The sequence below is a fragment of the Pteronotus mesoamericanus genome, unplaced genomic scaffold (assembly GCF_021234165.1).
Source record: "Pteronotus mesoamericanus isolate MK-2021 breed Mesoamerican mustached bat unplaced genomic scaffold, CSHL_Meso_final contig_2, whole genome shotgun sequence".
Lineage (NCBI taxonomy): Eukaryota > Metazoa > Chordata > Mammalia > Chiroptera > Mormoopidae > Pteronotus > Pteronotus mesoamericanus.
Genome location: NW_026555084.1, coordinates 18,273,821 through 18,417,999, shown reverse-complemented (window position 1 = coordinate 18,417,999; position 144,179 = coordinate 18,273,821). Strand labels below are relative to the sequence as shown.

The window sequence follows — 144,179 nt, the reverse complement described above, 5'->3', positions numbered from 1 at the left end:
ACAGTGCAGCATTTAAATATAAATTAACTCCTGCCTTACCCCTGCTACTTTTTTCCTTGAGACCAAATACTTTTAATTCCACTTCCAGTAGGGACTAACTCGAGCCCCCTAAAAGGCAGTGCAATGTAATGCAAAGGGCACAAGTTCAGAATCAGCTCCTTCTGGCTGTGTGACCTTGGGTAAATTGCTTAACCTTTCTGAACCTCAGAGAAGTGGGTCAAATCCCTGAGAAAATAAAACATAGCATGGCTAATTTTCTCTAAGGATTTGTAAGTACAAAAGCTTCTTAAAGATTTTAGATCCAAGTGTCCTTTTTGTGGCTGAAAATTGGCAGTGAAGTCCAGAGTCTCTACTGGAGAAACGTAGATCATTCTTTTCCTTCCCCGAGGTCCCCCTGTGGTTAATCGGTTTCCTCTGAAACTCAGCATCCTCTCCCTCCTCCATGGCCCGCTCCCCACCCTGTGCCAGAGCTACCAACGAAGTCACCACAAGACTCAGGGCTGTGGAAAGAGGATCTGCCTCAGAGTCAAAAACTGAGAGCTCTGATTCCGACTCGAGCCATCAAACTGGTGTGTGACTGGACAAGTCATTAGCCCTTGCTGGGTCTCGGTTCCCTCATCTCTAAAATCATCAGCTGACTAAATAAACTCCAAAGTCTCTCTTGGAAATGAACATGCCACAGTCCTATCTCTAGGAGTGAAGGGAAGGGAGACGATGATGGATAAGTGAACATGAAAAATCTGGCCTCCTACCTCCATTTATTTGTTGGAGGCCACAGTTGACTGTCTTTCGCTGGAGTAGATGTGCAACTCTTGCTCATGCAGTGAAAGCCTTTTTTTTTTTTTTTTTTTTTTTTTTTGCCTGAGGAAACAAAATATTCTGGGAAATTTCACAAACATTCCCATTGAATTGTCAAAGAGCCACAAATTCACATCAAGCAGGGCATTTCATGAAGGCCGAGGTCTCAAACGATGTCTGTAAGTACCTCTCCCCTATGAAAATTTTACAAAACTTTGGAGACGTGTCCTGGGCTGCCTGGTTTAAACACTAGCTCTGTCAGTAGCGGCTGAGGAGCACACGTGACTGACTCTAAATCCAGGGAACCCATTGAGTGGGAACGTGGGTCTCCACCCAGAGGGTCACTGGGTGCTGAAAACTGCCCTCAGGGAGGATGATCTCACTCCCCTCTTCCTGCACAAAGCCCCTCCACCCCACCCCTCCCCAGGTCAGGCTACAGGAGACACACATGTTCACACACACACGCACCACCTCCCCCACTCCTGAGAGTCATCACCTCCGAAGAAACAACCTTCTCTGAGCCTTAACTGCAGCATCCACGATTTTCCCAGACCCTTGCCTGAGGATCTCTTCCCCGGCTGCATGGGGTCCTCGCAGGAGGCAGAAGGCCCATCGCCCTGGCCATAGCGATTGGTTCAGTGTTGGGCAGATAACTGAAACAGACTAAATCAAATGCTTCCCTGATGTTTCTGTTACCTATTCCAGAAGATCAAGCTGCCCTGAAACTTCATGGCTCTCAGGGACAACCATGTCATTCTCCCTCGTGGTTCTGTAGCTGGGGATTCAGTCACCTGGAGGCTGGACCGGCCTGGAACAGTCGGGAGGCTCACCCACAAGCTGTGGACTGCAGTGTCTCATTTCTTCTCTTCTGTGGTCTCCTCACATGGTTTGGGCTTCACAGCGCCTGCCAGCTGGGTTCCAAGAGGGAGCACCCCAAGCAGGAAAGTTCCAGTCTTCAAGCCAAGTATCAAGCCTCTGATTACATCACACTTGCTAAAGTCCCATCAATCAAAACAAGTCACACAGCCCAGCCCAGAGTCTCTGAGGGATGGCTCTGCAGTACAGCCTGGATACCAAATAGCACAGCTCTTTGGGGGCTACCAATTCATCAGTACATTTCCTTTTGCACTTAAGCTGGTTAGAGTTGCTGTCGCTTGCTGCCAAACTACTCATGACAAACATAGAGTCAAAAGAGTTACCTGGCCTATCTGAGATTCAGTCTCTTCATCCTTAAATGAGAGATTGTCCCCAGTTCAGGATACCCTTTTGAAAAGTAAATAGAACGAAAAGCCCAGGAACATTTTATAAATCCCAAGCTGCTATACAAATAAAAACATCATTGTGATGGTAAAGAAGGAAAAACTGAAAGTTTAAATCAATTCAGCTTGTTAGTCATTCATTTCACGGTTATTAGGAAACTACTATGTGTACAATACTATTATAACTGGATGGTGTGCAGGGGAGGAGGTGACCAAGACCTCAAAGAATTCAGAGTCCACTTGGGAAAATAGGTATACATATAGGATATAACATTAACCCACAGTCCCTCCCCCAAAAATGCTGCCTCAAGAGAGGAATAAATAAAGCACTATGGAAAGAGAGGGAGGACTAAATCATTCCGAGCTGCAAGGATATCAAATACAGGGTACTTAACCCGGGCCATTGAGCATGTGTTGGCTTTTATATACACAGGGGTGGCAAAAGGCATTCAGGAGAGTGGTCATTAAATAAACAAAGGTTGGGAAGCATATAGTAGGTGTTTAATTAACTGTATGTATATGGTATACATACGGGTGATAAATGAACAGATGGTACTCCAAGAATAGCATGTGGTCCAGTGTTTCTGCAATAAAGGGATATGGGAGGCCATGGTGAGACACAAAGCTGGAGGAGTATATTGGGGCTATATTTTGATGAATCTTGAATACCAGCTCAAAAATGTTGGTGCCTATTTAAATGGGGAGTCACTGAGGATCCTGGAGAATAATAGTGACAAGATCAGAACCATGTTTTGCAAAAATCAGTCTAGAGGTAATGTGGGATGAACCTGACATTGATACTTATACTTCCTTTTATTGAAGTGTCCTCCCTCCCTCTCAGCCTGTGGAGTATCCATTGGCCTGATAGCCCTACTCTCTCACTCTGCTCCAGTGGTGGACAGATGATTCCACTTGGCCAGTGGGAGCATTTCAGCGCCCTGGATGACAGTGATTGGTTCAGGCAGAGGCACCCAATTCAAGCTAGGCCAATGAGATTGTCTCTTAGGACTTTGGGGGGAAGTATCGGGAGACTTGCCCACTTTCTCCCCCACTGGTATTACCAATGTAGTATTATGTAAGCTGGAGGTTTATGGTGACCAGGAAAGCCTGTCTGAAAATGAAGCTAACAGAAAACAACATAGAGACAATCGCCAAAGGGAGTCAATGACGAATGGCTTCATCCCAATTCCCGAACAGAGCCCCTGAGAGCAATGCACCTCTTGAACTTCCGACCACACTGGAAGTGATCCAATCACATTCCTGTCTGGTATGGTTTTCAGTTGTTTTTTAATGAAATGATTCCCAACTTAGTATCGTTGGGCACTATGTTAATCCCTTAGTTATTCATTCATTTAATAAATATGTTTACATGCTTACTATGTGCCAGGTACTACTCTAGGTACTGGAAACAGTGAAAAAACAGACAAGTATCCCTGCTCTCATCAAACTTACACTCTAGAGTAGACAAGGGGGTAGATTGGATGACATTAGAGTGATAATGGGGGGAGGGGTGGGATCCTGGAGGGCTTAATAAGCCATATTAAGGCTTTAGCTTTTGTTCTGGGAAACAGGAAGCCATTGGATGTTTTGAACAAGGGTGGGGCGTATGCCAGCACGGATTTAAAAGGATGGCTCTGGTGGCCAAATTGAGGATGAACACGGGGGAAAGAAGAGCCGTGAGGACCGTGGGAATCAGGAAAGAGAGGACGGTCGCTTGCTCCATAGCGGCAGCCGAGGAGGCAGTGAGACCTGGTCAGCTTCTGAATCTACTTTGAAGGTGAAGACCAATGGGCGTTGCTGATGAATCAGGCGTGGAGTCATGTAAGTGAAAGAAAAGAGGTGGGGAAACTCCAGCATTTACACTTGAGCACCACAAAGTATCAAGTTGTTATCGACAGAGGAGGGTAAGACCAAGAGAGGAACAAGTTTGGGGATGAAGATCAGGAGTTTGTTTTTATCATGGTAAATGTGAGTTGCCTGTTGGAATTTAAAGTAGAGACACAGAGTAGGTGGTTAAATACCAGAGTCTCAAGTCCAAAGACAACATCTGAACCGAAGCTATAAACCTGCACTGAGCTCAGAGAAAGATGTCTGGATGCTGCAGCCGCATCAATTACCAGGGTAAGGATGCTCTTGCTGCTTTATTTGTCCCCTGTCCCATCCTCCTCCCATTTGTACCTGTAACTGCTTTGCATGCAAGGCAGTGAGCTCAGATGTGCTGTGTCCTGCAGTCTCTGGGGGGGGAATTTATATTCTAACAATTCTATCCAAGGAAACTTTCTATAAAAAGATTTTCAACTCTAAAGTTCTGCTCCAGCAATCCAAGAGGATAGGAATGACCACGGCCAGAAACCAAAAACAAACTTGCCAGGAACCAAGTGCCCTGCCTGAGAAGTCTCGAGCAAGCCTGGGAATGCCTGGGACGGTCGCGAGGAACCCTGCGAGAAACCTGGGCGACGCGTGGCGGAGGAGGCGTCAGTCCGGAATCCCGGGGGGCCTCCGCAGCTGAGGAACACTGACACCTTATGACGATTTTTTTCGCTTAAAATAGGAACAGTGAATATGCAGGGGTGTTTTAAATGTTAATGGAAGCGGTATTAAGGAAGAGAAATCGAACCTATTGCTTTGCACACAGCTGGATCTTCTGCAGGAAATTCAGTATGTATTTTTGAGGGTTCCTTTCAAAAGATGCTTACTTACAATAAGCAAAAACCCCAGGGAGTTGTACCAGAGGGAAAAGACCTGGGGATTGGGAAGGAGAAAGTCTAGCTTCCAGCTCCAGCTCTACGGCAAATTGCTGATTTCTAAATGTCACATTCTGAAATGCAGATTCTGGGATCACTCACAGTTGTTACAAAGTGGGAGAAAGACAACGCATGAGGTCAAGGCAGAACGAGAAGCACTGGGAGCCACCACGCATGGGCGTGGGGCTAAGGCCCTGGTAAGGTTGAGGGCTTTGGAAGAAGAGTACTTGGATTCAAATCCCAACCCTGGGTGACCCTGACAATTTACTCGCCCTCTCTGCACTCGGTTTCCTCACCTGCAAAATGGGGGTTACAATGCTTCTTGCCTCATTAAGAAGGTTATCAAGAAGGTTGAATAAGGTTTTACACATGCAGCACTTAGCATGGTGCTCAGTATATAATAAGTGTTCGATAGTTATTAGCATTTATTGCTATCATGTGTAATTCTCATAACAAGGCTGTGAAGTGTGTAGTCATTATTACTGCTGTGTTATAGCTGTCAAATTAGAGTGATTGAATAACTTGTCCAAGGTCACACTGCTGGTACATGATAAGCATCACTAGTAAGTAGCAAAGAACGTGGAAATGTTAAGTACCCGTATTTTCATACTTGGAAGGGATTGGGGGATCTTTCCGTTTACTCCCTGTCGCCGAGCCCACGGCAGGTGCCGGCTGCCCCGTGCTGTTCCTCAGCGGAGATGCTATCAGCGGCCACCTCCGTGCCACCACTCCATCCACCGAGCCACTGTTCACTCCCATTTCACTTTTTCAGAGGAGTCTTCCCAGACCATCTCCCTAAAACGGCCCCCACCACCCCCATCAGAGTAGCTGCCTGTGACGTGACCCTGTTTCATTTTCTTTGCCAATTTGCTAATTTGTAATTGATGAACGTGCTCATTTGGTTGCTGTCTCTCTCTCCCCACCAGAACGTAAGCGCCTTGAGGAAGAGGACTGTGGCTTCTTCACCATTCAATGCCCACTGCGTGGAGTAGTGCCTAGCACATAGTAGATGCTCAATAAATAAAAGATGAAGGCCTGACTAATAAATTATCTGGCTGAGCCTTCTGACCGTGACCTCAATTTACTTCTATAAATCTTGTTCAACAGCCCCCTCTCTTAGATCTGCCCACAAATGACAAGGGCGCTGGGATGAGTACTCTCGCTCCCTTCACTGGCCCCATCAGTTTCCCTCTCCTGCGCGTACACCAGGCGAACGGACGGTGTGATCAGACGGGACCGTCTCCTCTCCCGAGGCTGGTGCTGATCGGTGAGGATCAACGAGGTTCCCGTTGCTCCCACTCGTTCGAAGTGCCACACTGTGGCTGAACCAACGCTGGGACTCCTCTTGTACATCAAACTCCATTTCCCTGCCATGCTGTTGTACCTGCGAGCAGAGACTCTGTCAAGTTTGTTTTAATAACGGCTTTCCAGAGGGAAAATGCCAACCGAGTTCATTACTAAAATAAATCGAAACCACCCAAGAGGTATCCCACTTTATCTTCTCAAACTCAGGGGCTGATCGTAAATTAACCACCACTGAAAAGCACGCCGTCTCTCACCAGAAGATTCCCTTGGCCAGCATTCCCAGACCACAGCTCGGCCTTTGTGACTCTAAATCACTCCCTCCACTACCCTTGTTGCCCAGAGGTTTTCTTTTTACTTATTTCCAATAATTTCCCCACTGTCCATAAAAGTAATTTAAGAATCAATTATGACACTACTCTATGGACTCTGCACTTGCCACCTTTGCCACATCCGAGATACAGGGGTAACAAGTAACTATACCTCCTACCTGAAATCTAATGAGGCAGACAACACAAAACATGTATAAATCAATTCATTAGAAATTGTGATAAGTGCCCCTAAGAAAACTCACACAAGGCTGAAGTGGAGAGACCTACTTTGGAGAAAGCAGTTAAGATCTAAGCTAAGTTTGAAAGAGCACCATCAGCTGTGGGAAGTGCGCGTGCACAGCCGGGTGCGTGCATACTCGTGCAGGCACGTGTCCATCTTCATTCCGGGGATGAGGAAACCAAGGCCCCGCGAGGTTAAACCTCCTGCCCACGGTTACTCACTTACTGCGAGGCAGGGCTGGGAACCCATTCAGTCTAACCGCGAGTGGCACACTTTCCATGGCACTGCTATTTCTTGCTTAAATCAGAGAAGATGAAGGACGGATACTTAATTGGGGGAAGATGATAAAATGTCCCGTCCTATCTTCCTTCAGCAAATAATTACGGAGTCCCTACTGCGTGCCAGACGCTGATCTACGTGCTGGGGATACAGTGATGAATAGTAAACCTCCGCCCTCGTGGAGCTGACTTCCCAAGGGCAGGGGAGGGGAGGACAATAAACAAATAGCTAATAAGCAAACAAATCATTTCATTTGATAGTGTGAAGTGTTTTGAAGGGCACAAAATAGAAGTGAAGGAGAGTAACCGGCAGGGAAGCTACTTTAGGTTGAGTAGGTGGGCAGCCGAGGTGCTAGAGAGGAGCCTGAAATGCCAGGTGAGCCGGCCCCACAAAGACCTTGGGGAGAAGGCTTGGGGGCAGAGGCCCAGGCCAAGGGCTAAAGTGGGGACAGTGTGGCCCAGTTGGGAAACTGTAGGAAGGTCAGAACGACCAGAGTGAAGTCATTGAACAGAGGTGGAGTGAACAGGTCAGACAGGAGACAAGGTTTAAGACACAGCAGGACCATCTCACGAGGGCCTGGCGGGGAGTTGGGGTTTTATTCATAGAGCAGTGGGAAGCCTTTGAAAGATTTTAAGAAAGATACTGATTGCTCTGATTTACATGTTCAAAAGGTAGCTGTGATCTAATGGATTGTTGAACTCTAGCTTCTGAGCATTTATCTTTTTTGAATAAAACTTTCCCTTTGGCATAATTTTAGATTCATAGGAAAGTTACAGAAATAGTATAGAGATCTCCTATACCATTCACCCACTTTCTCTACTGTTAACATCTTACATAACTATGGCACAGTCTGCACAATAGACATTACCATTGGTTTAATGTCTATTGACCGTTAACTGAGCTGCAAACTTCATTTGGATTTTCCCAGTGTTTCCACTAATGTACTTTTTCTGCTCCAGGATCCAATTCAAGAATACACTGCACTTAGACCCAACTTCTTGAGAAAATACCCACATCGGCGAAATTCACCTTCTCTGGTTTGTAACTAAAAGTCCTGATAGAAAATAAAATAAAGTAAAAGTCCTGATAGATAAGGGGGGAGTGGGGAATAGACTCAGTAGGCTACTTCTAGAGGCTTCTTCAGACATCTAAGCAAGAGGTGAGGAAGTCTACTCAAAAGAATGTGTGGGTTGGGTATCAATTTAATCAATATAGTCCCAAATTAGGAAGAACACATTCTCAGAATAATCTTCTAACAATAAATTTAGCTTTATGAAAAACTTAACACATTGCCCTCAATTTTTTCATTTTCATGTGACAAGAGTGAAACTTTATATGGATTATTTCTGGTCCAGCCCACAGAATCTCATGTGGAGACAACACCTCACAAAAAAAATTGCAAAATTACAATTACATACTCAACCCACAGAAATTTACTGGGCACCTCCTTTGTACCAGTTACTATGCTCTCCTCTCCAGATGGATGTGTTTCCTGCCCTAGCAGAGTCTGTGTGGATATCAGAGGCATTTTGGTTTTAGAAGCATCCTATGGACCCAGGAAAATCAAAGAACTAAACTGCAGAAAAGACACACTCAGAGATTTATTACTCACCTAACTGAGCTGGTGATTATAGACAACCTGACCCTGAAGTGTTGGCTGGACATTGAGCAGAAACGGTGGGAGGGCCACACTGGAGGAGACAGGGTGGGTGACCGCTGCTTGGGGAAAAACCAGCCTTCCGTGGGGGGCGAGGCTTCCAGCATAACTTATCAGAGGAAGCCGAGTTTAGGGGTGACCTTGGCTGTGTCTCCACCTAAACAAGCAGCAGCCTCTGTGACTGTCTTTAACGCCGTATCTCGTCGCTGCTCTTTCCTAATCATTTCACTGGGTGGGTCTCTCTGGGGATACAAAAGTTAGGGGATCCCTTCGCAGGAGATCTTAGACCAAAACATAAAAATCTTGATCCTAGTTAAGAGAATTAAAAAATAATAACAAATATTATTGGGCTCCTATCATAAGCTCAGCAGAGCAAGAGGCGCAGCTCCTGGGCTGCACCGCACCCCTGCCCCCAGCAACAGGGGTAGAGCCCAGAGCAATTGCAACCAGGTGACGCTGGGGTCACGGGACTAGTTACGTTCTGCACGCCTGTCAGGGGCTGCCTGAGGAAGGCAGCCCTGACCAGCTGGTGCTCTTTGCTTCCTTGTCCCAATGCCACAGTCGGAGAAGCAGTGGTTACTTCTACATAGTGCCTTGGAGACTTCTTGCTTTAGGATCTCCGGAGGTGCTTAGTAAAAATTAAAAAACCCGAGTCCCTCTTCCAGGCCTCCTGAATCGGAATTTGCAGAATTTGTGTTTTAGGTAAGTTCCCAAAGTGATCCTGACCTCCCTGACACCTCGAGCCCTGCTGTCCTAAGGGGGCCCCCCCCTGTCTACGACGGTCCATGGTGAGAGCCAAGTGTGGGACCGGGAGGAGGTCTTGCAGAAAGTGGCGGGCGAGGCAAAGGGCCATTTCCCTCGGCCACTCCTGTGCTCTCCTATGGTCAGAGAAGAGTCAGTCCGGGTCACCTAAGCCGGTCTGTGGAAGTCCTGTAACCCGTCTAGTGATTGTTACCACTTGGCTTGAACTTTCCTGAGGTGATTGTCCCCCTTGATTCTCTAAGGCCCTTTGGGCTGAGAACTTCAAAAGCCAGAGATTACTCTCAACTTCCTCCAATTTTCACATAAAAGTCTCCAGAACAACCTCAAGCCAGTGAGTCCTGATGGTTAAGAAGACAGGCTCTAGGACCTAGACACTAGAAAGGCTGTCTGTCTTTGGACATCTCCTTGTGCCTCTGTTTTCCCATCCGCACAATGGGTTGACCACCAGGACCTGTCTTACCTGGGTATGGTGAGGAGCTAATGAGAAAATCTGTCCCAAACTCTCAGCATGTGCCCAGAACAGGGTTCGTGCATGACAAATGTTAGCTCAGACGGACAACCAGTCAGAAATACGGGGCCCCTCACGCAGAAGTGCCTGCAGCAACGCCCGGCCAACACAAGAGGCACCACGGAAAGGTGGGGGAGAAACAGAAAGGTGGGCTTATTCGTGGAGAAGCAGGCGATGTTCTGCAGAGAACTCAAAGAGCGGAGCATGGCTGCGTGGGAGGAGAGGGGGTGGAGGAAAGGGGGTGCTGCTCAGAGCCCCTGCTCCCACTGGGGTGGGAATCATGCATGACAGGGCAGGAAAAGAAAAGAAGGGAAGTAACCAACTCACAGAGCACCTGCCTGTCATCCCGGATGAGCAACAGAGGTGGTAAGAATCCTCAAGACCAGGCTGCGTCATTAGATGAAGAATTAAAAAGCTTGTTATGAGGAGAAATTGATGCTCTGTGAAACCAGAGCTGTTAGAACAAAGAGAATCAGACTGACATCTTGTGAGGCTGGGAAAGCATGTTTCTTTCATGATCAGTTACAGGACTTAGAGTCTTTTGTTTTCTTTTGTTTATTGTCTTCTTGTTGCATTTCCATGGCAAGGCCCCAGGTTGAACCCTGGGCAGAGCCTATGAAAAAGTCTTCGTGGGGAGGTATTGTGGAGGGGGAGGATTTCTGGTCACAGACATACACAGGATCTGTGTTTTGAAGGAGGCAGGTCTGTATAATCTCATCCTAAACTCCGTCTTCTTCTTTTCGAAGGAGGGGTTTGGGGTGGAGAAGGGCACAGGTGTAGGTCTCAGGACTGGATTCAAACACGGTTCACATTGCAGTGGCTGGCTGTGTGGCCTTGGGAGAATCGCTTAGACCCTCTGAACCTCAGTTTCTTCGCCTGCAAAATGGGGTCGAGCTTATAACCAACCTGAGAGAATTTTGAAAAATAAGACAAAGCACACATAAGGGGGGGGCCTTAGAGCAAGGCTGCAAAGAAAGGGCACTGTCCCCATCGATTTCATTGTTGTCACTATTCCTAAGAGGTTATGGGAGAAACAATGGAAACCAACATAGAACCAAGAAGGTCCCCAGCTTAGTATCACAGTAGCATTCAGCAAACACACAGATCACCCGTCTCAATCCTAGCAATAACCGAAGACATCGCCAGATTCATTTTGTAAGTTTCCTGTCCTTTTTGGAAAAGCAATTATTTCCAGGACTGGAAGGACCAAGGGTCCACATCGCCTTTAAGACCCAGTGGCATTGTGGTGTCAAGACTGACAAATTCTCCACCAAATTTGCCCGTCACCCCCACCCCACCCCACCAAGAGCAACTGATCCCCAAGTCTCCTTTCTTCCCCAAACTGGATCCCCATAGCGCAAATGGCTCAGCGAGGAAAGCAATTCTTGTTCTTTCTCAGGTTTTCCTGTTTTCTAGACCCACAATTTGGGTTTCCGTGTTCCAGCCTCCCCAGAGCTGTGGATTCCTTTAAGGACATTTTAGAAAAGAGATGTAAGAACGAGAAAGAGTAAGTGTGCTGTATATAAATAAGGACCATTATCCCTACCGCCTCTCCCCCACCAACAAAAAAACCCCCACACGTCCTCCACTCACTCTGAATCCTTCCGTAACCCTGACAGAATCCCCACTGTGTGGCAGCCCCTGGGCTGGGGCGGGACAACAAAGAGAAGAGAACACGGTCCTGGAGCTAGAAGTTCACGGCCTGGGTGGGAGGCAGGGGCAAACAACCACAGCAGCGGGGAGAGGAGGGGGCACCTGTCGCACCCTCAGCCTTGGCCCAGTGACTCCTTCTAATCGGATTATTGGGCTCCTGTCCGTGGACCAGCCTCAGGAGTAGGCGGTGGGCTCCCAGACTGTCCCCAAATACCTCCTCACCCTTCCCTGTCTCCATTTCGGACTAAGGGACCATATCTTGGTTGAATGCCAGTAGGCGACATCATCATCAGCCACGCCAAAACGACTTCCCTTAATTCCTTTGACAGAACTTCATAGTGCGTACATTTTTCTGTTTGTTATCTGGTGGTAGGGCAGGCAGTTCCGAATTAAATAACCTGTGGCCTCAAAGCTCAAAGATAACAGACCTGGAACTTGAACCCAGGTCTTTCGAGTCCAAGCCTAGTTTTCAGTGAAACCAGCCAGCATCATCACTATTTTGCAGCACCGAAGACTGACTTTCTTTTCAAAAGTAGATATTTTGTGGTTCTGTTGGAGAAAACAGACTTTGGTATAGAGTTAACATCCCACTCTGCCTTCTTCAAAGAGTCCCATGGAAGGAAGGGCTGAGAGGGCTCACGTCCTTCCATATTGGAAGCAGAGAACGTCCAATCCCAAGGGCACGGGGAAAGTTCAGGCTGCCAGGAGACAGCTGGTAATAACAGCCAGTTCCTGCGGGCTCACCATGCACGTGCCCAGCACCTGGCGGCAGGCTTCAGCTCCCAGGCCTCCCCAGCTCCCGCCTGTATAACTGCAGTCCCTCCCACGCTCCCCACACGGAGGGGCAGCCTCCGGAACAAGCCCTCTCGTGTTCTGCATTAGGATGTGCTCCCCACCCACAAGTCCCCGCGCAAATCACCTGGTCCGCTCCATGGATGCTGCGGCCTGTATGAAAACACTGCTTCCCTGGCCAGGATGCTGCCTCCCGGGACCCCAAGTCCCTGGGTGCCATGTGTAAGCCCTTCCCCAACTCTGCATTTACTTGGTCACCTTGGCTTCTGAGCCACTGAGCGTCCCTCGTCACCCAGGGAGAACAGGTCCTTCAGCTTATGGCTCTAACCCCTGCCTCACCGGGGTTGAGGGTCAGTCCTTGGGATCAAGCAAGGTCAGACTCCTCACATACCTTCCACTGTCCCTGTGTCCCCAGTTCATTCCCCAGGCCCCATGCAAAAGGCTCATCCCTCCTTTTTCAGCCTTAAAAACAAATTGAGGGAAGCGGGGAATGTAGGCCTACAAACCAACTGAAAACTGCTGGATAGTTCTAGAAAAGTGACGGCTCAGGGAGGCCATGCAGGTGTAAGTCCCAACCCTAAAGTCTGAAAAAGTCCCCCACAGTAACAATGGGTAATTTATTGTTTTATTCAGTCTTCACATGCTTATCTAATTAGGCCTCACAAGAACCCTTTGGAATAAGTACTATTACTGCCCTCAATTTAGATAAGATGGGAGTTTAGAAGGTCACTTTCTGAGGTCACACTCTCCAAGCCGGGAAGAGAGGGGGTGGGCCCTATCTCTCTGACCCCAGAACCTAAACTCTTCATCCTAACGCAACACTGAGTCCCACCCCTGGCTCTGTGTGAAGGGCTACGTTTCTTGTGACTCAGTTGCTCGGAGAAACAATGACAAAGGAGAGTTTAAGTACTGGGTGGGTGGATGGGTGGTGGATCGGTGGGAGGGAGGAGGAGAAGCTCTTAATTTTTCATCTGCAATTCAGACTGCTCATTAAGTGACAGAGGTGTCACTGTACCCCTTATCTTTGTCATCCACCTTCTCAAAGGAAAGAGTCAGAGCCTATGATTTCCTCAGTGGTAAGAGCCATCCTTTACATACTTAAAACCCCTGGGGATGATGGGACTTTTTACAAGTCACCTAACAAGACTCCTGTCATTTTCTCCAATTTCTCCAAAACATGCCCTCAACACCTAGTAGTGGGCATTGTGTAACAGAAGAATGTTCCAGAAACTTGTTTTTTAATCCAGGAATTAAAGGGGGCCAGGCTGATACAGCTGTATAGGGACCTGGTCAGTCTGGGCCCCCCATTCTTGCGTCTGGGTCACGCAGATGCCCTAAGCGGCAATGACTTGTGGATTCTAAGCCCTGAGAACATTGAATTCCTCCTCGCTGCTTCTATTAGTTCTACATAAATTGAAAACTAAGCCATTATTTGCTATAGACAAAATAAGAACCCTAAAGTTAGAATGATAGGCAGGTGGTGGAAATGGTAATATTCTCCCTGCCCTGAAGGGCAAAGGTACCGGTAGCTCACACCCATCCAGGGCTCACTGCACGCCGGGCCCTGGGCGCGGGGCAGCAGCATCGTCAGGAACTGGTCAGCAACGCAGTTCGCGGGCCCCACCCCCGGCTTACCCTGAGGACGGAGCCCAGCGATCTGTTCGAACAAGCTGCCTGGGCGATACTGATGCGTCCTCACGTTTGAGAACCCTGCCTTACTTCCCTGAACCCTCACAATGCCTGTGGGAGGTACAGGGCCTATTGGGCAATACTGCTCCCATTTTACAGAGAAGGAACCTAAGTCTCAAAGATACTGAGTCGCCTGTCCAGAGTGAGCACTAATGCCAGGACTGGAAAGCAGGTCATTCTGCTACCCAAGTTCATTCACATTTCCCTAAACAGGGGTTTCCTTACTGGCAAAAATGGAGCATGAGAGCCAGGGGACAAACGTTATTCCGCTGGAAACCAATTAAAGGTAGCTTCAGTCCAGGGTCAAGAAAGAAATCGACATCTATTGAACATCAGTTCTGTGCAAGTCACTCTACATAAATATCTCATTGAATTCTCACCAAAGCCCATGCCAAGTAGGCACCTAAAATCAGGTCAGGTAGGGTGAGCAGCTTTTCCAGGCTCTCACAGCTAAGGATGTGGCAGAGGAAAACCTGAACTGTGCTTAGCCTATCTGTAAATTCCCCGCAGCATATACACGTGTCCTCGTGACAAAAAGACCGGCATGCCAGGGATGGGTGCACTTGCAGCAGCAAGTGAGATCACCCTGCTCCAGGGGCGAAAAACCACCTAGACAGCAACCGCGCGGCTTTCACAACGACACCAGTCACCCCAGTCTGCTCCTCCCTCCCCGCCCTTCTTCCCCTCTCAAAAACCACCAGCTTTCCCTGATCCCCTTGCGAGGTGGTAAGTCAAGTTCTTACCAAATTGAACATGTCTAGTCCCTTCCTATTAATTGAGTATTAACCAGCTTTTCCAGGAAGCAAGGCTTTTAGTGGGCAATGATGCCAGGAATGGGACGAACGGCCAGTTGGAACCTCAGCAATATTCACTGAGGATTATCATAATGTTATGGATTCCTTTCACCAACTCCCCACACAGAACACATACACGCCCTCGAAACTGACTTGGCCTTTACCAGCAGCCTTCCAAGTCGATGGCTTACTTACCTTGCCAGCTGTATACATGCCATGCAAGGTCTCTAAAATCAAGCGGCTCAGTCAGGTATAAAACATAAGTGTGTCTTAATTTTAACCAGTTTCTCAGCCATCATTTTGTGGAGTTTTTTTTTTTTTAATAAGTTGCTCTTTATCTTCATTTAAAAATACAGTATTTTTCCCTTTGTTCATAGATTCAATGAAATATAAGATGAAAACTCTGGGTGTAAATACTTGTTTACAGAAATATAAAACAGCCCTCAAACTCCCTAGCTTAAAACATGCCGTTGACTCTCGGGTGCTCTGAGGATGGAACCCTGGTGTCCCTGGCTGCTCCGCCAAGCATGTGTGATCGGGCGGCTGCCCACACTCCAGCCCCAGAGCCTGACATTCCCTGCTACACACACTCGGTGCTCAGGCTATGCGGCGTACAGACAGTTCCCAGAAAGCCCCAGGGCGTCTCCTGTCCGCAGACATTTCCTTACCCCTGTGCGTCTCTCTGTCTGGAATGCCCCCTCCATTTCTTTACCAAGCTAACCCCGCCCTGCTCATCCCTCAAAACTCAGCCCAGGTGCCGCCTTGCCAGGGAAGACTTCCAAGGTGGGGTCTCCCAAGGCACCGTGTGCCGGCCCTCATCACACGACCTTTCACACTGTTTTGTGACAGCTTGTTTACTTGGGGTCACCTCCAAGGCCAAGAGCTCAGTGGAAGCATCGCAGCGTCATCGGGGTCCAACTTAGGACCAGGCACATAGCAACCACTCAAGACACCCTTATGGCACGAAGGAGCGAGTAAACGAATGCTGATCACTTGCTCATTTTCCCACAAGTTCTCCCATGGAAATGAGACTCATGATTGCTATTGCCCGACACTTTTAAAATGCTGCTTCCATCCCCAGGGACTTACATGGTCCAACAGGCTGCAGAAACCCTAGTTCCAGACATTACCTACATGAAGCCAGCAGTGGCCACCAAACTCAAGATTCTTGAGATCGGGAACAAAACCAGAGCTAGGCCAAAATCCTGAAACTGGAGCCAGTCTAAAAGGTCTGGGAACTCACTTAGGTTCAGACCTTCCTAGCATAAGGCCAGCGTAAGTATGTTTTGCGTATTTTCTTTTTATTATAAAAGTAGCAGACAGTAAAGAAAATCCCACCACTTGAAAGCTCAGCTAAGAGGAGGTGTGTTGGGGGTGGGGTGGAAGGTGGTCCAGCATTTTTTCTAGAGTTACCTGAACCCAAAAGACAGGGGTGGGCCCCAGCACCCTGCACACTCTGACCATCTACGCGGAACCACGGAACCCCAAAGCCGCGGAACCTACGCTGCCTGGTGTCCCAGCTGGACCTGGAGCAGTGGGCCTGGCAGGACCAGGACGCAGGCTCTTCTGCGCCCTTGCATGTGGTGCCTGGGCAGCGGGACATCAGCGTTTCCCAGGCCCATGTCAGGCAGCGGTGCCCACTCTCCTGAGAGGAAAATCCAACATGCCAACGGTCCTCTCTGAAGTGGAAGGAAATGTTGCATGTGGCTTGAGACTGGAGCAAGGACCCCCAGGGCCGACATGACATCTATGAGTTTGTGACCTCAGGATTTGGGGATTTTCCTACTCTGAACCCCTCTTCTGCCATCTGTTTCAGATGCAGTTCCTCAGATTCCCAGGAAAAACATCTGGAGGAGCTACTAAGTGTCATGGTCTTGACCCCATTCCCAGATGGGGGTCCCCTGAGCCTGGCTCTGGCCCCTGAGCACTCCCTCAGCTATTGCTGAGCCCCAGCTTAGACATCCCCACTATCTGTCCAAACTAGGAACCCGCTGAAAACCCACTGAGGTGGCTGTTGGTGCCCGGGGAAGGTTAAGTGCCAACTATGGGTGGGAGACACTGGGCTGGGGCTGTGGGTCCCCTTATACGGTCTCCCCTTCTCCCCCGTCACATGTTGCTGCAGCTGCATGGAGCGGGAGGTCAGGAGACAGCCTTCTGCAGGAGCCACCAAGTCTTCCAGCACAGTGTCGGCCTGAAGCGTCTGCAGCTAGTGGGGTCAGAATCAGGGGTCAGGACAATACCCAGGGACGCGGCAGTGACAGGCTAGTAAGGCAGGGGCTGAGCTTCCTGGAGTGGAAGGTCAGGGGCAGGTGTCAGGCCAGCTCTGTGGAGGGAGGGGCAGTGGTTCCGAGCCCAGAGGTTGGGACCCTGCTCCAGTACTGGTGGCGGATGAGGACCTCTTCCCCGACAGTGCTCCTGGGCCAGACCACTCACCAGTCCCCCAAAGGCAGGAAAGGAGGTGGATTCCACCTGGGGCCCTCGGGACAAATCTAATCATCCTCGTGGAAGAAAGTGATCATTGCCATGCTACACCCTCTGGAGGAGTTTTGGCCCCAGGACGCCAGCAGTGAATCAAGTGGCTCTTGAAATCTAGGTTCCCATGAGCCTCAGGGCCCTGCTAGGCATGGCCCGGTTCGGGGGCACCTCCTCACCAGAGAACCATGTAGACCTGTACAGTTCCAACGGACACCCACTGTCCCTTGCCTGGGACCAGTGAAGGGTCTCCCTCCATGATCTGGTCCAGGATGTGGGTTTCTGGGTTACTGGGGAGACCCTTACCCTCACTCTTCATGGGAGTAGGCCCCTCGCCTCTCACCTCACCTCCACCAATAAACTGGTTCTTGCCATGGGGAGAAAAAAAAAATAAAGAACTTCAAGCTAAACCAATATACATACAGTGTAGTCACTGGAAGACCGTTAGATTCTCCAGAGACAGCCATTGCTAAGAGTATTGGTATGCAAGGAGCCTGCAAGACAAATCCAGTTCACAGATGACCACGTAAAATATATTTTAAAAATATTTCTATTCGTTATCACAAAATAAAAATCAAGAGGTTTATAGAACAGATCTTTTCATGGAGCTTCGAAGGTGGCAGAGAAGTGAAGAGACTATCACAAAGCAGTGTGAAAAGTATCACGATTTACGATTTTCTTGGAAAATCCAAGGATTTACTGCCCAGTAGCAATGATTAGCTGAAACTGAGTGACTGATGCTAGTTGCTCTCACACAGGGTGTTCTCCCGAGGTTGTCATAGGCCCTACCTGACCCACTTATAAAACCAGTCTGCTCCCCATAAGCATGAGTTTGCAATCATTGATGTCTATCCACACAAAGCCCTTCTACAATATTAGGACAATTATCATCGCTGCCTACAATACTCTTTTTCATTACTTCCATGTCAATACATGCAACTCCACTTATGTATTCCTCTGTATGACTACATAATGGTATATATAAAATCAATCCCTTCCTGATGGATATTTAGGTTAGCTTCATTTATTTTCTATTACTAACAAAATAACAGAAAATGCCCGTGTCTATATTTTATGTGCATTTCTCCTGCGTAAACTAAATGTAAAAGTACTGAGTAAAAGGGAACATATTAATACATTTAAAATTTCAATAGACAATACTGAGGTTGGTGTAGAATCCAAGTCATTTTTAGTCCTAACGAAGGGCAGGAGTGGTGGAGGTTGGAGTGGCACCGAGAGATGAATTGTCCCTTATTTGAGCCTTCTCTTCCCGCTCCTCCAACAACTATACCCTCTCCTCATAGTCCACCCACAGCTGATTGCCCCAAAGGTAATCTTGCAAATGGAAGAGCCAGACCTAGCAGGACAAATATGTTTCAAAATTCTAGCTGAAAAATTAACTCACAGTCATATATTGGGCATGAAGACAAAATCAAATAACAACTCTGGTTATATTTATGGGACTCTCCATTTGTTATTATAAACCAAGATAATTTTCATCCAAATATGTCGACTAGTCTTTATTTAGATTTTTTGGCATTTCTCATTATTTTAGACTTTTTCTTTCAGGCTTATTTCTCTTTCTGGTTCTTGTAGATTAACCAGCTATTACTGTGTGAAAGCTGTTTATGTTTCTGAGGTTTGGGTTCTACTGAATGGAACTAAAGATGATCAAATTGCAATAGGGTATTGATTAAAATAGCCTCTTTTGTATGATAAATGCAGTAAATGGGGTGACTTGAAGGTTAAGACTGTAGACTGCCTGGGCCTAAGTCCTGACTTCGCTGGGCACCAGCTAGAGCAAAACATTACCTCTCTAGGCCTCTGTTTTCTCATCTGTTAAGATGGGGGTGATGATAAGGTTATAGTTCTTTGCACAGAATCTGGCACAACATAAAGTGAATTGTTGATACTTATTCTAACATACTACCCAGCCCCACCCCCTCTAAGGCTTCTACAGGGCGCTGCCATGCCCAAGGCCATGTGAGCGCTGGGCAGCCAGTTGACAGTTTTATGTGGCCAAATTGGAATGAATAATTCTTTCAGGAAAAGCAGCCAGGAGTTGGGCTCAATTTTAAACTACTTTAGACGCAATACGATAGATAATAAGAGGCCTGTTAAGAGGCTATTGGCTAACCTTTACTGAGCCCTTACTCTGTCTCACTCTTTGAAGAATTTTATAAGCTGCTTCTCAGTGCAGGCTCATGATAGTCCTGTGGAGTAAGTGCTATTGTTATCATTCCCAGTTTACAGATGAGAAAACCAGGTACAGAATGTCTAATCAACTTGCTCTAGGTCACACTCTTATTTAATAAAATGACACAGGACTTCTGACTCCAGAGTTGATGCTCTGAACTGCTCTAGTAAGAAACAATGGCAGAGAGAGGTCACTTAGAGCTAGGACAAAAGGGAATTCAGAGATTGCCAACCCATATCTTTCAAGCAACTTCTACGTATCGGACCCTGTTCTAAGTGCTACCAACACATTAGGAAACATGGTCTTTATGGCAATCCAAGAAGTACATCTTACTGATAGCATTTTTATGGATGGGGCGTAGAGCTGTTGAACACCCAGTCACAGAGCTGTGAGTGGTAGAGGCGAGTTTCCAAAGGATGTCTGCAGATTCCAGCTCCCAAGATTTCTCCCCAGGAATGCAGTAGGAATTCCAACACAGATGAGTCATCCGCATCCCTCAGCAAATATTTATTAAGCACTTACTTGAGTCAGGCACAAAGAAACAACACAGGCATTGTTCCTGTGTCATGGAACGTGTGAAAAGGGAGACAAAGTGTAAGGACAGGTGAGTAAATCACACATAATATATAATTCCTATATAATTAGCACCATAACAGGGCCCGAAAGATGCTCAATTGATCTGACAAATGTCATTTACAGTTAGTTTTAGAAAAGTAATTCTAACTCCTAAAAAAAAAAAAAAAAAGAGGAAGACATTTGTTTCTCAGGGCATTTAAGGAATTACTGAGTTTTGCAACTTTCCCACCTGTGATCAAAAGTACAAGATTGTGGTTACCCAATAGCCTAGGCAAATTTTCAGCTTTTGCACAGACTTGCCCTGACTTTAAGAAGAATTAAGGTTGTATCCTGCTCCTGGTTTTGAATCAAAACATTTACTGATTTCATCAGAAGGGAAACAGTAAAGAAAGAGGAAGAAGGCTGGTTAGGAGTAAAGTGGCTGATCACAGCCCTTTTCTTTTGGAAGGCACAGTATCTGCCATGGATTAACATCTGCTTAGAGCAGTTTCGGAGCTTTGCAATTTTCTTTTTAATGGCTGTATTATCAATTGCAATGCATAGGCTATCAGTGTTATAGGATTTAACTCCCCCTGTTGTAAATGTTTTATTAAATTTATAATAATTTAAGCTATTTTTATCTTTGAAAATTTCTTACCCCAGTAACATGTCATTGTACGTCCAAATACACATGAGCAAAATGAAAAAATTAAAATCAACTAATAAGCCCAGAAATAACTGTTGCTGAAGTTTTGGCATACATGTTTCTAGTCTCAATATTATATATCTATGTATCATCCCTAAATAACCTGGGCTCATAGGGCTTGTTAGATTCTACGAGTATATTCAGTTAATTGTGAATTTCCCTCATGTCATTAAATATATATCTCCATTTTAAATTTTAAGAATGAATATACATACACACACACACAGTAGGAGAAAAAGCAAGTTAACTATTATGAGTAGGCAAAACAGTTTATTCTCGTATTATGTATTAGTTATTATATTATTTTCCATACAAACAACTGTACACCTACTATTGCCCCACCATTTATTATATATACATATATATATATATATAATCACCATTTATTTACCCACTCCCCTATTGTTGGATATTAAGGATGTATTTAACTTTTCACTATTGTAAGTAGTTATATGAGGAACATACTTGGCTATATATGTTAATTAGTACAAATTTCTAGAAGTGCTATTTAAGGGTAGGTATATATTTTTAAAGTTTTGGCTATATATATGTTTTTTACTGGTTTCTTTTTTTTTACTTATTATTTCAAAATAATTAGACTCACAAGAAGTTGCAAAAATGACCCTTGTGCCTTTCACCAATCTTTCCCCAATAACAACATCTTATTAACTATAATGCCTCATAAAAACTAGGAAATTGACACTGGTACAGTATAATAACCAGACTACAAAGTTACTTGGGTGTGACCAGCTAAATTATGTTTTAATATTAATGGAATGGTAAGATCAGTTCTTACTTTTCTACTTTCTCCTCTCACACAGCTGCCTAAACTCCCTTTTAATTTTCCATACTGGAAAAAATACAACTACATTTCTTAGACTACTGTTTTTTATTGAATATCAAAAGGAAGAAATGCAAGGAAGAATCTCTCACCAGATGTAGAGGTCGTGCACCACTGTTTGCAAAGCAGAAAATGAGTAGGTTCTTCCCTCCTTTTGGTTCTTTGCAGTCACCCCAGTTCCTTTATGACACACCAGGACAGGTTCCCAGAGCCTGGGTTACCCCAACACAGAACGAAGAATACAGAATCACCCAAGGAGAAAGTTACTCATTTCTCCTTCCCTCCTCTGACTATATCAAGCCTCAGCTTAGGACTAGTCTTCAATTGCCCCTTGAACATCTGCTAATCTTCCCTTTTTAACAAATTGCTCAGGCCTCAAGTTCAGATATAGGCAGGCTATAGCATTTAACTGGGTTTCGATGATATTTTATTGTTTTTATTAAATATGCATTTACTTTTTCCTTCAAATTGCAGCAAATGAAGCTAGTTTTCTATTTACAGGCATACATCTGCTTAGACACAATTTTTTTAAGAACATAATTGACTCACTTATAAAATGATTCGAAATAATTTATTAAGCATCAACCACTCACCAGTCACGGTGTTAGATAGGAGAACAGAGCAATGGTAAGACACATAAATACCTTGCTTTCTTGGAGCTTACAGTCTATTTGGGGGAATGAGGCATAAAAGAAATTATTCTAACCTAATTACTGAGTTACAATTGTGATAACTTGTTATGAAGAAGGGTAGGATGATCAACTTTCTAGTCATGAGAATCGGGGAAGGTTTCCCTGAGGAAATGGCACATGAGCAAAAACTTGGCGGGGGAGGGGGTGACGAAAACAAAGGCATGATGCGGGGAGTGACTAGCAAGAGAGGAGGAGGAAGAGTGTAGCCAGAAAGTATATTGCACACGGAAAGAAGAGCATGAACAGTTACCCTATGGCAGAAAAACTTAAACTGTCCTGAGTAAAGAGACCAAGCCAGTGGGACGGGGGGGGGGGGGGGGGGGGCATGCGCAGTAAATCAAGACAGGAGAGGTGGGCAGGAGCCCGATTGTGTTAGGCCTGTTAGGCGAGAACAGGATTTTATCCTGTAAGCCAATGGGAACCTACTGTGGGGTTTTGAACAGGGAAACAATATGATCAGATTTTCTTCTTTTTTTTTTTAAGATTTTATTTATTTATTTATTTATTTTTAGGGAAAGGGGAAGGGAGGAATTAAGAGATGGAGAGAAACATCAATGTGTGTTTGCCCCTCACGTGACCCCTACTGGGGACCTGGCCTGCAACCCAGGCATGTGCCCTGAATGGGAATAGAACCAGCATCTCTTTGGTTCGCAGGCTGATGCTCAATCCACTGAGCCACACCAGCCAGGGCATCTTTTCTTTTCTTTTCTTTCTTTCTTTCTTTTTTTTTTTTTTTTTTTTACATAAATCAAGATATACTTGCAAATACAAGTAGCAGAAGCTCATAAATGTCACACAGGTATTTCTTTAAAGTACAGTGTATAATCACTACATAACAGTGCAAATATAAACAGCAGTGCTGATGGGGTGGGAGCAGTGGGGTGGGGGGCTGAGCCTGGAGTCTGGGAAGGCATATGCGTAAGTCACCTTTCTGTTTGTTTTTGAGGACTAGATGTTCATCTGATTTGACGCCAAGGTAGCATTTTGGTAAGCCAGGATGAAATCCCCATTTAAAACTTTGCCCCTTCTTCAGAAGCTTCAAAAGAAAATTTCTCCTCAAGTTTCCACCGAGACTAACCTCATATGTGGGTGGGAATAGGGACCACCTACAAGGTGTGATTTGAGAAGAGCTGAAAGACCACTCCCGTTCAAGTGTAAACTGTCCTGCCCTCCACTGTTGCCTAAGGTTCTACCACCGCAATGCTGTTCCACTGAATCTTCCTGCAATAGCCAAGAATGCAAGCAGAGGGCAGACCACTGGATCTACCCTGCCTTGCTGGGGCAGAACTGGATTTTTTTTTTTTTAATTTTTTTTTTTTTTTTTTTTGGTATTTCCTTAGGATTGGGAGGGTTTGAAGCTTTTTGAGGCGACTAACCACATAGGTTGTGCAGAGGCGACGAGACTGGACCGCTTACAGAAAGTGAGAATCAAAGGAGCCCAAGTTCCTTCGACTTCTTCACTTTGTTTCGGGCTGGCCCTGCGATCAGCTGGCATATACGATGTGGATATAGGTATAAACGTGTGTGGGTTTATACAGCAAAGGTATATGGGTAGACTTATGACATATACATGGCTTTATAACATGGGAAGCAATCACGGGAAGAACCACAGGTCCTGCGATTGGACCAACCTGGGTTCAGATCACAAGCTTTTAACCCTAGGAAACATACAGCCCCTACCTTTGGGGGTGGTTAGGAGGATTTAGGGATAATCTGTTTAAAGCCTTGCCACAGGTCCATAGCATATAGCAAGTGCTTCATAAATATTACTGCTAAGATTGCATGTGTGTGTTTGCCCTTATGCAAGCATGTGTGTGCGTGTATGTGCCCATAGGTGCAGATTTGGCCACCTAAGGGAGGGTGTTTAAGAACAAGAGAGGAAAGGAGGGAAATCTTTGCCCACCTGAGGGAGAGACAGCCAAGGGCCTCAAACTGCAAGGGCTTCCTGAGAAGCATGGAATCTAAAATCAGGGAAGGAGACAGGCAACAGAATGGGATGCAATATTGCTGAAGCTTTAAAAACAAAAAAACAAAAAAAAAACAACCCTCCACAAAAGGGAGGTTAAAAAAAGGAGTTGAAAATGGTCTCTAAAGTTGAAATGTATCCAACTGAGACCTGATTTGCTCCATCCTAAAGCTCTCCCCTGTCTTGAGCCTCAGGCGTGTTTCCTTTCTCAAAGCTGATACAGAAGAACTTTGAAAAATGTGAACCACCACAAACTTTACCCAGGCCTCTTGTTCCCCTCTTAAGATTTGCCCAAGGAGGTGTATCTGAGTGCTTTCTGCGTAATAAATATATGCCATCCTTATGTTGAGAGAGAAGACACAGTTTAAAAAAACAAATACCACCACCACCACCACCACCCAGTTTCTAGTTCCAGTTCTGCCCTTAACTCACTGGGCAACTTCAAGGAATCTCTTAATCTCTCTGGGCACAAGTGCCACATCTGTGAAAGTTGATTGGTCAATTTGGGTCATATCTTTTGACTTCCTGCCATATCCGAGGAGGTTTAGCTCCCTTCAAACATCTCTCCTCCCCTTAAAGCTATATCACCATAGGACACGAGCCCAGACCGCCTGCCTCCTGCTCGCTGTGACTCCTGGGATGAGTTATTTAATCTCTGTGCATCTCAGTTTCCTCCCTTGTAAAATGAGGGTAAAGAAGAGAGCAGTGTATCATCCAGCTGCTAAAAGGATGAAATGAGTTAATACAGGTGAAATGTTTAGAACAGTGCTTGGCACAGATGAGGGCTACTCTGGTTTTAAGTAATATTGTTATTTACTTTATTAAATAATCTTTGTAACTTTACATGAAATATAGTATCAATAAATCAAGATATAGAAGTACAAGCATTATATGTGGCTGCGAAAAGTCTACAGGCAGAGAGCAGGCAGAGAACTGGGGCCATTGCTTTTTGGTTTTGTTTATTTTTTAAAGCTCTTTTGTGATTTTTCAAGGATGGGTATGTACTACCACGACACTATTTTTTTTTTTTTTAGTTTAAAAAGATGGAATAAAAAGATTACTAAAGTCCCTCTCAAATCTCTAAGTTCAAGGATTGCCTATGATTTTTAAGGAGCAGTGGTTTACAGGTGGCCAGCTTATCTTTGTTATCACAGCTACCATTAATGTGGTTGACCTTTTCAAGGAATCCTTATAAAGTTTTAAAATAAACACAGTCACCTTCACATGTTTATAGCTCAACATGTTTCAACCTGTTGGATAGGAGAGAAATTGAGAAAGGCGAACATATAAACTGTAAATACTTGGCCTTCGGGGCTGACTTATATTTTACCCTTTATAATCTTTTCCCAGAAATCAACACAGTTACGTAAAGGAAAGATCAGCAGCAGAGAGTGAACTCAAAGAACACCGCTGCTGGCCACCCAGCGGTGAAAGGGTTAACAGGGCTGGGTAAGGCGATCCCTTGAAATGAGTAAGACTCCTCGGAGTTGTTAAAGTTTTCAAAGCAGCCGGCGGCCGCCGTGCTGCTCTCGGAGTACGGGGAGCAAGTCGGAGGGAGCCTGGCCAAGCAGAGGGTCGCGCTGAGCTGGGGTTACAAGCTCAAGGTTAGTGGCCCACCCCACCCCTCGCACACCCCACCCCTCCGCACATCTTCCCAGCTCTGACACCTTGGCAGAGTTGCATCAGGAAAGCGAGGCGCCATCTCTCACCCCAGCTCGCCAGGTCTGCTTCGCTTCCCAGTGGGGCCGCCCACCCTCCTGCCGAACCTCCCCGGCTGCCGCCTTCACCCGGCCTCGGCGCTTGTGGGGGACAGCTGAGCTATTCCCGGGAGACTTTTCTAAACCGAACACTTCTTTTCACACATCCGAAAAGAAACTTTCTGGAACATGGACACATACACACACACACACACACACACACACACACACACACACACACACACACGAACAGGGACGGACACACACGAACAGGGACGGACACACACGAACAGGGACAGATGGACACACACACACACACACACACACACACACTGCCTACTCCCTCCGCCTTGGTAAATGCACAATCTAGAATTCCTATCTGCTTCAGTTGAAAATGAAAACAATGGCAAAGTAACTAAACAGGCAGCTTGACTTCATCTGGTGGGAGGAAGATCGTCTCTGAGGCTATTGTCTCTGTCTTTGAAAATGGGTTTCTCTAGAAGCTTTTCTTGCACCTTGCTGGAACAAAATGGAGGGGGGAGCTGCATCGTGAAGGAATTATTTCTACAGCTGCATGAGATTCAGATAAACTTATCCTTGTCAGCCTATCTGCATGTGCTGCAAATGATAAACTTCGACCTGGTGAGGGAGGGCTAGATAGTAGCAGGGCTTCTCAGAAATCACATTCTGAGGGCGCTTTGATTTAAGAATTGAAACTGACCGTCTTGAGGGGTAGAGGACCCCCTTGGAGCCCTGGCTGGGAGGCGGAGGGGTTATGCCACCCCAACAGGCCCGATTTGCCTCCCTGCTCTGGCCTTGCTCACGGAGAGGCAATGAATAAGTCCCCGCTGCTGCCTGCTCCGTGGGATCCTCCAGCAAGCAGGATCAGGACTTCTACCTGCTAGCACTGAATCAGAATGAGTCATCTGAAACTTGGGTGCTGGCACAAAGTCCTTGCGAACTGCTTTATGAGACACTGCCTCCCTGTAGGTGGATATCTTTCTCAGAGCAGTCACATTTTTTTTTTTTTTTCGCCCTCTCTTCCTTTCACCTTCAAACAGGCAGGAATTTTGACACTCTCAAGAGACTGGCTCTGCCCCCGCGGCTCAGCTGACCCTACAATGCGGGCTCTGCCCCTCCGGGCCAGGACCGGAGTTTTAAAATAAGATGGATGATGTGACGTTACTTGATCTTCTGGAGTGCCCCGTGTGCTTTGAAAAGCTCGACGTCACAGCCAAGGTCCTCCCTTGCCAGCACACCTTCTGCAAACCATGTCTCCAGAGGATTTTCAAGGCCCGCAAGGAGCTGAGGTGCCCCGAGTGCAGGACCCCGGTGTTTTGCAGCATCGAGGCGCTGCCGGCCAACCTGCTGCTTGTGCGTCTCCTGGACGGCGTGCGCTCGGGGCAGAGCTCCGGGAGAGGGGGCTCCTTCCGCCGGCCCGGCCTGCTGACCTTGCAGGACGGCAGGAAAAGCAGGACTAACCCCCGGAGTCTGCAGTCCAGCCCTTTCCGGCTCGTCCCTAATATCAGAATCCACATGGATGGGGTAAGAAGGATCTCACTTGTTCAGCTCTTGTCCACTTGGAGGTGGGATTTGTGTGTGCCAGCAGTTAGGGTTTATCTCTTTCAGTTACGATTCAAAAGAGGTGCTGCCAGGACCCCCAGAGGCAAGCTTCTGGGGGCAGTGGCCATTTGACTGCAGTCTGGTGGACTCCTGAGCCTATCTCATCCTTCCTGGGATTATTAGAATTGTTAAAGCTTCCCTGTTTCTTGTGCAGAAGGTAGGATATGGAAAGCCTGCCTGATTGTATTTTTGGTCTTTTGTGTCTGTTGTTCTGAGGCCAACCCCAGTGCACAGGAAAGGCATGAAGGATGGGAAAGAGAGGGACAACAAATTCAACTGCTTGTTGCTTTGGGGATCTCGGAGAAACTCCCAAATGTCAGGTTTTATTTGAATTTTACCCAATTCCATCTTCTCACCCCTACCCCGACCCTGGTTATAAAGTGCTGTTATGAGAATGTTCATTCACAGTCCATTCATAGCTATCAAGACGCTTGACCCCCGAAGGGCATGCAGGAGGGAAGGGTACCTGTGGGTGAGCTGAGAGATCGGAAAGGCTGGGCTGCAAAGTACAGCAGATGCGTCTTACTTTCCCAAATGAATAAAACACATAAAATGCACCTCAGCAGCTACAATAAAAACAAAACAAAACAAAAGGACCTCGTAGGGCCATATATGATATTAGCCAGCAATGCTTTTGGCGTTTGGACAGTGCGGGTCGCTCTGCCCCTCCGTGCAAGCGCACCCTGAGGACTCTCTGTCTGACCTGGCCGTGAGCTGTGTTGGGAGAAGCTGTGCAAGCCCACATCTCTCGGGAAGGATGTGGTCCTTGGGAGTCCCGCGGGATTATCTGCACTGTCACCCCAGGAGTCAGTGTGCCAAGGCGGACATGGCAAGCCAGAGCCCGAGCTGTTGGCATACTTAAAAAGTCAAAGCTGCGTTCTGTGAAGCCGTACCTAACGCGGGCTCTAATGCTGGCGGCAGCGCCCCAGGACTCCCTGCCACGAGGAGTAACAGTTGATGGGAGGGTCTATCGGATTCCTGCCCAACGGAAAGTAAGCTTATGATGTGCGTTCATTCAGAACAATTTTCTAAAATAATTCTTGCAACAGCTCACCCCTCCTTTGGTTTACTGCACCTTCAAGCTGCCCGTGCAGTAGGAAACATTCAAAAGCGAGAGCGGGAAGAAGCGGGCATTGGTGTGACTTCCTCACTGCAGACTTTTTATTGCCATTGTGCTTGTGTGTGTGAAACGCATTCCAGGAAAGGGCTTGGCGCCCCTCTTGAAGGTGCCCCATTACATCCAGCATCAGTCAGAATCCACGGGCTTCGAAGAGGCAGGGAGCGGGGAGGGGAGCAAACCTCTCTCGGATATGCCTTGTTTATAAAGAATCCAAGAGGGAATGGGCTCTCTCTCACGCCAGCAAACCTCCCTTTGAATTCCTAAGACCCAGCAACCTCTCCCCTCCCCCACTCGGCAGAGTCTGACTTGCCTCTTGGTAGAGTATCATTCCTCACTAAGAAAGTCTTGCCAGACTGGGAGGAGGCAAGTCCTTTATCGCCTTTGAATGTTTTCGTTCACGTTTTCATGTTTTGCTATATGGCTTAGAAAAGGTAGCTACGAATGGATCTCTAGCTCCCAAGTTTTTGAGCCCCGGAGGGTTCCAGGCCCCTCCTGGCAGAGGAGGATGTGGGGATACGTAAGAGACAGCCCTAAAGATACTGCATGTCCCTGGAACTCTTTCACAGGGACTTGTAACATCACACGAAGGTGCCAGGGATGGCCCATCCCCCAAGTCTCACTGGCCCATGTCCTGTCCGTGAGGCTGAAACACAGAACCGAGCCGCTGAGGGCTCCTGCTTTGGTGCAGATGTAAGAAAGCAGAGCCGGCGGCCACCCCCATCTTCCCCCACATTTCCTTCATTTTCTGAGCCTCCCTTTCTTGAAATGCCTCGTCTTACCCTTTAGCCTCTCTCAGTGGGGACATGAACAAACTCATTCCTGGATGTAAATGTTGCTGACATTCTGCAACCTGCTCTACTCCCGAAATACAGCTGTCTTTGCTGTGAGTGTGATAGCAAGCATGCGCCCCTCGGCACAGGGGACTGAGGGTTGTCCCAGCTGTCGCGCTCCGTTCTGAGAGTCAGCAGAGAGGACTTGCATCCTGAGTCAAATCCTCACCGAGGCGACCTGCCCCCGTGGCCTCAGTTTACCCAGTCTAGTCAACAGTGAATAATACGCACTACCCACCTTCCTCCACGAGACTCTGAAAATTATCTCTGCAATGTACTCATATCGCCTTAGAAAACATTCGCCATGTAATGCATGTGCACTATATAATATGCAAAGCATCATCATTATCATTAATTTAAACTTGCTGTATGACTTCGAGCAAGCCACGTAAGCTTGCTGGGTCTCAATTTAAATTTCTGTAAAATGGGAAAATGTAAAAACAGAGAGCCCCCACGAGGCTTAACTAATTAGTGTTTGCAAAGCACTCTGCGATCCTTAGATGAAAGGCTTGTGGAAGATCATTATCATTGTAAACATTATTATTGACAATTTATTGTGCCCTGCTGTCCATGAGACACTCTACAAAACGCAGAAGGAGCCAGAGCTCTTGCTGGAGGATATAATAGGTATTTTTATTGAACTTGAGTCTATGATGAGTCCCGGCCAGGAAAATACTAAGTGCAAAGTACTCCTCGAAGGGGGCATTAAACAGCCTGTTGTCGCAGGGTGCCATTTTGTAAAACACCTCTTTCAGAGGACTTGATGTTAACCTGGTGTTCTGAAAGAGTTCGTTTGACTTCCCGTCCATGAGCTTGTTAAGTCGGAAGCCTGCCTTGCTCGCATAGGCTCCTCTAATGAACAAGCTCATCGAGATCTTTCTGTTGGCTCGCAGAGGCCTGGCGCTCATCGTGCCGGCCACTATGCCAGGGTGGGGCCCGCTGTCACACATCACGAAGCCAGCCCAAGAGAGAGAAAATAGCCCATTGTGCCTACCTGTCTAAAACTCTCCCAAGCCTAATGTGTAAAAAGGAAACTTGAGAAATGGCTGTAGATGTCTACAGCATGCAATTATTTCAAGCCAGCAGGTAAGATCAACAACTCCTAGGGCAGGGGGGCCTGACTGTAAGTCCCACTGGGTCTTATTCCTTCCCAGACTACAGTCAAGCCAAAGGAACTTTGCAAGCCTTTGAGAAAGTTATGGGCTCCTGAATAGCTGGTCTCTTTTCCTCCTCACTCTGTTGCCCTTTAATAGGATTTCTGAATTAATATGGGTGGGAAAATAATGCAGCCAAGTATTCGCAAACTTTGGTTCGAAAAACATCAGTATTCAGTCTTGCTGCAGTGGTTATATAATTTGAGTTGCTGAAACCTCAGGGCCTCCAATTCTCCATCTGTAAATTGGAGGTAATAGTAATACCTGCTTCAGAAGGTTGTTGTGAGAAATAAATGAGATGATTCAAGTCAATTAGCTCTGAGCACAGTGACCGGCTCGGATTAAGTACTCAATAAATGTTACCTGTTATTGTTATTGAAGTGACTCAACACTTTCCACTCTAAATTACATGCCCTCTTTCACCCCCTTAATTGTTAATTAGGTGTTTCCCAGAGATGGTCCTTGGTACCCTAATTTCTGGCTTGTTTTGTCTCCAAATGACCCATGGCCATGATTCAGACGTGGGATTCTTTCTGGCAGTTGATTTTGGAAGGCAACTTGCTAGCCAACTTCACTTCCCCAAGTAGCAAGCTCAAAGGAACACCATGTGCAGGCCAAGAACCCGGTCCACTTCCCAGCATCCCCCATTCTTCATTAACTACTATTGTTCCTTTCCCCCGGTATCGCACCATCCCCAACACAATCGTTGCCGCCCTGGGTCCTGCAGGGCCGGACTTTCTCCCTTCTCTGCCAGCCACACACATTCCTGTCTCACTCGCCCTATCTCAGCGAGAACACACCTGCCACCTCCAGCACACAGACCAGGTGGCTGTGTCCCAGAAACTTTTTCAGCTGGTGTTGCAAGCAACTGAGGGGGAGAAAATGAGGTCAGAAAGCACATGGGGGAATTGAGGCCGGGTAGAAACCAGAAGGCATCCAGCCTCATTTCTTAGTCTCAGCTGCTGTGTCCGGTGACAGAGCTGTGACACAAACAGTGCTTTTTGCTAAATTTGCAAGGGGTTTTGAAACCATCCCAAGCACCTGAAAACAGCAGGCAGGTGCCACCTGGGTCCAGCGAGGACCACAGGGGGCAGGAGGAGGAAGGCCTAAGGGCAGGCCCAGGGGTTGAGAAGTCAGGAGACACAGATGGTTCTCCAGCTTCACACATGTTTGCAAACCTTTTTGAAAACCACGTGGCCCCAGACGGGCTCGTGACGTACCTCCTTCCCAGTGACAGTTCCCTCCCTTTTATCCCTTACTATGGTGTTTAAAGATTGCAGTCAAATGGAGTTGGGTTTGTGCTGGGATTCAACTATTCGTTAGCTGTGAGACCATAGGCAAGTCACTTAAGCTCTCTGACCTTCAGTTTCCAGAGTTGTATAATGGAGATCACAATGGCTACATATATTGTAAGGCTATTACACAATTAAATGAGACAATGTCTGTAAAAAACATAGTACAGGTGCCTGGTACATAATAGATGCTAGTAAATGTCAACAACAGCAAATAACAAAACAATAACAATAGAGGAGAAAGTCTGCTGGCATTGGGTGTGGAGTTCTTTGCACCCACATAGAAATATGCAGAGGCCTCCATTAAAAAATTAAGGAAAGGGAATAGCAAAAGTAAAGGGAGTTCTCAAGAAGACAAAAGTACGGTGATGGAAAATAGTGGTTTTCCGTGGTTGCCGGGGGTTGTGGGTTGGGAGAGGATGTGATATAAAGGGATAGCATACGGGAGATTGTAGGGTGATGGAACGATTCCGTATCTTAACTGTGGCGGCAGTGAAACGAAGCTATATATATGTGTTAAAATTCATAGAAGTATATACCGGGGGAAAAAGTCAGTTTTAATGTGTAATAGCATATGTCTAAACTGTTTTGTAAAGGGAAGCTCTTGTCCATTTTGCATAGTCTCTGCCCGAGTTTCATCTAGCCTGCTGAAGCCCTTTCCTCTCTGTGGGCACTGGGTCAGTGCTCTTTCTGAGAAGGACTTGGCCATCATTGGAATGATTAGGGTCATTCTTGCACGCCGGCCCCTCTCTGTTTTACCCAGCCATTCTGTGGCCCGCCTCAGCGTTCTCCTAGTTAAAGGTGTCTGGCCAAAGAGTGGACAAACACAACAGCTCATCCCTCGTGGGGTGGCCCGTCAGATGGGTAAGGCTGGCGGTTCTCCTTACTCAACCTCAACTATCCTTCACGTGCACTGGGGCTATGTCACCTAAGGAATTAGGCAATGTGTATTTTTGTGTTGTTCTCACTCCATATTATAAAAGGTTGCCTGCCACATGTCCCTTCATATTCTAAAGAGATTACAGAATAAAAGGAAGTGTTTGTTTACCTTGACTGGAGAAGAGCATCCCCATCCTTCACCTTCCAGATGCCATTACCTCGCTTGGGGCTCCCCTGGGACCAGCTCAGATACAGCTCATTCAGTGTCTATATCTTCTCCTTTTCTTTCTCACTTTTAACTCATGCTTATATATTAGACCAGACTTTCACAAAGTGTATACTGTAAGCCATTAATGAATGTTTCATAGAGGTTCAGGGTTGAGCAGACCTGAGATTAAAACAAAGATACTTTTTTTTTTTTTCTGAAGGAGTTTTCAGAACTTTTAGCATGAATTATGAATGGATGATATATTATAATAAGAAAAGTTTCCCAAATTTCCACGACAGTGGCACCCCTCTCCCTTTTCATTAGCGTGTTGAGTGATATTAATTGTCCACAGAACAGATTTTGGGAAATGCTGTCTTGTACTAATGCAGAGATAGCTCAGTCCCCAAAGAGAACCCCTATTGTAGTTACAAACTATTGACTTATTCCAAGAAGGGTTTCAGGTAAGTTCTTGCCATTAGAAGACATTTTTGGAAAACTGTTTGAAATTCCTTATCGCCCCCCTCTGCAGTATTTATTTAGCTGGCATTAGTAGTGTCCAGCTATAGGCTCTGCGGGAGTCTACACAGCCAGGTCAAGATTCTCAGTGTGCCAGTGCTTACTGGTGAAAACAGCCAGTCCGTATACATCTCTGTATGTATACATAGGTGCATGTATACACACATGCATAAAATATACATATCCCTGATTTAAAGATACAGTCCCATGTAAGATGTGTTATTTGGATAAAGCTCTTAAGGGGGAAAAAAACCCTGCCATGTTAGATATTCACTGTAAGATATATCAAATTTTAGAAGCATTAACATGAAAAAAGGAGTGTCTTACTAAAGAGTACATATTGTCTGATTTCATTTATATAGAATTCTAGAAATGGCAAAACTCTATCGTGATGTGGGGGATGATGCAAATGTTTTTATGTGATGGTACGGAGGTTTGTTTAAATTCATCAAACTGTACACTTAATAAGAGTGCATTTTTGTACATAAATTACAACTAAATAAAGTTCATTAATACAAGGAAGTCTTAGACTAAAGAAATGATGGTTTATGAACACGTCAGGCGGTGCAGTTTGAGGGCATGAAGCTTGGCCAATAAAAAGAAGCTTCCTAAAAAAGTAGAGGCTTTAATGGCCAGGAAGGACGTGGTCAAAGGATGAAAAGGCAAGGTCTCCTGGACACGTGGGCGCTGGAGAGGCAAGGCAGAGCACCTCGAATAGAATGGCAGTTGGAAGAGCGGGGGAAGGAAACAGATGGAGAAGGGACGGGGTGATGGGTACTTGCTTCAAAACCGCCACTAGGAAGGCCCCTGCCAGTCACTCTGTAATAAAGCCTCTCCACAGCCAGACTGGTTCCACGACATCACATGGCCCCTGGGCTGTATCTCCCTGATGGATTCAGTGCAGCCAAGCAAGATATCTCTGCTCCAAGCGGGTGGCCGAACTCACAGGGTAACAGAGGAGCGGGCTCCCCTTCCCTGGCAGGTAGTCATCATTTTCCATGGAAATGGCTGGTTTCCTGATAACCCTGGCATGCAGGAACACTAGCCAGAGTAAGTGGTAAACCACGGGCAAGGAAAGACAAGCATGTCCTACACAGGCAGCTTCCTGCAGCCGGGGTCTGGGCCAGCCCCCAGGCTCACAGCACAGCCGATCCCCAGCCCCAAAGCCAGGGAAGGCCACAGCTGCCCCTACGTAGTCAGGCTGTGCTAGGCTCCGTCTTGAAAGCTCACACCATTGAAAGCTCACACCAGGGAGGCTCACGGGCACAGAGCCCAGGACTCACACGGCACCTGAGCTCATTCCCCTCGGAGCTCTGTCACCCCTCCAATCTTCTTCTCAAGCAGAAGGAGAGCAAGGCAGCTTGCCTTATCTCTCAATTCCAAGCTCAGAGCGCCCAGCCTACAGCGTGGCTCATATTTGGAACCTTGAATACATTTGGGATGGGTGGGTACCTAAATGGTACGCTTGGAATCATACAATGACTGCTTGTGGTATAGAAATGATCTCTTCCTGGGTCAGGCCATTACAGAGCTAAGTGAGGAAGGAGCCGCACATTATATGAGGCTTGATGTCATGCTGCGATGGAAACATTCTAGATGTGGATTACCCTATTAAATACCTGTTTTCGTGACAAATGGTACTCTCCTGGAAACAGTGGGTCAGGAGCAAAGCCACTTAGCTCATGAGTTTCTAGCCCACAGAAGATGAGAAATGCCACCCCATATGTGGCTAAACTCCTGCGTCACACACCAGACTTCCCATGCTCCTTTGATCTGGGGAAACACTTTATCTTGCGTTAATTGACACTTAATCACAGAGATACCAGTGACAGAAAGGAAGAGTCTCTAAATGCTGTGCTTCAAAACAAAGGCTCTCCATGCATGTGCCCTGGCTGTGTTTTTCCGGGAAGTCACATAGAAACTGTGGACATCACTGGTATAAAATGGAAATAGGAATCTCACCGCATAGGGTCATTGGGAGGGTTTAATGAGGTGATACCTGCAAAGGGCCCCGCACAGGGACCGGACAACGCAAGCTCCTAGTAAAGGTTCACCCTCGGCTTGCACACAGCCAGGTGGGTTCACCTTGCATGCAATCGCACACCGACGGCTGCTGGACCGCTGTCGTCCTGCGCTGGGACCATGGCGCTAACAGCGATCATGGCGTCGTGAGCAGGAGAAATCAGGATAATTCTCGTGAAGTTCCCAGCACAGGGCGTGACACTATAAACTCAGCGACAGTATATGTGGGCATTGTTGTTTTCATTTTCAGTATCTCATTCATTCATTAGACATGTACAGGATACCTTTTATGTGTAAGGCCCTTTGCTGGGTTCCCATGGAGAACAAAAGCAAGTAATATATGGTCTTTGCCCTCAAAGCGCTCACGGTCTTTGGGGAGACAGTCACAGAAACTAGCAATTATAATGCACTTAACAAATCTTAAACAAAGGACTTAGTATGTGTCGAGAGCTGGGTGAAGCACTTTTACCTATAGAATCTCCCTTAAGTCCTTCCACAGCCCACTGAGATGGATGCTACTGTTTATTTTACACATAAGAGGTTTGTGCTCAATAATGTGAATACAAGAAAAGAAAATGGTTACAGATCAAAATGTAACATTCCTGTATTCACGTTCGGAATAGTCATTGAGGTTGCACATATTAAAAACGCAGGTGGCCTGAGTCCTAATCATCTAGGCAGTCACAGAAACCCAGAGTGCGGAGTTCCGCAGACCTCAGGGCTCTCTGGGCGGCACGGGGCCTGGGTGGTGAGTGAGGCCTGGGGTCCCGGTCCCTGCGCTGCTAGTTCTGGAAAATGTCAGCTGCCATTCCCACATGCAAGGCGGAAAGCCGAGAGAAGAGGCGAGAGAACTTGGATCATTCACCGGCACCTTTCCCTGAAAGGCTAGTGGGAAAACTTGAGCCTGGAGACAGGAGAAACAAGGCAAATGCCCCCAGGGGTACCTGCAGCAAACAGCCCCAGCGGAGGGTGTGAGGCACGCTGCCCGAGTTAGAGAACAGAGAATGCCAGAACGAAACCATCCACCTAATTGGGAAACCAGCCCACGTGGCGGACATCAGCCCGTCCTCGGGTCTCAGTGTAACCTTCGCTCCTCTGGGAAGTCAGCCCCCTGTCCCAAATCCCAATGCGGACACCATAGTTCCTTCTCTGTGTCCCAGAATCCGTCTGTGCTGTGTGGCCTCCACAGCACAAGGAAGCACCATGAGGTTAAGGAGGTGTCTTTTCTCCTTTGTACCTGGCACTGAACCTGAAATGCAAACAGCATTCAATAAGCATTCAGTTCCTGAATGCATCATGTTCACTGCATTGTAAGAAACTGTAGTTAGATTCAGCAGCTTCATGGCTGAGGAGCTCCTGGTGTCTTTCCTGAGGCTAGAGGAAAGGAGACATACCAGCCATTTTGTCCCCAGGATCCCTTCCAGCGCCTGTCCTGTTGACAAAGGTGTTTCTTGACTTAAGGCCAGGTGTGTCAGGAATGGCACGCAGGTGCTCGCAGGGGATTCAGAGGTAATTGGGAGATGAGAAAAAGAAGTCAAACCAGAATGCAGAACACAGGCTGACGAGCACGCCACAGCCCTCTGAGCAGGTTGCCCTGGTTTTGCAGAATTAAGGATGATATCTCCACACGTACAGAAGTATTTTAATTGGTTGCCAAGGCGATGCAGCAGAGTCAGCGGGCATGGAGCAGGAGTCGAACCCTGCAGAGCTAGGATCAGGAAGGGTGTGTGGCGGTGATATTAACGAGCTGCCTGGATATGAAGAAGACAAGGCTGCAATAAATCTTGTTTGGGACTTTTGCTTAATGAACAGGATTGGCAGAGCAATGGAGGGGCAGAAGAGAACACTTTCCCTCCTAGCTCCCTGGAGAAGCAGGAGAGATGATCTCCTGGACCTCAGATTTCTCCTTAGCGTGGCGAATCCCCATGGATGAGGGAAGTCTGAGTAGATCAGCTTGATCCGTGTAGATCTGAGTAGATCTGTGCTTGAAAGAAGGAGGGATAGGATGACTGAAGAAAAGAAGGACAAGGCAGCATTCTCTGCCTCTTGAGAGATTATAAAAAGGATCCTGAATGCAGGAGCCTGCATTTTAACAAAAAGAACATCGCCCATCTCCTCCTTTTACTTCCTTTTGCATGAGAAAAGAATCCGTGACTAAACTTTTTTTAAAAATATTTTATTTATTTATTTATACACAGAGGGGAAGAGAGGGAGAAAGAGAGGGAGAGAAACATCAATATGTGGTTGCCTCTCGAGGGCTCCCTCTTGGGGACCTGGCCCGCAACCCAGGCCTGTGCCCTGACTGGGAATTGAACCAGCAACCTTTTGATTCACAAGCTGGCGCCCAGTCTACTGAGCCACACCAGCCAGGGCAATTAAACTTCTTTTATTGTTTTGTTTTTGTTTCCTAAAGTTTTGAAACACTAGGATTTTTTTTTTTTCATAATCCTTTGTGGTTAAGATGTGTCCTGGATTCCCTAACTTCTCTATTCCGCTTGCTATCCCAAGAATCAAACAAACTTCATCACATGGTGTGCTTGTCCGGATTGCTTGGGCAAGGAGGGAGGGAGCAGGAAAGAGAAGAGCCGGAGAGGAGGTGGACACAGTGATTAATCAACACCTTAATAACTACTACCATCGCATAGCGCACACCATGTGCCAGACACTGAGTGAAGTAAGCTAGGTTTCCTTGACTCCTCCCAACAGCCCTTGGAGGTATTATTTCACTTTACAGATGAAGAAACTGCTAGGAAGTGGCGGAGCTAGGATTTGAACCAGGCCTACCTACATCCAAAGTCTGGGCTCTTAACCAGCTCAGTCAGGGCTAAGACAAACACATTGTTCCCTTGGAGCCCCATGGAGCCCTGCACTATCTGCCACTGCCGGCCAGTTCCTGCTGGCACCAACGCCACTATTCTAATGCTGTTGATTAACTTCCAGAGGGTGATGTAATCTGTAGCCAGTCCAACTCCGTGCAATAATAATGCTGTCTTAGCTGGCTGCCACTTGGTCAGATATTTAAGGATTTAAGTAGTACAGGTGAGTCTAGGTGGCTAGAGAGGGAGACAAGAGAAGGGGAAATGGAGTCAGAATAAAGAGGAGGGTAGGGCACGAGAAAGGCAGAAAAGGCTCATGTAAGACCTAGACAGGGGCAACAAAAACCAAGAAGGAAGGAGGAGGAAAGGGAGGTAAGCTGATGGAGGAAGCACGTGTGCGAGAGAGGAATACTTGGGAAGATACGACCGGCTCTGAACCAGGACTTGTCTGCTTTCCCTGAAATGTAAACAGAGTCAGAATGAAATATCTGTGCCCCATTTCTTTCAGAAACCTGTCATCTGCATAGGCAAAAGCGTCCATTAAAGGTAGGGGAAAATGGAGCCTGAAATTCAGGAAAGGCAGCTTCTAATCCTGTCTGAGCTGAGAAGCACCCGTGTGACATGAAAGACACCTGAGTGGTTAATAAATGTTAGCAATTACTGTGGTTACAGAAAAAGTCCCAGAGTCGCTGAGTATCAGGATTCCATCATCACAACTTTAAAATGTGTCCTTTTCACATTTTACAGAAATGCAAATGATACAGCAGTGCTTGCATATGTTTTTTAAGAAAAAATATATGTAAATTTAAAGGTTTTCAGGAAAATAGCTGCCATAGCTATAGTCGTCAAGGGCCTGTGCTACATATTTTCCCTGCAAACCTTATTTAATCCACAGGGCAGATCAGACTCTTCTTTTATCTTTTACAGATAAGGAAACTGAGGCCCAGGAGTACTGAGCAGCTTGCCCAAAGGTCCCCGTGTAGGCTCACTCCAAGCCCCCTTTGTTGACCATCACGTTGTGCGGGTTCATCTTGAAACACAGTGGCTCTGCCTCCTTTATGCAAAGAGGTCACAGAGCACAGAACCCTTTTAAGTCTATTCACATGGCATTATTGAAATCAGCTTCTCTCAAGTCACGTTCCCTGGGCAAATCTTGTCACTCCAGAATCACGTAGTACCAACTACCTGTGCAGGCTGAGTGCCTCTTCCAAGTCCTTTGTATTCTAGAATCTCACACATCAAAAAGCAGTTTCCAAAGGCTCGGGAAAGGACAAGGGACAAGCTACACAGAGAGCCATAGAATAAAACCAAGGTAGCGATGAAAGGAAAAATCTTTCCAATGTAAAGCAAAAGGCATGGAAAATTTGAGCATGGAATTGGAAGAAAGTGGCTCCAACGTCATGGCTGGTGTTTTCTAGAAGCACTTTCTTATGCAACCCTTTGCTCAATCCCACCCACCATTTTAGTTTCGCTTTTTAACATTTTAAATTATTCCCAAAGAATAGAAAAGTGAAAGTGATTACTGTGTCAAGGCGATGAATCTTTTTGAGATTCCTGATATATAATATTAATTTGCTTTCATCTGTGTTTGTCAGATGCTTCGCTGCAAGTGACAGAAACCCACCTCAGACTAGCTGAGACCAAAGTGGGAGTGCGCTGGTTCATAGAGCGGGAAGTCCAGAGTTCAAGCTGGTCCCGGGGCCTCGAAGAACTCAGACTGCCCTGTCAGATCCCTCTCCTCTGTCCTAACTCCACTTTCTATATATGAGTGTCATATTCTCCAACTGCAAATGACATTTTCCATGGATTTGATTGAAGAAGGTGCATCCCCCACATTTCTTACTCACAAACAACAGAATCTACCGCATAAAAAGATTTAAGAAGAAGCAGGATTAATAAAAAAGGATATCAGGTAGTTCACAGAATTTCTGAGAGGGACACAAAGCCTGACCTGAGGCCGCCTGGTCAGGAACAGTGCCCCAAACGACCAAGTGCTGGCTCCCAGGGCTGACCTGCTGGCACTGAACGCTGAGGTGTCCCTCGGCCCCCTCCTCCCGTGGCGGCAGTGGGAGGTGAACCCCGGGGTCGGGCTCCACCACTTCCCGCAGAGGTCCAAACAAGCCTTCCCTGCCCCCTCTTTGTCAATCACTGCCAATTTGAAGTTCAAGTCAGATCCCTGTCATTGACAATTCCTAGATCCCTGGCTGAAAAGCAATATTGATAAAGCTGGCATTGGCGGCTCCTTGATACTGAGGCAGTTTCTGCCTCGCACCAAAACTCATAAAGTAGGTGAGTTCCCAAACATAGAAAGGGGGTTCAGGTGCAGGGCACCCGAATCACGAATGTGTCCTACAAGAAGCATGGCAACAGACAGCTAGCTCAACTTTACATCTTTGCAGCTCTACCACCCCAGAGGAAAAAAGGGAAGCCTCTTTCAGCACCACTTTGTTCAGTGCCTCGTCCTCAGTAAACACCTGTTGGACTGAATCCAGGAGCTTTAACAAATAAGGCCTGATTTTATATACTGACTCCTGCATAGTACAGACAGAATATTTACAATATTTTTAATTTTTAATAAACACTTGAGCTTTGTTATGTTAAAAAGATGAAATTAAAGTCCTATGTCTCTCTAGTTTCCTTATGTTTAAAATATTTGTTCCCTCACCGTGGCTGGTGTGGCTCAGTGGATTGAGCATCGGCCTGCAAACCAAGGGGTCACTGGTTCGATTCCTAGTCAGGGCACAGGCCTGGGTTGTAGGCCAGGTCCCCAGTAGGGAGCGCTTGAGAGACAACCACACATTGACATTTCTCTCCCTCTCTTTCTCCCTCCCTTCCCCTCTCTAAAAATAAATAAATAAAATCTTAAAATATATATATATTTGTTCCCTGAACTCTTTTTTAAGATGGGCAGGCTGACTTACCTCACTTCTGTTTTACATTTGTGGCTAATTTCTTTTTTTAAATTTTTTTGGATGGGGGGACATAATATTTCTGATAAATGGAAAGCTGGCATTTTTACCAATGGAAGTCTACTGAAATATGAAATGAGATTCTTATGTAGGAAGAATAATAACAGGATATAAAATTGCTATTGGCATTTAAAGGTATACATTAGCAAGGTCAAAAGAAGGATCAAGAAGAACCCAATAGGCAAGTCAGGTGGCAAATACAATCCTTAATTTCATCAAAAAACAGGGCAAGAAGTTAAAATGCAATCTGTCAGAGAGCTTTCACAGGTAGTACGATATCTGACAGCAGCAAGCAACTGATGGAAATTTTTATTCAGAAGCTGAAATTAGCTTTGCTAACATACTCCTACCGTGAGCACCACCCAGCCTTAACTCTTGCAAAGTTGCCCACAGAGATAAAATGAAGAGAGCAAACTGATACTATTCTTGAAGATAGTAGGATTTTTCAGGAGCCTCTGCATTCCTGTACCATTGTTTTTGCTGCCTGTCAGTTCAAAAGAGTTTGTAGTGGAGGAAAATGCTGAGGGGCATGTCATCTTTTGTTGTCATTTGTGATAGTCTCCCTAAGTTGACGGTAGAAATAAAGACAGGTTGACTCATTAGAATTTTCTTATTTCTCAGGAAAGCACATTTTTTGACTCTTCCAGAGTACCACTGCCTCTCTCTGGCCTTGGGGGAGGGTGGTGGGGAAGAGAGAAAGCCAAGGAGAGAGAATATTTCAGATGTGCATGAAGTAACACTCACAGAATTCTAGGTGCAGATAAGAAACTATTTCAGGATTCCAAAGAATGAAAGGACTCAAATTCCTAAAATATAAGAGAAAAATCCTGGTGAATAGTGGTTAAAGGCATTTTGGAGCTTTGCTCTGAAAAAATAGGAGTCTGGACATGCATTCACTATGTACAATAACCACAGTGGTTTTGTCATTTTAACTGAAGTTGCTGATTGAGGCTGTCAGTTCAGCATGAAAGAAAAGTTGGTTAAGCCAGATGTTACCCTGAAGCATCAATCTGTGTTAATACTTAAGACCAACCGATCCAAGAAAATTCCCCTTGTGTTAACAGTTTATCAGCTCTCTATATGAGGACTTTTTAGTGGTACTTTGTGAAATTCCTCATCAAACTGACCTAAGCCAAAATAAATAAATAAAAAAATAAAAACTGGGCGGGGGAGAGAAGGTGACTAGAGAATTGGTCATTTCGTGGGGATTTGAAAAGCAGATCTCAGGCATGGCAAAATCTATGGGGTCACAGTCACCTGGATTCTGTATCTCTGTCTCTCAGCTCAGCCTGCTGTTGTGTGCTTCATTCTCAGGCAGGTTCTTTCTAGGAGAAAAATACTGGCGGCCAACCCTACATCATTCTTAAAGCTCTTCATCTTAGAGAAACTGAGGGTGTCTTCTGCGACTGCTCTGCCAAGGAGACTCCAACTAGCTCATCTTCCGTCCTGTGCACTCTGAGCTCGGGCTGTGGGTGGGATACAAGGGCTACTCTGATTGGTCAGGACCAGGTCACATGACCACCCCTGAGGGCCGAAGGCCCGGCCGGGCAGAGGTGAAGGCAACGCCCATCTGCATCACCAAGACTGAGCAGAACTAGCAGGGAATAAAGGACAGGTGTTCAAAAAAGAAGAGATTCTGTGCAGATTAATGTCTCATCGAGAATGCATTTAAATCATGGGTATATTTGGGGGATTTTTAATTTTTTTGTGCGTGGCAGTTAAAAGCAAATAGGAACAAAAATTCAAAGAACTGTCACCAGTGCCGACTTATTCCCTGAATGCTCTCACTTTCTATTCAACCTATTTACCACCTCACAAATCGCTCTATCAAAAATTTTTCCACACTTTTTAAGATCCTGTTCAAATGCTGCCTCTTTAAAAAATCTTTTAGTCTCCCTTTGAGATTCTGCCTCCCTCTTTGTTCCTGTAGCAAAACCCACCTGGCCCTTAACTTGTTCTGCCTTAGCCTTAGTCTTATACATGCACGGTTTTGCCTAATGACCCTCTACCACCACCACCAGATTAAAATCAGAAAATACCATAGAAGAAAATAATAATGAGGCAAGAAAAGAAAGGAAAGAGGCTAAATCAGGAAGCCCTGGATCCATTCTTCCCCCATCATAACTCTTATCTCCCTCTATTGACATATATGTCTTATCTGTTTCTACTTCTGGACTGAGTTCCAGGAGAACGATGACTCTAGGTTGTTCAACCTTTCCTTTTTTTATAGTTCACACAAAATAAATACCGGATGCATCAGTGGATGGGTAAGTGAATGACTTTATGGAGTTGGTTGTATGTGACATAGACCTTCCCCGTAATCCCAGTACAAAAGAGTTCCAAAGAATGAAGGGTCAGAGATCAGCTAAGGGAGCAACCAAAAACTTTATACTGGAAGGTATCATAACCGCATTGAAAACAAATGCAACACAATACATTTAAACAATGGCACAAGAGAATTTGTTTAATATAATGAAAAACTACTTCGTGACAGGATGATTACACACCCAAACCCCTCCTATCCTCACTTGTAACTGCATAAATCCCCTGAGGACAAGGGACTGGGTTAAATGGCATCTGGTGACTTTCTGCAACCCCATCCCCTCACCCTCAGCTCTGATTCCTCAGAGTTCCCCTTAATTGTTTTGGGTTTTTTAGTGTTGCATCTCCCTATCACCAATAAGCCAAAAAACTACAGTTCCAGTGAAACCCTATTTTTCAGCCAAAACAAGAGGTGAGCATGTCCTTGTCAGTTAGGACTGTGGATTCTTCTCAGCCATCCCCCTCGGGGCTCCAGTTGATTCTCACAAAAAATGCTCCAAGAGACATTTTCTTTTATGTTCTATGGATAATTAAATGAGGTGGCAAACTCATTTTTGAGGCTTTTGTTATTTCTGACAAGGCTGTTCAAAATACAAAAGATAGAAAAAACTTATGTTATTCGATGGCAATTTTTCTGTTTTCCTTCCAGAAATGGCACTGCCCTATTTTTGTCAGCAGTGTTCACCCTCAGGTTATGTCTGATTCTGGAAGTTGCCATCAAAGGAAGAGTGGCATGAGTTCCCATGTTTGTCTGGGGATGTATCAGCCCCGTAGTCAATTGACACATTGTGCTATTAGTTATCCGAAAACTATTCTGAGTCATCGTTATTTTGCTATCTAGAGCTATCATCGTTTTGGACTAGGGTGATGGCAGTCTTCTGTTAAACTAAAAGAAGAAAAAGAAAGTGGAAGCTCAATTGTATTCATTTCTACAAACAATGCCTTTTGCACAAAGAGCATTAGAGTGGGCTTGTGGGGTTTTCAAAGTTGAAAAGAATTAAGATCATCAGAGTTTACATTAACTACTCTAAGCATCATTCACCCATTCATCAGAGAGACGTTAAGTAGTGAAACACACACAGAAATGTATTGTTTTAAAGGGTGATTGGAAATTAGAAGAAAAAAGCCTTACAGCTCTGGCCTATTCAAATGAGAGATCAAAAAATGTACTTCTTGAGGAGGTGAAGTATAAGATGTAATGAGCCAACCTAAGGGTCTGGCAAGAGTGTTTGAGGCAAAGAGAATAGCTTGTGCAAAAGTCCTGGGGTGGGGAGAAGGAACTATCAGAGGACGGACCTCAGGCCTTGTAAAGAATGGGGGTGGAGTCACAGGGGAGAAGAAGGGAGGCGGGGCCCAGTCAGCTTTTAAGGACAATGGGAAACCATCACAAAGTTTTAAATGGGAAAGGTATGATCCAGTTTACATTTTCTAAAGCTCATTGTGGCTGCCTTGGTAAGAAGGGTTGGGTGGGGCAAAGTGGACACAGGGAGACCTAATAGGAGAGGACAGCAGAGGGAGATGGTGGCGGCAGGGGAGACAGAGAGAAGGGACGTATTTGAGATCTATTTTGGAGTCTCAATTCCCTCAACAGTAAAGTGGAATCAGTAACGCTTATATCATGGGGTTGTGAACATAAAGGAAGGCAATGTGTGTAATGAGTTTGTAACAATGCTTGACACGTCGTGAATGCTCAATAAATGTTAGCTATTGTTTTCATTATTTTCAGACCAATGGGAGTGATTTGAATAAAAACTCTTCTCTATTGAAAATCCTCTAGACAGAGGTTCTAGTTCAGAAGAATTAAAATTCGTATTCTGTATTCAGCGCCGAGCCAAATGCTGGGGCTGGAGGGACACAAAAGAAACATGAGATACAGTGAAGCCACTCAGAACAATCCAAATGTTATGGGTGGAAATGAAGAGATGATGAGTGGATACTCATGAAACAAATAGAAGTAATTGCTTTATAAATAGGGACCCAAAGACCCTTCAAAGGAAGGAGGATGCTTCAGCTTTTATACTTGAGGTGCAAATCTGCCATTTGGAACAATGACACCGAAACAGAAGTCTTAGTTTGTGCTGAATTCTGTTTAGGATTCCTGTACAGGCCACTGGCTCACAACAAAATGAAAAAGCAAGTTGCAGCACATAACTCCATGTACTATATACACATTTTTGTTAAAAATTGTTTATATGTGTGTTTGTGTGTATATGTGGATTTGTTTATGCATAGAAAAAAGTAGAACGTTTTTCTAATAGAGATATAGATCGAGTCACATATATAACTTAGAACTTTAGTAGCCACATTAAATAAAGAGAAAGCTGAAATTAATTTTTGAAAATATTGATACTTAATCCAATATATCAATGTATTATTTCAACATGTAATCCATGTAAAAATATTAATGAGATATTTTACATTCTTTTTTCATACTAAGTCTTTGAAATCCAATGTGTATTTTTTATTTAAAGCACACTGTAATTTGACCTGCCATACTTTAAATGTTCAATAGCCATGTGTAGCGAGTGGCTCCAGTATTGGATAGTACAAGTCCAGAATCACATACATCAAACTACAGATGGAAATTGTCTTGACCAGGAAGTAGGAGAGAAGAGAGAGCAAATATGTTCTTTTTACACTCTATAATGCCTACGTTTTTTAATAAAGAAGATACATTTCTCTTTCACTTTTTAATTACAAATATTTTAAAGAACTGTTAGGATCAACACACAGGTGCCTGAATTTGTTTCTTGGGACCAGCCAGATAACCCCCCCTAGGCCGGAACATCCTTCATATCAAGGGTTCCCGACCAAAGGTGTGTAAATAGATAAATCAAACTATCAAGGGTTTACTAAAAATATACAGTGTGAAAAAAATCACAGTGAGAACAAGACCCCATGGAAGTTGCAAAGAAGCAGGAAGCGCAATCCCTGCCCTTGGATTTAGAATTTTATTGGAAGAAAAGACTTAGTTATGGAAAAAGTAGAGAAAAAACTCAAGGCTTTGAATGCCCAGCATCATGGGCAGTGCAGGGCTGACAGCGCAGTGGGAATTCCATGAAAGGAGAGCTGGGGGGGACGTCGAGGGTAAGAAAAGAAAGGGGAGGGGAGGGAAACAAAAGAGGCGCACTATGGGCATATTGGAGCAGGTGGACTCCAGGTTCTCCTTTGTCACTGGTTGGCGATGAAAAGGGATAGAGGGTAGATGCCAACACCTCCTGACTCTCTACCTGGTTTATGTAGCTACAGAGGTGCGAAGGCAAAGCAGGTTGGAGGAAAAGGGGATCCAAGCCATGAGTCGGCAAAGAATACCAGGTACATTGGGATGGAGTGGTCAGTATACACTCTACCGTGGGTGTTTGTCCCCAGGGTTCTGGACGGCCAGAGTCAGACGGGAGCATTGCAGATCATGAGCACATTCTTCCACAATGCTGCTCTCTTCCCTCCCCCTTTTCCTTAATCTGAAAATTCTCTACTTTACAAAAAAGAAATTCAGGTACAAAAGAAATCTACTCATATTGCCTAATAGTATTAATGGCTAATCATGGCCAAGCCTTTGCTCACATTGGCTTTATATGCACCAACTTATTTAATCCACACAAAAACCTTTGGCAGATTTACCATCATCATCCCCTTCTAAATACTGGAAGCCAAGACTCAGGAACTCAAGAGGCTTGCTTGCCCAGATTCCCACTGCCAGTAAGGGCCGGAGCTGGAATTTGATATAATCTGAACCCAAGCCAGCACTCTTGACCACTACACTGTAACTGATTTCCTTCTTATTGGATTTTGACTGGGTCCCGTATTATCCTAGTACACTGAAAGACAGTCAGTATAAGAAAAATATTCTTTCAGTTTTCCCAACCCCCTAGAAACGACATGAGTTCAGAGCTAGGAGAATTCTTTTAAAGGGGGAATTGAACAATGTAGACTTCGTGTGTATCCGGAGACATTCTGATAATTAATGAACATGTGATTTGATCTCCCCATTATTCTCAGTTTAATCTCCACATTATTCTCAGAGCATTTGAAAAGAAGGGAGAAAAAAAGCAATCTCTTTATAAAGCTTTGAGTCATTTTTGAGTCATAAGGAATATTAATGGGAACTTGGTTCTAAGGACTTTCAAACTTAGTCTCTAGCCTCGAAGTTTTCTTTGCATTGGACCGGTTCTCCCTGATCAGGGCTCTGCTTTCCCTTGTAAGAATTTGGAAGTCCCGCCCCACAGAGCCTGTGACCATTACCTGCATGGCTGTGTCTGAACCTGAGAGCTCTGCAAGAAGCCCTGTTCCCTCCACCTGCACACTGAGCCCTTGGGCTTGGAAATTTTCCTACCCATGCAAAGCTGATAAGCAGGCCTTATTGGCTTGTAAATAAATAAAACAATGAGCCAATAAATCATCTGTCTCCCTCCTTCTCTCCAAATCCAGTCACTGGAAAGTGACTGTTCTAGTTACAGGAGCTAATTGAGGAAAGAGAAGAAGGGACCGCCATATACAGGGCTCCTCACATATGCTATTTCACCCTCGCAGGGACTGTACAAGAGCTTAGAACAGGTAGGTTATTTTTCCAAAGTCTCCAAGCTGGCAAATGGCTCCAGGGCCCGTGTTCATTCCTCAGTGCTACACTATTTTCTAGGATGGGGAGACCAAGCAGAAATAGAACGCATCCAGGCCAAGGTAAGGATGAATGAAGCTAGAACATTCTGACACTCTACAAGGAGTGACTCGGATGTCTGCTGTGGCCACGCATGTGCTAGGTGTTAGGGGGAGGAAGAAGAAAATTGCATAGTCCTAGCTGACTCCAGCAGAGTGTTGATAAACAGGGCTATCGTTTCTGGAATGGCCAGGCTTAGATCAATCCTCAAGGTTAAGACAAAAGACAAAGCATGAGGTTTAGAATAATCAAGAAGTAATAATAATAATAATAATAATAATGGCTAACAATTTTGACCATTTACCAAGTTCTGAGTGCTGTAGATGGGCTATCTCATTTAGTCCCACAACAACGGTATGAGTTTGGCATCATTATTACCCCCATTTTAAAGAGGAGATGGAGCCAAGTTGACTCAGCTGGCATGTGAAAAGCTTTCTTTCTTCAAAGAATGTACTTCTCGGGATTTAGAACCATCCGTACCGTACTACTCATTATCTGATGACCTTGCACATGTTATCTATCTTATCTTGTATCAGTTCATCTGGAAAATAAACAAACAAACCTAGTAATACCAACAGAGAGAGAGAGATAGAGAGAGAGGAGGAGGAGGAAAGCAAAAAGAAATGGCATGCTTTCAATTACAGTGGGTGGAGAGAACAGGGAATATTCCAGCATCCCATCAGAATAGCAAATTCTCTATTTCTGCTCTTCAGGAAAAACTGGTTTGCTGTCTCCTAGGGAGAGAGTGCAGAAACAAAGGCATTAGGAGGCTGTGGCCCCCACCACCACAACCACTGCTACTTGACCGCAATATTGACCTGCTCCCTGTAGATCAGGCTCCAAGGTGCCATTCAAATGGCAATCAGTGGTGATTGGCTGGGGCTATGGCAGGGAGTGGGTACGCACAATGGATGGATTGTGAAGTCCTTCCCCAACCCGGGCACTGCCTCATGGGGTGAATGTCACACAGACCCCAAGTATCGTCTGAGCCTCATCACCCCAGAGATAGGCCTCTGTTCTGCAATTGCTCCTACATCCTTTACACAGTTGCAGAAGATACAGGGGCCATATGGCATCAGGGCAAGTCCCTTGGCTTACTTGGTAGAGGGATTTTAGGGGTAACTGGGGCCAAAGTGGAGCTGGGGCTGGCGATGTACACAGTACCCTGACCTCAGTGTGAGCTCCATGGGGGCGAGACTTTGCCTTGTTAGCTGCTTCACTCGCAATAGAAGGCGTACAGCTAGGCATGCAAGATACAATAGGCAACAGCATATGAACCCTGCCCTTAAGGAACTCATGGTCTGGTGGAATGAGACAGGGAATTAAAGTGCAGTGTAACCAGAGCTGTGATTGGAGAAGTAAAGTGTCTCCTGGAGAGCACACCTGACATGTTTTGGAGTCAAGAAAGGCATTCTGGAGTGAATGACATTTCAGCTGGGGGCTTGGAAGATGCGTTGTTAGCCAGTTAAAGAATATGACATGGAAAGTTCAGACCAGGGGAACAGCATGTGCAAAGGTTCTGAAAAAAGAGAGAACTTGGAACATCAGAGGAAAAAGAGGAACAACGAAGCTGAAGAGGTTGACAGTGGCCTTGAAGCCATGTTAGGAGTCAGGAGTTTATCTTGTGGGCAGTGGGGAGACTGCTGAAGAGCTCTGAGCAAAAAAGTGATATCGTCATTTAGGAACTGGGCACTTTCAGCATTATCTTCCACACCATCCAAGAAAGACAATGGATCTGAAAGAAATTGAGCTTCTCCTTAAAATAAGTCTTTTGAGTCTCTTTCACTCCTTCAAACTATTTGTTATATATGTAGTACTTTTTGAGATGTCCAAAAATAGATTCATCTTTTTAAGAAGGATGAGAACTTGCTGAAATCTCTATAGACCCATGTAGGAGGAAAGACATGTGCTGCTTTTATTGTGCCATAAAAATAACTGCAATCTTCTAGGTCTTTCTCCAAGGATACTTGAGCCCATTCAACCCAACTCATCTTGTTCTTTGGTTTTTGTTTGTTTGTTTGTTTGTTTGTTTTAAGATTTTATGTATTTATTTTTAGAGAGAGGGGAAAGGAAGGAGAAAGAGAGGGAAAGAAACATTGATTGGTTGCCTCTCACATACCCCCATCCAAGGACCTGGCCCGCAACCCAGGCATGTTCCTTGACTGGGAATTGAACCAGCGACCTTTTGGTTTGCGGGATGATGACCAACCCACTGAGCCACACAAGTCAGGGCTTTTTTGTTTGGTTTTTTACCTTAACACAAAATTGTCTTCTTCTAAATATTTCAGCAAAGGAAATTTGGATAGGTTCTACTGCATTTTTTGCTTAAGACATATACAAAGCAATTATGAATGTCATGAACAGTGAAAAGTAGAAGAAACAATCGGAAAGAAAGGTATATTCGTTTTCTATGCTGTGAAGCAAATTCCCACAAATTTAGAATCATAAAACAACACATAATTATGTCACAGTTCAGTGGGCCAGCAGTCCGTGCACAAGCGTGCAAAACCAGCTGGACGCCCCATACTCTAGGGCTCAGCCAGGGCTGGGTTCCCATGTGGAAGTTTGACTGAGGAAGAAACCACTTCCAGGCTCCCTGAGGTTGTTGTCAGAATTCATTTCCTTGTGGCTCTAAGACTGAGGGCCCAGGTGTCTTGCTGGCTGTTAGCTAAAGGCCTCCCTTCAGCTCCTAGAGATGGCCCTTGGCTCCTTGTCACATGAGTCTCCTAACATGGCCACTAACCACTGCAAAGCCAGCAAGGGAGAGAATCTCTAGCAAGACAGAGTCTTGCATAACGTAAAGTAGTCACCATAATGGCATCTCATCACCTTTGCCATGTTCTGCTGGTTAGAAACAAGTCAAGGTCCTGCCTACACTCAAGGGGAGGGGGTGAGTACCTTTGTTCAGTGGGGGATTGTGGGACTCACCTTAGAATCCGGCTGCCACAGATGGATAGGGAAGGGAAGAAAAAGAAAAGGGAAAGAAGAAAAGAAAAATAAGGAGAGAAGGAAAATGTGTGTGTGTATATATAATATTAATTAACCCATGTATTGTGTGCAAGGTACTATGCCAATTATCTTTATATGTGTTTTATCATTTAATCTTTTCCAAACCCTGAGTGGTAGTTGTTACTATTATTCCCATTTTAGGAAAGAGAAAACTAAGATTCAGAGAACTTAAGTTTCTCAAGTTCACGTAGTGTAAAAAGTAAAACCAGAATTCATACTCATTTATATCAGATTCCATAGCCTGGTTTTATAACTACTATACTGTATTTTAAGACAGCCAAGAAGGGGAGAGAAAAGGAGAGTAAAAGAAAGAACGCACAACACTGTGGCAGTTGCGGGTGGGGGAAGGCGGGCAGGGAGGTGGAAGGGGGTGTGGGGGGATAAACGGTAATGGAAAAAATACAATTAAAAAAAAGAAAAAAGAAAAGAAATGACGGAGCCCCTGGCCAGGTGGCTCAGTTGGTTGGAGCATCATCCTGTACACCAAAAGGTTGCTGGTTCGATCCCCAGTTGGAGTGCTTAGAGGAGGCAACTGATTGGTATTTCTCACATCAATGTTTCTCTCTCTCCCTTCCTCTCTCTCTCTCTACAAATCAATAAATATAACCTCAGGTGAGGATAAAAAAAGAAAAAGAAGGGAGGGAGGGAGGAAAGGAGGAAGGGAAGGAAAGAGAAATGAGAGAGAACAGTTTCCAAAAGAATGCAAATGTGTTCCTAAAATTGTTGGCAATCCATAAGAAAACTTGTAGGTCTGTAATATGTTGGATTGATTTCAGCAGGAAGCAGCCAATTAGAAAAACATGATCTTGAACTGAAGCCAAGGGAACCGTAGATGAGTCTCATCTTCCTAACCCTTTTCTGGCCCACCTGAGCTTTTCAGAACCCAGAGCTAAACACTGCAGCCAAGCTGCGCCCAGGACCCTGGAGACGCCCAGCTCAGCCAGGCAGCGTCCTACACCCATGTTCTGCCAAATGGCTGCAGGAGCGCATCTGGGCCCAGGCGGCTGGGCCAGGGCCTGGGCTTGTTTTTCACGGCTCATTTGCAATGTCCCGTTCTATTCCTGGACACTCGTTCCTTCCCAACTGACACTGGAGCTCAGTTTCCCAATAGCCACTTTAACAAGATGGCTCTGAAAGTGCTGCTCGGCACCAGGCCTCAGAAACTAGCATTTTCCAACACTGGTTCTAAAGGGATGGCTGAACATGGCACACTCCTGACTCCCTTCTTAGTGTCTTAAAGGGGCAGCGCAGACAGCACAGGAGGCCTCCTCAGGCAGACACACACACGGTGACTCACTGCAGTGTGGAGGAAAGGGAGGGTTTAGAAGTCAGGTCCTTCTCACACCGTTCAGGCCAGTCCCAGGGCCCACCCCAGCTGCCCGCACTATCTGATTTGACAACGCCCTAAGCTGGTTCTCATCTGCCCAGAAGGAGAAATGAGTAAAACCATTGATCCTATAGTTAAGGGTCAGCCCTGCTGGAGTCCAACCATGCAATAAATTTGGACTGAGTTCAGACTTCCTGCAGAGGACTGGACCCTCAATGGAGAGTCAAAGAAAACAGAAGACATTGTGTTCTCATGACCTGGTCCTGCCATTTGCAAGGCATGGGGCTATAGAAAAATCTCTGCTCTGTACCTCACATCCCTATCTGAAGGTTGGGATGGTAAGGGCCCTTCCTCCTGGGCAGGTGTGAGCCTTAGATGAGATACTGCATGAGGACATAGTAGTAACTGACCAATAAATGTAACTTAGAGTAAGCACTCAATAAGGAATGACTGGTGTTGACTTCTGAAAAGCTCAGAGTCTGCAGAGAACAGTATATACAGATACATAACGGTGTAGCTCAAGTGAGACAGTGACAGCTCACATAGACGTCAATAAAGAACATTCCTTTGCATGTGGTGGGTTTTTAGCAAATATTTGTAAAACGTTAATTGACTTGGACTATTAAGCGACTACAACAGAGAAGCTAATCATATAATGCTTCATAGAGAAGCACCATTAATAAATGCAGGGTGCTGCAGGGAAAAGAGCTAGACTTTATCCTCAGACTCTTCCACTTATCTGCTGTCTGATCTTAGGCAGGTTACTTGTCTTCTCTGCACTTCAAATTTCTTTGCCTATAAAATCAGAGCAATCCCTGCTTCGTAGGCTGGTTGTACGGACTGAATGAGATGTTGCGTCTAAATGCACTTTTGTACAGTTCCTGGACCACAGCACACCCTCAATAGGTGGTGACCTGTATTATTTTATGATCTAATGGAGTTAAGAAGGGAAAGCAAAAAGAGGTTTTCTGAAATGCACTTAACCACAGGCTAAAATCACCAACTGCTTAGAAACCATCTTGCAATAGTTTCACTCCCCAAACAGAAAGAAAGAACGCCTCATTCATGAGTCTGATTGGGAATTTAAACAGTCTAGTTCTAACTGGAAAAGTCAGTGAGAAATGGAAGATATTAGTCACTGACTGATAGAATATCCGAGCTGGATAGAATCTTAGGCCAAATTAGCCAGAAGTGATTGAGACACTGTCACCCACTTAGTCCACACAAGCCTAAACCATGAGACAGACTCACATGCCGAAGCCATCTGGTTGACAGCTAGGCTCTCTAGGCAGTTTTCCCCATGGTACTCTAAGTTCAAGGTCATTTGAAACCCTCTAGATCTGACCTACTCACTGTGTGATGCTGGGCAAGTCCTGTCATCTCCATTATTGCTTTATAATAAAGCATGTTCAAACAGAAAGTCTCCCTAGGACTCCTTCACCCACTCACTACCTTCCTGAGACTGTCTCATACCCGTATGTGTCTACAGACACAATAGGCAAAGGAAGGCCTTGTTACCGTGAAATACATTTATGTCATAATACCAGCACCTGACCTAGGCCAACCCACACTCTCATTCATCAGCAGATGAGAAAACCGAGGCCTGGTGAAGGTCGCCTGGGCAGTTAGCGGCAAGCAATGGCTGACCCAAGTCTTCTGATTGTTAGCCCAGGGCTCTTTTTCTTGGGCTTATCTATCTCCTGAACATTCTGTAACAAAAGAAAAAGCAATGGAGCTAATAGATGCTCATCACCTACACTTTATTGTGACATGTATGTTTACTATTATTCCCCCTATAGGAGAATGGGAACTAACACTTATTGAATGTCAGCTGTGTACTGTCGATGCCTTGCTTGCGTTAAATTCTTATCACACACCTGCAATAATAAAAGCTAGCGTTTACTGAGTACTTACTCTACTCCACGTACTGTTGTAGGGGCTTTACATGCATTTGCACAAGGTGTCCAGCCACGGAGGTGTGCTGCAGGCTGAATCTGCCCCTGCTTGCCTAGCCCTGAAACAGGATCACATCAGCTCCGCTGTGGGAGGGCCTCTGTGTGCAGTTCATCTTCCCCAGGAAATGCCCTTTCATCGCATACGCGAAGCAAGCGTGGATGTGTGGCGGAGGCCTTGACAGCCCTTCCACAGGGTGGGTCCTATCACCATTCACTTGCTGAGATGTCACAGCTAAATGGTGGTAGAGGTGGGGTAGGCTAGTTGCTCTGACCCTTATCCTGTATATGGCCTTCCTGAGAAGCAGCTTAAGCTAGGCTCTATTATGACATACGCCTCGAGGACAGAAATCCTGACTGCCTGGTTTACTGACATATCCCCAGCATCTGGAACAGTGTCCGCACCAACAGGCATTCAGCAAATTTCATTGACTGATTGACCTCCATTTTACAGATCACAGTGTCAAAGAGGGAGCTACAGTTGGGATTTGAAAGCAGGTTGTTCTGACTCTAAGGCCCTTGTTCTTTTCATAATAGCATTCTGTCATGCTCAAGCATTTATTGAGTTTATTGAACTCCAATTATGTGTTCAGGAATGTGGGGCTACAAAGATTACTAAGACTTATTTCCTATTATTAAGAAACTAGGATTCCCATTGTCTAGAAGAATTCATATTCCCAGAATTATATGTCCTAATTTCCTCAATCAAAGCAAGTCCAAATGGAATAAACCCATAGGAACTTTTAAGCCAAGAATGCCTGTACTGTCTACCAAACTCAGAATTATAAAAGTGGGCCACCAAGATCCACTGGCTTGGTCTGTTTCTTTCTGTACAGTATTGACTAGGTGTAGTCATAGAACACTGTTGCAGAGAGAATAAATTAAATCTGATCAAAGTTATGTCCACAGGTGAGGTTTATATGTCCCTCCATGCCCTCTTGTTTTCTCCCCTAAAAGTTTACAAAAAATGAAAAGTTAAAAAAACTGGGCTGGGAAAGTTGTACATCTAAAGTAACAATCACGTTCTGTTCAAGAACATTCATTCAAGGTTTATCTCATTTTTTCTTCACAGTTTTGTTATCTATAATATTTAGGATGCCAGAGGTGGTCAGAAGAAAGAGGTGGTTTAAAAAAAAAAATCTCTTAACTCCATTAATGAATTCCACAGAACTGTGTGAGCAATCTCTCAATAATCCTACATCAATACAAGAGAAGTTGTAACTAGTTCGCTTAGTATAATTACAGGGCAGCTTCCTGCCAGGTTTTAAAGATAGATTGAAATGTTTTGTGTTTTTCTCATTTGCCTCCTGCTATGTGTGGGGAGTGGCCTGGGCTCCTGGGATACCGCCCGAGCTAGGTGAGGGCCAACTGGAGAAAGGCACTATGACTTGGCTCTCGTTTTCCTGTGCTCAATCTGCGGGGAGCACGCATAGCTTAGCCCAAATGGTCTCCTGTAGAAAGCTCAGGGCCTAGAATCACTATCTAAATCCTCCCAGCTTTCGTTGAGAGAATTGGTAAAGCCATGGCCTTAGTAAGACCGGGGAGATGTACAGCACAAAACTTCAGCTTTTGCCCTAGAAGAGTTCCCAAAGTACGGTCCCCAGACCAGCAGTACCAGCATCACTGCGAACTGGTTAGAACTGCAAACCACTGAACCCTACCCAAAAACCAAATAACAGAGTCTAGAAGCCGAAGACTTGTGTTTCACCAGCCACCTGTCTCCCCTGGAAAATCTGATGCACCCTAAAATTTGACAGCCACTTCTCTAGTGACATGATGTTGAAAAGCACCCTACTAGCTTTGTCCAGGAAGTGAGAATTCTAACTTTTAAAGAGAGATTCATATATTTATATATATATATATATATATATATATATATATATATATATATACCTCACACCGTAACTCGGACTTATTTTAGTGGAGTTGTAAGCTCCTCCCCTCCCCACATCAATTTAATATGTTTTTTCCCAGCTTTATCTGTGCTGGTACACCAAACTATGTATGTATACCAATAGGTACTTTTTAGCAGGTCACACTACACATACCTTTTGAAATTTGCTTTTTTAAATCTAAGAATATAGCATGGACATCCTTCTGATGGCCGCCCACACTGACCTATCTCATTCTCCCTAAACCTGCTTATCATTCCACAGAAGTCGCCTGCCATCATTTATCCAACCAATCCCCGACCGAAGGACAGGTAGGCTATTTCCGGTTCTTCACTATTATAAACAACCCTGCCCTTCAGAATCCTTTACATGGATTCTTGTGTATGTCTGTAGGAGAAATTCCTAAAACCAGGATTCCTGGGTCAAAAGGAAAACATAGTTTAAATCCAAATTGCCTTCCCAATATAACTTGTTAAGCTCTTAACATTTTAGAAAAAAAGTGCCTGTTTGCCCATCGCTCATCAACATTGGCATCCCTATTGTGTAAATTTCTAAATGCAAAAATAGGTAGTATACTAATAAGGAACCACTATGTACTGATCACTTGGATTCCGCAAATATCAACACAAGGCCCATCTCACTCCTTCTGTAGCCTGCTCACTTTCTCCGCCTGCTTGGTCAGCTTGAGTAAGGGCTATGTCAACCTCTCTCCTCTGTAAATTCAACAGTTACCTTTAAAAGATAAGGACGATATTTTTTTAACATTGCCTCAATACCATTATCACATCTAAAACCTCCTTGATATCATCAAATATCCAGTCAATGTTTAAATTTCCCCAGTTGTTTCATATTTTTTTAATAATTATTTTTTTGAATCAAGATCCTCCAAGTTCCACACATTGCATTTGGTTGCTCTGCCTCTTAATTTTCTTTTAATCTCTAGATTTCAAACAAGCGCGCGCGCACACACACACACATACCCCTCTTTTTTTTTTTCCTTGCTATTGTACTTGTGTTGTACTTTCCCATGTTCTGAATTCTTTTTATTTTATTACATCCCCATGCTGTCATTTATTGTGTTCTTCAGTCCTTTATAATTCCTGTGACTGATCATTAGATCTAGAGCCGTGCTCTCCAATACAGTATCTACCAGGCACATGTGGCTATTTAACTTCAAATTTAAATTTATTAAAGTAAATGAAAGTTAAAATCTGGTTCTTCAGTTGCCTTAACCACATGATAAAGGCTCAGTAACTGCGCGGCTAGTGGCAGCTTTATTAGATACCACAGAATAGCACATTTCATCATCACATGAAGTTCTATTGAACTGAAAGCTTCTGGAGGCAAAACCAGATCCTCTGATGACTGGTAGATTAAATTTTTCTCACATATGCTTCAGAGCAAAGATGAGCACCCTGAGGTTTGTATCACTAGGCAGGCTCACGCAAAATACAGGAAGTAACTAGCATGTGCCAGACTCTACCTCTGCCTGCTTTAAGTGGCAGCCGCCTGTGCTTACAGAAGATGATTAGATGTTTGTAATAAATGCCTCAGGTATGTATGAGATTCTGTGGTGCTGAAAGTTCAGCAGATCCCCGGCACGTAAGCAGCCCTGATCCTTTTCTGCCTCCTCAGAGGGAAATTGGGGCAATCAAGGCTAATCCATAAGGCTTAGTCTTGCAATTATCATAGGACATGTTAGCTCCAGAATATTCCTAAATGTTCTCCTTTCCCGAAGATTCAGGTGCTTCTGGATGGAGCCTTCTTCCTGTGTCTTTGTCTTGGCATGTGTATAATGAGCACATTTCATAGCACACCAAACAGGTTCCTCCGCTTGCTTCTGACACTACGAAGCCCAGAGGGGCCATGGTGAGAGGGGAGGCGAGCAGCGGCAGCTGACAGGGAGCAGTCTGCCTGCCTGGGCCTCGTAGCAGGAGCCAGCCCAGGTTCCTGAGAAAACTGCAGCCAGTCTGGGAGGAAATGGATTCTATTGGGCCCTGGTAGGAGATAGAATTTTTAAAAAAAGGATTTGGTGAATGTGAGGTTAGAGGCCATCATCCGCCCGGGATTCATTCATTCTAAAAACACTTAGACACTGTGTTTGGCACTAGGCTCAGCGGTGAGCTGGATACAAGTGTCTGCCCTCGCCAAGTGTACCGTCTGGTAGAGGAGGCCGGCCAATGAACAAGCCACCTCAATGCCATTTCACAAGTAACTATGATGGGAATGCTAGAGCATCCTAAGAGTGCACGGGAGGGACCCCTGACACTCCATGCACACTGGGGGACATAATGTTAAGCTGAGACCTAAAAGGCGTATAGCAGTTGGGCGGGGATGGGGGGCGTCGACTTCAGAAAGAGGATCTCGGGAAGAACTGAAGGAGTGAGGGTGCTTGGGGCACCCAGCAGTACAGAGCAATGACCCGCTTGGCTGCAGTGCGCAGGGTGCAAGGAGAGTGGCCAGAGTCAGGAGGCGGAGGTGAGAACCCAGGAAACCCCAGCTATGTGAGCCAAGGCAAGTCGTAGCTTCCTGTGCCTCAGTTTCTTCCTCTACCAAATAGGCATCATAATTCTTACCATGCAGTGTTGTGGGCAGAGCCCAATGACATAACAGAGGCAAAAGGATTTTACCAACCCTACCCTAAAATCCCAATTGGAGAGAGACAAGGGTGCTAGTCTAGAGCACCCTTTCACCTCTGCGGCAAGTGTGAGTCAGGCAGCAGGCTATATCCTGGAGTCAGAACAGGCCCCTACTGGCTTATGAAAGGCAATATCGCACGTGTCTTAGGCCTTTCCAACTCCATATTCAGTGACATCGGGTTGGTAGTCAAAGTAGGAGTAGTTACAACCATGGAAATTGGCACGGATCAGAGTGGCCACCCCCTGCTGGTTTACCAGCACACCACTGAATGAGAAAAGCAGGAGGAACCCCAGGGCAGAACTTGCCAAGGAAGCTCCATCCACAGCAAAAAAGATTTTTTGAAAGAGTGGCCCTGACACTTTTTCTGGCCATCTGAAACGGGCCCACCTGAGGCCAGCCCTGAGCGAAGAGACCAGGAGGGCCGCTCCTTCATGCAGACATTCCCAGACGTGCCTGAGGAGCGCGACGCCCAGGTCACGGATGGACGTGAGGCTGGAGCCTCTCAGATCAACAGCTGCTGAGAGCTGCTTCTTTGGCTCGTGTGGCCAGCAATAAATTGGATTTCAATGTTCTGAATAGGCAGAAAAAGATATCTCCTTGCTCCCTTTCCTGGAGCTACCAGCTGGCATTTTTTGTCACTCACCATGGCTGTCGGCAGTAGAGTTTATACACTTGATGAAGAAGGCATGTGAGAAAGAAGAGGCCCAACAGCAGGAATCTCCGAGGCAGGTACCCTTTGGAAACACTGGGATAAGGACCTTGTAGCTCAAAGCCCATTTTGAATACTGGCACTTTGTTTTGAAAGGATGACCTAGAAAAATACTATTTGTGCCTGTGGGTAGCATCCCTGGATACTCCCCAATCCTGGAAAAAATAACTAGCCGGGCATGTTGGACTCTCATGTCAGAAGAAGAGATGGCAAAATATCAAAGGTGAAGTTGGGTTTAAGTGGCCTGGTGAGGTTTAATATTCATTCATTCATTCATTCATTCATTCAACACATTTTTATTGAGTGCTTACTAGGTGCCGCTAGAATGTAAGTCCCATAAAGGTAGGCATTGTGTTTTCCTTACCTGCTATAGGCATTTGCTACATTTTTGTTGAATGAACGAGGGGATGGCATCGCTTTGCCAGGTGTTAGGAGTATAAAGATGAACAATCATAGACTGTGCAGGGTTCGGATCTGCTCGGCAGGCAGTCAACTAAACCAGCGATTACAATACAAGGTGATGAGTTCTGTGATATAGGAAGTATGGGGCTCAATGGCTCACAAAAAGGAGACCCAGCTCAGCCTTGGGGGACAGTAAAGGCTTTCTGAAGACAAAGATGAAGACATAGAGGCAATGCCAGGGATATTGGCTTTTATCTGGGTATGACCTTATGAAAAAAAAAGAACTGTCGAAATATTCTGCAATATCTCATATTCCTGGGAGAACTATCGACTCTACCTCAGAGTGAAAAATGCTTGCAAATAACTGCTGCAGCACTTCTCTGGCTTAATCATAGGAGACATTTTCCATTTCTCAGGGACTTTCAGAGGATTTCCCTAGATTCAGGCTTTCTACTTGAAAGAAATGACCCTGTGTCTAGTGGGACAGATGACATGTGGGACTTCAGCACCTTTCCAACACACACTCACTCCTAACAGGGGTCCAGCTCTATCGGCGGGCAAGGTGCTTTTTCTCCAAGTCATATCTGTTCTACTTCCTGTAATTAAGAAGAATGCTCGGCATTTTGATTTGAAAGGGCAGACAAATTGCAGATTTGCAAAAGGTCCTGGGGTGAACATCTTGGCTTCAAGGACAGCTGAACTGAGAGGAAAGAGTTCTAACTTCCCAGGCTTGCTGCTTCCAACAAGGGTCACACAGGCTTTTTCCTATGGTATCACCAAATTCAAGTGCAAATGGTGTAAATATGCATACACACACAAGCATGTCTTGAAGGATTAAGGCAAATTAAGAAGCAGTCCATTTGAAATCAGGATGTCGCTTTTTTGACAATAGAGGGTATGCCCAGCCACTTCAGCTCTGCTCTTCCAAGTCATTTTCCCCAAGGGCCTGGGAGCGTTCACAGTCACCTTCATCCCTCCCCACTGCAGCCTGGCCTGCTGGTGGCCCCTGCACCTCACCTGCGGTTCTGAGGAGGACCACATGCACAGAAGTAGAGGGAATAGTCTGATAGATTGCCTTCTACCCATGAGTCAAGTCTCCGTAGTTATCTGCATTTTGCCAGTTTGGTTCCATTTCAAATTCATCACCTTTGTTTCTGTGGTATTGTAAAGATACTCCTGGAGCATCGATCATTCATTCATCCACATTAACATCCTGTTATCTTTACAGTTGGAAGGAATAGTAAAAATAAATAAATAAATAAATAAATATACTTTAATTATATATATATATATATATAAAATAAATAAATATAGCTAGCATCTTCTCTTTGCAGTTGAGGAAACTGAGGCCCAGAGAGGATCAGTGCCTCACTCAAGGACACAAGTTTCTAGCTGAGTATCACATCTAGGGGCCGACTCCAGCCCCCAGACCAGATGGCCCCATTATCAGAAACGTTCTGCTGCTTGCCTGGCACATGTTGTCACTAGTGATTCCTCCTTAAGCTCCAGAAATCTTCTCGTGGAGGAAGCCAGTGACCATGGAACCAGAGCTTTATTTGCCTTACTTAGCCAGAGGAGGAGGTTGGCGGGAGGGTGGGGGTCATCTGACTCATCTTCCCCCCTCCCCCTGCCTCCGCACGGTGGATTTAGCTCAGTTTCTCAGACCATATGGAAGAGACTCGCGCACCAGGAGCTGCACCTTTAGGAAAAGCTCCCTCTGGAAATGCCGATCATGGAAGGGAGCAGAATCGCCTCTGGGATGAGTGAGGTAGCTCCTCCCCTTGACCCTCAGGCCACCACCCTTCCTCACCTCTGGCCCTTCCTCACGTACCCTCCTGGAGTGAGAGGTGGCAATGGAAATGCTTTGGTTCCCTGGCTAATTCAGTGCTTATCCCATCGAACATGTCTGGGGCCTGGCACCCAGCCCATTTCAAAAGCAACCCCAAGCTATGTATGAAGAACCAGCTTAGGTTAGGAGGGATATATCTACAGACACGTCGCCGATTACCCACTGTGTTGGGGGAGTGGATCACCCCAAAGCAATCTCAGAGAAATGCTCGGAGGGGGGGAAGGAAAGCATGCTACAGGGACTGATGATTGTGAATTGTTTTTTCTCTGCCCGCCAGTGTAAACTCCTGGCTCCTTTGTTTTTTTCCTGCTACAGAGCCTTTGATGGGAAGCGGGAGGAACCAAGGGAAAGAAGTCTGGCATATCCTGGGACTAAGGGAAAGGAGTGCTTCATTGATATTTCATTAAGAGAGGAAGGAAAGAAAGTCACGCCTACTGACACTAAGTGGCCGGAGAGAAATAAAGAAGGACGTGGAGATCCCCGGGGGGGAGGCCCACTCTCCACCCAGGACCGGAAGAAGGGAGGTGTGAGACAAAAGACAGCGGGAGGGGGAGAAATAAGGACAGAAATACATGACAAAAATCACAGATTAGAGTTTTAGATACAGATATGGGGTCAATAATAAGAATCTTCCTTATATTAGTTCCCTTCCCAACTTTCAGTATCTCTCACCTCTCTATTCTTTTCCTCCATAAAACTTCCACCAACTGGTAATTACATATTTATCTATTGATTTATAAGTTTGATCTTTTTTTCTCCAAGTACACAATGGTTGGCCTCGTTGGCACTCAACAGGTTATTGAAAGAAAGAATGAATAACAAGCAGGGTTGGAAAAGTCAGGCCAGAAGGTGTAACAGCAAGCTCATTCCTCGCCTGTGCTCCTTTGGGCAAAATCTCTAAGAATCCTTCTTTGCTGAATACTTATTATTTGTTTATTTGCTAAATACTTATTATTTATAAGACCCCCCCCCCCTCGGATTCAATGGTTCACTAGAAGGGCTCACAGAACGCAGCAAAGCTGTTATACTCAAGGTTACCATTTATTACTTAGTGAAAGGACAGAGATTACAGTCGGAAATGGGGAACCAGCACAGGGCAGAGTCCAGGAGAGGCCAGGCTGCCGGTTGTCCTCCGCTAGAGAAGTTGCGCAGAGAGCACTGGTCCTCCCGGCAACAGCGCATGACAACACCCACAAAATACTGCCAGCCAAGGAAGCTCATAGAAGCTGGACACCCCGGGACTTTTACTGGGTTTGGGTCAGGTAGGCACAACTGACTGGCTTCCCATGTACTTGACCTTAGCCTCCAGCCCCACCGGAAGTCAAGTTTCTGCTGCGCGACCCAAGCCCACCATCGTAAATCACATTGTTAGCTTAGACTCTGTGGCGTGTCCCAAGGCCCCGGGTAGTAAAAGTCTCTCTAATCAGGCAGGATATTTACAAAGCTTAGCAGTTATCTCCCAGGTCAAGGGCCAAAACTTTCATTGGACTATGAACAGTTTGTATAACCCTGACTTGCTGAGTTTACTACACAAGGAAGTATTAGTATTGGCCCCAATTTGTGGATGATCCAAAGTAAGAATCAGGAAGTGATTTGGCCAAAGTTAAGAAAGCCAGAAGGCAAACTGACCTCCTCCTTGACTCTATTACCCGTGTTCTGTCGCGCCCTAGGACCTCCCCTGAACAAGTAAAATTCTCTATGAAAAAAAGAAACTCGCATCGAGTGTCTCATAAGCCTGGCCTCAAACTTGAATGCCCACATTCAGGGATTTACACTTGGGAAGATCACAGTAATGTGTGCCTTCTGCTGATCTCAAGCCCCCGAGCAGCAGATGGTCACGGTTTTGCCAAGGGCAGCCCCATCTGATCTGCTTAAGGGACTGCTGGCGAGTTCTCCCTCCTCAGCAGAGAAGGGGGACTGTGCACAAGGGCCAGCCAGCATCGCTAATGTACACTCCACTACCCCCTACGCAAGGATTGTCAGGGGTGTGGGGAGCAGGGCGGTTCAGCTGGCTAAGCAGGGCCTAGGAAGTTAGGATCCAGGACAGTTAATTGCCCCTTTGTCTCACCAGTCAAGTGAAATTCGGGGAAAGTCACATTTACCTTAGCCAGCATTCCCAACGCCAGTTCTGCTAATTCTGCAAAGTGGTCCAGATGCAAAGGCAAAATCCCATCAGCAGAGTAAACCTTCTGAGAAGCCAGTCAGCAAAGAGACCTGCGTGACTTTAACACAGTGTTTCCTGAGTTTATTTGGGTATTGAACATTTTGGAGTCTGGGTAGCACCAAATGACTAAAATTCAGGGCAATCTGGAAAATATGTCAAACTCTCCTTTTTTGTTTTCCAGCTCATGCCAATAGATCAGATTTCAAATAATTATTATCAGTCTTATATACTAACCTTGCATGCATTCCTGGATGTGTCCTGATTAATTCACAAACTCATTCACCTATCAAGCACTTATTAAACACTTGCTTATGTTCAGGGTTCAAAGGTAGAGATACAGTGGCACTTCAGACACAAGTCCTGAATTCTCCGGCAGAAAATTTATAGCCTGGTGAATGATAACGTGAGCCAAAGGCCAAGATATTTTTTTCTTGGCTCCATTCTGTAGTGATGGGTGATCTCATGACCAGCCCAGGGAAGTAAGCAGTAGCTCAGCATGTTGATTTTGGCCCCACCTGATGCCAGGACTAGAGAGAACCAGGCCAACTCCTCTCTGAATGAGTGGGAAGTGTCACTGGTGCATGGTGAAGAGCCAGCCACATAGTAGCAGGTGGAGCTCTCACCTCCAGCTCACTTTTCCCCTTGTGTGCATCCCCGTGGGGGTTCTGCTCCACTTGGTCTCCTTTTCGCATACCTTGTTATCAATCCACATGCCTCCTCTATTGTTTTCAAATTGAAAATAAACTCAGGACTTACGAGCAGCTAGACCTCCTGCTCTTTCTGAAGTCTGCTACTTGAGCATTCCGTTATTATGCAGTTTTGTTGTTTCTGGATTTTTAATATGTATTAGTCAAGACTTGTTCAGTTTTGAGTGTAAAAAAAAAAAAACCTTCAAGTAGTTTAAGTAATAAATACTACATTGAGGATAAGATTTCATTTAATGAGTATCCTTCAGGCACAGCTGGAACTAGGTGTCAAAGTGTATTGCCAAGCCTCCATCTATTCAGTTACCGATTTATCTCACTATATCTCTGGTTCTGCTGCCTTCTACAGCTTTATTCAGGGAGGTGTGTTTATTGGTTGGGAAATGCCACCACTGATGGTCCACCCCTAACCACTCAAGGCTAATGACCCAAAAGTAAGACTCTGTTCTTGGCCTCTATATAACAAACTTCAAAGAAGATTCTAATTGGCCCTGTTTGGGGCACACGCCTGACCTGTACCAAGCATGGTGCCGGGGGCATTTGAACACTCTTAGTGGCCAGCCTGGACCATGTAACCCTGTGTGTCTGGTATGACCAGAGTGAATGACATGCCTACCAGAAGAGCAAACAGGTTCCTCAGAGAAGGGATGCTTGCCATAATTTTACTACTTACATTCATACTTACTCCGATGTATTTTTACTACTCGTATTTCCATATGCCCCTGCTTCCTTGTTTCTGGGTCTTATGCGGGATCCCTCCCTCAGAAGCACAGTGCTCGTGACTGTCAGGCCCTACTGAAAATTACAGGAATGTAGATATCTTAAGCCTTTTGAATCTCAGAAAAAGAAAGTTTTTCAGGTATACATCAGCTTCCTTTGGATTATCTGACTCTCTGGAAAAACAAGGAAAGAGAGTGTGGTAATGACCTGGCTGGGAGACCTCCACACCTACTTCCCCCCGCCCCCTCCTGCCTGCCCCTGGGAAAACAATTATGGGTGATGAATGCTGTTACCAACTAGATTGCTGATGTGGCACCTCGTGTCATTTTCCCTTGAGAGAACAGTTGAGGACCGGATAGAATCAACCAGCTAAGCCTCTTCAGGTGCTTAACTCTTATGTGAGGGCTCTGGAGTTCAATAATTCATGCTAATGCAGCCAGCCAGCCGCGAGCACATTACATTCACACTCTCCCACCTTGATTACAAAACAGGGCCCCAAAAGAGTTTTACGATGGAGAAACATACTTAGGTGACTTCAGGTGGATGAAAGAATGAGGCCGCTTTGAGGTCAAGTGAGCCTAAGTCAGTCTCGGGGCGGCCATGCACTAGCTGTATGACCTTGCATGGTAACATCAACATCACAGGACTTCTGTTTCTTCATGGATAAAATGGGGTGATACCACCTCCTTCACTGTGTTTTGAAATCCTATGAATGAGAGATTACATGGAAAGTGCAGTATAACGTACAAAAATTTCCCATGGCTTCCCAGAACCACAGTAAATGTGAATTCTCTTCCCCTTGTCATATTTTCTCTTCCCCCTCCCTCCCACCTACCCTTCCTCTTCATGGTGTGGACGCCGATGTTTCCTTTAAGTATCAGTGTAGAACTGAGAATACCACGGGAGGGATCATCCAGAATGAAGAAAAAGAAGGTGAAAAGAGTCTTTGTGTTAAAAATAGAATAATCCGTTAACTTTCAAATAACTTACCTATACTGAGAGGAGGCAGAGAAAAGATGATGAGTTTTAAGGGGCAGAGTAAATACATTTAATGATACCCATTTTATATAGCTCAATGAACTAATCTATAAATACAAAAGAGTTTTTCTTTTGTGTATCACCACGGTCCATATAAATACCCGGCAGTTGGAATCATCTGCAGGAAGTATTCCAAGTCACACGGTGAGGCGTACAGGCCTGAGTACATGTATTTCATTAAACAGTGGCACTGGCATACTCAAGTGGTCCAGTGGCTTTGGAATATATGACTGACTACGACTGAGCATGTGAAGTAAAAATAATACACAAGTTTAAACCCATGGAAAAGGAATGAACCATCAACAAAAAGAAACAGTTATGAATTAACACCTAGGTGAATTCAGAGAGTGCCACAAGTGACACTTGGTACCAGACTACTAGAGATGAAGCATGTTTAACACATGTTGTGATGTTCTGTCTTCTCTCCAACTCCCACTGGGCAGTCCACCAAGTGCCCTAGGGTCATTTATGGTCAACAAAACCATTAGTACTCTCTCCGTGTTTCAAAGTGAATGCATCTTCAAAGAGATTTAAGCATTTACTGCAATTTTAGTTTTATATACATACTCAGTAGTCATTAAAATACGTAAGCCACTTGCACTGGCTGTCTTCCAGAAAAGAAGGGAAAAAAACAGCTTGCCCATTTACAAAACCACATCAAAACTTCATTGCTCCCATTTTAGTTAGACTAAGATATCGCTCAGACCACAGGGATATCAAACAGGGATGCCGGGGGACCTTGATAAAAATGAGAAACACTGGCTGACTGGTTAAGAGCTTGACTTGGGGATAGACAGACCTGAGGTCATATTCTAAACCTACCACTTTCTATCTTCATGAACTTGGGCAACTTTTTAAGCTCTCTGATACCTAGTTTTCTGATCACAGTTTGCTATAAAAATTAAATAAATATATTGTGGAGTGTTTTGCGTGGTATGTGGCACAGAGGAAGAAAGAATAAATATTAGCTATTGTTTTCTTATTATGCAAAGCCAAAGGGCTTTCATTTTTTTCCTTAATTTTAAAATTCTTCCTTTCTTTCCTTTTCCTTTTACAAATCAAAAATAACTGCATTAAACAAGATGGAAGTTTGTTTAGCTTTCCAACAAAAGTCTGGAAGTAAAGTAGTTCAGTACTTCAGTAGCAACAGGGCAACCCAGACTACTTCCTTGGTTATTTGGGTGTGCCCTTCATCCTCATTGTACACAATGGCAGCTCGTGCTCCAGCAATCGTGTCCACATTCCACATAGCCAAATGGAGGAAAAGAAATTGAAACTTGGTCTTTCTCAGTAGGAACACTCCCTAAAAGTTACATACACCCCATTGACCACAACTTAGTTGCCAGGGAAGCTGGAAAATGTAACTACTGTTCTAGGTGGTCATGGAACTGGAAAAAAAAAATGTGATGTATTTCAATGGAAAACTGGGTAGAAGGAATAGAGAGGGACAACTATTGTTCCCTGATAGAGCCAGCCCTAGGAGTTTAGTAGATTCAGATCATCCCTCACAAATCTTCTCTCATTCTGTATCTATCTACCTGCTTTTTTTTCAGGTAAGGAACATTGGTTGCATCATTTGCTGACCCTACTTAGCTTTGCTTATTTTCTTCCTAAATTCCTCCCATGCCTTCCACTTCTCATCCCTGAGTTTTATTTATTTATATCCAATTTTAATAGGCAATACAATCATTTCATTGTAGAAAAGTTAGAAAACACAGCTAAGCTCTCAGGGAAACAATTTTTTTAATATTAAAAAATCTCACCACTTAGGGAAAAAACAGCCTTAAAATGTTGGCAAGTAGCCATCTAGCATTTTCCCCAAGTTAAAAAATATATGTGTATGTATTTACAACGAAAGCCTAGTTTACACCACCATTTTAACCTGTTCTGTTATACTTAACAGTATATTATGAGTAACTCGATGTTATTAATTATAGAGCAACATCATCAATTTTAATAACCGCAGGGTATGCCATTGTATGGGTGCATCATAATTTATTCAGCCAGTTCCATTTATCCACAACACTATACTAACTACACCTCCTAGCATGCGCATGTTTGCTCGCGGTTTCCTGAAAATGAGCCGTGCTCCCGCGGCTTTCTGCCCCTTGGGCTCCTGTGCAGCACCCAGAGGCCAGCAGAAGAGCGCTGCTCTGCCATCCGTCAGCGCTGTGCTGCTGTTCAGGTCTCGTCTCTACCTCTCAGCTGCTTGAAATTCCTTTTCAAATAAACATTGCAGACTCGGAAGTTTCTTGAAGAGCTGAATTAATGCCTTCTTACACCCCTTACAAATAGCAAGACTGCCCCCAGGAGAAGGGACTGTTTCACCCCAGTGCTGAAAAAGCACAAAAGAAAGCGCAGTCTCAGGTGACACTGACGGGCTTTCTATGAAACCTCAGTTATCAGAACTTTCAGCGCCCCGAGCTGGCTCTGAGAGACCAGAGGGAGGCCATTGCTGTGTGGAGAAACCCGTTTCAGTTAGGAAAAAACATGCATTTAACTGAAATAATTAATTAGACAGACTACAGGTTTGACAAATGATGATTTTTTAAGCTAATTTTTTAAAATTGGTGATTGGTTTCTGATTAATGATTTCTTTGTGTCAGTTGCATTCCTAATGATGCAAACACTCGTGAGCTTTCCAGTTTCCAGAGAAGGCTGACGACCAGTTCTGTTGCCTGACCCTCATATAACGCTTTCTATTTTCAGGGATTGTTTCCAGCTCAGTTTCCTTCCCAAAAATACTGAGGAATATGTAGAACTGATACCAATAGCCCTCCATTTATAGGTGGTGATAATAAGAGATGCCGTTTATTGAGCACATACTATGTACCAAGCAATATGCTAAAAGTATTATGAACATTAGTTATTCCTCACAGCTACCCTAATGAAGTGGATATTCTAGTATTACCCTATTTTATAAGTGAATATGTTTTCAGAAAAATTAAATAACTTGACCATGGTCGCACACGGGGAAAGAGGGGGAGCCAGAATTGAAAATCAGTGTTCAGTCCCCAGAAAGAGTCACCGACCCACTCAAGTTCTCATAGTTGTGGAGTTAAGTGCAAAATCCGGTTCCCTGCATAGTGATTAAGAACAGGAGCTCTAAACTCAGGCAGCCTGAGTTCAGGTCCTGCATCTGCCATTTCCCACCTGTGTCACCTGGGGCAAGTTATTAAACCACTCCATGCCTCAGTCACCCTCCTTAGAAGTGGGGATGATTAGAGTGCCCATCTCAAAGATACGACCCACAGATCATAAAATTGTACTATGTAATTCTACGGATAACTCATCACCTAATTCTACTCGTTCATAACAATCTTCTGTTGTAAACATTGCATTCAGTGTTTACATGTCCACAAGGTGATCCACATTTAGCACTTAGCACATTGGAGTGCTCAGTAGTTCATTGTGAATATGACTCATTCTGTGCCCCCAGGCTCTAAGCTAAGGATGCATTTTATTGGTCTGTGCCTCTGCAGGTGCCTCGAGCAAAGGCCTTGTGCAACTATAGAGGGCAGAATCCTGGTGACCTGAGGTTTAATAAGGGAGATGTCATCCTCCTCCGGAGACAGCTGGATGAGAACTGGTACCAAGGGGAGATCAACGGAGTCAATGGGTTCTTCCCAGCCAGCTCTGTGGAGGTCATCAAGCAACTGCCCCAGCCACCGCCGCTTTGCCGGGCCCTCTACAACTTCGACCTACGAAATAAGGACAACAGCGACAACCAGGACTGCCTGACCTTCCTCAAGGTAAGACTCTGGGCCGCTACCAATGCCACTAGTGACCACATAGAGACTGTGGCAGAACCTGGAGTTATTTTGCTTATTTTTTTAATTATATATATTTTATAAGTGTATATATGTATGTGTACACATATGTGCTTATATATGCAATATGTGTGTATGATTCAAACTCCATAGGCATGAAGTCACTAGAGAAATCTGCTAATAACAGTTTGATAGAAATCCTTAAGCCACTTCTATTGCCATTTATACATTATTTTTACCAAAAAAAGCATTTACACATTTATTCATTCTACAATCACTTGGAGCCCCTATTCTTTGTAGGCACTGGGGATACAGCATGAATAAGTCACAGTCCCTGCCCTTGGACAGAGTAGGGGGAGAAGCAGACATGTGGACAGAAAATTGCAAACACAATTTGATAGCCTGCTTGCAAAACTACTGAAGAGTTCTTACCTCTTTATCATGTATCTGCAAGGATATTCTTGCCGACCAAGTTCTCATCACCTAATTCTTATCATTTACAACAGTCTATTTTGTTGTAAACATTGCATTCAAACCACTCCACACACTCACCATAACATAATTATACCTCTATACATAAATAGCCTCTTACAAGATGTATTTTCCGAGGACATTAATTACCCTAAAATGTTTTGCCTTCATACTTCTACTAAAGTCTAGACTACTTTAATTCTCTGTGTTCAGTATTTACTATTCCTTAAACATTCAAATTTTCTCATAGAAACCATAGTTGGGGTAATTTTTAGTCTCTGCTGCTTATGATAAATCAAATACAAAAAGTGGCACTGCTACAATGGCTCAGGAAAGGCTTTCTGTTTTGTAAAACATTTTTATTCCACCGCTACCAGAAATGAGATTTACTTAGGATTCCTCATACCAGACAACCTCACTGTCCTCCATGTTTTGAAATAGTGATTATTGTTGTCTTGGCACCTCCCAGGGAGCCCCCCCAAGGAAGGTCATTCTGTAGCCCAAGATGTGAAGCCTGTACTTCAACTTCAGTCAGACGATGGACCGTTCAATTCCACAAGCATTTATTCAGTATTTACTTTGTGCCAGGCATTAGACGCTGTGCTCTGTGGACACAGCTGGAGGAAGACGCAGGCAGGGAGCGTCATCTGTTCTGAGGGTGTTTCTTTTGCCCCTCTCTGGGAATTTTCAAACTAGGACACTAACTCTTCCAGCTCACTCATTCAGTAAGCCCATCCATGCGCCAAGCTGTCCCCTGGGGACAACGTGATGAGTCACTCACTGTTCCAACCTTCACAGAGCCAGGAGCCTAGTGGAAGGAACAGACATATCCATTGGGCAATTATGACAAGGAACCAGAAGAGGAGTCAGATCCATTCTGGAGGGGTGTGGGAGGCTGAGACTGCACTAGGAAATCTCGCGGTCTTTCCGAACTCAGCGTATCTAAATCAAGCGCATGAACTTTCCCCAGTGTTTTCTATCTCATTAAGTTTTACGACTTATGCATACATTCATTTATTCATGCATGCATGCATTACAAAAATATTGATGACTTCTAAAGGGGAGCCAGTGTATTCGGTGCTGGGGACCTGGACATGAACAAAACAGACGCAGGCCCTGCACACATGGAGTTTACGTTCTGACGGGGTAGATAGGCGTTAAAGAAATAATAACCTCCCAGTGTATAATTACAGACTGTAATAAAGACAGAAAAGATACGATGCAGTAAATGAATTTAGATTAGGATCCACTTAAATTGCTCAGAGGCATGGATCGGAAGGTCAAAAAGATCAGGGGGTGGACTATTCAGGTTTAGGCTGGTAAACAGGGATAGCAGTGGAAAGGTGTCCCTGGTATGGTATGCAGTGAAAAAGTCAATGTGTCCTACATTTGTATGAAGTACAAGAACAAGCAAAATGAACACACATGCTGCGAGTCGGGAGGGTGGTGCCCTCTCGCAGGGTGATAGGAAAGGGTACCAAGGAGCCTTCTGGATACTGGCAGTGTTATATACTCTTGATCAGGATGGGGGTCCCGTGGATATAGTCAATGTAAAAATTCATCAAGCTTTACATCTAAAATGGATGTACTTTATTATATTCATCTGTGCATGTTTGGGAAAAGATTTTTTAAATTACTATGGTTATACATATATGTATATATGTTTTATCTTCATAGAAAAGAATCTGGGGAAAAAGATGTTAACCAAGGTGTTAATAGTGGTTGTACTTATATTGTGGTAGAATTTTTTTCTTTGTTTTGCTCATTTGTATTTTCCAGTGTTTCTACAAATCCACATATAACCTTTTGTAGTAAGAAAATTTTTAAGTTAAAAGTCACCTTAGATTTGATCCATTAAATATTGATAGGTTCTGAGAAGTCTTCAAAATGACAATGAAATTCATTCTTCCTTTTGGTAAGATGTAAGTCTGTCTCCCTGTGGTTTTCACCTTGAGTTCCCCATCAGATTAATTTAAATGAAAAACCCAGATTCTGCTTTTAGAAAATTAGAAACATTTCTAAGTTTTCCTGTTGGAGCCCATTGATCCTCCAAGTTGTTTCTATTTCTCTTATGTCTTAGTGATCCAAACCCGACCCTTTACATAGAAAGATCATTTAGCAGGAGGCCTCTATAAACAAATCACGAAAGAGCTACATTCCTTGCACCTTACACCTTCTGGAACTCCAAGCTGATGTCCTCTGAGAGCTTCCAGCACCTGCAAACTGAGGATGAACACTGACCATGAGACTTTTTCTCTTTCAGGATGATATCATCACTGTGATCAGCAGAGTGGATGAAAACTGGGCCGAAGGAAAGTTAGGAGATAAAATAGGCATCTTCCCAATCTTGTTTGTTGAGGTACGTATCAGGTCTGCATCCGAGTCAAGCTTACTCAGAAAGACACAAATATCACCGTGATTCCTGAGATCAATTTCTATTTGATCTGAGGCTTATTAAGAACTGACTAAAGACTCTGAAGAAAAGATGCCAGATGATAACACCAAGTTCTGGCAACAGTGTGGGGCAATGGGCCTTTTCATTTTGCTGGTAGGAATGTAAAGTGGTACAATTTGTCATATCCAAACTGAAATTCATGTCAAGGATGTTATAAATATACATCCCTTTTCAAACAGCCTTTCCACATCTGAGAGTTTCTGGCAAGGTAAAATTAAAACAAGTATGCAGAGATATATGTATGAAATGTCCAAAAGTGTTTCCTATAACACTGTGTATAATGGTAAAAAAAAAAACAAACCAAAAAAAAAAAAAAACACCAGAAAAGATCTTTAAAAACATCCAAAAAAAACAACAACATTTAGGATTTAGTTTTTAAAAACAATGGTGACGGCCCTGGCCAGTATAGTTCAGTTGGTTGGAGCTTTGTTCCGTATACCAAGAGGCTGGGGGTTTGATTCCTGGTCAGGGCATGTAACTAGGTACGGGTTTGATCCCCAGCTGGCGTGCGTATGGAAGGCAACCAACCAATGCTTCTCTCTCTCCCCGCCCCCCCCCCCGGTTCTTCTCTCTCTAAAATCAATTAACAAACTTTTTAAAATTTAAAAAATATGTGATAGAAAAATATATTTATTAACCATGTTAGAGAATAATATTCAGTATCATGAAGTGTTTGGTATTATGGGGAAATGCTTATAGTTTTCATTTAGTGAAATAAAGTTTAATGGGTATAGAGTTTCAGATTTAGAAGTGAAAAAGTTCCGAAGATCTGTTTCACAACAATGAAAACACACAACACTACTGAACTGTATACTTAAAAGTGGTTCATATGATAAATTCTGTTACATGTTTCTTAGCATAATAAAAAGAAACAAATTAAACAATGTAAAACTAGTTTTATAAATATATGTGTGTATATATTAATGGCTAAAGGACTAAAGGGAAATGTACCAAAATATTAACAGTGGTGATTCCCCCGATGGTGAGAGTCTAGGCGATGTTCCTTTTTTTTGTTTTTGTTTTTTTCCTGCTGGCTTGTATTTTGTAAATCTTCCGATATGAGCACACTTTACTTGTTTGTTTTTTAAAGCAAGAAGGAACACATGCTAGGCTATTTACCTAATACAACCTGGAGTCCCTAACCTGTGTAGCTTTCGCCTTCATCCTAGCTTGAAGCAGGTCCTTACACATTTAAGAGAGGATGAGAGGATTCATTAGCTAAATGCATTCATTGGGTGCTTACCAGGCATTAAGCATTAGAAGTAAGCAGTGGGGAGCTATGAACGAAGTAAAAGGTGTGCTCCCCGCCCTCTGGGAGAGGGGGGTGGAAACAGAACAGAACGGAATTGCAGAGAAGGAGCCAGTTCGTTCATTCATAAGAGCCGAAGCAGGCTCTGAAGTGAATGGTGTGTCCGGAATTCCGTACCCCATCTTCTCTATCAGTGCTGACGGGGAGGGAAGTGGAAAGGAGGGGTGGGCAAGGGTCCAGACAGACTGCTCCTCTTTCGCTAATAAATCCTCATTCCCAATGCTTTTCCTCCTCCTGAGAGCCCTACCAGGTACCCCCACCCAATCCTCTCTGCCTGTTCAAGTTTCTCTCATTTCACAAGGCTCAGCTCGAAACCCACTTTCTCCATAAAATTTCAGCAACTAGTTGGACACTCATTTATCTCTTCTCTGAACACCTGATGGGTGTATTACTTGGACTTCACAGACTGACCTAACTCAAAACAAGTACTCCATAAAAAATCAAATTGCTCAACAAGTGAAAGAATGGAAAAATATTTAGGAGGTTGTCAGAATAACCAAGAAAGAAATTAGAGAACCAGCCATTGTGCGACCCCATCCTAAATGTATATTCACTCATTCAACTAATTTTTTACCAAGCACCTGCTATGCCAGGTCCCGTGCCAAGTTCTAAAGAAACAAGACAGGCTTGGGTCCCTACTTTCAGACTGTAAAGTCAGATCAAGCAGTTAGAAGTGAAATGAATGACACAAAGAATAAAGTAGAGGGAAATTTGCAGAGAGGGAAGGTATGGCATTCAACCTTTAGGGGCTGGGGGTCAGCAAATGCCTCTTAAGCCAAGGTCTGCCAGATGATTACAAGTTGTGTAGGTAAGGACGGAGGGAAGGGTGTTCTGGGGAATGCAGGTAACATGTGCAAAAGTCCTGCAGGGAAAGGAAGTGTGATATATCCAAGGGACCAAAAGAATACTAGAGCTGGAGCTTAGAGAGTGAGAGAGTGACCAAAAAAGGAAGCCAGGGAAATAAATGGAGGACAGATTCAAGAGCTTTGTAAACCATCCTGTATTAATGAGGATAAACTAAGTTATGCTCCAGTAATGAACAGTTCCCAAATCTCAGTGGCTTAACAAAGTTACTTCTCGCCTGCATTATGTGTTCAACCCAGAATGATGGGAGGCTCTGCTCACACAAGTCACACAGGAGCCCAGACTAGTGAGGCTGGGCCATCGTGTGGTAGCACCCCCTGGAGCACATGGACCTCCTAGTTTGTGTGGCAGTGGAAGAGTGAGGAAGGGTAAGTTGTGTATCAGCACATGCCTCAGCGCAGAAGTGACACTTGTCACTCCCACTCATAGCCCATAGGCCTGAACCAGTCACATAGCCCCACATGTCTTCAAGTCACCTGAGAAGGACAGGGGAGCACATAGACGTTGGATGAGTACTGTTGTCTTTGCCATATGATTGAAGTTCGGGCTTGAGCCAGAAGCCAGTAGAAGACATTGAAAGACTCTAAGTGTCTAAGTGCGGCAATGATTCCATGAGATTTGGGTTTCTTAAAGACTGCCCTGGCCACAGTGGGAAGGGTGATTTGAAGAGGGGAGGGATCAAAACAAAACAAAACAGAAAGAGCAGTGCAGAGCTACTGCATGGCTCAGTTACAAGGTGACTGTGGCTGGGACCAGTAGATTGGAAACAAGCAGACAGATCCAAGGACCTTCCTGGAGGTAGATCCACCAGACTTGGAGGTGACAGAGTGTGGGAGAGGGAGTGGCCAAGGATCATGGTGCCTTTCTGATCTGTGTGCCTAGGTTAGTGGTGGAGCTATTTGCTGGGTCAAGCAACATTGGCTAAAGAAGAACCATTATGCTGATTGGGAGACAGTGGTTAAGATTTGTTTTTTCATGATAACTCATTTATTAATAGGTTGAAAAAAATACTTTTTCTGAAATGCCATGTGTTTGACTCAGCTACAATCTTATTATAGAAAGTAAAAATGGAAAGCCATCCAAAATTATAACCTCCAATAAATATACTTATCTCCATATTGAAACACTTCATTTAAAAAAAATTTACACATCTAACCATAGAGCAAAATTAGCAGCCAGAGCCTTGTGTTACTTAATAGTTGTTCCAACAAAAACACTTGAACGTTCGAAGAGAAAACCATTTTTCCATTAATGCTTGTTCTCCAGCAACTGCACGTGTTTCAAAGATCATATGGGCTATTTTCAGCAAAGGGGCTCAGAGACTTTTAATTTACCTTCTTTATAATTAACAAGAGAAGGGGACAAGTTGTTGGTAAATAGGTTAACATTCAAGTGGTTAAGATTCTAAGGACAGAGATCAGCTACAACTAACATCTGTTTGGATACATAGGGAGTGCTGAAATTTTTGCAGATGAGAGCTCACATTATCCTTCAAGAAGCTTCTTCATAACTGGGAGAAAGAGGGGAGACACCAGTGATTTTATTACCCATTTCTGATACCCTTTTACGCCAAAAAAAACTTCTACATTTAATGATTATTCATCTAGACTCTCTCCCCACCATTTCACCTCTAAAATTGGTGATTACAAGAATCCTCAGGATTATCATCAAACTAGCCATTGCTTCATTTGTTCTCCTAATTGCCAAGAGGGGAAAAGATAATCAAGCAGGTGCTCTAATCTGGGGACCTGGTTTTCAAAAATTAACGTGGAATCTAAACTGAGCTTTCTAAAGCAGTATTTAAATTTTGACTTCAGTCATTTCATTTCAGCAAGAGTAGCCCTTGCTGAAGACTCCTGAAGTAAGTTTTGAATTGCCAGTGCCATGCAAAAGCAATTAGAAGGAAGGAAAGCTTTCCTACAAGAGTGACGTGGGGTTTTTTGGGGCATAAGTAGGATTTGGTTTTTGTCAATGCATCATTTGAATTTTTGAATTGCACCTGGATAAAAAGGTGGTAAAACAAACACTGAGCTTACCCCCGTTCTTGTCAGGACTTCTCCGACAGGGCCTGCCTGGATTATAAGACTCTTGCTCGGCCCAGTGAATCTCAAGGATAGTGTTTCAAGTGAGTGGGTGCAAATTTAAGAGATGTGCAGTCCTTCCCCAGCTGAGCCATTAATCACATTGGCAGAGGACAGGGCAAACCAAGAGTCACATGGAGCCCTTTGTCAGTATTGCTGATGGAAACGCTGATGGTGTTGTTCACCTGGGGACAGAACAATTAGGAGGAAGCAGAAAAAATTAACTTCATTGTAGCTGTGAATGGCCATGAAGAACTTGACTCATTCAACTCAAAGATTGTATATTGTCCTCTTGCTGGGGAGAGGTGTTCTGGAGAATAAAAGGACATTGTCCCTAATTCAGACAGCTGTCAGAACTTGCCTAAAGAATTTCAATAATTCCTACATAGTCTCCCTCCTCCTAGTCTGGAATAAAAGCTTTTTATGTATTTATTTTTATTTACATACAGTAAAATATACACTTTTTGGTGTCCGGTTCTATACGTTTTGATAAATGCATTCAGAATAACCACACCAGAATAACATACCAAGATGTGGGGTAGTTCCAACTGTCCCCAAATATACGAGGTGATGCTGCCCCTCTGTAGTCAGCTCCTTCCCTGACTCCCAACCCCTGCAAACTGCTGATCTGTTTTCTGTTCCTACAGCTTTCCTTTTCCAGAATGTCGTAGAAATGGAATCATACAGAATGTGGCCTTTTGAGTCTGGCTTCTTTCACTTAGCATAATGCATTTGAGAGTCATCCATGTTGTTGAATGTAGCAAATAGTCCATCCCTTTTTATTGTTGAGTCATATTCCATTGCGTGGATGCGCCAGAGTTTATTTATTCAGGCCCCAGGTGAAAGACAAGGTGGTTGTTTCCAGTTGTGGGCACCTATGACTAAGGCTGCTGTAAACATTTGCATATAATTTTTGAGTGAACCTAAGTTTTCATTTCTCTTGGATAATTACCTAGGGGTGGGATTGCTGGTCTAGATGCTAAGTATGTGTTTAATTTTGTAAGAAATTTCCAAAACATAGCACAAACTTTCCAAAGCATAAATCAGATCATGTCGCTCCTCTGGCTAAATCTGCCAAAGGCCTCCTTGCACTCAGAACAGACCTGCAGCCTCCGAGGCCCTTTGGGATCCGGCCCCTGTCTGTCTCAGCGGCGTCTGCTACCGCCTGCTTCTCACTCGCCCTGTCCCAGCCTTCTCTGTCTCTTTCTGGTCTTTTCTCAGGCAGGCTGAGCTTGCCCACCCCACCCTCACACCTGCCTCTTCAAGGCCTGTCCACTAGCTTACGGTCCCTCTGCCTGGCATGTTCCTGCCCCTGCCTTCACACAGCTGGTTCCTCTTGTCATCTGTGTCTGCTGAAATGTCACCTTCTCAGCAGGGTTTCCTTGATCTCCCAATCTAAAGTGGCCACCTCCCCCAGTCATTCTCTGCCAGAGCAGAACACTTATCACTATTGGATATTTTCTCATTTGCTTGTTTCATGCTGACTTTGTCATTTAGAAGTCACCCCTTCTGAGCCTCAGCTTTCTTACCTTTAAAGTAGACATTACAATAACCCCTCTCTGATTGATGTTTGGGGGTTTTTTCTACAATATTACAAGCTTCTTGAGGCAGAAACTGCATCTGCTTTAAAATTTTCTATCTTGGATATTTTAGTCATCTGCACATTGTCATTGGAAAGTTCTTATGTGGGCACATTCCCTTTTACCACTATGGTTAAATCTCTAAATTAAAATAAGAGAGCCATGGTTTGGGAGGGCAACCGGTGACAATCTCAATGATGCAAATATAAATAATTGTTCTGGAAAAGTGTATTCACACAAACCCATGTTTTGTCAACATATTTCAGGTTTCTGAAGAAAGTGAACTCACAGGGGCCTTGATGGGCAAGGTATTCAAAGTATAGTGCAGTCAGTGGTTGCGGTGGAACTAGTTGGTGCTAGATTGCAAGACCTGGCTGTTATGTTTTCAAGAATTTTGCTATCCAGTTATTAAACCATTGGTAGATATTTAGACCACAGAAAGTGGTAGACTCTACCAATCAGGGTTTTGATTGTTTGTTTTTCTGGTTTATCAGCACACCACAAAGAGGTATAGAGCAAAGGGGAATGGAGATAAGATGGGAGTATTTAAAGGAACTAATAAAAGGTGATCTGAACATAAATATTCACGATCCTGAATGCATTAACACTCTGGCTCAAACACGTATCAAATGTATGTACTTTTGTATCCACGCTTTATTCCACCAACACTCTCACTCAGCATCCACTCTGGGGTGCAGCAGAGAAGCTACAGTCTATCATAGGGGGAGGAAGTCAATGATTATGGGACAAGATGAAAGCTGCCATGATAGGCGAGTATAGGGTTACAGAGACACCAAGGAGGAGCCACCCCAACGGGGATTGAAAGGTGGCTGAAGGCGGAGGGGATGAGCCCACTAGGTGGAAATGGTGGGATGTGGCTGGGAGCAGTGGGTAAATGAGGACTTGTTCCCCCACAGGGAAGAGTGTCATGGCTTATTTTTAACACTTTGGACCTCAGGAAAAGAGGAAAAGAGTAGACCCACTTTGCAAGAGAGTTGTGAGAATTTGTTGATGTAGCAAAGAAACGGGAACTTGTTGATCAAAGCTGAAAGCTGACCCAGGGCTGGGGAGTGAGGTGGTCACATCTGAACCGCCTTCAGACCAGCCTGGGTAAGTCTTCGCTGCTCATGTTAGGTCGGGAAGACTAACTCCTCGTCCACCCTTTTGTCTTTCCAGCCAAACCTCACAGCGAGACACCTGCTAGAGAAGAACAAAGGCCGTCAGCCATCCCGCACAAAAAGCCTGTCTCTGGTGTCCTCATCCTCCAGAAGCAAAGCCACCAACACACCCACACTCCGAAGGGGCCCAGGGTCTAGGAGGAAGGCACCCGGGCAGTTCTCCATCACAACAGCCTTGAACACCCTCAACAGGATGGTCCATTCTCCCTCGGGGCGCCACATGGTGGAGATCAGCACCCCAGTGCTAATCAGCTCCAGCAACCTCTCCGTGACCACTCCGCACATGGAGAAAGCAGATGTTCCCCCCGGCTCTGTGGGACAGGTAGGCAACAAACCCCTTGCAATCAGGGCATGTTGGAGTTGGGCGTGTGATCCACACTATGTCACAAGCACAATCGGATGGTTAGTACCTGCTAAGCATCCACAATGCATGACAGTAATTAATGCCATGTGTATTATGTGTCAGAGTTGTGCCCTCATTTCATCCTTGAAACAACCTGTGAATTAGATATTAGTATTGTTATCCCCACTTTACACATGAGAAAACCAAGGCTTAGAGGAGTTTAACCCATGGAGGGGGTCCTAGAGAGGGCAGCACAATTTGAAAATTTACTCTTCCACCCTCTGGCAAGGTATTAGGCGTCATGTGGAAAAGAAGAAAAGGAAATGATGGCCTATTGGGTGTTTTCAGGACCAGCTACATCATTTGCAGGACCGAGTGGAAAATCAAAATGCAGCTCCCTTGCTCAGAAATAATTAGGGATTTCAAGAAGACAACAGCAGGGCATTAAGACAAGTGGAGGGCCTTGCTAGGCACAGAGCCTTGCGTGGCCACACACGTCGCACGCCCATGCAGCCAGGCCTGGCTGTTTTCATACGGAGCATCTAGCGGGAGACTGTCTGTGAGGTGCTCAGCACAATGCCAGGCACATGCCAAGCACCCGAGAAGCATTAGCTCTCAATACTATTATTAACAAGCCTGGTCACTGAGCTGCCAACTGAAGGGAGATAAAGCAGGGGCGGCTGGGCACTCCAGAAGCAGAAGGGCTTCTAACAGCCTGTGGCTATTTAGGGTGAAGGGCCCTTGAGCAGATGAAGGACTGGAGGTATGAGGCAAAGTAATTAAGAACTGCATGCCGGGTATTCTGCTGAAAACACGCTTTGGAACCATGCAGGTGGCTACTCGAGAGGACAAACCTCAACTTGCACTGATTTTTTTTTTTTTTAAAGCTGTAAATCTCGTTTTTAAACATGAATCTCTACCTTGGGATTAAATGGCTTAATTGGACTCTAATCCCTTTTTAACAATAAGGGAGGAGGAAAAAGTCAAGGGCTCCTGAAAGACCTGTGTGCTGGTTTAAAAGGAAAACAACCACCTTTTATGACACTTCCTACTTGATAGTGCTGTCTGGGTCACTGAGAGTCCGTGGCTGTTCACATGACTCTACCCACCACCCACGCTACACACACGCAAATACACCTTCCCCTAAAATAAAACTCCCAATCTACACACATTCAAAACACTTTTTTATAAGTACATATGCACTTTGCGCCCACAGTGCTCCTTCCACCACACAAACACACACACACACCAGGCCTATTGACTCACAACCAAAGAGTGACAGAATTTTTCTGAAACTGTTCTTTCTACAGAGACAGAGATATATAAAGCACAACCCACACTCCCTAGATACAAGCTGGCTCACCCAGCTGTAAGTCAGCTTCTCAAAAGATTTAGCCAAGTCATTTTCCATGTCTTTTTCATCCTTCTTCTCGCTCATTTATCTCATCTACAGAGAGGCTGGTCAGGAGGGGAGAATCCCAGTAGGATCCCACGCCAGTAGTATTGTCTTCCTCCCTAGTTTTCACAAACAATGAGAATTCCGCAATGTGGCATATGCACGTCCTACTCCCAAGGAACCACGGTCCCTTATTGATAGCTTTTCCTCCATTTGGATGGCTGTGGATTTTCAGTATCTCTACCTTTTCACCAGGGTGTTATCAAACATTCTTAAAATGTTCCACTTGTGAGCTACAGCTAATGATGAATGCAAAGCTGAACAAATGATAAGTTTTCCTGCTTCTGTTTTCTCTAACAGCCTGGAGAGCTGTGCGTGGGTCTAGCTTAGCAAGCTCCCCCTACCTTCCTCATCCCAGTATCTGCGTGGTGCCTAACAGGTGCTCAATAAATCAAGGAATTAAGACTTTTGACTTAAGCGTCTGAGCAGAAGGAGGAATAGTTTCCTATGGAAAGTCACAGGTCAGCATAACTCTTTCAACCAATAAGCATCTGTTGAGTGTTGCAATGTACTAGTAGTCATGGTGAGCATTGGGGAGTCTACTACCAAAGCAACAAGAACAGCAATAATAATCTCAAACATTTATTGAAATTAATATGATGGATGGATGGATGGATGGATAGATAAATAGATAGATAGATAGATAATAGATAGAAAGAATAATACCCTCCGATAACAAAGTCTTTTTTTGACTGAGTCCTGACCTCCATCCCAATCTATGGTAAGAGCCTTTGTGGGAGAAGTATTATCACCTCTTTATAGAAAGGTGATTAAGTCCCCAAGGAAAAAATTATCTGGCCCAAGCTCATGTCATTAGTAAATAGTGAGAGTCTGGATTGACCCTCGCATTGTCTGATTTTGGAGCATAAGATCTGTCACTACACTGTGCCCTCAACAGAGACCTCATCCGGTGACATCATTGTGTCAGCGTTGTTTACCTTGGCTCTCTGTAGCTTCCCTTTTCTTGGAATCTTCTCTTGACACCAAGGCCTTCCAACAGTCTCTTCCCCATGCACCCCCAATGAAGGCTCTGCCCTAAGTCATTTGCACCTGGAGAAGGTTTTCATTTGCTATCACTTTGTTCCTTTATAAACTCCCAACCTTGACCAAGCACTTTGAATGGTACTGAAGGCACCAGGAGTCAGCTCTTGCCCTTACAGTACTCACCATCTAGCAGGGATACAAAAACTCTATGACTGTAGTGGAGTTAGGCTTCCTAAAGGGAGGTGAGGACCCCGCCGGCACCCATGCTGACTTAGGTGGTAAAGAGACTCGGAAGTTACCAACACAGAACTGTAGACTGAGGAAGTTAATCCCTTCTCAATTTCCCCGAGCCCCTTGATGACATTCAGAAGGTTGCAGCTTGGTGCTAGTCTGGCTTTAACACCTCTCCGCCCCTCGCTAATCTCCCCTAGTAGGATGAGAGGGCAGGGCATCAGGCTTGGAGCTCTGGGCAAGCGATTGCCCATCTCTGAATTGAATCACACTGTGTGTTTTTATTATTCATTTGCATATTGGAATGTTAGTCTCCTGTGACTGTGGAGGAAAAAGTCCAGGAAAATTTTTTAGGGAAGAGTCTCTTGAAAGCATGCCCAGGCCCCACCAACGAGATGGGGGTAGGGGGCAGAGGAGGGGCTTGAAGGAGTAAGGAGTCAGTTTTCTGAAAACATCTCTGCAGTCATCCCAGCCTAATGGCCCCGTCCTCCTGTAGGGTAAAGACAAGCCTTGGATTGTCCTTCAAGTCTGAAACACCAAAGGGTAGTGATGGCTACTTTCTCATAAAGAGAAGCCTGAGCAAGGAATTTGTTCTCCTGTTGTCTTTGTGTCTTCTCACCTGTGAGAAACCACCTGACACCTCTGGGTAGAACGTCAGGTAAAACAATCTCAAAGATGAATTTGGGACTAAAGACAACTGTACCTTCTCTCCACAATGACTGAACTTCACCCCAGACTTCACTGCTGCTAGGTAATTTTCCTCCCCTTCTTCTGTCCCACCATTATTGGGAAGAAGAAGGAACAGTGTCGCAAAAATAAAAAAAAATAAAAACAACTGTACTTGAAAACAATTCAGAATTAGACCTGAACACGCTGCGTGAGATTCCATGGGAAACTGTGGTGGCAGAGATTAAACAGGAGAATGGGAACAGTGCAGCTGGCCTTGGGGAAGTCCTGGAGATTGCCTGCGGGTCCGCCTCAGGAGGAATGAGAAGGAACACCTCAGAAGGGGAAAGAGTGTCTGTCACGGGGGACACCAGTTAGACAGAAGTCCTTCATCATTGCCTTTTAAGGGGACGTCCCAGTACGCAGGCCCACCCTGGCATTTCTAAAATTGACTTGTTCAGGAAGTGGAGCCTGCTGGCCGCCTGTGCCCCATACTCACAGAACAAGGAGGATTCGTGTTTCCTCTAACACCGGCCTTCAGAGGCGGTTGTGCTCCTGCAGTATACCCCCCCCCCAGGGAACTCAGCCTCTGTCTCCCCTCCTCACCCCACGGTCAGTGTTCCCAGCCCCTCCTTCACGCTGCCCCCCACCGCCCCGCGCCTCCCAGATCCAGGTTAGTGGAACTGCTGTGCGACTAGAAAGCCCGTCATCATTCCAAAGCGCTCTCTTTTCTCACCTCCTCCATCCAGTTAGTCAGCAAGCTCATTTTGCCACCTAAACTGTTATTACTTCTGTCCATTCCATCCTACTGCCTCACTTTCAGTCATCGTCTCTTGCCGAGACTGTTGCTTCAGCCTCCTCCCTGGTCGCCCAGAACCTTGCTCAATCACTATGCCTCCCCCCACCGACCCCCTCACCCCCATTCACTCTTCCAGCCGTGGCCTCCACACAGATCTCTTGAAAACCCCCATCTGCTCAGCTACTTCTCTTCCCCAAACCTTCAATGGTCCCCTAAAGCCCTCAAAACCTAGAAACTAGAATAGATGGCTTACAGACTTTGCAACTAGACTAGGCATTATGCCCATTTTACCAAATAGGAAATCTTTGAAACAGAAAGATTGGGTAACTCACCTGAAGCCTCAAAGCTAGAAACAGACCCAGAATTTGAAGACAGACCTGCGCTTCCCCCTTAAGTAAATTAAGGCATTCTAGACCCTCTGTGATCTATCTACAGCGCCCCTTCCAGCACCTTCAGCGCCCCCATACACACCACAAACATACACACCATGTGCATATGCATATATACATACATACATACATACACAGACACAGGAGTTGCAGTGAGCTATTCAACATTCCTAAGCACAGTATATACGAGGCCACCTCTTTGCATTTTGGTCTTGGACCCAGCATGGTGCCTGCATTATTCTGGGCAATGAATAAATATTTGTGAAATAACAAATGCCATTCCTCCAGGAATTTATTTTTGATGCATTAGCCTACCATGATCTTATCCATACCCCAAAGCCCTGTATGCACACCATTCATTCAAGGAAGCTTTTGCCTCCTCTCCTCGGCAGGATTAACATCTCTCCCCTGTGTTCACAGTGCATGGGTTACACTCTTGTTCTCTGTGCTATAAATATCGTGTATAATCTTACCACCTTGCTCACTAGATGGAAAACATAAGAGCAGGGATGGTTTTTATTCATTTACTTTGCTGTTGCCTTTCCAAAACCCCAATAAAGGTTTTTAATAACATATTTTGCCTCAAGATTCAAAAACAAAACAATAGCCCCTGACTTATTAAATAATTACCAATCTGTTCTCCTCTTCTGATTATCCAGAAAACACGAGATAAGACAGAGAGGAAAAGGCAGGCCACAGAGTTAGCGTAAGGAATGCAATTTCCTGCCGCACCCCACCACGCACCCCTCCTCCGTCCCACCCCGGGATGAAAATGACAAGTCCCAGCATCTTTCCTGGGCTCCTGGGAAGAGGAGCTGTCATGCACTCGGGATTTCTGGGGCCTATAAAGCTGACTCTCCTTTCAATCCTGTATTTGAAATATTCTGAATAAAGGGATTTCTTTATTTACTTTATTCAAGTTCAAGGAGCTTGAGCTATCAGTCTGACCCTCTCTCAGGGTGTCCCTTTGTCTTCCTCAGTCACAGGAATTTCCCAGCGCAACTTTTCAGCTCTCAGGAGTGCCAGGAGAAATGGTTGTTGCTTAGTATTAAGATTATTTTTCCTTTGAAGCCACTCTCAGTCTAACTTATGGTTAAGATTTTTAGCTAGTCCGCCTTCTAAGGTAATGTACAGAAATAAGTTTGTATCTAGAAGTGGAACTTCTAGATCATACAGTGACTCCATAGTTAACTATTTGAGAAACTACCAGTTACTTCCGAAGTGGTCACATCATCTTACATTCCCATCAGCAGTGGATGAAGGCTCCAGCCTCTCCACGTCTCCGCCAACACTTGCTTAATCATCTTTTTTATTACGGCCATCCTCCTGGGTACGAAGCCGTATCCATTGTGGTTTTGATTTTCATGTCCTTGATGGCTGAGGACACTAAGGAGCTATTCTTGTGTTTGTTGGACATGTGTTCTTTGGTGAACTATCTATCCCTGTGCTGTGCCCATTTCTTAATTAGGTTATTTGCCTTCCTCTTACTGAGTTGTAAGTGTTCTTTACATTCTCTAGATGCAAGGCTCTATCAGATACATGATGCGAAAATTTCCTCAGCCTGTGGGTTGCCTTTTCACTCTCTTGGTGGTGTCCTTTGAAGCATTTTAATTATGATGAGGCCTGATGGATCTTCTTTTTCCTTTGTTGCTTGTGCTCTTGGTGTCATACCTAAGAAAACGCTGCCTAATCCAAGTTCACAATGATTTATCCCTAGGTTTTCTTCTAAGAGTCTTATACTTCTAACACTTATATTTAGTGGCATGTATGTCATGAGATAGAGGTCCAAATACCTTTTTTATATGTAAAGGAGTGCCTCTCCTTGGTGTTACAATTGTTTCAGATTCAGGTGGCGTCTGCCTTCTGCATCCACTATAAGGTTTTCGCCTGTGATTTAAGGTATTATCCATGCACATGTTTCATCTGGGATTGAAACAGGTGACATTCCAAATCTCTCATTCTTCCTGTAATTCTTTTACAAGATTGACTACTACTTTCTGAGAGCTGATTATGTGTAAGATGCTATACAGTGAGTTTTACCTAAATTATCTCATAATGATCTTGAAACCTGCGCATCATGGGCCCTCAGCATATCCTGGGGAAACCAAAGCTCATGCCTCAACTACTATTTTCTCTCTCTCTCCCCCCCCCTCTCTGTTTTGCTTTCTCTCTCTCTCCCCTCCCCCCACCCTTGTTTGCTTCTGGGCGTTCCCCAAGCTCAAAGACAGGACTTATTTCTCACCACCTTCCCGCCGGGCATGTTCGCCACCACTAACTGCTACCCCTTTTTCCATTGGCTAGTGCCAGCTGGGCTAATCTTCCCCTGCCTGCCTGTGCCAGTCTCCTTGTTTATATCCTTATCACTGCCCTCAGGCCGACCCTTGGGTCCTGGCCCCTGCAGCCCTGTGTTCCCCCTCCCGCCCCTCCTGAGCTCCGGTTCCCACACCCCTGCTCAGGCTCGGGGAAGACGGCCAAGGCTCGTGCAGCCTGCAGAAGAAAGGGCTTCAACATTGATGTAGGGATGGCCCATTACTTTATTTTTCCAAATTTGGGTTTATATACTGGTTTTGTGTTCCTGTGTCTAGAAGAAAAGGGGTAGAAATCATAACACGAAGGATGTCCTGAGGTATGAGGAGAAATCTCTCCTGTCATAAAGATTGTTAAATACTAAGTACTGAAAACACTGGAGGACCCTGTGGGAACTCTTCTTATTGGGTTTTGGTTTGCTTTTTACTTTTGCCTGTGGAGATAGGCAGCTTGGCGTCAATAAGAAAGGCGTTGAGCCAGGCAAAGCTTCTTGCTGTGGTTTTGCCACCTAATAACTGACATTGAATTAAGAACCTTACCCCCTTGAGCCTCAGTGTCCTCAGCTACACCATGGGTGTGCCCTTCCATGCAGGGCCTTCACCGGGATTAGCCATGACTCAGTGAGCTGCAGCCTTGGCTATTACCTCCTCCCCTCCGAGCAGAGCCTTGGGAGCATATCATCATTGACGCCATTGAAGAGAAGCCTGACTTAAGTCAGCACCTGAGCCAAGCATCTTCCAAAATCTAGATGACACCTCCTATCTGAATTCCCTAAGGTTTCTTTGGCACAACTACTAGCAGATATGGAGGTGATCCTGTCTCATTTTATAGGGAAGAAAGCTGGCAGGAGAAAGTATAACAGGTTCAAGGTCTTCCCCCCCAAAAATGAATAAATAAGCTATTGCTATTTAAGATAGAAGTGAGAGTCCTATGTCCCTTAGTGCCTCATCCTTGCGCCACTTAGCCCCGGTTGCGGTAGCCATTACTGCAGGACAGGAGTTTCCGTCAAGTCACCAGTCAGGCCTAGGGGAATGCGATCTGTCTCCCACCCACTACCTGCAGGGCCCTGGGCGAGGCGCTTTGCCTCTCCAGGCCCCCCCAGCTCTCTCGTTTTTGGGGTGGAATGCTCAAATTCACCTGGCAGGGTATCCCGCGGCTTAATTAGTTAGCAGCACACTCCGAAGGTAGGTAACGCAGGCAGAGCTGCCCCTGTTATTTAGTTAATGCTGCTCGTTGGTGTGATGCCTCCTGCTCACGCACACACTCCCTCAGAGACCTGTGTCCTTTCTGTCACTGCAAAGCTTTCTCAGCCCCAGCAGGTGTCAGGCAGGGTTCGCTGAGGCCAAGGGCTTTTTAGCAAAGAGTTTCTCTGCACCGGCAACATAGTGAGAGAGTAAGAGCGTTGAGGGCAGCCAGCTCTGGGACAGAACGCTCTCTCGGCCTCTTTACCGAGCAGAACATTGGGCAAGTTACACGATCTGTCTGGGCTTCGGTTTTTCTACCCATAAAATGGAACTGATGATGATATTTTTTTTAACTTCATAAGATTGCTGTGAAGATAAAACAAGGCAACACATGTACGTGGGATGAGGGCCAGCGTTTGGCAGTGGTAAATAGCTCAATAACTGTTCACACTGTTATTAATGTTGGGTCAAGTCAGGAAGCTGTAACTATTCCCTATCCCCACCGCCCCAGGGCCGGCACGTGCAAACAGGCCTTTCTGAGAATGACGTTCGGCAGCCACACACTTCAGAAGGATGATCTGTCGGAGCCTGCCTTGGAGTGCTGCAAAGGCTCCCAAAAGTCCCTGTGCGTCCCTGATACGCAGGAGCAATTCTGTAGGAGGGAAGGAGCGTGACTTTTGGCTTGTATCTAGAGGGTCCTTGGAGCAACAGCTCTTGCTCAGCTCAGACCCTTAGCTGTAATCTCCAGGGGAACGCATGGGAGGCAAGCCAAGAATGATCGCAGGGAAAAGGACGCTGGGCGAAGGAGGAAACCAGGATGGAGACTGAGGCAGGGCCATCTGTCCCCCATTGTCTGTAGGCACCTTTTAGCTTCTTCTGTGAGCTCATCCTCACCTGGGATAGTGAGTCCTGGCTGCCCGAGCTGTCGCAGCCCATCAGAGAAGCAGCCAGCAAAGAACTGCGGGCTGTGCCCCATGCGCTGGGCACAGGTGAGACAGCGGACAAGGCAAACGTGGTCTGTACGCTCATGGACCCTCCAGGCCAGCAGGGAAGATACATACTAAACAGTGTTAATGATGACAAGATTATGAGCATACAAAGAGCTGAGAGGTTTAAGGACTGGGAATATAGCCTGGGATGGGGGGCCCACCTCATCTGGGAGGCCAGGGCGGCCCACCTGGAGGAAGTGATCTTCAGATGGAGACCTGAAGGGTAACAGAAACCAGCCAGGTGAAAAAAGGAGGTGCGAGGAGGCCCTGCACATTCCTCTCCTCAGCCCCAGCAGCCCAGGTCCCTTTATGCCAAAGTCGCACCAGAAAATGCCAGCACTTCAGGTGCACCAGGATGCCTGCTGGACCCGGATTCCCAGCCCCACCCAAGCTCCCTGCAGCTTTCCGGGGAAAAGATTTTCTGGTTTCTGGTGACCCAAGCAGATTCGTAATTAATCCTGCTGTTCAGCGCGCTTCCTTGATTCAGCATTTCTCCAATGAGAGGTTAAGCTTTACATCATCATTTTGCCCAATTAATCCTGACAGGTTAGCTGCTCCAGAGACCCAGCCCTGCCCGGGTGAAAGAGGGAGCAGCCCAGCCTGAACCTCAGACATTTTAGCCCAGGCTCTGTAGCTCTGGGAGCTGGGAGCAGGGATAATTGATATCCAAGGCCACTGGGGCCTGCAACAGACTCTCTCTCTCTCTCTCTCTCTCTCTCTCTCTCTCTCTCTCTCTCCCTCCCTTCATCCCCCTGACCCTACCATAGAATTCAGCAAGAAGGAAAAACAAGAGAAGCACAGTGAAATAGAAGGACAAGAGAAAGAGAAAAGCGATATATACAGGGCAGCAGTTGGGGGCAGGGAGGGTAGTAGAGAGAAACCTGGGCCCCAGGGAATGTGGCCCTGTGGCTCACACTTGCAAGGCCTCAATTTCCTTGTCTTAAAATGGGAAAACTAGCATCTTGCACAGAGACCTGTTAGGGAACTGAATTAGATATTCATATACAGAAGGATTTCTCTACCTCAGCACTGTTGCCATTTTGGGTCAGATAATTCTTTGTTGCAGGGTACTGCTCTGTGCTCTGTAAGGTATTGAGCAGCATCCATGGCTTCTGCCCACTAGATGCCAGTTGCACCCACCACTCAGTTGTGGTAACAAAAGATGTCCCAGACATTGTCAGATGTCTGCCTAGGGTCAGAATTGCTCCCAGTTGGGAACCACTGACATGCAGGACATAGCTCAGGGCCTGACATACAGTAAATGCAGAATTAACGGCAGCTAACATAAGGCTTGTGTGAGATAAATGCCCCTTCTGAAGCACCACGGCAGACCTCTTCTTTGCAAATACATGCCAAGAATATAAGGGCTTTGGAGAAACCTGGAATTTTCCGAAGGTGGAAATATGCAAACAGAGATGCATGTGCGCCTGGCTGGAGAAGCTGAAGGCGTCTGTATGTTGAGCAGATTGTTGGAACAGGTCTACTTTCCACTATGCTCCGCTTGAAGAAAAAGGAACTAATTTCATGGCATGGGTAGCTGCTGCCAGACCCAGTGCCAGGGTCTTACATACACATCCAGCCTCCATGAGTATGTGAATAGATGTTATTTCCACTTTAAATGGAGAACTTGAGACTCAGAGAGGCTAACTACTAACTGACTCAAAGTTACTCAACAAGCACGTTTCAGGGTTTGGGTCAAAATCCGGGTCTGACTGTCTTGCAAACCCATGTTCTTTCTCAACCCAAGAGTCAGGAATGGGGCTTTTCACATGCTGACTTCATTGTTCACAGTGAGAATTTAGGAGCAATTCTGGGGTAGCAACCGGACTCAGTGGGAAGAACAATGGGGTTAATTGGCAATGTCTGTCCTGGGCTTAGCAGTTGGAAATGGAGGCACTTTTTCCACATGTTTGCCATCTATGTACAGGCTCATAATCCAAGGGGCAGTGATCCTCTGTCATCCTAGCTGGGGCTATGCTGGGCTACGGATATACCTGGGTTTGTTCAACAAATAAGCTACTGTTCCATATGATTTCTCAGGGCATGAGCTGAAAGTCAGGTCTTCTCCACAGGGTTTCTCCATAAGGGTTTATAACAGAGGGCCCAAAAGGGTCGTGTTCTTAACAGGCAGCTCCCATGGAAAACCTTGAGGTGGGCCCCTATCACAACCTTTTGTTAGTGCTTCAGGAATTTTAGTTTGGGTGAGTAACAGTGTTCTCCAAAAAGAAAGGGAAATAGAAATTTTTAAGGAAATGGACTTTTTTTTTTTTTTTTTTTTTTTTTGTAGAAAAAGAGTGTTAGTTGTCTATATTAAAGCACAGGCTTTGAGAAAGATAATATTCATCCTTCTCCTTCTCTTCCCACTACAAAACAATCAAGCCCTGGTGGAAAATTGCACAATGAGATACATAATAAAACCTGCTTACATATGCAAAGAACATTGCAGACACCAGTTTGTCTGTTTCTAGACACTTCAGCTAGGGAAGGAGTACTTTCTCACGGCTGAGACTGGGGCAACTCTGAGGACATAGAGGGCAGAGTCAGAAATGCAAACAAATCATTCCCACTCTCTGGGCTCAACTCAAACTTCCCAGCCAAGCTCCTGTGCCTTTCCCTGCCAACTCGGCCTCGACCTGAGCCAGCAGTGATTAGAGAAGCCTCACTACCTTCCTGGGCTTGTTCACAAACATGGTGCACCTTCTATGTGCCTATCGTCCATTCATTCAATAAAGATTTACTGAGTCCTAAGAGATCCAAGATGGTGGAGGAGTGAGTTGAAGCTACATTAACCTCTTCCCAGGACCAATCTAGAATTATAACTAAATTGTGGATAAATTTTCCAGAATAAACAACTGAACAATAGTGAAAGAGAAGCCTTATAACAATGGACAGACAGAAGAAACAGCTTCACTACAACGTGACTGGTAATGAATGCGGACAAGATGCAAAAAGGCTGGCTGCACTCCCATGGGCAGTAGCCGAAGTGCCAGAGGAATATTTCAGCAGCCAGGGGGATCCCCCTCAGAAGTATGGGGTGTAAACCCCAAGCTGGGCTCTCCAGCCTATAGCACCAGAGCCCGAAAAGTACCCAAATAACATCCAGTTGTGAAAAATGACAGGGTTTCTCTCTGCCAGGGAGAGACAGCTGGATATATGCAGAGAGCCACTTAAAGGGCCAACGCATAAATTTTCATTTGCAGCCATTTACCCCGGGCTCTGGCAAAGGGAGGGCAGAGAGGACTAAAGATGCTTGAGGAGAGACTGGGACCAGTGGCTCTGGGGAGAGAACTGAGAGAGCAGCAGCCAGGATCCTGGTGCGGGGTCATCCCCCATACTGCAGGAGCCACCATGCTCACGCAGACCACTCCCCTTCGAGTGGCAGCAGCCTGAGGGGAAGCAATAGCCTCACCCCCAGGAGTTACTCCGCCCCATCCTGTGAGGCTTAAACCTGACTGCTGATTGCAGAGTGACTAGATTAACAACAGAAGGAGTCAGCCACAGACACTGGATCCCTGGTAATCTCAAACAGGCTGCCTAAGGTCAGACTGGGACACCATCTGACATCATCAGAGGCCGATCCAGAAAGAAAAGAAAAAGCAGTGGTAAATATGCTACTGAGATGAAATCCACCTCAGTCTTCATGATTTGCGATAGTTTCTCTACTGCTAGTTTTTTAACATTCATTTCTTGTCCTTCAAATTTGTGCGTATTAAGTCACTAGATTCAATATTATAATTTATGTCAAATCTCATTTTACTCCTTCTTTTACCCCATTTCACCTTCTTCTTTTCTCTTCTTATTTTCATTTTAAATTTTGTTTTCTCTCTTGCTACAACTTGTTTCCATTCTGCACTCTTAATATTTCTCCCCCCTCCTACCTATCAAAACCATTTTCCTTGTCATTGGACATCTCACATTCTTTTTCCCGCTCTTAAAATACAAGTGGTCTCTCTCCACCTTTAGCAACTTTTGCTCCTGGGAAAAGTTGCTTTAGCAACTTTTGTTGGTTGTGGATAGGGTGGTTGTTATTGCATTTCTTCAGTTTTATCTCTATATCTCTATCTCTATGTCTTCATTATTTTGGTATTTCATATCTCAAATTTTACCATTCCTCTCTGTTACTCCATTCTGCCTTCCTCCTGCCCTTTCTTTTTATCAACTCAAATTTTAATTTTTCCCTATCTTAGCCTGGTTTTCATTCTATCTTGTCCTCTAGTTTGCTGATTCAATCCTCTGCTTCATCTAGCATGTTTTTGATTCCTTCTACTGTGTACTTTAATTCAGAAACTGTATTCTTCTCAAATTCACTCTTAGTATTCCTTCTCCCTCTATCATCTCAAAATCACTTCCCTTTCCTCTAGACATCTTGTAAGCTTTTCTTTCTTTTTTCCCCTCTTAATTCCATCACACCTATATTAATCTTAGTTCATTTATTGTTGATAGTGCTGTGATGGATCTTTTTCTCCAATTTAGCTCCTATTTTTTTTTCCTTTCTCTTCTCTCTATTTTCTCACCTTATCTTTTTTCAATTTCTGTTTAAACTTAATGCCATATACTTCCCTTCTCTTGTTCCATTCTGCCTTCTTCATTCCCTTTTTTATTTACCATGTAAATTTTACCTTTTCTCTCTTCACCTTGCTCCAATTCACTACTTTTATTATTGCTTCTCCCTCTATCCCTCAAAATCATTTTTCTTTCAGTAAGTCCTCTCATATCCTTTTTTCTTTTCTTATAATAGTCTTAATCTCTTTATGGCCTTGTTAATACTGGCTCATTTGCTGTTGATAGTGTGATTGTGGGTGGGGGTTATTTTTGTGGGTGTGGGTTTGTTTCCTGGGCTGTGTGGTTTTTTTCTGTCAGCACCTGCACAACATCATACAAGATGTGGTGGGCATAGTGACTCTCCATCAGCTGGAGGGAAGGACCTACCAAAGAATGACACAACAACAATGGGGAAGGTGGTATAAGAGAACTAAATGGTAATGGAAAAAAAAATAATAAAGATTATGTATTTTCTAAAAATCCAATTACAACCAGAGAGCCAACATAAAAGACCTAAAGGGCATCCCAAGAGCATCAAGTTTGGAAGATAAAGAAGACTGTACCACTGAATCCCACTGTTCCCCTACCATAGAAGTTCATGCCACAAAAACAAGGAGTCAAAGCAGATCAACCTAAGAAGCAGAAGCAAACAAGAAGAGTCTTCCCTAAAATCCGGAGGCAAAGAAATAACCCCAATAAAAACAGGAGGAGGAATCCCCAGAAAGAGTGCTAAATGAAATAGAGGCAAGTAAACTTTGACTTCAAAATAATGGTTATAAGGAAGCTCCATGAGTTCAGTGAGAACTACAGGGAACTAGAGAGAAGCTACAAGGAACTTACTGTGAACTACATCAGCATGAAAAAGGACATAGAAACTATCAATAAGAGCCAGGATGGAATGAAGAATACAGTTTCTGAAATTGAAGAACACAGTAGAAGGAATAAAAAGCAGACTAGATGAAGCAGAGGATCGAATGAGCAAGCTGGAGGACAAGGTAGAAAAGAATTCCCAGACAGAGCAACAAAATTTAAAAACACTCAAAAACAATGAAGAGGGTTTAAAGAAGCTGCAGGACAACATGAAAAAAAAACGTAATCATATCCGTATCATAAGAATACCAGAAGAAGAAGAGGAGCAAGACATAGAAACCCTGTTTGATAAACAGAAAACTTCTCTAACTTGATGAGAGAAAAAATCGTACAAGTCCAGGAAGCACAGAGGGTCCCAATTAAAATGAATCTAAAGAGGTCCACTCCAAGACATGTCATAATAAAAATGGCAAAATTTAAAGATGAAGAGAGAATATTAAAGGCAGCAAGGGAAAACAGCTAATAACATACAAGGGAGCCTGATAAGGCTATTCACTGATTACTCAGCAGAACACTACAAGCCAGAAGAAATATTTCAAGTAATGAAAAGTAAAGGCTGCAACCAAGACTGCTCTACCTAGAAAGACTCTCATTTAAAATAGAAGATGAAATGAGGAGCTTCCCAGACCAAAAAAAAAAAAAGCTGAAAAACATCACCAAACCACCATTGCAAGGGATGCTAAAGGGACAGCTTTAAGAAGATGAGGAAAAAGAGAGAGAGACAGGAACATAAGAACAAAGGGGAAAAATGGCAATGAATAAGTACCTATCAATAACAACCTTAAATGTAAATGGATTAAATGCTCCAATCAAAAGACAAAGGGCAGCTGAATGGATAAGAAAACATGACCTGCATATATCCTGTCTACAAGAGACCCGCCTTAGAACAAAACATCTATACAGACTGAGAGTGAAGGGATGGAAAAAATATTCCAAGCAAACGGACCTGAAAAAAGAAAAGCTGGGGTAGCAATACTTATATCAGACAAAATACAGTTCAAAACAAAGGCCATAAAGAGAGACAAAGGACGACACTATATAATAATTAAGGGAACAATCCATCAAGAAGATGTAAGTCTTGTAAATATATATGCACTCAACATAGGAGCACCAAAATATATAAGGAAAATCTGGGAGGACTTCAAGAAATATATCGACAGCACTACACTCATATTAGGGATTTTAACACCCCATTGTCAACAATGGATAGGTCTTCCAAGCAAAGAATCAACAAGGATATTGTGGCATTGAACAACACCCTAGATCAAATTGACTTAATTGACATATACAGAAGCAAAATATACATTCTTTTCAAATGCATATGGAACATTTTCAAAGGTAGACCATGTGGTAGGTCACAAAACAAGCCTCAACAAACTCAAGAAAATTGAGATTATATCAAGCATCTTCTTGGATCACAATAGCTTGAAACTAGAAACAAACCTCAAGGAAAAAACCCCAAAACATTCAAATTCATGGAGACTGAATAACACGCTATTAAATATTGAATAGGTTAACAGTGAGATCAAGGAATAAATCAAAAAGTTTCTGGAAGCAAATGAAAATGAACACAACACAGTCCAAAACCTATGGGGCACAGCGAAGGCAGTTGTGAGAGGGAAGTTCATAGCAATACAGGCCCACCTAAAAGATATAAAAAATTTTAAATGAACAACCTAACCCTACATCTACAAGAACTAGAGGAAAAACAACAAAGCAAAGAGCAGTAAAAGGAAGGAAATAAGCAAAATCAGAGCAGAATTAAATGACATAGAGACTAAAAGAGCAATTCAAAGGATCAATAAATCTAGGAGCTGAGTTTTTTTTAAACATTTTTTTCTTTTTTTATTGTCATTATTTTTGTTTTGTTTTTTAAAGATTTTATTTATTCATTTCCAGAGAAGGGAAGGGAGGGAGAGAGACTTTAATGTGTGGTTGCATTTCACGCATACCCTGCTGTGAGACCTGGCCTGCAACCCAGGCATGTGCCCTACACTGGGAATAGAACCAGCGACCCTTTGGTTCGCAGGCAAGCGCTGGAAGCTGGTTCTTTGAAAAGAAAAAATTGACAAGCCTTTAACCAGACTCATCAAGAAAAAAAGAGAGAGGTCCCAAATAAGTAAAATCAGAAATGAAAGAGGAAAGATTACAACTGATAGCACAGAAATACAAAGGATTGTAAGAAATTACTACAAACAACTATATGCCAAGAAATTTGATAACCTGGGTGAAATTGACAAATTTCTAGGAACATAATCTTCCAAAACTGAATCAAGAAGAAGCAGAAAGCCTGAATAGACAAAAAACAATTAGTGAAACTGAAGCAGTAATTAAAAATGCCTAGCACACCAAAGCCCTGGATGAGATGGTTTCACAGGCAAAATTTACCAAACATTTAGGGAAGAGCTAACTCCTATCCTGCTCAAACTATTCCAAAAAATTCAAGAAGAGGGAAGACTCCCAAACTCTTTTTATGAGGCCAGTATTATCCTAATTCCAAAACCAGGTAAAGACACAACAAAAAGAGAAAACTATAGGCCAATATTGCTGATGAACATAGATGCTAAAGCCCTCAACAAAATATTGGCAAACCAGAACCAGCAATATATTAAAAACATCATACACCACAATCAAGTGGGATTCATCCTAAGGATGCAAGGATGGTATAATCACAAATCAATAAATGTAATACACCACATAAACAAAATGAAAGACAGAAATCACATGATTATATCAATAGATGTGGAAAAAGCATTTGATAAAGTACAGCACCCATTTATGAAAAAAAAACTCTCAGCCAAGTGGGAATAAAGGGAGCATACCTCAACATAATAAAAGCCATATATGAGAAATCTACAGCCAACATCATCCTCAATGGGCAAAAACTAAAATCTTTCCCCCTAAGATCAGGAAAAGATGAGGATGTCAGTTTTCAGCACTTTTATTCAACATAGTATTGGAAGTTTTAGCCACAGTAATCAGACAAGAAAAAGAAATAAAAGGCATCCAGATTGGAAAGGAGGAAGTAAAACTGCTATTTTTTGCAGACGACATGATAGTGCACATAGAAAATCCTATAGACTCCACTAAAAACCTACTCAACCTAATAAGTGAATTTAGCAAAATAGCAGGATACAAAGTTAATATTCAGAAACCAAAGGCATTTTTGTACACCAACAATGAAATATCAGGAACAGAAACTAGGAAAAAATCCCATTTACTATAGCAACAAGAAAAATAAAGCACCTAGAAATAACTTAACTAAGGTAGCAAAAGATCTGTACTCAGAAAACTATGGAACACTGAAGAAAGAAATTAAGGAAGATACAAACAAATGGAAGCATATACCATGTTCATGATTAGAAGAATCAACATCATTAAAATGTTCATACTACTCAAAGCAATCTATAGATTCAACGCAATCCTTATTAAAATACCAATGACATATTTCACAGATTTAGAACAAATATTTCAAAAATTTATATGGAACCAAAAATGACCCTGAATAGCCTCAGCAATCTTGAGAAAGAAGAACAAAGTAGGAGGGACTCACAATACCTGATATCAAGCTATGCTATAAGGCCGCTGTAATCAAAGCAGTCTGGTACTGGCATGAGAACAGACACATAGATCAATGGAAAAGGATAGAGAGCCCAAAAATAAACCCATGCCTCTATGGTCAATTAATATTTGACAAAGGGAGCAGAAGGATAAAATGGAGTAAAAATAGCCTCTTCAACAAATGGTGCTAGGAGATCTGGACAGCTACATGCAAAAAAATGAAACTAGACCACCATCTTCCACCATACACCAGAATAAACTCAAAGTGGATAAAACAGTTAAACATAAGGCATGACGCCATAATAGTCCTAGTGGAAAACATAGGCAGTAAAATCTCAGATATCCCATTCAGCAATATTTTTGCCAATATATCCTCTAGGGCAAGGGAAATAAAGGAAAGAATAAACAAAGGGGACTACATCAAATTAAAAATCTTCTGCACGGCTAAAGAAAACATCATCAAAATGAAAAGGGAACCAAACACGTGTGAAAAGATGTTTGCCAATGATACCTCGGACAAGGGTTTGATTTCCAAAATATATAAAGAACTCACATGACTCAATGCCAGGAAGACAAACAATCCAATTTAAAAATGGGCAAAGGACTTAAACAGACAATTCTCCAAGGAGGACATACATAGGGCCCATAGAAATATGAAAGGATGCTCAACATCACTAGCCATCAGAGATGCAAATTAAAGCCTCAATGAATACTCTGGTTCCTCTTCAGATCATATAAATCTTTTGCCTTTTAAAACCACAGTGAGATACTACCTCACACCGGTCATAATGGCCATCATAAACAAATCAACAAACAACAAGTGCTGGCAAGGATGCAGAGAAAAGGGAACTCTAGCTTTTTGTAAATGCAGACTGGTGCAGCCACTGTGAAAAACAGCATGGAATTTCCTCAAAAAACTGAAAATGGAACTGCCTTTTGATCCAGCGATTCCACTGCTGGAATTATACCCTAACAACCCTGAAACACCAATTCAAAAGAACCTGTGCACCCCAATGTTCATAGTGGCATTATTTACAATAGCCAAGTGCTGGGAACAGCCTAAGTGCCCATCAATAAATGAGTGGATCAAAAAACCGGCGCATTTACACAATGAAATACTATGCAGCAAAAAGAAAGAAGGAACTCCTACCATTTACGACAGCATGGATGGAACTAGACAGTATTATGCTAAGTAAAATAAGCCAGGCGGTGAAAGACAAATACCATATGATCTCACCTATAAGTGGAACCTAATTAACAAAACAAACAAGTGAGCAAAATAGAACCAGAGGCATGGAAACAAGGAACGGACTGGCAGGGACCAGGGTGGCGGGCGGGGAGGAGGATAAGTGGGGAAAGTAGGGGAAGGGCCCAGGTAAAGAACAAGTATAAATGACCCGTGGACATGGACAACAGGTGGGGATTGGCTGTGGGAACAGGGACAGGGTGGTCAGGTAAGGCAGGGAGGAGTCGGCTGGGAGGACAGTGGAGAGCAAGAGGGGGCAATCGGGACAACTGTAAACAACAATAAAAAAAAGATTTAACAACAACAAAGATTTACTGAGTCTCTACAAACATTTACTCTCTGGCCCTTTAAGGATAGAGGAACTGGTGCTCCCTGGCCCCTGCAGGATTAATCCCGTCGGAGCCTGACAGAAGAAATGTTTAGTAAATGTTGGTTGAATGTGTGGGCGAAGAAGGGGGTAAACCTCAATGAATGCACATGTACCAATGTATGGGCGTCCATGAACGTAAACAAGAAACTGACTAATGTATGGATTAAGTGATTGAAAGGTTTGATGAAAGAAGATAAAAATGAGTATGAATGAGAGAAGCCTTATCAGAGTGAGAAATAAAGTATGTAGGTGATTGACAGAGTGAGTAAGCAAGGAAATGCAAGCTATGGGCTCTCTACAAATTTCACATAACAGGGATAAAGGGTGTCACCGCCAGACTCTGCGAATCACATCATTTTGCCTTGCTTGCTCATGCCCTGGCAGCCGTGGGGATTTTGAGCTTAATCAACGCCCGCCCTTGCTGAGGGTGCGCCCCTGCTTTAGTGCTTTAGCGCTTTAGCACCTGGGGCTTCTGTCAGAAGGACAAAAACCCTGCACCCTGGGCTGGACCTAGGCAGCCAGCCTCTGAGAGTGTGGCCTCCTGTATATGGATAAAAAACATGCCTCCTTCTCCTGTGTCCTCAGTCCCGTACGTTCCATACACTACAGGTGAATAGGACCTATTTTCTAAAGCCGAGTGCCCTACAATGGCATACTTTCCAGGTGCAAGGGATGGGTCCCGCGTCAGTTTGGGGTGAAGTTCATGGCCAAGACCACCCTAGCCAGAGTCCAAAACACCTTATCTGTGGCAGGTGGCTCCAGTTATTGTTTCCTTTGTGGAGCGTATTTCATTAGTCTGTTTCCTTGGTTTTTGTTTGGTGTGCGATTGTTGTTTTGCCTGTTCCATCGCTGGAATATAAGCTCCGTGAGGACAGAGCCAGGCACATGGAAATCTCAATAATACTTGTTGAAAATGAGTGAAACATAGTCTGGAAAACATGTCAAGTAAACCAACCACTTGAACTAGCTACCAAGATGTGATTCCCTCTCCCAATGGTGGACTGACCTGACTCGGCCACCAGGCCCCCACGTGACCTTCAGCATGCCTTTTCCCTTCTTGCAGTTCAGAGGATTAAGTAAGACTTTCTTCAAGGGCTCTTGGGGTTTTCAAGATTCATATAGAGAACACGAACTGGCTGTTACATAAGAGACAGTCTTTTTATCTGGCCTGTGATGGGTAAAGTGACACTGGTGTGGTGACATTTCTCTTTTGACTAACGGCCATTGAGTATGATGTGTGACTATCCGAATACTGTCCTACCTCCTCCTGGGGCTTTTCCAAACCTCTGCACAGAGCCAGTGACCACCTGCTGCCTATGCCTTATGAAAGCTATAAAGGTGTACCATAAAACCCCCATGACGGAAATGACCAGAAACAAATCTGCCTCAGGCGTCTTTGCAGGGTTCCCAGAAACTGCACAAACTCCTCTTGATTCTGCCCAGATCGTGAGGGACAGTGAGGGTTCCAGCCCTCGCTGACCTATGTTTTGAGGACCCACCAGCCCTTCTGGCCAGAGCCACTTAATCCCACCTCCAAAATGCACATGGGCCCTGCACCCTGGAGGAGGCGGGGCTCTAAGAGGCCTCGCTTTGAAGTCAGGAGGTATAGGTTTGATCCCCATCTCTGCTCACTTGCTTGCTCTATGGCCTTGGGCAAATTACTATGATTTTGCCTTGACTTTCTGGTCTGTAAAATGGGAATGGGAATGATAATAGTAGTATTTATCCCTTTGGTTTGTTGTGAAGGTTACAGGAGGTAATAAACGGATGGCTCCTACCAAGTGTTCTCTAAACACTAGCTGTTGTGGTGGTTGTGATTTCCAGAATCTGTTGGTTTTCCCCACCTTATCTCAGTGAGTTACACGCTCCTCAAGGGCAGGGGCTGTGCCTCCCTGTCCATCCCATACTCACATTGCCTCCCGTAGGGCTTGGAACGCTCAGAACCTCCCAAAGCCGCCACTCTCCAAATGTTACAGGAGGTCTGCTTGTCAAAGTGCATGGGCACTGGCCCATAGCCTTCTCTTGAGAAAAATGGTTCGGAGAACAGGCTAAGTTGGGGAACATCAAGGAAAGGTAAAGAACAAAAAGTAAAACTTCCACCCAAAATATTGATTATTTGGTATTAAATTCTTCAACCAGCAGAAGAAAGAACTGAAAGTATAGTTCCTTCACATCTGTCTCAGGTGGTTTAGACAATGATGTCCTGGAAGCCAACTCAACATTTATCGCGTGCTTAGAGATTGTTCTAAAGGCTAATAAATTTACAGTTGTTCTAAAAAGGGACCCAAATTAGAGACCCCTCTCCTTCTTAGAGTAAGTCCGTGTTTTCATTCCTTTTTAGTATAATGAGATGAAATTATCACGATACCTGAGATGAAATTATCACGATACCTGGAAACAGACCATCTGAAAGGTTTTACTCTCCCATTATTTCCTATCGAATGCGGTGCCCTGAAATGTAACACGCAAACAGCCCAGGGTGCTGAGTTGGTGTGGTTCCCTCCATGAAGGGAGAAGGCAGCAAAAGGCTTGCTCCCAGGGCAGTCCCCTCTTCGGGCAACACAGGCCAGGCCTTCTGGGCAGGGATGATGGCCTGCAGTGGCAGCCAATCAAAACTACTTAAATCCAATTTGAGGCCGTAAGGGGCTAGCTTCTCCTGATACCTGCAGTATCTCACAAGTCCAGCAAGCCTGCTAGCTAGAGAAGGGCTTTAAGCACTGGCTTTGGAAATGTCACATGTTTTTTTCATTCATCCATTCCTTCATTCATTTGTAGATCCCTGAGTCTGTTCCTAGAAAGGACACCCAAATCTTGGTGGGCTTTGTAGCTATGTCCTATCAATCCCATGAGACGGAAAAATTGACACGTGACCAATGCCATTAGAGGCCTCAGTCTTTGTGAGGTGTTTTCCCTGGTTGACCTCATTGGCAACTCTGTCCAGAAGAGTAAGGCAGAGGCGCCAACAAAAAGGGCACCAGGCAGTGTTGCAGGGCACCTGCCCTGAGGTCCAGATCCTTCGGTTTCTGAGATTGTATATCCTCCATTAAGCCCATCAAGGGCGCTTAATGACTCAAAGAGAACAAGGACAACTGCTTTGACAATGTGTTGCGATGGTGAGCACTTATCTTTTTTCTCTTTCTAAAAATGTCCACTGTGGTTGCTGTGAAACCCTTCGAGACATTTCAAAAATAATAAGAGGCAACAAACATATGTCAAGAAGTTAACTTTCTGAAGATGCCAAGTGAACTTGACATTGTCAAATGATTTCTAGGCTCACTAACGTCTTCAGAAGAGAGGGTTTTAAGTTTATTTTCCTTGCAATCCTACTTCAATTTGCTTCTCCAGCTATCTCCCCAAAAGTGAGACCCATAGGTCTATAAAATGCACAAGTCCTTAGAGGAAAACCTACTAAACCTCACTCAAACCAGATGAAGTCAGGTCCAAGCAGGTTAAAAAATTTGCCCACGGTTACATGGCGGGAGAGCAGCAGAGCAGAGAGCCCGTCCCAGGAAGGTCTGATTTCAGAGCCCAGGTTCCTAACGATTATGTGATGTTGCCTCCTGACTGGTTTTGGTACTGCTTTCCCCATCCTTGCGCACCCACTTTTCTTAGTTCAAAAAATAACAATCAGCCTCACTTTCTCCACCATAAGCAGCTACTTTCTAAGGATGTAAGGTCATGTAGTCGATACCTGAGATAGGTAGCACATGGAAATTTCTAGATGTTCAGAGGCTGCTCATCTTTGGGATGCTCCGGTCTGGAAAATGGGAGAGAAGGACCCCAGTGTAGGATGGACGGAAGGTTTCTCACACAGCCTGCACTGTCCTAGTGAGCAGTAACCGTTGTCACTGATCCCCAGGACCCAGCCAGGTGCCAGTGCCTAGCAGATGCATAACGAGCATCTTCTGTGAATAAATGTCATGAAGGGGCCCACAGCAGACTTAACAGGAACTTTGCTTCTTTAGATTTTACAGCCTTTAATGAGGCCTAGTGAGAGGATTTAATTGTAATTATGGTCACGAAGTCTCTTCTTCAAATGGACTGGAATGGTTAGGAGGACATAGCTTATAATTAAGGTTTTGGTCTGTCAGAAACCACTAATAGCCCTCACCCCATCAGACCCTGCTTTGGTGCACAAATGCTGCCTCGAAGGCAGCAGGCCTTTTGGGCCCAGAAAAGCATGAGGCAGAAGTCGAAACGGGGAGTGACAGGGCTGAGGGCATTCTGTGTCCAAGCACCCGAAGGACCCAGCTTAGGGAACAGGATTTGGTCGTTGTGGTTTGAGATGAAGGTTATATTTTCTGCCTTTTTCCCAAGAAGCCAGTGCAGAGCACAACTATATAGAGTGCCAGACCTCACCCTTCACTGGAAGCTTCATGAGAATATCCCAGTCCGGGGCCAGGAAACAGATTCCTCAATACGTGTCCCCCACATGGAGTCAGTTTCACACCACAGGGTCTTACCCAAAGGGAATCTGGACTGTGGCAGCTGGCCCTTGTGTCCTAGAGGATGAATCTTTCCTTCTTAGATCCAGTCCCCTGAGAAAGATCTATGACCTGCCCCTTCTCGCACATCCGCCTTGCATGTCTCCCATTGCATGGTACTAACAGTGGTGACTGTTTATTGGGTACTTCTTATGAGCCAGACAGTGTGCAAAGCACTGGGCATGCATGCTCTGATCGAGTTCTCACAAGAATCCTATGAGATAGCTACTATTATTGTTCCCTTTTACAGATGAGGAGACTAAGGCTCAGAGGAATTAAGTCTGAGTCTCACACAGCCAGTAGGTTACAGTGTGAAAACTCAAACCCAGTTCAAATGGTCCTAAAAGTCCATTCTCTTAGCAGTGGCTGCATAGTGTCCCCATGGGGTCCTCAAAGGACTTGAACTGACAGCATTGAGGTGTGCACCAGCTGGGGTTTTCCAAGTCTCTGTGCAGATATTCCATGCACCACCTTTTCTCCCAAATAGAGGCCATCAGGCAAATAAATAAACCATGAATTTATCTTCAGAAAACAGGGTTTATAAAAAAACATTTTATATCTGGTAAATAGCTCTTGGCAACCCTTCAGAATAGTATTATACCATTAAAGAAACTGAATCAATAATTTAAGATCTTCCCACAAAGAAAAGCCCAAACCCAGACAGTTATACAAGTGAGTTTTTTCACACTTTCAGGGAGTGGGTACTTTCACTTTTTACAAATTCTTCCAAAGAATGTTCTTCCGAAGAAAAGAACATTCCCCAATTTATTCATGAGGCTAAGATATTATTAATGTCAAAACCAGAAAAACAACAACATAAGAAAGAAAAATTTGAGTCTTACCTTAGTCATAAACATAGATGCAAAAGCATTCAAGTGCCTGTTAGCAAACCAAACCCAGGAATATATGAAAATTAAATATATCATGACTAAGTTGGGTTTTTCCCAAGATTGAAAGGTTGGTTTAGTAGTACAAAATTAATTGTTGTAATGTATTATATTAACAGATTAAAGGAGAAAACCCAAGTGATCTTTTCAATAGATAGAGAAAAATGATAATATTCTATAGTCATTCATTATATTCCTAAAATCTTAGCAAACAAGGAATAAAAGGGAACTTCCTTAACACGATAAATGAAATCTAGATCAAATTGACAGCAAACATCATACTTAATGATGAAATGTTGAAGGCGTTCCCTTTAAGATTAAGAAAAAGAACAGAATGCCTGCTGTATTTCTGCTCAATACCGTCCCTCCCAGGGTGTACAATAAGTTAGCTTTAGAATCAGAGCATGTGAGAGTGAATTACCTCTTAAAAGTCAAGGCAAGCCTCTCCTGGCACGATGGTGCCCAGAGCACCTTGAACTTCCCCCACTCCAACAAGCACTATGCTTATATAATTATGGGTTTAATTGCCTGTCTGGTATACATGGTGAGTCCCACATGGGAAAGGAGCCTTGTGTGTTTTGTTCACTGCATTAACCCCAGTGCTTAGAATCAAGTAAGATTCATACATCGCAATCCCTGTGTGTGGCTCTTAAGTCTCTTGATCTAGAGAGAGGAAGGAGTTTTTACTTTTATAAAGACAGATGATCCGCCCCAGATTATCCATAGCGGTGGGTCTAGAAATGACAGAATAATACCTAGTTTTCTGCCTCTAAAATGCAGCTCTTCTACGCACACCGGCGAGCACAATGTAGGTGCCAGGCCCTTGTTAGCTCCTGAGAATACTGACACGCAGGACCACAGCAACTGCTCTGGAGTGGATCACTCTGCTGAGGAAGGCAGTCACCCCACGCCCACCAAGGCATGAGCCCTGGAGGAAGTAGCTGTGTGCCACAGCAAGGGCCGGGAGGGGGACCACAAACTCACATTTTGAAAAGCTGGGGATGTTTTCCTCCAGAATAGGGATGTAGGGTTGCTTGTTCCCATCCCCCACCACGCTCTTGGGTCCTGCTCTCAGTCCAAGACCTTACGGGGCTGTCACATGAAAGGAGGTGCTCCGTGCACGCCATCCCCACCCCGTGTAGAGCTAACCTCTTTGCAGATCTGAATGAGTAATATTTATTGCGCACTTAAATGTGCTAAACAATTGACATGGGTTGTGTTATTTCATCCTGACAACAACGCTATGAAGAGAGACACCATTCTTGCCCCATTGTACCTGTGAGGAAATGGAGGATCCCAGAGTTCCATCCCTTGCCCAAGATCACACGTCCTGGTAAACGCCTGGGCCACATGCCTGCGCATGAAGCTAGATCTCCTCTCCAAATCGTGAGAGGGAGCCGTGATATCTGCGCCCGGGAGGCTGCTGGGGAAGGCGCAGGGGCCCGCGGAATGTGCTAGCAATGTGCACCAGGCTCCAGGCCACCTTCCTCCCTCCTGTAACACCTCAAGACCTGAAAACGCCCAGAGGCCACGCAGCTGTGGATTCTTCTGATTCTGATAAAGACTTACTTGAAATGAGTCATTTCCTTCAAAAGGAAGAAAAATGTTTTTAGATTATAACAGAAGTACCCACCCTCAAATACACACCCATTCTCTCATCCTGCTCAGGTTGGCAAACCCTGTGCCAGGAAGTACCCGTGGCCAGAGGACCTCACGTCCTGCCTCCAGGTGGAGACCTGAGGTCACAGTTGACCCCGGGAACCACTCGTTAGGTTCTTTCACTCCAGGGGGCTGGGCCTCTGGCTTTGAGCCTAGTGACAGGAACAGACTTGCCTCCTCAGATGCTGGAGTTGTCTACCTGGTGTCTTCATTTACCAAACAGGGCCTGCACTGCTGTCTTGCTCTGTCTTCCTTCTTCCCTACCAGTTTCTTCTCTGCCTTTGTCTTCCTCTCTTTTCCTGTCACTGCAGTCATGCATTCACCCATTCGTTCATTTATTCAGTTTCGGTTTTGCCTCACTGAGCCTCTCTCTGATCCATAGGTTTCCTCCCATTCAGGTGGCCCCCTGACCTGGGAGTCACTTGCCAGCTGCCCACTCTTAAACTGAGCCCTCCCTATACTCTGCTGACCATTCCAGAGCTTGGGTTGGGCCACGTCAAGGCCACTTGGATGCTTCCTATGAACTAGATAATATATTCATATTTAAATAGCTTTAGTGATCTATATAGTTACATACAATAAAGTTCAACCATTTTAAGTGTACAGTTCAATGACTTTTGGCAAATGCACAAAGGTGTGGAATGACTACCAAAATCAAGATATAGAACATTTTCACCAGCCCGAAAAGTTTTCTTGTACCCCTTTGCAATCTTTTTTCCCCACTCTGGCTCTTGGCAATCCTTCAGATGTTTTCTGTCACTATAGTTTCAGCTTTTTTTAGGAATGTCATATAAATGGCGCCATAGAACTGAGTCTTGTGTGTCCTGCTTCTTTTACTTAGGATGTTGTTAAGATTCATGTATGTCATTGCATGTATTGCTGAGGCATATGCCACTGTCGTTATACTATAGTTTGTTTATTCGTTCACCAGTTGATTGGCATTTGGGTTGTTACCATTTGGCTAAAATGAACAGGGCTGCTATGAACGTTCATGTACAAGTTCTTGTATGGACACGTGTTTTCATTTCTCGTAGATAAATACTGTGAGTAGGATTGGTGAGTAGCATAGTAAATGTATATTTACCTTTATTTTTTTTTTTTAAACAGCCAACTTGTTTTCTAATGTAGTGGAACCACTTAATGTTCCCGCCAGCAGTATGTGAGTTCTAGTTGCTCCGCATTCTCACCAGCACTTGGTATAGTCAGTCTTTATGACTTCAGCTATTCTTTTAGGTTTATAGTAGTATCTCATGGTAGTTTTAACCTGCATTTTTTATAACTGTTGATGTTGAGAATCTTTTTATGCATTGGCCACTCAATATATCTTGTTTTGGCCCATTTCTTATTAGGTTGTTTGTCTACTTCTGAATGGGTTGTAAGAGTTTTTCCAGTCTTTTTTTTTAATCTCTCTCTCTTCTTCCTTCCTCCCTTGATCCCTCTGAATCTGCCTCTTCCTCCCATGGTGCCTCTGTCTCACTTGCCGACTCTCTCCCCGACCCTCAGTGTCATCCATGATTTCGCCCCCTCCCTCCTCTTCCTTTGCCTCCCCTCCAATCCTGTTCGCTCTTCCCCTCCCAGACACCTCAAAACCTGAGAATCTGACCTTCCTTCCCATTCTGTATTAGAAAGGAGTCCATCACAAGCCCACCAATTTCAGCCCTGGTTCCACATACCAAGTAAGGGGAAATACCGCTCCCCAGAGGAAGGCCTAGAGAAGGAAAAGGAGAGAGCGCTGTGTAATGGAGGGGTGGCTTTGTGCTCTAGCATCTTCCTCCTCGCTAAAGATGAATAGTGTTTATGGATAGAAGCGTTTTTCACTGAAACATACCATTGGAAAGTTGTAGGTGTTAAGTGAAGTTCATGCTGCTTACTCAATGGTTCAACAGGCTTTATAAACATAAGATTAGTTGTTCACGTAACAAGGCTCTCCCTTGGCACAGCTCCTAGGCCCGGCAGGGGTTTGCTTTGCGCAGTCAGAGAAGAGGAGCTGCCTAGCCTAGAGCCAGTTCCTTTTCATCTCTGTCTGAGGGAACTGGTGGGACAGTGGTTGACTGCAAAGCTCAGAACTCTTTATGCAGTGTTAGAGAGCCTCAGGTGTGTGACTGTGGAGTGCTTTTTTAAAAGAGCTTTATTGAGATACAATTCACATACCATACAATTCACCCATTAAAGGTATACAATTCAATAGTTTTTGAGACATCCACAGATATGTACAACCATTACTGCCACAATTTTACATTTCATCACCGCAAAGAGAAACCCTGTGTCCTGTAACTATTACACCCTTTAACTATCACCTCCATGTCTACCTATGTCCCCAGCCCTTACAAACCTCTAGTATATTTTCTAGTTCTATAGATTTGCCTATTGTAGACATTTCTTATCAATGGAATCATGTAATGTTGTCTTTTTGTATCTGGCTTCTTTTGGCATAACATTTTCAAGGTTTATCCATGTCCTAGCATGTGTCAATATTTCATTTTTTATGGCTGAATAATATTCCATTGTATGGATATACCATATTTTGTGTATCCATTCATCAATCAATGAACATTTGTGTTATTGCCACCTTTTGGCTATTATGAATAACGTTGCTGTAACATTTCTGTACAAATTTTTGTGTGGACTTATGTTTTCATTTCTCTTGGGTATGTACCAGGAGCGGTCATATTGGGTAATATGGTAGTTCTATACTTAGTCATTTCAGGAACAGATTTTTCAAAGAGGCTATATCATTTTACATTTCACCAGCACTGTAAAAGGATTTCATTTTCTCTACAGTCTTGCCAACTCTTGTTATCTGACTGGAATAATTTTTGATCCTGTAACTGGATTCTCACAATGTCACACATACATTTACACAACCATCGACCCAGACACACACAAAACTATATACATACCCGCACACATCTCTGGAATTCACATATATACACACAAAGTCCCAGATAGACATTTACAATCATAGATACACAATCACACATACATACATATAATTACACATAGCATATCGATTCATAGACCCACATGCATGAACATAATCAGACATCCAATAGGCAGATGCCATCACACACCTTCATACAGCTGTCATGGGTCCCAAACAAACATACACGCTTGGGCAGGGAACCAGAAGCACATGCACTCAGTAATGCTTTCGCACTTACCCCACCACTCATACACAACAATAGCTGTACCCACAGAAACAGTCCTAAAAAGGCACGCATGCATTGTTACATATGGATGGGCAACTGAAGGCAGATGGCATGTATTTACTCCGCGTGGCATGAAGATGGTTGAGGTTTCATTAGAGCTCGGTGTGCTGGGTAAGAAAATTTTTCATTCATTTGGACTTCAAGCTACAACAATATATCAAGCACATAAGAAATACAGTGATGAGCAAGACGTAGTCCCTGCCCTCATGGAACTTAGAGTCTAGTGGGGGATGGTTAGTAAATGAGGAAGCAATCACGGTCTGTGACACATGTCAAGAAGGAAATGAGCAAGGTGGTAGATTAGATAACAGGCAAGGTCTCAGGGTGGGAGACAGATTTTAGGGGCTCACAGCATTGTCGCTCCATCTTTCATCGAGGAAAAGTGAAAAGGATTCAAATTCCCCTTCCATAAGTCACTGGATAAGCCAGGAGCAGAGGACAGGGACTGTCGAGACACACACTACCTGGGTCTACTTTTTTTGTTCATACTAGTTGAGTGACTGTTCTTTCTCTCAGCTCCTCACCCCAAAATAAGGGTAAGAGTACCTTTAATAAGATTAAATTTGCTTGTAAAGCGCTTCAAACTGCCTGGCAAGTGTCAAGTTCTCAATCAGTATTAGCTGATGTAGCACATTCCTGAGGGCAGGTTTTCATAGAGGGAGGTGAGTGCACTGGGCGATGGGTGGGAGGGGCTGGGGGAACGGACCCAGGAGGCCGGCAGTGCCCTGGTGACCGCAAATCCCACAGTCTTCATCCCCTGCCTTATCTGAGCAGCCTTCCGGAACGCAGGCTCGGCATGCCACCCCTGAACCCCTAGGACACAAACCGGTCAGTCCCTGCCCTGCGCCTCCCGCAGCGGCGAACCACGGGGGTGACACAGGATGGGTGGCGCCGCGCATGGTTCTTGGTTTCCAGCTGCTTCAGGCCTTTCTGCAGCGGCTCTGCCGGGGGCCTGCCTAGTGGCGCTCACTGGTTCAGCTCGGCTGTCTTTTCTGTTTGTGTAGGTCAGCGCGTATCACCCCACACCCACCTCCCCAGGACAGTCCACAGCCATCGTCAGTCTGCCCGGCTCCCAGCAGCACCTCTCAGCTAACATGTGAGTAAAGAGCTCAGCCTCCACCTGGTCCTGACGCAGATGGCGTCACCTCTGCCATCTGTCTGCCATTGCGCGTCACCGCTCCCAAGCCATCCCATCCAGGGAGACAACACCTCTCCTCCCTTCACGACTGCCGATGGAAAAAATGGTGAAAAATACAAATTAGCAAAACACATCATCCTAGAGCTCATTATTTTACGAAAGTAGAAGGAGACTGGAAGGTTATATACCAAAACATTGCTGGGAAATTGTGTATGGAACCATTTCTATTGTCTTCCTTTAGATGCAAAATGTTGGGTTATAAATAGATGTTGCTTTAGTGATCAGTGAAAAATAAATGTAGCATTTTATAGAGGGGGGAAAAAATCCTTGCAGATGAGACTACTCTGCCCCCTGGTCCACTTGATAAAAGCTCCCAGTGTCTCACAGCAGTTAGAATCTAGAAGGGCTTCCTAAGTCTGGCCTGAGAGCCATGTACTAGTAACCCCTGAAGCTGGTATACCAAGTGGGTTATTTTTTAACGCCTTTAGTCAGCCAGGTGTTCTCACTTCCACAGCCTACTATTCCCTAGCAGCTTCTTCACCCCAGACTCATACCTGGGTATAACCTCCCTGACTCCTGTGTGGACTAAAGAATGGAAAATCATTGCTCTAAGCCAGGACATTTTCACCCTCTTAAGCCCATTCCCCTCCCTCCCACCACGCAGCCAGCACTCCACTGTGTGCCCGAGAACTTAACCACCCTCCTCCCTTCCCAGGGCCCACTGCCCTGCCTACAGGAAGCTGGCTGCTCAGGCCGTTGCTGGGGGTCAGGCAGGTCTCTACTTTTGGGAGAGGGAATGGGTCCAGGAGGCTTCCGCTCCCTCTCCCGTGGGCCTCTCACTTCCTGGAAGCTTGCTGGCTCCGACTGTTTGCTAAGCGGTGTGAGAAAGCACCCCCCGGAGAGCCTTCGTGTCTGGGGTTGAGACCCAGCTCTGCCACTAATTCCTGGTCACCAACTCCTTTCTTTATTGTAGGCCAGTTTCCCCACTGTCAAAATGCTGATGTGGCCTAAGTTAGTGGCTTGCATCTGTGGGACACTCTACAGAGATGGGGGGGCGGTGTGGAGAGGGGAGGGATCGGGCCCGTCCGCGGCTGTTTCGACCTCTTCCGCTTTCATCTGCCTTCCACGTTGAGGCTTCCGTTTTAAAGGATTGTAATTGCTAACCCCTGGGCTGCAGGTGTCCTCTCCCTTCGCCCTTCATTGCTCCCCTGCCCTCCCCTGCGTGTACACGCGTCCGCCCCTCACCTGTGCCGTGCCTCCCCAGGTTTGTAGCCCTGCGCTCCTACTCAGCCCACGGACCCGATGAGCTGGACCTGCAGAAGGGGGAAGGCATCAGGGTCCTGGGGAAGTACCAGGACGGCTGGCTCAGGGGCGTCTCCTTGGTCACCGGGCGAGTCGGCATCTTCCCCAACAACTATGTCATCCCCATTTTCAGGTGCGTCCCCGCCAATCTCAGGCATCGGGGTGTTGGGTCCCCCAGGCCAAGGCCGTCTGTGGGTTGGATTGCTGAAGGACTCCATGCTCTTTCAGAGCGTGGGCGCAGAAATAGCTTTTGCTTGAGTACCTGCCTGACACTCTACTTAAAAAAAAAAAAAAAAAGCCGAAAGTGTTATCTTTTTTCATAGCTCTTCATGGTTTCTAAGCACTTAAGAATTTTTTAACTCATTGGCTATGCCCAAGAATCCTTTAAGGTAGATATTATTTTACAGATGAGGAAATTGATGGACAGAGTTAAGCAACCTGCCCAAGAACTAGATTTCTGGTTTTCTGTACAAACCCTAAAAATCCCAGTTCACATCCTCCACCTCGGCGCTCCATCTAGTGGCAGAATGAAGAAATGTGAAGGTCAGATGATCACCTCAGCCAGCTTCCCAGGATGCTGGGCGGGGAGCAGAGTATCTGTGAACTCGGACCACTATCTGTCCATCCACACGCCAGATCAAACGTTAGTTACCCGTGCAGGTCTTCTTCCCAAACAGCTCTTCCTCAGCCTTCCTCATTCTCTGGCATACCTGTTGACTTCACTGGCCCACAGTTTCTCTAGCCACCTCATACCACAACCACAAAGCATACAAACCCCTGAAATATCCACAATGACTCCTACCTTTACCCCCAGCTGCCCAGACGAAGCCTGTCACGGTGGTGAGGCCATCCCCATGCACCAAATGCTGTCTTTGTGACACACCAGAGAGTCATAATTGCAAGGAAAGAGCTACTCTCACTGCCCTCTAGGGGTCGCTCCTGAAGTTACATGTTCAGTTTGGGGCACCTTCATGGCTGGGAGGCACTGAGTCCAGAGGAGGACACCAAAGATGGTGAGGAGACAGAAGCCCACATCACAGGAGAGAAAGATACACTAGGGTTACTTCTTAAGCTGTAGAGAGAAGGGTCAGAAGGACCATCACCGCCTGTGTAGGCCAGGAAACGGATTCGATCCATGAGGGGCAGTGAGCCAGTGGCTAAAACTTAGAAGGTTTGGGTTCCATAAAAGACTGCACTTTCTAACTCACAGATTTTTCCATCAGGCTAGCTGGTGAGGTGGGGGACCCCCCCCCCCGCTTTCTAGGATGAAGACAGGCAGAATCTGGGTTCCCATAGGTCCAGGCTTGTATGAAAAAGATGGGCAGAAAGTTGGAGGAGGAGATCATAGTTGTTGCCTTCAATGGTTCTCGGAATTTGTTCAAAAGTTGCCGAACCTCCAAAAGCAAACTAAGGGTGTCTGCAACTGATGCTTTAATTTGTTTAGTCAACAAATATTTATTGAGCACTGACAGGGATCAGTCTCCCTTCCAGACCCTGGAGAAGTACCAGGAACAAAATACACCAAATTCCTGCCCACAGATGATTACATTCTAGTGGGACAGACAAAAAAAAACAAGATATGTAGGTAATGTAGATGGTGTTAATGCTAAGGGCTAAGACAAATCAGGAAAGGGAGGTGGGACCTGTGTGGGGGTGATTAGTGTTCTAATAGGTTGGTCAGGGAGGTGCACAATGTGGCTCTCCGAAGGGCATGTATTCTAAGCCAGAAGAACAGCAAGTTCCTGAGCAAAGGCCCTGGGGTAGGAATGCACGTGACATGAAGGCCAGTAGGACTGGATTTAAGCCAGTGAGGGGTAGCTTAGTAGGAGATGGGGTCAGGGTGGTAATAGGGAGTCAGGTCATAGAGAATTTCCTAGGTCATAATGAGGAATTTGACTTTAACCCTGTTGCAGGGTTTGAGCAGAAGAGCAACGTGATCTAACTTATGTTTGAACCAGAATCCCTCTCGTTGCCAGGTTGAGAATCAACTGTTGAGAGGAAAAGCTAGAAGCAGAGAGATGAGCTAAGGGAATACTGTCGTCATCCAGGGAGAGCTGAGGCTGAGCCGAGCCAGGGTGTGAGCCGTGGAGGGAGGCCGACGTGATTAGATTCTGCTTATACTCTGAAGGTAGAGACAACAGGGCTTTCTGACAGATTGAATATCAGGCATGAAAGAATGGAGGATTCGAGGGGAGTCCGGGTTCTTTGCCTTGAGTCACTGGAAGATGGAGTTGCCTTTTACGAGATGGAGGTGAACCAACACAGGAACAGGTTTTGGGGAACAGCGAGGGAAGCAAAAAGTTGTTGGCAGCAGATTAGGTCTCAGATGCTTGTCAGTAATCCCAGTGAAGGTGCTGGGTGAGTGCACAAGTGCAGCATGTAAGAAAGAGGGCCACAATAAATATTACATGAAAGAAAGAAAGAAAGAAAGAAAGAAAGAAAGAAAGAAAGAAAGAAAGAAAGAAAGAAAGGGAGGAAGGAAGGAGGAAGGAAGGAAGGAAGGAAGGAAGGAAGGAAGGAGAAAGAAGAAAGAGAAAGAAAGAAAGAAAGAAAGAAAGAAAGAAAGAAAGAAAGAAAGAAAGAAAGAAAGAAAGAAAGAAAGAAAGAAAGAAAGAAAGAAAGAAAGAAAGAAAGAAAGAAAGAAAGAAAGAAAGAAAGAAAGAAAGAAAGGAGGAAGGAAGGAAGGAAGGAAGGAAGGAAGGAGGAAAGAAAGAAAGAAAGAAAGAAAGAAAGAAAGAAAGAAAGAAAGAAAGAAAGAAAGAAAGAAAGAAAAAGAGAAAGAAAGAAAAAGAGAAAGAAAGGAAGGAAGGAAGGAAGGAGAAGGGAGGTTGGGAGGGAGGGAGGGAGAGAGGGAGGGAGGGGAGAGAAGGAAGGAAAAGGAGGGAAGGAAGGAAAGAAGGTTAGGAAGGAAGGAAGGAAGGAAGGAAGGAAGGAAGGAAGGAAGGAAGGAAGGAAGCCAGGCTTGAGATGGCATTTAAAGCCCTAACACTATATGAAATCACTGTGGTAGGATCAGGTTGTAGAGGGAAGGGCAGCAAGCCAGGAGCTGGAATCTTCCAGGAAGAAGGGGAGAGGCCTGGGGAGAAATGAGTTTGATGATACAAGTCAAAGCTGGTACGTGTGGAGCAGGTAGGAGAATGGTCTATACGTGACAATGAGGAGCCAGGAGGACGCCCAGTATAACCCATGAACAGTTTCTTTTGTGGGATCCAACACGAATTCCCTAGGGCCATGCCTCTACTGGGGCATTTGCTTATGAACCAGGCCTGAGCCCGAGGTCCTGGTTGTGCCATGGAAAGAACTATTAGAATAAAAGTGACCATATAATTTATTATCTAAATGAGGACACTTGTGAGAGAAGAGAGGGACACTCGATACGGCAGGTGTAAAAAGACTCTCCTGGGGCCATCAGGACATGGGGTCGCCGTGACTAGAATGCATGTGGGCTTCCCTTTTCCAGTCACTCAGGCTTCAGCTTCCCTTCTCTCCTCCTGCTGTGGCCTCCGGCGCCGCAAGAGCGCGTAGACTCATACCCTCCCGTAGGGCCACATGGCAGACGGGATGGAGTCTCAGCACCATAGACCACCACTGGGTTCGTCCCCTCTCCCCCAGCCCACAGAAATCTGAACGTATGCATACACTGAGGTGCCACTCATGCTGGTGCGTGTGACTGCTTCTGGAGAACCAGCATTTCCAAGAACAAGTCCCTGTCATAGTATATTCTCCTGAGGGCTATTAGGTGACGGAGGATCAATGCTTTCTGTGTGTGTACATTTTCCCTGATGGCCTCCCTGACGCAAAGAAAGTTCCCGTCCCTACCAACCTTGGATGTGAATGACATATGTCGAATTTGTCTTCAAGCGGGCAGCTCACCCTGGGTCTTAAGCACCCTTTCCACTGTGGGAGGGCGAGTTCCTCCCCTTTCTTAGGGCTGAATGATGCTGTCCTTTGTCAGCTAGGTCGTGTTAGAACTCAGTGGGCTGGACACCCGTCTGCTCTTTGGTCCTGTGTGTTAAGTTCTCCGCGCCCCTCCGCCTGGTCTCCTGTTTGGGGTTCTGCGCTGTCACCAGCCCCTTGGTGCACAGGGCAGCCTTTTTCAAATAGCCAGGGCTCGGAGGGATGAGGCGACCCCTAGACATGTGAACCACAGCTCCCCTTAGCATCATTCCCTAATGATGCTAGAGCTTCAGGACTGGCTGTGGACAGACCAGAGTTGACCAAATGCCAGGGCTTTGGTTGAAGATTCAGCAAGTGAGCCTTTTAATCACCAAGAGAGGGGAGGGCCGCTGTGCTGTCCAGGGCCCCAGCCCTCGGTGCTGGATGGAGACGCCACCTGTGCAGCTGCTTTGGCACAACTGAATCTCTGCCACCGGGACGTGTTTCCCCAGTTCCTGGGGCAACCACCTGCTCAGGCTGTGCAGAGCATTTGCCACGTTTTCATACAAACCCCTTCTTAACAGCACCAACTTCCCTTTGGGGGTCCTCCTTCTTGCATTGTCTTGGTGAGAGGCAGAAGGGTCCTCCCTTTTCAGAGGCTGAAGAAACCAACTCCTCTTCCTCCTCCTCTTGCTCAACCCATCACTGCAGCTCAGGGGCAGGCTCTGCCAAGCTAACACTCCCTCTTTAGATTTGGAAGCCTGAACAAGGGAGGAAAGAATGTGGATCAAGTTGAAGACCACTCATGGCAAGAACACAAACAGTAGCGTCTGATCAGCCTCTTCCAGCCTGAGGTTCCTCAGGTTCCATGGACCTGTTTCCAAGCCTTTCCCCACACCCTCCGGTCCTCCCCAGAAATCTCCTTCACCCTGTTAGCCAGCATATTTTCTCTTTCCTGCAACCTTCACTTGACACATGTGCCCCGCTGGTGCCTGTGGGCCACCACTCGGTTTCCTTGAACTTTCTACACAGAACGACATAGAAATTGTCAAGGTCCAAGCTCCTGCCCTACTCGGCAGCTGCTGCCATCTAAGCAAGTTCTTAAGGGCTCATGTCACAGATAGAAAAGGGGACACAGGCCTGCACACTCAAAGCAATCGAGCAAATCAGAGTCAACACGTGCAGAGTCAAGCGTGAATGTCTTTCAGTCTGTCCATCCTGAGAACAAGCACCACGGTGCCTGCAGGGCTGGGGTGTTGGGGATTAATGACTACATGTAAGCGAAGTGCTTTGATGTTAGAGGAAAGTGCTAGAGAAGTGCTGAGCTTCTTGCCAGAAAACATCGAGGGACTCTGTGTTAGATGGAGGACTTGGAATTCAGGGTCTCTGGAATCCAGCCAAGTGTTGGGCTAGAAAAATGAGGTCACACCTCAGTCCGTAAACAGTCACTCAAACAGAGGACTGATGGAATAAAGCTGGCTTGGGCCTGATTAACTGTGTTTTTGTCCTTGCTGCTGCTGGAAACAGTTCTGGAACGCTTCTTTCCTGTTTTCAACCCATTTTACCACATCCGGCACCTTAAGGCCTTGATTCAAAAGACAGGCAGGTGCTGGGGCCTCTCTCCACTGCCCAGCCCTCGCCTCCATTGTCGGCGCTCTTCCCGGTGGGCTCCCCTGCACTGAGTGCATTACCAGGGACCAGGGGTATGTTGGTGGCCACAGACAAGGTCCCCTTGTTGCCAAGTCCCCTTCAGCTGCTGGTGCAGCAGGCTGCACACCTGTCTTGGGCAGGGTTGGCCACATGAAACGATGCCTCATTCATCTTTGTGCAACACGGGCTGGCTCATTATTAAACTACATGTCACTTTTTTAAGCAAAAGGAAAGAAAAGGAGAAAAATAAGGGGAAATTACCTAAAGAGAAACCTGGAGGCATTGACAGGTTGGAAACCAGTGGGGAGGGCATCTCTGTACTGGGGGCTGAGGGCAAGTTGGTTATTCCCAGGTAATTAGCCGAGGTTATTTAATCAACAGAGTGACAGGGTGATTGATGGACTGCTTAGGAGGAGCTGTGATGTTGGGGTAGGATTGGTACAGGGCAAGAAAGGCCTGCAGAATGACAGCCATTCCCCGTGGGGTTTAGGGACTTGCAGGCTGGGAACAATAAACAAGGGACTGCTTGCTGTTTTATAAAACTTCAATACCAGTCTTAAAAATCAGGTCCCAAGACAGAAGAATGGGTGTCTTGTGGAGGCACCTGTAAGGCTTACCTACCACTTAGTTTCTTTCCAGCAGGATACAGGGTTTTCCTTGCTACCAGATGATGAGTGTTCTAACTGGCCGGAGGCAGGGTAGCTCAGTGGTAAGGGCACAGGTGGTGCAGCCCAGTGGTAGAGCAGAGAGCCAGCCTGGACCTGGGTTCAAAAGTCTAATCGTTGCCTGGGCAAGTAACTATAAATCTCCATTTTTTAAAATCTATCAAATGGTGGCACTAATAGTAACCTACCTCTCAAAGCTGTTGTAAAGAACCCCTGAGATAGCACAGGCAGAGCACGTGGCCTTTGCCTGGTATACAGTAAGTGCTCATATGTGTTAGCCAGAACAACCGGCATCAGTGCCAAAAGCTTCATGGCAGCCGTTCGGCAAACATTTATTAATAATTAGATGTGCAGGACACATGAGACAAGTCATGTAAAATCTGTGCCTTCAAAGAGTGTAGAATCTAGTGGAAAAGTCACTGAATGAACAAGGACTCACCGCTGCAAAGCGTGGTGACTACATAAAAGACCTTGTGCTCTAAACTCAAGGGCTGAAGGGATGTGGGGTGAGGAGTGATCCGAGCTGGAGTGAAAGGACAGAATTCACGTCTTCCAGTTGACCAGGGCCTCAGGATGCGAGCCCCCGCCTTCCTTCAGGCCACCCGCAGGCACCAAGGCATAGGAATGAGGCCTGCTTAGGTAACCCCGCGTGGCTGGCGACAAGCGTACTTATGGGTAGGAAGAGGGTCAGGAACAGCCGCAACTGCTACACGGGAGGGAGCTGATAGTTTTGTTTTTTTTATATAGAACCCTTGACTGACTATTTGTGTTCTCTATTTCTTTTGAAAAAAACATGTCCACAAGCAGAAGGCCATCTAGTTTTCCAGATTCCCGGAGCCCTGGTCTCTACACCACATGGATGGTATCAACCTCCTCTGTGTCCTCCCAAGGCAGCTTTGCAGAAGGTGATCCCCGACAGAGCCGTCCCTTCAAGTCCGTCTTTGTACCCACCGCCATAGTCAACCCCGTGAGGAGCACAGGCGGCCTGGGGACTTCGGGACAGGGCTCTCTTCGGAAAGGGCGGAACAGCATGAGAAAGAGTAAGTGGTGGCAGAGAGGTACGTGCCTAGAGCTAAGTGCCGGGGGACCTGATCCCGGGGCGAAGGGTTTGTTATGATTCCCAAGAACTGAGGTGTGTCCTGAATGAAGGCTGGCCCACTCAAGGTCACTGCCCTCCGGTCACTGCATGCGTGCATGTGGATTGACTGGGATGATGGCAGCCCCGGGTGCCACCGTGTAATTACCACACAGCCAAGGTGGGTGCCGGCTCTTACGAAGATGGAACAACCAAAGCCCTTGCTGGCTCCGTGCTTCTCAAACTGTGTTCCGGGGAACCCCTCAGGGGGTGCCAAAAGCGAAACAAGGGTAGCAAGGGGGGAAGGAAGGAAAAGAAGGTTCAAAAGTCAATGCAAAGAGCTCCTGAATCCCGCTTTGTTATCTAATATACAGGCGAGGTTAAAAAAACAGAAAAGGAATTATACTGTACAAAAGTAAATCTCTTCATATCCTTAACTTCCAGTCTCAAGTTCTCTTCCATGTACACGGATACCTGTTAATCATCCTCGCTGCCCTGTTCTGCACACCTTGCTTTTATTATTATCTATATAGCAGCCACCTGCATACATGGCAGTAGTACAAATCTTTCCTTTTAGAAGCTATGTTTTTATCTACATAAGACTTCATTTACAGGGATTTTTAAAGTGTTTGAAACCCATTGTTCCACACATGGCAAGGTGTTGTATTTATTTGTACACCTCTCTAGAGGAAGACAATGAGCCAAGCAAAGTAAACCCAATTGATTCTGCGTCCTCTGATTTAAACTGGGCTCTGCTATCTTAAAAAAATGATTCAATGTGAAAATGCTCTGTGACTAGTCAGTGCAAAAGAATAACTGTGTGGAACAACATGTCACGCAGGAAAATGTCCCTAGGGAATTCAGCATCTTAGCTTCCCCCTTCTTCTAGCGCTTTTATCTGATTACCGGCTGGACCTCAGGGCTCCTACTCTTGCCTCTCAATTTTACCCAACTGTCCTCCCTCCTCCTCCTTCCAGTACCTTCCTCACCCCCACCATCCCCCACAACACACACACAAAATAATTGATCCCAGCATAACAGCCTTGGGCAAGTTACTGATCTCCTCAGTTTTCAGGTTTCTCATTTGTGAAATGGAAATAAAAACAGTACCAACCTCAATAGGGTTATTGTATGGATTTAATAAAATAATCCACATAAGATTGATGGCACTGTGCCTAGCCTGTTAATAAGCTCTCGAGAAATATTAGCTACTTTTATAGTATTATTATTTTATCAATATTATCACTGCTACTGCCACTACGCAGGTCATCTTTTTTTTTTTTTTAATACTTACCCGAGGGCATGTTTATTGATTTTGGAGAGAGGGGGGAAAGGAAAGAGAGAGAGAGGGGGAGGGAGAGAAACATTGATGTGAAAGAGAAACATCAATCGGTGGCCTCCCATATGCGCCCTGACCGTGGACCAAACCAGCAACCTAGGCCTGTGCCGTGACCAGGAATTGAACCTGTGACCTTTCAGTTTACTAAATGACATTCCAACCAACTGAACCACACCAGCCAGGGCTAAGCAGATCATCTTTGCTGCATCAAGGGCATGAGCTCACTTCGACTCAGCCTCGGCCACCTGTGAATGCCAGCACTGTACCCCATTGGCAAGGGCTCATGTTTCCTTTCATAGGCTCACTCCCCACCTTTGCGTACATCTTGATTAGCTTGGAGCTTTGACTGTTTGCATTGAATGCACATGTAATAAGGAATCATGAGCTCTCTTGGAAATTAGGAACCAGCACAATAAATAGATAAGGCATAAAACCAATGTTTCACACGTTTCTGGGCGCCTGAGGCCATGTCCGCCCGGTGCTGCTCTGACTTTCCCAGATCCGGAGGGCCTTTCTCTCTCCCCCTTTCCCCAAGGTGAGGCTGGTCAGGCTATCAATCTCCCCAAAGCGACGAGAAATGACAGCTGAATTGACTGGTTGCACCCCACAGGGCTGACAGTGGAAAAATAAATGTCTACACGGAAAGGTCAGGCTTGTAAGTGGTGGCTGGCTGGCTTGCGGCGGCTGAAAGGGCCGGCTGAGTGCAGTGAGCATCTGCTTTTCATGCTCACATCCGGCTGGACAGAGTCAGCGCAGAACATGGCCCTGGTACAGGCCCTCTGTGCCGGACACAAATGACCAATTCACACACGTGTCCAGAGAGTGTCACAGAGGACTAACCTCTCTGCCGGGTGCCCCCTGTGGCTCTCTAATGCTGGGGAGCTTTGGGGAACAGCGGCAGCAGAGCTTTTCAAGGGTGGCTCTCCCACCTCCCCCCAGAGTGCAGTAAACTCCTGATTATTCCCCAAATACCCAGAGGACACATTCCCAACAGATGGGGGTCTCCTGTCTCCAGAGGGTCTGAAGGGAAGGAATGGCTTCCTTCTACAGAGTATGGAGGGGGAACTGTCTCAGTTAACAACAACAACAACAAAAGCTTAGGAAGGGGCAAAACCAAACTCCTGGACCTTGCGTTTCTTAGGGTGTGCTCTCCTGTACCCACAAATAATGATATTTAACAAACATGGGCCATTTATTAGGTCCCAGGTACTGTCCTAATGCTTTGCATACAGGATAAAATGTAATAAAATATAATCCTCACACCAGCCCTAGGAGGTGCTGTCATTAACTCGTTTATGAATGAAGGGACTGAGGTGCAGGGAGGTGGAGTGACTGACTTGTCCCAGGCTCCCTGGGAATAGATCTGATCCCAGAGCCTGTGTCGTGGAGCTTTGCAAGTCTTGTCCACACACAGCCCCAACTCCGCAGTAACCTTTCCAAATTGGCTTCCATCTTGTGTCACATGTGCCTAGCGTGTGCTCGCTCTCTCTCTCTCTCTTTAAATCCCCACTCAAAGATATGGTTTTTTATTGATTTTAGAGAGAAGGGGGCGGGGGGGAGAGAAACATCTATCGATTGCCTCCTACATGTACCCTGACCCAGGACTGAATCCACAGCCTAGGTATGTGCCCTGACCAGGAATCAAAACTGCAGCCTTTTGGTTTATGGGATGGTGCTCCAACCAATTGAGCCACCTGGCCAGGACACTCACACACACTCTTAATATTCCATTCCCCCTTTTTCCCTGAAGCCCCCAACTAACCCACCACCATATATCTAAAGCTGGAGCTGGAATTTTCTTCAAATAGCTAGTCAGAGTCCTGTCCCCTCCTCTTCTCCCTCTCTCCGCCCCCTCATCCCTCACAGTTTAATCCTTTCTTGTGCTTCTCAATTTCTCTTCTGTTCCTTTTGTTCTCTGGCTTTTGTTTCCTCTTTGGTCTGCACGTCTCTATGTTTGCTCCTCACTGTGAAACTGTCTCTAGGTCTGTCGTCTTCCCTTTCCTTCTTAAAAGGTCTGGAGGGAGAGAGTCAAGAGAGAGAGAGAGTGTGTGTGTGTAAGCAAATGACACCTGCGCCCCAACATTCATCTAGCCAGTTACTTGCTGCCAGCATCAGCAAATAGCACTAAAAAAAGCATAAGGTCACCTTTGAAAGACCCTGAGAGAATGTGCCTGCAGTCAGATTGAGAAAGCACTTACTGGTGACTATTCTGGGATATCAGGACACAGGCTAACCCAGCCCCACCCAGCCTGCCGCCGGCGCCCCACCCTGGTGCTGATAGCTCTGTCATGTGATTCCCAGATGGATCCCTGCAGAGACCCGTCCAGTCAGGGATCCCCACCTACGTGGTGGGCTCCCTCCGACGCAGCCCCACGATGGTTGTCCGGCCTCAGCAGTTCCAGTTCCACCAGCCGCAGATGGTCTCCTCCTCGCCCTTGGCGGAGATGGGACCCAAGCCGGCTCCCATGGGGGAGCCCGCCCTCACGTGCGTCAGCAGGGGCAGCGACACCCGGATCCACTCAGCGGCCAGCTCCATCATCATGGAAGGCAAGGAAATCCCCGTCAAGAGCGAGCCTCCACCCAAACCGCCTGCATCTGCCCCACCGTCGATCCTGGTGAAACCAGAGAACTCCAGAAACGGCAGTGAAAAGGTAGGAGGGAGGTGACCTTAGGGGAATGACTCTCCAGCCCTCTGCCATGGCCCAGTGTCCCAGCTCCTGCGATTTTCGTTTTAGTGGACAAGGAATCAAAATGACAGCCTCAGAGACTATCACACACTACCCGCCTCCACATCCTCACACCCTCGCTAGATGTGTTACCCGGTCTCCTCTTCTGCTTCCCGAATATTCCATACATTCTTCTTTTGAGGCTCAAAGTGGCTTGGAAGAAACATGGCTTTGCCATCAGACAAATCTGGATTTGAATTCCAGCTCTGCTGCTTGCCGGCTTGTGACTTTGGCCAAAACACTTCACCTTTCTGAGATTTTTTTTTTTTTTTTTTTGTCTAATCTGTAAAATGGTGGTAAGAATAGTAACAGCCTCATAGGACTGCGTTGGAGTTTAAGTGAGATGAAATATGTACAGTGCTTACAGAGGGCCCGATACCTAATTGCTCACGGCAGAGACGAGGCAACTGAGACATAGAGAATTTAAGTGACGTACAAAGGTCACACTGAGTTATGACAACTCCAGCCACTGTCGTTGTGACCTCTGGGCCGAGGTCAGATCTGTTAACTTCCGCTTTGGGCTTTTTCCCACAAGTAGACATAAGAGATTTTGTAAAATGCCTACATTCTCAGTAACATCCTTGAGGCAGGAGGGACGGCAGATGGAGGAGGTGACATTAAGAAATTAGGTGATGCTTGTTATCTTTTAGTTTGGTGAACGTCACAGCACCACCACCACCTCCGCCACCGCCACTGCCACCGCCACTGCCTCCGCCACCGCCACCGCCCACTCTGCCTTAAATGGAAAGGCGATGTGGTTCCTTTTTCTCTTCCACGCTTACTGAATGCTAATGGCCAGGCAGGCACTGAGCGGAGCACTTCACATGTTCTGTCTCATTTAGCCCTCACAACAACCCTCTGAAGCAGGTATTATTATTGTCATCCTCGTGTTAAATGAGGAAGCAGAGGCTTAAGCAGTTAAAGTACATTACCCAAAGGCACACAGCTGACACACATATTGTCTAGAGTAGAATCCAAATCTAACACAAGAACGCACGCTCTCGAGGCTGAGCTCTAAGCTCATAGGGAAAGGCACTTGGAAAAAGTTCGTGTTGACTGATAAAATGTCGAGAGTTTCTTTTTCTGAATTATGGTTTTCAAATAATTCAGAATGTTTCAGGCCCCAGTTGCTCATTCCCCCAACCTCTTAGAGACAGCCTTCGAACTGCAAGTGCTCAGTAAGTGCTCAGCCCTCTGCTAGAGAAGGTGAAGGTCAAAAGTATGAAGAAACTTGAGTTCTCAGTGGGGGACGCTAGGATCAAATTTCATGGGAGAGAGAATCATTCCTAAGCAGTACGCGGCACACTTTATTAAGGCCTGAGAGAGATACTGGCCAAAGTCGATAACTGTGGGCACCAGACAGGTAGATAACAGGTTAGGAGAAGCGTGTGCAAACAGACACATATCTGCTCATCACCTCCAGGCAGTCGCTGCCAAAATGGGGCACAGGTCCCATGTGCCAGATCTCTGATGTTTTTAATCTTCACCCGAGGATATGTTGTTTGCTGATTATTTTTCTTTTAAGATAGAGAGGAATGGAGAGAGAAACGTCGATGTGAGAGAGGAACATCGATCAGTTGCCTCTCATACACACCCCGACTGGGATCGAACCTACAACCTAGGCATGTGCCCTGACTGGGAATTGAACCTGTGACTTTTCAGTTTATGGGACAATGCTCCAACCAAATGAGCCACCTGGCCAGGGCCAGATCTCTGATTTTTTTTTTTTCAGAGACTTATGAAAGACTGATTTTGATAGGCCATCTCCCAATTTTTATGTGTCGGCAACTAAAACTCTCCAATATTCCACAGACTAAATTCAGCCAGCAGGTGTCCAGCTTGCAAACTCTGCTTTGGGGACTTGTCAGACCAGTCTGCAAGCTCTCAGCACAGGACTCCGGGACTCCACAGGGTCCGCAGGGGAGGCCTCAGGGAGCGGTAGCCTTGGGACAGGCTTTTGTTATAAGAGGAAGTGGAGTAACTTCTATTTTCTAGACTAGACCCTACCCTCTTGCCTCAGGCCCTTTCTCAGGCAGGCCTACCAGATTTCTTCTAGGTAACTCCCAATTGTTCTTCAGTTCTCAATTTAAATAGCTCTGCCTCCAGAAAGCCTTCCCTGACTACCCCACTTCCAGCTTTAGCTCCATACTGTTTTGCATTTAGCATCTAAACTTCCCCCTTTGTGGCATTTGTTATTCTAATTGTCTTTTTATCAAGGACAGTTTGTTCACTCTTGGACCCACAGCTCCTAACAGAGTGCACGATGCATGGTAGACATACATATTTCCTGAATGAACATGTCCGTGAGGCTTTCAAGTAGGGACCAGTGTGGAGAAACAGCCAGAACCAAGTCCCAGGGGACAGTAGCATGTCTGCCACCTCACCTGGGTCCCTTTGCTCTTCTTTCTCTTGCAGCAAGTCAAAACCGTGAGATTTCAGAATTACAGCCCTCCTCCCAGCAAGCACAGCACCTCCGGGAAGCCTGACCAGCCAGCTGCCCCCAAGGGACCCCAGCCGGACGCCGGCCCCCTGGGCCCAGATATGACCATCCTATTCGCCCACCGAAGCGGTTGCCATTCGGGACAGCAGACAGACCCCCGGCGGAAGTCAGCCTTCGGCAAGACCGTGGCCCCCGCGTCCGCTGCCTCAGCCACACAGACCGTGTTTCCCAGCAAATGAGTCTACGGGTGGCTTTTCCTAGACCCCAAAGAGGTGAATTGCATTTAAATACAGTCTGCCTCCACTGAGGGCGTGCTGCCATTCTTGGGGTGCTCGAGCCTGGGTGCTTGTTCTGCTCCCCGAAAAGAAAGGTGGGAGCAGGGATTCCTGCTCTGGGTGTGAGGACAGAGGGGGTGGCCTTCCGAAAGAATGACCCCACGCGGCAAGGCCCGCTGCTCGGACCAAGGAGTGGGAGGCCATCCTGGCCGGCTCGGAGTGTGTGGCCTCTTGTCCCATGCTCTGCGTAGAGTTTCCAGTGTGTCCTGAAAAGGGGCTTCATCCAGGGGTGATCCCACGGTGGGAATGTTGGCATTGCCCCTTTGACTTCATCACCTCGTTGTTCTCAACGAGCATTAGAATGGCTCTGCCCCTTTCTGGGGCCTGTACATTGACCACCAGTAGCCGCCGTAGCCAGGCCCTTCCAAAGAGTCACAGTTCTGGTGGCAGAGACTCTCCGGGAAGGGTGTGACATGGATGCTTTGAAAACCCTGAAACCCTCTAAAATCAGAGGCCTTGCTCCAAACAAGGTCAGAGAGAAAGCTGACTACCAAGTGTCAACAGAGCACCACGCTTTAAGCTTTTCAGTCTGTTCTCCCACATTGAATCTTACACAAGAGGGAAGCAGGAGCCACGTGGCTGTGGTGTGGTCCTGGGTGGGGCTATGGACATTCCCCCTGGCTCTGTAGTCTGACTTTCCCAAGAAAACACAGCATGCTGCAGAATAACTTGTAAAGGGGTTGGGTTTCGATAGATACTCCATTTGGCTTGCAGTCTTCTTTACTTCCTCTGCTTTCTTCTCCATGGGCAGACTAGCTGCTTCACCCATTGAAGAATAAGGCAGCAGTGTCCCGTGAGAAGATGCCAGCCCACATCTGGGGTGGGGACACTTCCTAGAGGAAAGCTGCCCTCACAAGGACTAGACAGAGGGGGCTGAGGAGGAAGTGGAGGAGGAAAGGGGCGGGGGAAATACAGGAGAGATAGGCAGCAGAGAGGTGACGAGAGAGAAGGAGGATTGGGGGAAAAGCAGCAGGAAAGAAGATCAAAGAGGAAAGATTGGCCTTCACATTCCTGATGGGGGCGGGGGCGGGGGAGAAGGATGGAGTCTGCAAAACTAGGCGACCCCACTAAGAAGCAGCTGAAGTGAGCCGGACCGCCGGGACAGAGCTTTGTAAACAGGGGTGAGAGGGCGCCTCAGCGAGATGAGGCGACCCATTCGTTCTTGTTAAACTTAATTGTTGTGATCTCACATTTACTGCCTGCCCATCAGTGCGGACACTCCGATGCATCAATGCCATTTGCTGCTAAGGCTGGGTGCCATTTAAAAAAAGCAGGTCTAATTAGAACTTCCCCCTTCTCAAAGAATTTCCAGTTCTTCAAGACCCCAGGATAACACATACATATTTTACATACCCACCCACACACTTGACAAAGTAAATTGTCCACAGACTTAACCAGGCCTTAATAAGACAGAAACAAAACCACAATCCTGCCAAGGAGCAGTACACATATGTCAGACTGTTGTCTGACCCATGTCTACGCCACAAAATCAGCATGTCCGGCTCCATGCCTCATTGAGCTGAATAATCCACGTGGGGAAATGGGAAAATGTCACAAGGATGTGGAGACACGGTATGATTTGTCAAAGTATGAGTTCCTGTGACTCACAATATGAGTCAAAAGATTAGTGCCTCATCTTTACCCAGAAAAAGCACTCCTGATAAGTTTAGCAACCTAATCTACACCAGGAGTGGCAGGGAAATGACAGTAGCAATGGACACAGTTAATTTTTAACTGTTGGGGCTGATGAGCAGGTTGTCGGGGTGTGATGAGATACAATCCATGCCTTCCAGAGGAAACAATATTCTTCCCATTGTCCACTGTCTCCATAGAGTTACCCCTTCGAGGGCTATAAACAACTCCAAAGGTTGGCCAGCCCCACTCCTCCGACCTCTTCACCCATGTCCGGCATCAAACCAAATCCCATCTCTGTGGAGTCTTACGAGGATTTGAAAGGGGCAGGAGGGTGTTATTTCCAAGTAAAAGTTGAACTCACTGGGGCCTCCAATCGTGTGTCCTACCGACACGTTTCAGACCTTGCCTATGTGCCAGGCACCGCAACCATTTCCACCTTGTGAGGCAGGTACAATTGTCCCCATCGCAGAGCCAAGTATCCTGAGGCCTGGAGAGTAACCACAGATAGTGGCAGAGCGAATCTGATGATTGTCTTCACCCGAGTTGAAGCTATTTCACTTCAAGGCCCACCTCGGGACGATGCTGTAGGAATCCGCATGCTGACGTCAGATTGCGGGGAGGCAGCCTAGTGCTGTAGTTACAAATGGAAACTCTGCTGCACACAGACTGGGCACAAGTCCTCATTTACCCGCTACTAGCCATGTGATGTTGGGCAACTTGCTTAGCCCCTCTGAGCCTTCCTTTCTTAAATAGAAAGGGTAACAGTGCCAACCTCAGTGGGCTATTGTGAGGATTAACTGAGACATTACAAGGTGGCTTAAACCGTGCTGGCACAGAGCGAACGCCTAACAGGTTAAACCTTTAAAGGAGAAAGCCATTGAAATTCCAGGTGAGAAAGTCTAAAATAAGGACACGCCCAGGGCCGTGGGTGTTAAAAGGAGACCAATGTAGCCTAGTCGCGAAGGTCCTAGCACGATCTATGCTGAGTCCTGGAGGACAATTAAGAATCATGAGGAGAAAAGGGTGGAGGGCAGGCGTCCCAAGCAGGGGAGGAAGCACTTGGCAATTGGGTTTAAATGGAGCCATCCAGACAAGCTGTCCTAGACTTAGAGGAACCCACTCCTTTGTGGAACATACGAGGGATCCCAGGAAGAACCCCAGCACCTCACTTCTGAAGCCAAATGCTCCATCCGATAGAGCCCTATCCCTTCAGCTAAGACTCGGAGTCCCACGAAGGGTGCCCCTTCACCCTGTGATCAGACCTGGCAGCTCAGTGCTCAGGGCACAACCAGCTGAAGGCAGACTCTGAGGCCCACCCTTGAGGAAATGGATTCCTCAAGCGGCATCAAGACCCTCACTTAGGGCCTGTCTCCTTCCCTCCTTGTGTGGGACAAGCTATACCTCCTCTACCTTCACCATCCCATAGACAGGGCTTTTGGAGGCGGGAGAGTTTAAGCAAAGCCCTACCTGTGACTCCGTGAGATGCAGGACACGCTACGTGGCTCACCAACTTCCAACTTCTCTTGAAACTTCAGAGGTTCTGTTCACACTAGGCCTGCACAGCACTGCTCAGCAAGCCAGGGGAGGCTAAGTCAGGGTCAAGGCTGCCTCAGTTAAATGGCTGCGTCAGGGCTTCGCTCAGTCACATGGCCTGCACCTGAGCTGGGCACGTTCCCCCTAGAGACCTTGCGCAGGATTTCATCTCTCAGAGGCATCCTTAACCCCTTGAAAGGGAGAGCCAGATCCACAGACACCAGCTGATCCAGGTCTCAGCTCTCAGGAGCGTAGTGGGCCTCTCACCTGGGCCCCAGAGAGTGCCCCTCGGTAGTTTTGATGTGGGAACCGGGCATCTGTGTTTTCAACAAGCTCCCCAGTGATGCTCCTATTTCATAGCAGAGCTAACATTCAGCAGGAGCACGGTCACACTGGCTGTTAATATATTAAAACAGGCCCGTACTGATATGTAAACAGTGGTTGCTCTGAGCTCCCCAAGTCCTCTTCCCCGCTCTTGCTCCCTGGCCCCTCCTCCAAGCCCTCCCAATCACTCTACCATCCTACAGCTAAGGGGGTAAGGCCAGGCCAGGCGCAGCTGAGACCTCAGGCAATAAAGCCCTTCTTCATTCTGATTGGCTAGCGCCTGTGCCATACAGGGTAAACATCCTAACTGTTACCCTATTGTAAAGAATAAGGCTCCAGGCGGTCACTCAGAGGCTGAGAACACTTCTGTCAAGCCCAGCACCCTTCCCAACCCCCACCCTGCCACTGTCCAGTCCTTGACAATCACCTTCATCAGGCCCTTAACTTAGGAAAGGAGCTGCCTTGGAAGGTGGGCCGTTCTCTGTTGACCAGTCTTACCCTTCTCAGCCAATACTTTCACAACCATAAGCAATGTCCTTCAGCTTCCCAGCTCCTCTGACGTGGGTTTGGCAGGGTCAGGAGTCATTCGTTTCACTAAGATGAGCAGGCACCCATCCTCATCCTCTCACCCGCCTCCGTCCATACCCGCCAGCCCCACGGCCCCGGCCTCCGGCCGGGGGAAGAGGGCAGCTGTGGGCAGGCAGCATGGCATGGCCTCCCGAGTCTCTCTGGGTGGGAGCAAGTGCTTAGCAACCCAGGCCCTCCCGGGGCCGGCAGCTGCTGCCACTGATGTTTCTCCTGTTTACGTCTGAGGATAAAGACCCCAGTTCATCCTCTGCCTAAGAGAAGTGTTTGCACTTCCAGCAGCCCCTCGGGTGACCATGAAAGACAGTCACTTAGGGAATATTTTAGCAGGCGGGACCCAACCAGAGGAGTTAATTCCAAAGATCCTTGCAGCAGGCTGGAGTCATTGAGAATCAATCTCGCCTGGACATTTGCTTGAAATAGAGCAATGTTAAATGATCAAGCCATCTGTTTGCCAGGTCATAGCGTTGTGTCCTAGACCAGAACAGAAACAAAATGTTCCCAGGAAGCCCTCTGCCCACAGGCCTACACTTGGACAAATAGAATGTAGCAGAGGTGGGATCAGAGATGACAGGGATGGGGGGGCGTGAAGGAACGTGACAGATCCACCCGCCCACCCATCCATCCAATAACAGCTATCCCTCACCCATGCTGACCAGCTCTGTGGGAGACAGCGGACAAACAACCACACACCCATCACCTAGCTTTTTAAAAAATAACAATTACCAATACCACGGAACCCTGCTGTGTGCTTCTCATCCTTTCTACCGCTCCTCCCCACTTTCCTCCCAGCCACTGCCCTAAACTCCATGCTTACCCCCTCTTATAAATTTCCCACATGGATACCATATGGGTGGGATCTTCAGGTGGTTCAGAGTGGTACTAAGCACACAGTAGTCAAAGCAAATATCACCACCTGGGGCCTTCCATACCCCACCTGAATACCCTCACTCCCAACTGGCCTCCATCACTGGAATTTGAGCCTTTGATTCATTGCTGGGACTTGAGATTTTGCTGCACCAGCATGTCTGGTTTTGAGAAGTTCTAGTTTAGAGGGATTTTTACAAGAATTCTTCCAAGTACAGTTGTTTGGGGAGATTTTGCTGCTCCTGAATAGAGAAAATGTGGGTTGGGGCTGTGCCCAGCTTGTTTGAGTACAGGGCGTTCCCAGCAGCTCCCCCCTGAGCCTACATGGCTCCACTGGGTAGTTGATTGCAGGAACCAGAAGCAACTCCTCAGAATCTGCAGCTAAAACAGATCTTGCTGCTGCTGCTGCTGCTGCTGCTGCTGCTGCTGCTGCTGCTGCTGCTGCTGCTGCTGACAGATTCTCATAAGAACATTGTGAAGTTTGCAGAGAAAATCTTTTTGTTCCCAGACTACAGATAAAAAAACTGAGATTGAAGAGGTTTCAACGCCTTGCTTAGGGTCACATGAGTAGTTTGAAATGAAAGGGAGACTTTTAAGAAAAAAAGTATCTCTAACCCTTCATTCAGCAATAATTGCCACCACTGACTGAGCACCTACTACGTGCCAAGCACTTTACACGCATTATGCCATCAAGTCCTACCTGACCCAATCAGGGGATGTGCTGCTGTTATCCCATTGTAGAATGAGAACTAAGCCTCAGAGGTCGAGTGATCTGTCCAAGGCAACAAGGACTAGAACCCAGGACTCTAAGGCCAAACTTCAATCTTATCTCAGCGTGTCCCTCTTCTTCAATGGCAACTATAAACACATAACATGGTTGAGTTTGGAAAGGATGGACAAATGGGTGTGTGATGCTGAGATCGCAGGCATGAAGATGGAGAGGGCGGTGCCAGGGATGGTTTAACTCAGAGGGTCAAGCCCTCCAGGAAAACTCCTAGGGTCTTGAAGCAGGGATGGGAAGGCAGGGAACAGAGTGTTCTATAGAAAGAAATCCAAAAAGCAAATCGACCCCTGCTGCAAGGGCAGCCAGACACAGCCAAGCAAATTTATAAAAAGAACCGAAGCTTACAATGTGGTTCTGGATCATTGATATCAAAACAATGACCATTTTGCATATTTTGCCTTTCCTAGATCTCTCCCTCTTCACGAGTTCATTTCTGGTTTTGCTTTCCCTCACTCTACATGACACAGAGCAGAAGGGGATACGATTTCCAAAATGACCCTGACTTTCATCCTCTCTGTGGAAATAAGAAGGCTCAAGGGCTGACATTTCCCAGTGTTCCATGCTAGTATTTATCCAAAGTTCAAAGGCAATTGCTTTGGGGGGTAAATACATAGCCACAAATGTAAGCTAATTATGCAAATAGGGTCACCGCTGGATGGACAAGAGCTGCAGCCCGATAAGGACTAAAGGGATGCCAGCCAAGTCCCAAGGAAAATGGCAAAAGGCATCTGCAAAGGCCATTTTGTGTGTCCCCAGCTAATGCTGTTAGAATCAGTGCTAGCGTGACCGACCGGCTTGATGAAGGCCATTTGCAGTGCCAGAGTTTGACTGCTGTAGAGCTTGTGTCCTGGAGGCTAGAGCATCCTAATGTCCTTCTCATGAAAACAATAGCTCCCCGGCCCATCCAAGAGGATGGTGAGAACTATTTTCATCCAGGAGACCCTCACAAATAAGGAAAAGCAAGCCTGAATCAAAATATAAGGAGGCAGTGAAAGCGCCTGGAGAACAGAAGAGGAATTGAAATAAAGATCAACTTCAGAGGACTATCCTCAGACTCCTACCCACTGCCAGGTCCCCAGTGCCTTGGGGAGAGATGTTTCACCTCTCTGTCAAGGAGAGCTGGAGAAGTGCATTGCATGAACAGGACATGTCAGTCACAGCTCGAGAGAGAGCGCCGGCTTTCATGACGAGGAACAGAGCAGTCAGTCAAGGGGTGATACTGTTTGGAAGGGAAGGCTAATTTTAGATATCAGAACCACATTTCCAAAAACTCCATTTGCACATTCTATTTATGAGCTGAATTTTTTTTTTAAGCTTAACTTGTTTTTAGATGTTGGCAAATTTGAGAACTTAGTCCTTCATCATGGAGACCTCCAACAAAGGGCTAGATTTGAAAGCATCAGTCAACAAGGATTCAAGTTGTAGCTAAGTTCCCATCAGAGTTTTACAAGATATGGAGAAGCAATATAATAGCTGGATAATGGGCTTTGGAATCCAATCATCTGGGGGTTTGCCCCAACTTTGTCCCTAGCTGTGTTTCCTTTGGCAAATGACTAAAGAAACTTGGAAAAGTCACAACACCTCCCTAAACCTGTTTTCTATAAAATCAGGATCAGAATCCCTACCTCGTAGAGTTCTTGGCAGGATTAAACGAGATTGTGCATGTGCAGCTCTGATTGTGGTACTGGGTGCATTGATGTGTTCAGTGAGTGGTAGCTATTACCAATAAACAGATGCAGAGGCGCAATTCAAAAATAGAGAGTGCAATAAAGAACTAGCCTCTGTCGTGCAGAGAGAGCAGAGTAAAAAAGAGGTTTTGATTGTCAAGAGAGCTTCACTGAGGCGGACAATGTTCTAAAAGATGATAGGTAGCATGGAGACATGTTATGTGGGAAGAAAAGCACCTGGGTTCTTGAGCCCCATGTCCCTGAGTTCAGATCCTGGTCCTGCAACTTAACCAACCTCTCTGAGACTTTCTTTCCTCATCTGAAGAATGGAATCAATAATAGGCACTTTATAGGGGTGTTGGGAAGATCAAGGGAGACAGGTAGACCAGATGCCCTGAGAGAAGAAGAGACCCTAGAAGTGGCTGATGTCGGAGGAGGAGTTTGTAGGTATGACAAAGACTTGAACACAGATAAGCAAGAGGAATGCCAACTATAAGAACAGAATTTTAGTAGCTGCCACCCATTCGATGGGTACTAAATGCCAACTCCTGAGGTAGCTCATAAAGTGACAGTTATAGGGCAGTCAACAGCACAATGAGTCAAGTGGCCAACTTCTTCTCCATGTCACCATGGGCAAGTCATTTAACCTCCCCAACCTTTAGTTCCCTTGCCTGTAAAGTGCATGTACTAATTATGTGTTCCTTGAGTGCTTTGGTGGGCATCAAATGAGATCACGTTCATCTAGTCACTAGCACAGTGCCCAGCGTATGGAAAATGCTCTGGAAAGTTAGTTATCATTATTACTTTCATGCATTTTCTCCTTTGGTCCTCACAACAACCCCATGAGTTAAGTGTTATTGCCCCTATTTATAGATCAGGCAGCTGAGGCTCAGGGAACAGATCACTTGTCTAAGGCCCCAGTGAGGAAGCAGTGGGGTCCGCTCTGGGATCGCAGCTTCTTTGTGCTCCTCACCTTTCAGATACACTGGTAAACGGCACCAGGGGTGAGGCAATATGAGAGTTATTGTTAAATGCATCTTATGCCAAAACCCTCATCTGTCTTCCTCTTCTGGTTGGCCTCACCATAGCCTCCCCTCCTCACCTGGTGAAGATTGCAGGTTCAGGGCTCGCTGCAACCCTGGATGCACCCCGCGAGCTCACTGGTGCTGCCCCTCCTGGGGACGTGCAGCTTCACCTGGTTGGCGACGGGGTTTGCAGGACACCCATTCTGATTTGCTAATAGGTCTGACACAGACAGGCTTCCAGCTGGCTGGTGATTTCAGGAATAACCCTCCTCCTTGGTGCCAATTAGCAGAAATTAAATGTCCCTGGCACACTTTGTGTTTCAGAAAATGCATGTGCTGATTAGTCAAACCGCTGCTGGACATGCCATTACAACCAAGGAGCTCCTGGCCAATGTCCTACCTCTCACTCCATCTCCATTTAAAGTCGCAGAATGTTTTCTTCCTGGGTAGAAATCAATGTCACCTCATTCATTTTCATTTTGCAAATATTGATTGAGCATCTACTGTGTGCCAGGTTTTGTTCTATTCAGTTGGGGTAGCTCAGTGAACAATGGAAGTAAGGTCCCTGCCTTCGTGAAGAAGAGTAAATGGTAAACAATTGAACACACGGAATTATTTCTATATGATAGATATTATAAAGGAAACAAGGTGATGGGACAGAGAATGGCTGAGAGGTATGAGCTACATTAGGTTGGGTCACCAGTAAAGGTTTGTCCAAGGAGGCGACATTTGAACTGAGATTTGAAAACTAAGAAGGAACCAGACATACAGTGTGGCAAGGTAAACAGGAATAAGCTCAACACCTCGAGGAAATTCCATTATTAATCAAACATTTTTTTTTATCATACAATAAATACACGTTGAATGAATCAGTGGAGGACGGATGAATTCTCTTTTTGCTGCCAGGAAGGGCCTTCCTAAGAAGGGTGAACATGTGGGTGATGTCAGAAGCATTTTGCTCCAGCCCCATTCCATGTCTAAAACAAGGGACCTAGCTCAGGCTGTAGCTTTCCAGGGCTGCAGGAACTTAAGAACTCACCTCCTTCCACAGGGATGGGCCCTCACAGCTCTTTAAAGCAATGACTGCACAGCCAGTCAAAAGCAATCTGTCGTTTTTTCAGCACTCAAAATGGTTGTTTGGAATTGCATAGACAAGACATGAAATGCCATCTCATTTGTTATTATTAGGATGTATTTATTCAATTTGCACGCCGCTTATTCATTCAAAAATACTCATTATTTGTTGCTAGTTGTGAGTCTCTCTCCCATCCCATCCTCTCTCCTCCTCCTCCTCTTTCTTCCTACCCCACCCCCTCTCCCCTTCTCTCTCTTCCCCCCACCTTTCTCTGTCACAGAGGTTAAGATTCCAGGCTATAGAACTGGATGGAACACCTCAGTAGTGTCTCAAGTGTGACTTGCTGTGTGACTTTGGGCAAGTCACTTCGCCTGTCTGAGTCTCAATTTTCTCATCTATAAAATAGGATTTAAAAATAAATGCCATCCCACAAGAACCATATAAACTAAATATTGAGCTCATTATCCTCATTTTGTAGGTTAGGATGTAAAATTTTAAGGACTCAATTCAGGAAACTGAAACTTAGATTTTTAAGACAAAGACAACTCTAGGAATGAGTATGACAATGAGCCACTTGAATAATCTGTATCTACCTGGAGGGTTTTCCATTGAGATAATCAAGAAGGAGGATCAAAATAAATAGCCTTCAAGATGTCTCTTAATTCATAATAGTACTTGTGAGCCAACAATTATAGACCCTTGCTGTGTGCCACACACTGTTCTATGAACTTCACTTACATCGACTGATTTAAAAATCTCACCACAACCAAAGTCAATATTGTTACTATCCCCCTATTACAGAGAGAGAAACTAAGACCTAGAGCGATTAAATAATTTCCTCAGGGTCACACAGCTAAGAATTAGAGTTTGGGAATAAAGTCAGGCAATCTGACTCACGCCTGCACTGCTAACCGCTTGCCGCCTCATTTAAGATGGGATACAGAGGTTTCCTGCAGACTTTCGAGTTTTCTATTTCAAATAAACCCGTCCTCTGAGTGCTCAGTAAACAAAGAAATATTACCTGCCTAATCCTAGAGCCCCTGGCTGGTAGACCCAGCACTAACGAGGGCTGCTACCCAGCACTGCACAGTGCCAGCCCTAGGTAAGTTCACACCTCCTACCACTGATGGGATTTTCGGGCGCCCATTAAAACGTCAGTCGATCTTAGAGTTGAAGTTCTTTCTACATCATTTAGCACAACCTGGAAGGTCAGATTCATGTGCGGCCAACCTTCCCGTGGCAGTTACTTCCTTATTACTTCCCTGCCTCTGCACTCGCTACATCACAATAAATGTAGTTAAAAGAGCAAACAGACCGCACGCTACTCCCTTGGGACCCAGATGCAGTAATCTCAGATAACCTTGCCTTCCGTCTCCGAGGGACATTATCCCAGCTGCTAATGCCAGGCCCGAGCCGCAATTCAAGGCCGCCACTTCTGGGCCCATTGCGATATTAACCAGCTGACCCATCTCCAAAGGTGTGCACCGAGCGTCAGTGCTGGCACCAGCCTAAGCACAGGGAAGAGAAGCAGGTTACGTCTAACCCAGGCGCCTTCCCTTTAAGGACTAAAAGTTGCAAATAGTGAGATGAAACTCTGCCCGCATTTGGTGGTGTTCGGTGAAGACAGCATAGCTTCAAATCCTGTGTGAATTCTTGACGTGGGGGGACGCAGAAGGCCGGCTGGTAATCACCGACTTGTGTTCGTGCCTGCTTCTCCCGCTGAATGTAAAGCAGCCACCTGGCGCCCAGGCCAGCTCTCAGCGGCTCTTGTGCCGAGTGGGACGCGGCAGCAAATGAGTCAGTGCCGCGCGGTATTTGCAGACTCTGAGAGCTCAGAGGAGCTCAGTTTTGATTTCAGATGTGGCTGCCTGCTTGCAGGCTCGGGCTCCACCAGTACACCCTGTTTCTGGAGCCACGGATCACAATGCTGCCTTTGGAAACTGGGGGTTCAGGTAAGACTCCCCATATTGATGTCTCCCATAAACGCGGCTGGCAAGATCTGACTGTCCCATGCCACCCAGCCAAGAATGAAGCTGTGATCATCATCCAGGTTTCTCCAAAGAGAAAACTGGCCTGTTAAATCAGCAAGAGTCCTTGTTGTAAAAAGAAATCAGGCTTCAGATGAAAGAAATTGGGCAGAAGATGGAAAACTCCCTCTCCTACTCATTTCCTGTTTTACTGTTTTTTCATGGGAACTCATTTGTGGACAAACCCTTAGGCTGGGCCTTTTAGAAGGCAATTCTTTCTGAATGTTATTGGACCAATTTCTCATCATTCTTGTAGGTTTCTCCTGTCCCCCTTCAGCATGGTTATGTGGGGCTTTATTTACACCCACAAGGGCCAAGAGCTGAGCACCAGCAGCAAAGTCATAGGGAGCAGCCAGTTCCTATATGTCCGTTCGAACCGCCTGCCCTCACCTGGACGCGTGTGCCCGGGGTGTTGGCTGCGCCTGTCGTGACCGTGCTCCGCCTCGGGAAAGGGATCGGGGCGGGCAGGGAAGAGGGACCATTGGTTGCATGGGATGGGGAGCCAGGGGTGGGGACGGATGCAAGTTGAATTTGATAATCAAAGCAGAATATTTAAGGCCTCAGAGAAATGCTGGTGGTGTGTGGATTTTAACTTTTTTATTTTGGAAAGAGTTTTAGACTTGTACAAAGGTTGCTAAAATAGTGCAAAGAAGGCCCGTATGCCCTTCAGCTAGGTTCCCTACATATGAACATTTTGCTGTTTGGATTCTCTCTTTCTTAGGTAGGTACATAAGAGTTTTAAAGAACTATAGACTGCTCAGGATGCATTCACACAAAAGAGATTCTGAAATCTTTTTCCCCTTCACAGACCCTGCCTTGGTAATCTTCCCAGGAGGAGCTGACGACAACTGGGATACTGATGAGAACAAGTGATCTGATTGGATGGAAACTGCTCAATGGAGAGTTTGTGGACCATGGGATTTGCTTGGACATCGGGGATGGTACAAGAATATCAATGGACTGGCCTCCAAGACAGAAGCGTAATAGGAGAAAGAACAAATATGTCTCCACCCACAGTATCAACGGGTGGTGGGCCAGGAGAGTGAAAAGCTAGCATGTCATATGCTGTTTCAGGTTACTCCGTTCTGTGGTCAAAGCCAAACGCGATCTTGCCAATTTCTCACACCTCGGCACCTAACTGACATGAACGACTGGACATCAAATGCCTTTCAGCTCTGTGCCTGGCCTATCACTCCAGCTCAGATTTCGAGCAGCACAGGGGAGAGCAGAACATTCTCTGGGGTGTTCAAGCAAGACAGGCTGATGCATCTTCAGGGTCCCTGTCCTTCACCCCCTCCCCTGCCCGACTCCCAACCGAGCACCCTACTGCCTCTGCCGCATCGTCATCCTCTTCCATTCCAGCTCCACTCTGTCTCCTCCTGCCACACACTAATGCCTTCAGACCCAGAGGGCTTCTGTTAGAACATCCTGGTCAAGGAAACAAGGCCCTGGTACCTAAAGACTCTCAGATAAGAAAAATCCATCATGGCATAAGAGAGATGCCACAGACTGCAATACTTACAGAGAGGCCATTTCGGCTCTAACGATATAAAAGTGCATTCTTTTTTGTTCAGAAATAAGTCATTTTAACGGACAAGTCATTAGAAGATAGCCTACCCCGGTTTTTAAAAAAATTGTATACTTTTAAATTGTCTGTGCTAACACAGATAAATGCAACTCACAAATACCCTGAGGCTCTTTGAATCATATGTTTTCATCTTCTCCATTAACTTAAGACATCCATAAGAATTTCATTTTTAAAAGCACATGCTGCCCTGATAACCAAAGACAGTGACAAGAATGCAGCATCATTAGGATATGCTGGTGGTTTTCAAGTTCAGGATCATAACTTGGCACCGAAGCATCCTCGGGCCTGCTTGTAAGCAGGGGCAACCATCAGCCAAAGCTTGAGCAGAGAGAGGACTGTGCTTTGTGGGTGCAGACATGTTTTTCTGCTACATAAAGCCAGCACTCATCCCTTCATGGGGTGAGTAACTCGGACTTCTTAAGCACACCCCTCCCTTGGTTAACCCTAGGGGAATGTGATAATAAGCAACAAGAAGCCCCAAAGTATTGGCTTTACCTGCCAAGGGGTGCGTGAGAAAGCAGGAGGTATGAGGAGACCACAAAAAGGATAATGCAGTGATGACATCTTCTTACACATGGTCAATGACGATGCTGCCAGTTGTCCGTCATCCCTTTTCTCTGAACCGCTGGCACTAAAACATTGGTTCCATTTCTTCTAGGGTGAAATCAGGTTGGGCTGGCTCCTCGCTAGCCTCAGCAGCAATGAATATAGAGATGCTGCCTTCAGATCCTGGAATCTGCCTGTTGCTACTATGAGGCCTTCCAGCGCACCTATAATTAGGTTTCAATGACTTCATTTTCCAGGGTAAAGTCATTGAATGTCAGAGTTGGAAGGAATTTTATTTTAATTGATGATACACAGACTGGTTAAGTACAGGTAGGCTGCCCACAAGTTTTCGTCATAGAACGAAAGCAAGTTCTATAAACTGGGAGAGACAACGTAACTCCTAATCCCCAGAAACCATGAGACCACGCTGGCTGAGCACAGCTTCATCTTCAAGCCCTCTCGTTCAGGCTTTCTTTCTGCATTGGCTTCCCCTCTCATATTCGGAGCAACTGGAAACCACCGCTCCTATTCTTTCCATTTGCTGGTTTTGAAGTGTCTGGGAAATTTCCAAGGCTTATGGTGGAAGGTTTTGCGGAGAGTTAGCTTGTCCTCTGAACCTGCTTAACCGACCAACCATTATTTTCTTAAAAACACAAAATGAAGATTCTGATTTCTTCCCAGCCAACCCCAGGAGGTGAAGAAAAGCTCCCTCATTTCCTAAAGTTTTCATCTCTGGACTGTCGGTTCCAGCATATAGAGTCCAAATGGTTATGAATCAAAAGGCGGTGGGGGTTGTGGAGGGTGGGGAGGGGGTGGGGAGCAGAGCAAAGATGCACTGTAATCTGGGGATTATAATCTGAAGGAGGTCAGCCCAGAAGTTTAACCCAGAATAATGTGCTAATCATGAAGTCTGAGTTTCATCTTTTGGGATTATTGCTTCTTCTTACTACATGTTGGGTCAGGGTGGGGAGAAGGTGTTGTTTAGGGAAAAAAAGAGGGAAGAGAAAATGAAAGGGGAGAATAATTCCCTCCTCCATGGAAATATAAGCAGAAAAAGCTACAGATTCTTCTTGTCTCTCTGCTTGTTTTATTTTTTAAGTACAATGTTCTTAACAAACCAAAGGAAAATCTTTGTGAGGAATATGTGTGCGAATACTGTTTATAAAAAAAAAGTATGTTAGTCATTATGGACTATTGTATAAATAAACCTTAGATAATATAAAATCTATAAATATATAAAAATTCATTTTATAGGATAGTGAACACTCCATGACTTCCAAACTTTTCATATCTTTGTTTCAAAAAAATACAGGCTTCCTGGCCTAGCAGCTTATTTCTTAGTTTATGCCACTATAAAGCATACACTAGGAAATATGCAAAAAGTTTGGTGGAGTTTTGTTTGTTGGATTTCTGGTGTTGTCATTTGTATGAATTACTTTGCAATGTCTGTTGCATGTGCGTTGGTGTTATTTACCCACATGGAGTCATCAGAGGTTCGTTTCACACTTTGCATCTTGGAAAACCAAACGAAACTTTCTAGCCAGAAGAACAACACACAGATCATGCCTTCACTCTTGGGTACCTCTCAGAGCTGGACCACTGACAGCGGGCTGTGAGTCTGAGGAAATGGGACGTTTAATATCAGCGTTGTCTCTCACTTCAGTATTTGGTGTTGAACATCTTTTCTCCTGGGAAGGAGTTTCATGCTTTCGTTAAGTCCCTTTTTTTCTTGGGCTTGATGTGTTCTAGAGGAAACCAGAAGTCATGGCTCTGAACCGCCTAGGTTTGGGGCGGCTCTCCAGCATCAGATGCCAAAGAACTGCCCATGTATTAATTCTCTGTTTTATGTACTGCTGCCTTCACAGCCCAGAGCTTTCCCTGTTTGGGTGTGTGGCTCTAATGAAGTGTTAAGTGTGCTCTTTACCACCCAGGCTGATCAGAAGAAGGGAAGGGGAAAACAGGTGGGTGGTTCCCTTGCTGGAGGCGTCCACTCGCACCTCGTACATCAGCTGAGACACACGGGCCAGAAACTGGTGCGTGAAATACCGTCTGCTCTCCACACAGAGAGGCGTCGCCCATGCGGAAGTAGAGTGATTACTCGAGGCTCCTTTGCCAAAAATGCATGTTGCTACCGACTGTAAGCTTGTGAAGCCCGATATGTGCTTTAGTAGGAAACAATAAAACAGGTTTATTTTCACTTAATGGAGCTGTCCCTCATGCCTGGTTTTTTTAGTCTCTGGCTTGGAGAGGGGAGTACTTCATCACAGATTAAACGTCAGCATCGAGCAGTTAATTTTCCCAAAGAGCTTTGGTTCCTGGCAGCTGCCCTAAACATGCAAAAGGGAGGGCTGGAGGGAGAGCAATCACTTTATCAGAGGGGAACAGCTTAGTGTCCATAGGGATGGCTGGGAGCAGGGGTGAGTGAGAGACACCCAACCAGGCTGAGTCCCCTCCACAGAGCAAACCCCAGTTTGTTACAACTGCAAGGGTCCAAGAAGGCCTCGTAGCCAGAAGCCTTCTGTGCTTAGCACAGACGTTAGGAGCACAGCCTAACTGGACTGCCTGTCCCTTACCGGCTGTGTGGCCTTGGGCAACTCACTTAACCTCTCTGTGGCTCAGGTTCTTTTTCTGGAAAATGAAGATGTAATACTACCTACGTGAGGGAAGGGAAGGATTAAAGGCCTTAAAACATGGAGAGTGCTTTGAACAGTACTTGACACATGTAAGTATTCAAGAGAATTAGGGTTCTACCATCACAATATTTGCCATATTCACCAATCACCCATGTTTTTTATTTTTTATTAAATTTATTGGGGTGACATTAGTTAATAAAATAACAGGTTTTAAGTGTCCAATTCTATAATATATCCTGTATTATATTTTCATTTACTTAATATCCTTTCTTTAATTGACTTCATTTTCATTTTAACTTTAATTAAAAACTGTATATATCAACTGTAAACAGAAAACCAGTATAATGTGCCACAAACACCAGGTTGCAACAGAACAGCTCAGACTCCCTGAGCCCTTGCTACCTGCCAGACACTGTGCTAAGTGTCTTGACTGTTAGAATCTTCAGAGCTCTGTGAGGTTAGAACTACCATTTTACAGATAAGGAAACTAAGGCACAAAGAGATTAGCAAATTTGGGTATAGTTATACCATTAGTATATGAAGCAGACAGTTTGGCTTCAGAATCTAGTCTCCTCAGCAATGTCCTGTGGGGCGAGGGGGAACGCCGTAACAAAAACCAGGGGATTCTATTCACCTGGTAGATGGTGGGTATATTAGTTTCCTACAGCGGCTGTAACAAAGTGCCACAATAGAAACATTCTCTCACTGTTCTGGGGGCTACAAGTCCAAAGTCA

The 144,179-nt window shown here is 45.5% G+C and overlaps 1 protein-coding gene across 1 annotated transcript; it reads left to right on the top strand.

The window, feature by feature from the left end:
* The first annotated feature begins 25,755 nt into the window (after positions 1-25,755).
* SH3RF2 (SH3 domain containing ring finger 2) lies at positions 25,756-141,606 on the top strand. Its single transcript, XM_054568237.1, has 11 exons — positions 25,756-25,822; positions 26,977-27,460; positions 70,209-70,478; positions 73,231-73,326; positions 80,433-80,756; positions 111,615-111,706; positions 113,013-113,183; positions 120,049-120,281; positions 123,957-124,306; positions 126,797-127,093; positions 139,487-141,606. The coding sequence occupies exons 2-10, from the start codon at positions 27,083-27,085 to the stop codon at positions 127,058-127,060; spliced, it is 2,178 nt and encodes a 725-aa protein (XP_054424212.1). The 5' UTR covers positions 25,756-25,822; positions 26,977-27,082; the 3' UTR covers positions 127,061-127,093; positions 139,487-141,606.
* Positions 141,607-144,179: the final 2,573 nt, after the last annotated feature.

Excerpts from the sequence above, each read along its gene's own strand:
- SH3RF2 (XM_054568237.1), top strand. The coding sequence starts at position 27,083 with ATGGATGATGTGACGTTACTTGATCTTCTGGAGTGCCCCGTGTGCTTT. Across the intron at positions 111,707-113,012 it reads CAGCACCTCTCAGCTAACAT|GTTTGTAGCCCTGCGCTCCT; the intron begins GTGAGTAAAGAG and ends GTGCCTCCCCAG. Across the intron at positions 113,184-120,048 it reads TATGTCATCCCCATTTTCAG|AAGGCCATCTAGTTTTCCAG; the intron begins GTGCGTCCCCGC and ends GTCCACAAGCAG.